Genomic DNA, 144,179 nt, shown 5'->3' with positions numbered 1-144,179 from the left:
ATGGTGAGATTCAGACCTAATTAAGTTTGAACGCATATACTATGCACGCATGCATGCATGAATCCCCGTTGTCGGCTTGAAGTGTGGTGTGACATACATATGCATCATGAACCTAACCCTCACTCAGTGTGGGGATTTCTAGTTCGAAAGCACGGTGCCACGTCAAAGTTGTTCCATTGTGTATTCAAAAACACACCTCTCCATACATATGTTTGGGCCACACGCATGCAGTGGTTGTCTTCGAGGACTAGCTACTTGCGTGATTATTGGCGAGCTAGCAGATCTCCGGGGTCGCATGGACGGCCATCACTTTGACCAACAACAAGAGAGAGGTTGTACGTCCAAGGTGGATTATTCTTGGTCCGTTTTACGATCCATCTTGGTGAGATGCCTCTCTGGCCCGCCGACTGAAAGTGGGTGTGTGTGGGGGGCTGCTACTTCGCACTTTGCTAGGTGAACCTCGGTTGGGGGGGGCGCATGCATTCATAGCTTAGGATCCCCGTCGTGCCGACACGAGGAGGGCAGGCAATACCATGCGCTTTGCGTGATAGGTGCCACATCGAAGTTGCATTTGGTATTTGGACATCAAACCACACTTTTCATACATAAATTTGGTCCACATGCAAGTGTGTTCGTGTTCTGACCCTCTCCCGCGTCATTTTTCGCCAAATTTATGAACATTAGACAAGTCGGATTACACAACAGACACGGTTCACTCAAACTAACCGTGTGCCACGCCGGTGCCCCTGTCACGCACATCCTCATAGTACATTGGGCTCCACGAGGCTTCCCCTCTCAAAAATATATACCCACCTGCAGCTTTTTTCTGTTTGATAACACATAGTTATTATGTTTTGACCGTGTGTGATGTTTCTTGGTCCCAATCCCGCATGCATCCCTCGAAAATATCTGCCCGCCTCGAGGGTTTTTTTATTTCATAACACACGGTTGTTATCTCCGGGCCGTGTGCGATGCACCATCATCAAAAAATTCAATAGCCCCGGCATTTCACTCCCGTGTAGTAAAATTTTCAGTACCCGCGTCATTTCCTCAAACACACCCCCCTTCCACACACACACACACACACACACACCAAAACCTCCTTGGGCGCGCGCGCACACACACACACCCTCCCTCACTCGAAACCCTAGCAAGGTGCCCGCCGCTGCAAGGCCTCCATTGTCAACATCTGCCGGTTTGCCCATGTAGCTTACCCACCGATCTCCATACCCAGACCGCCCTGAGTTTCTTAGATGACGCCTGCCAAACGCCCCCTTTCCCACAGATCCCCATCCCCATCCCCCACTCCAGAGCATCACAGCCTAAGCCCGGCTACGCTTCCCGTGGAGCTCAAGGAGTGACTGGCCCAAAAGAGGTGTATCGCGGTCTCTTCGCCCGACGTCGCCGAGGAAGCTGATGATACGTCCATTTTGCATCATGCTTTTATATCGATATTTATTGTATTATGGGCTGTTATTACATGTTATGTCATAATACTTATGCCTATTCTCTCTTATTTTACAAGGTTTTCATAAGGAGAGAGAATGCCGGCAGCTGGAATTCTGGGCTGGAAAAGGAACAAATATTAGAGACCTGTTCTGCACAACTCCAAAAGTCCTGAAACTCCACGGAAGCTATTTTTGGAAATAATAAAAAATACTGAGCGAAGAAAATACCATAGGGGACCCACACCCTGGGCACGAGGGTGGGGGGCGCGCCCTACCCCCTGGGAGCGCCCCCTGCCTCGTGGGCCCCCTGGTGGCCCTCCGGTGCCCATCTTCTTCTATATGAAGTCTTTCGTCCGAAGAAAAATCAGAAGCAAGCTTTCGGGACGAGACTCCGCCGCCACGAGGCGGAACCTTGGCGGAACCAATCTAGGGCTCTGGCGGAGCTGTTCTGCCGGGGACACTTCCCTCCGGGAGGGGGAAATCATCGCCATCATCATCACCAACGCTCCTCTCATCGGGAGAGGGCCAATCTCCATCAACATCTTCACCAGCACCATCTCCTCTCAAACCCTAGTTCATCTCTTGTATCCAATTCTTGTCTCTAAGTCTGAGATTGGTACCTGTAGGTTGCTAGTAGTGTTGATTACTCCTTGTAGTTGATGCTAGTTGGTTTATTTGGTGGAAGATCATATGTTCAGATCCTTTATGCATATTAATACTCATCTAATTATGAACATGAATATGCTTTGTGAGTAGTTACGTTTGTTCCTGAGGACATGGGAGAAGTCTTGCTATTAGTAGTCATGTGAATTTGGTATTCGTTCGATATTTTGATGAGATGTATGTTGTCTCTCCTCTAGTTGTGTTCTGTGAACGTCGACTACATGACACTTCACCATTATTTGGGCCTAGAGGAAGGCATTGGGAAGTAATAAGTAGATGATGGGTTGCTAGAGTGACAGAATCTTAAACCCTAGTTTATGCGTTGCTTCGTAAGGGGCTGGTTTGGATCCATATGTTTCATGCCATGGTTAGGTTCACCTTAATACTTCTTTTGTAGTTGCGGATGCTTGCAATAGGGGTTAATCATAAGTGGGAGGCCAAGTAAGGACAGCACCCAAGCACCGGTCCACCCACATATCAAATTATCAAAGTACCGAACGCGAATCATATGAACGTGATGAAAACTAGCTTGACGATAATTCCCATGTGTCCTCGGGAGCGCTTTTCTCTATATAAGAGTTTGTCCAGGATTGTCCTTTGCTACAAAAAGGATTGGGCCACCTTTCAACATTTTATTTACTTTTGTTACTTGTTGCTCGTTAGAAATTATCTTATCACAAAACTATCTATTACCTATAATTTCGGTGCTTGCAGAAAATACCTTGCTAAAAACTGCTTATCATTTCCTTCAGCTCCTCGTCGGGTTCGACACTCTTACTTATCGAAAGGGCTACGATAGATCCCCTATACTTGTGGGTCATCAAGACTCTTTTCTGGCACCGTTGCCGGGGAGCGAAGCGCCTTTGGTAGGTGGAATTTGGTAAGGAAAAATTTATATATTGTGCTGAAATTTACTGTCACTTGTTACTATGGAAAGTAATCCTCTGAGGGGCTTGTCCGGGGTATCTTCACCCCGACCAGTAGAGCAAAGAGTTGCTCCTCAATCTACTGAACCTACTGAAAATGAAAATGTTTACTTTGAAATTCCTTCGGGTATGATAGAAAAACTGCTAGCTAATCCTTTTGCAGGAGATGGGACATTACATCCTGATGAGCACCTAATCTATGTGGATGAAGTTTGTGGATTATTTAAGCTTGCAGGTATGCCCGATGATGTTATCAAGAAGAAGTTCTTCCCTTTATCTTTGAAAGGAGATGCATTGACATGGAATAGGCTATGTGATGATATGGGATCAAGGAACTACAAACGATTGAAATTGTAATTTCATCAGAAGTTTTATCCTATGCATCTTGTTCATCGTGATCGTAATTATATATATACTTTTTGTCCTCGCAAAGGAGAAAGCATCGCTCAAGCTTGGGGGAGTCTTAAATCAATGTTATATTCATGCCCCAATCATGAGCTCTCAAGAGAGATGATTATTCAAAAAAATTATGCTCGGCTTTCTGACAACAATCGCACCATGCTCGATACTTCTTGTACTGGTTCTTTTATGATGAAGACTATTGAATTCAAATGGGATTTATTGGAAAGAATTAAATGCAACTCTGAAGATTGGGACCTCGACGAAGGTAAGGAGTCAGGTATAACACCTAAGTTAGATTGTGTTAAATCTTTTATGGATACCGATGTTTTCCGTAAATTTAGCACTAAATATGGACTTGACTCTGAGATAGTAGCTTCTTTCTGTGAATCTTTTGCAGCTCACGTTGATCTCCCTAAGGAGAAGTGGCTTAAATATCATCCTCCCATAGAAGTAAAAGTAGTTGCACCTATTAAAGTTGAAGAAAAGACTATCACTTATAATGATCCTATTGTTCCTGCTGCTTATGTTGAGAACCCGCCTTTCCCTGTTAGGATAAAGGATCATGCTAAAGCTTCAAATGTGGTTCGTAAAAGCAATATTAGAACTTATACACCTCCTGAGCAAGTTAAAGTTGAACCTAATATTGCTATTGTTAAAGATCTCTTGGCTGATAATATTGATGGGCATGTTATTTATTTCTATGATGAAACTGCTAGAATTGCTAAACCTAGTGCTAAAGATAAACATAGACCTGTGGTAGGCATGCCTGTTATTTCTGTTAAAATAGTATATCATTGTTATCATGGCTTATGTGATATGGGTGCTAGTGCTAGTGCAATACAAATTGACTTATACAAAGAAATTATGCATGATATTGCACCTACTGGGTTAGAAGAAATTGATGTTACCATTAAGCTTGCCAATAGAGATACTATATCACCAATTGGAATTGTTAGAGATGTTGAAGTCTTGTGTGGGAAAACTAAATATCCTGCTGATTTTCTTGTTCTTGGTTCCCCACAAGATAGCTTTTGTCCCATTATATTTGGTAGACCCTTCTTAAACACTGTTAATGCTAAGATAGACTGCGAAAAGGATGTTGTTGCCATTGGTCTAGGTGATATGTCTCATGAGTTTAACTTTTCTAAATTTCGTAGACAACACCGCGAAGAGGAATTGCCTAGTAAAGATGAAATTATTGGTCTTGCTTCTATTGCCGTACCTCCTAGTGATCCTTTAGAACAATATTTGCTAGACCATGAAAATGATATGTTTATGAATGAAAGAAGGGAAATAGATGAAGTGTTCTTTAAACAGGGACCTATTCTGAAACACAACTTGCCTATTGAAATCCTAGGGGATCCTCCTCCACCCAAGGGTGATCCCGTGTTTGAGCTTAAACCATTGCCTGATACTCTTAAATATGCTTATCTCGATGAAAAGAAGATATATCCTATTATTATTAGTGCTAACATTTCAGAGAAGGAGGAAGAAAAATTATTGAAAACTCTAAAGAAGCATCGTGCTACTATTGGATATACTCTTGATGATCTTAAGGGCATCAGTCCCACTCTATGCCAACACAAAATAATTTTGGAGAAAGATACCAAACTAGTTATTGATCACCTACGACGGCTGAATCCTAAGATGAAAGAAGTGGAAAGAAAGGAAATACTAAAGCTCCTTGAGGCAGGTATAATCTATCCCGTTGCTGATAGTCAGTGGGTAAGTCCTGTCCATTGTGTCCCTAAGAAAGGAGGTATTACTGTCGTTCCTAATGATAAAGATGAATTGATTCCGCAAACAATTATTATAGGTTATAGGATGGTAATTGATTTCCGCAAATTAAATAAAGCTACTAAAAAAGATCATTACCCCTTACCTTTTATTGATCAAATGCTAGAAAGATTATCCAAACATACACATTTTTGCTTTCTAGATGGTTATTCTGGTTTCTCTCAAATACATGTGTCAGCTGATGATCAAGCTAAGACCACTTTTACTTTCCCTTTCGGTACTTTTGCTTATAGACATATGCCTTTCGGTTTATGTAATGCACCTGCTACCTTTCAAAGATGCATGATGGCTATATTCTCTGACTTTTGTGAAAAAATTTGTGAGGTTTTCATGGACGATTTCTCCGTTTATGGATCCTCTTTTGATGATTGCTTGAGCAACCTTGATCGAGTTTTGCAGAGATGTGAAGAAACTAATCTTGTCTTGAATTGGGAAAAGTGCCACTTTATGGTTAATGAAGGCATTGTCTTGGGGCATAAAATTTCTGAAAGAGGTATTGAAGTTGATAAGGCTAAAGTTGATGCTATTGAAAAGATGCCATGTCCCAAGGACATCAAAGGTATAAGAAGTTTTCTTGGTCATGCCGGTTTTTATAGGAGGTTCATTAAGGACTTCTCAAAAATTTCTCGGCCTCTGACTAACCTATTACAAAAAGATATACCATTTGTCTTTGATGATGATTGTGTAGAAGCATTTGAAATACTTAAGAAAGCATTGATCTCTGCACCTATTGTTCAGCCACCTGATTGGAATTTACCCTTTGAAATTATGTGTGATGTTAGTGATTATGATGTAGGTGTTGTTCTAGGGCAAAGAGTTGATAAGAAATTAAATGTTATTCAATATGCTAGTAAAACTCTAGACAATGCCCAGAGAAATTATGCTACTACTGAAAAGGAATTCTTAGCAGTTGTATTTGCTTGTGATAAGTTCAGACCTTATATTGTTGATTCTAAAGTAACTATTCACATGGATCATGCTGCTATTAAATATCTTATGGAAAAGAAAGATGCTAAACCTAGACTTATTAGATGGGTTCTCTTGCTACAAGAATTTGATTTGCATATTATTGATAGAAAGGGAGCTGAGAACCCCGTTGCAGACAACTTGTCTAGGTTAGAAAATGTTCTTGATGACCCACTACCTATTGATGATAGCTTTCCTGATGAACAATTAAATGTCATAAATGCTTCTCGTACTGCTCCATGGTATGCTGATTATGCTAATTACATTGTTGCTAAATTTATACCACCTAGTTTCACATACCAGCAAAAGAAAAGTTTTTCTATGATTTAAGACATTACTTTTGGGATGACCCACATCTTTATAAAGAAGGAGTAGATGGTGTTATTAGACGTTGTGTACCTGAGCATGAACAGGAACAGATCCTACGCAAGTGTCACTCCGAGGCTTATGGAGGACACCACGCTGGAGATAGAACTGCACATAAGGTATTGCAATCCGGTTTTTATTGGCCTACTCTCTTCAAGGATGCCCGTAAGTTTGTCTTATCTTGTGATGAATGTCAAAGAATTGGTAATATTAGTAGACGTCAAGAAATGCCTATGAATTATTCACTTGTTATTGAACCATTTGATGTTTGGGGCTTTGATTATATGGGACCGTTTCCTGCCTCTAATGGATATACACATATTTTAGTTGTTGTTGATTACGTTACTAAGTGGGTAGAAGCTATTCCAACTAGTAGTGCTGATCATAACACCTCTATTAAGATGCTTAAAGAAGTTATTTTTCCGAGGTTTGGAGTCCCTAGATATTTAATGACTGATGGTGGTTCACATTTTATTCATGGTGCTTTCGTAAAATGCTTGCTAAGTATGATGTTAATCATAGAATTGCATCTCCTTATCACCCAGAGTCTAGTGGTCAAGTAGAATTGAGTAATAGAGAACTCAAATTAATTTTGCAAAAGACTGTTAATAGATCTAGAAAGAATTGGTCTAAGAAACTTGATGATGCACTATGGGCCTATAGAACTGCATATAAAAATCCTATGGGTATGTCTCCGTATAAAATGGTTTATGGAAAAGCATGTCACTTACCTCTCGAACTAGAACACAAGGCATATTGGGCCATTAAAGAGCTCAATTATGATTTAAAACTTGCCGGTGAGAAGAGGTTATTTGACATTAGCTCACTTGATGAATGGAGAACCCAAGCCTATGAAAATGCCAAGTTGTTTAAAGAAAAAGTTAAAATATTGCATGACAAAAGAATACAAAAGCATGAGTTTAATGTAGGTGATTATGTATTATTATACAACTCTCGTTTAAGATTTTTTGCAGGGAAACTTCTCTCTAAATGGGAAGGCCCTTATGTTATCGAGGAGGTCTATCGTTCCAGTGCCATAAAAATCAACAACTTCAAAGGCACAAATCCGAAGGTGGTGAACGGTCAAAGAATCAAACATTATATCTCAGGTAATCCTATAAATGTTGAAACCAATGTTATTGAAACCGTAACCCCGGAGGAATACATAAGGGACACTTTCCAGAACGTTTCGGACTCCGAAGAGGTATAGGTATGTGGTACGGTAAGTAAACCGACTCCAAAACAGTTCCAATGGCAATTTTTCTCCATTTTGGAATATTTAGAAAAATACAAAAATAAGAAGCAGTCCGGGAAGGACACGAGGCCTCCACGAGGGTGGAGGGCACGCCCTACCCCCTGGGCGCGCCCCCTGCCTCGTGGGCTCCTTGTGCCTCCGGACTCCGTTTTCTTGCACGATACATATTTTGGTCGGTAAAAATTCATTATATATTCTCCCGAAGGTTTTGACTCCGGTATCACGCAATTGTCCTCTGTTCTTGTTTCGAGCTGTTTTTTGCCGCAAATTAGAGCAAGATGTCTTCTCAAGAGTCAGTCGGGGAGAGTCGGGTGTCTCATCCAACACCAAGTCCAGGGGCAAACAGCGATGCCTATCACTTTGGGCCCTCAACGGAGGAAGAGATGGAAGCTGACTTGAAAAGGATAGATGCCATGGAGGAGGATCAAGAAGTTACTTCTCGTTTCCGGGCAGGCTTCACAATGGGGGAACTACAGAGCTCAGCTATCCCAAACTCGGTCATCCCCTCCAATGTTAAATTTCTCTCTTATGAAAATATGAAAAAGAGTGTTACTTGTTCTCCCGCAGCTATGCAGCATCCATGGGTGCAAGGAGCTTTAACCATCACGGGTAAGCTTCGTAAGGAGATAATGGATCTCAAGCAGCAACTCAATAAGCTTGAGGAAGAGAATCGTATCCTGAGGAGTATCATCGCCAAGAGTATCACAACATCACCGAAAAAGGAGATATAATCACATGGGTATGGGCAATCCCCTTGGCAACTGCCAAGCTTGGTGGAGGTGCCCCGGTATCGTATCACCATCACATCTCTATCTTTACCGTTTTTCTTAGTTTGATCCTTTTAGTAATATCTTGATCTAGTAGAATAAAGTTTTTGGTATGATCTAGTTTTGAATTTTGCTTTATGATCCCTCTATGTAATTGAGTCCGTGAGCTATATAATAAAGATTAGTGTTGAGTCAAGGGCTTGACTATTTTGCCATGATCTTGAGGGAATAAAAGAAAAGAAAAAGAATAAAAAGAAACAAAGAGGTCATATTGATCTTATGGAGAGTAATGACTTCACATAGAAAGAGTATGATGATTACAAGTTGTTGAGATTTGACAAACATAGCTTTGGTCATCGTTGCAATTAATAGGAAGTAATAAAGAAAGAGAGGTTTCACATATAAATATACTATCTTGGACATCTTTTATGATTGTGAGCACTCATTAAAATATGACATGCTAAAGAGTTGATGTTGGACAAGGAAGACAACGTAATGGGTTATATTTTCTTATATCTGAGATAAAGTATATTGCCATGGATCATCCAACATGTTGAGTTTGCTTTTCCCCCTCATGCTAGCCAAATTCTTTGCACCAAGTAGAGATACTACTTGTGCTTCCAAAAAACCCTTAAACCCAGTTTTGCCATAAGAGTCCACCATATCTACCTATGGATTGAGTAAGATCCTTCAAGTAAGTTGTCATCGGTGCAAGCAATAAAATTGCTCTCTAAATATGTATGATTGATTAGTGTGGAGGAAATAAGCTTTATACGATCTTGTGATGTGGAAGAAATAAAAGCGACGGACTGCATAATAAAGGTTCACATCACAAGTGGCAATATAGAGTGACGTTCTTTTGCATTAAGATTTTGTGCATCCAACCCTGAAAGTGCATGAAAACCTCCGCTTCCCTCTGCGAAGGGCCTATCTTTTACTTTTATCTCCTACCTTATGCTAGAGTCATGGTGATCTTCACCTTTTCTTTTTACATTTTATCCTTTGGCAAGCTCAGTTTGTTGGAAAGATCCTGGTATATATATCCAATTGGATGTAAGTTATCATGAACTATTATTGTTGACATTACCCTTGAGGTAAAAGGTTGGGAGGCGAAACTATAAGCCCCTATCTTTCTCTGTGTTTGATTAAAACTCCATAACCACAAGTATTGCGTGAGTGTTAGCAATTGTGAAAGACTAAATGATAGTTGAGTATGTGGACTTGCTGGAAAGCTCTGACATAGACTATTTTTGATGTTATGATAAATCGCAATTGCTTCAATGACTGAGATTATAGTTTGTTGGTTCTCAATGAAGTTTCTGATTCATACTTGACATTGTGAATAGATTATTACTTGAGCATAAGAAATCATATGACAATATCCATATATGTTGCTATTATAAGAATGATCATGATGCCTTCATGTCCGTATTTTATTTTATCGACACCTCTACCTCTAAACATGTGGACATATTTATCGTTATCGGCTTCAGCTTGAGGACAAGCGAGGTCTAAGCTTGGGGGAGTTGATACGTCCATTGTGCATCATGCTTTTATATCGATTTTATTGTATTATGGGCTGTTATTACACGTTATGTCATAATACTTATGCCTATTCTCTCTTATTTTACAAGGTTTACATAAGGAGGGAGAATGCCGGCAGCTGGAATTCTGGGCTGGAAAAGGAACAAATATTAGAGACCTATTCTGCGCAACTCCAAAAGTCCTGAAACTCGACGGAAGTTATTTTTGGAAATAAATAAAAAATACTGAGCGAAGAAAATACCAGAGGGGACCCACACCCTGGGCACGAGGGTGGGGGCGCGCCCCCTGCCTCGTAAGCCCCCTGGTGGCCCTCCGGTGCCCATCTTCTGCTATATGAAGTCTTTCGTCCGAAGAAAAATCAGAATCAAGCTTTCGGGACGAGACTCCGCCGCCACGAGGCGTAACCTTGGCAGAACCAATCTAGGGCTCTGGCGGAGCTATTCTGCCGGGGACACTTCCCTCCGGGATTGGGAAATCATTGCCATCGTCATCACCAACGCTCCTCTCATCGGGAGAGGGCCAATCTCCATCAACATCTTCACCAGCACCATCTCCTCTCAAACCCTAGTTCATCTCTTGTATCCAATTCTTGTCTCTAAGTCTGAGATTGGTACCTGTAGGTTGCTAGTAGTGTTGATTACTCCTTGTAGTTGATGCTAGTTGGTTTATTTGGTGGAAGATCATATGTCCATATCCTTTATGCATATTAATACTCCTCTAATTATGAACATGAATATGCTTTGTGAGTAGTTACGTTTGTTCCTGAGGACATGGGAGAAGTCTTGCTATTAGTAGTCATGTGAATTCGGTATTCGTTTGATATTTTGATGAGATGTATGTTGTCTCTCCTCTAGTGGTGTTATGTGAACGTCGACTACATGACACTTCACCATTATTTGGGCCTAGAGGAAGGCATTGGGAAGTAATAAGTAGATGATGGGTTGCTAGAGTGACAGAAGCTTAAACCCTAGTTTATGTGTTGCTTCGTAAGGGGCTGATTTGGATCCATATGTTTCATGCTATGGTTAGGTTTACCTTAATACTTCTTTTGTAGTTGCTGATGCTTGCAATAGGGGTTAATCATAAGTGGGAGGCTTGTCCAAGTAAGGACAGCACCCAAGCACCGGTCCACCCACATATCAAATTATCAAAGTACCGAACGCGAATCATATGAACGTGATGAAAACTAGCTTGACAATAATTCCCATGTGTCCTCGGGAGCGCTTTTCTCTATATAAGAGTTTGTACAGGCTTGTCCTTTGCTACAAAAAGTATTGGGCCACCTTGCTGCACTTTATTTACTTTTGTTACTTGTTGCTCGTTAGAAATTATCTTATCACAAAACTATCTGTTACCTATAATTTCAGTGCTTGCAGAAAATACCTTGCTGAAAACTGCTTATCATTTCCTTCTGCTCCTCGTTGGGTTCGACACTCTTACTTATCGAAAGGGCTACGATAGATCCCCTATACTTGTGGGTCATCATCTGATGACCATTACTGGCCGCAGGCACTCAATCAGCGGGCTAGAGTATGCGGGTATGTCGCAGACGCCGACTACGACATTGAGGTTGTCCACAGCGACGGCCTGAGGCTGGCTATGTCACAGGTTAAGTGGCCCACCCCCAACCCCTCGGGTTCAACCGCCGTTGATCTCATCCATAGCCCCGCCGCTGATCTCCTATGGCTCGCTGTCAAGAATTTGCCATCCTACATCGCCATCGAGCCCCTTTTGTCATTTCTGAAGGACATGTTCTGCGACGTTGGCTTGGGATCCACAGCTTCCAAGTTAGACCTCATCGATGGTGACCACGAGGAGGGCACCCTCTTCGGCTCTTCCAAGGGGAAAGAGCCCGTCTGCGACATCAGGGAGGGCACCCTACAGTCGTGCTCTTCCAAGGGGAAGGAGCCCATCAGCAACAACATGGAGCACATCCAGGGTCCGTGCTCTTCCCACGGGAACGAGCCCATCTGTGATAAGTGAGGAAACCCATGATTTGTTTTGCCGTGCCTCTTCACCTGGGGAAACCCATGATTTGTTTTGTTGAGTCCCTTTTGTAGTGTAGTGAGAATATGTCCAGTTTTAATTGCTATATTTGGTTGTTTGCAGTATGCCTTATTTATTTCAGTTGTTCACAATGTGATACTCTATATGTGCAATTATTTACTGTGTAGTACATTTCATCAATCTAGTTTTAAACATACCGATAGGAATGCATATATTTGCTTGTTGTTAAGCCTGTTATAGCTAGCATATGCCTCTTTTAACATTTTTTTATTGTTCGGTTGTTTGTAGTTAGCATATGTCCAGTTTCAAATGCTATCTTTGGTTGTTTGTAGTATGCCTTGTTTATTCTAGTTATTCACAACGTGATGTTCTATATGTGCAAGTATGAACTGTGCAGTTCAATTTCATCAATACCAGTTTCAACAATACCACTATGAATGACTACATTTGGTTGCTGCATCTTGTAGTTAACACGCCTTTCCATTTTTATTTAACAATAACTAGTGTACTTAGACCGTCACAATACCAGTTTGAATGACTATGATTGCTTGTTGTTAAATGTTAGGCCTGTTGCAGTTAACACCCCTTTCCACTTGTTTTGCTTTACTAGCGTGCTTAAACCTTCACACTGAAGCTATCTTTTGGAGATTATTTTGTCTGTCATGGATAATTTTGGTTGATGCTTAGCCTGTTGTGCTTAACATGCCTCTCGATGTACCTACAAAGGACAATTTTGGGAACGACTGCTATTTTCCGTCGAGGTTAGTTTCATCCCATGGCTTATATATACTCACTGTTCAGGATATCGGTAGCTGGTACCATATAGGCCGGCGGCTGATAAGGGACTAATCGATGAATCAGACTTTTAACTAAATGTATTTGTAACCCATTTATCGTTAGGTTAACTAAGGCCATGTGTAATATATCTGAGGCTACATAGCAACATGCACTGTACTTAATGTCTAAATATGCAATCCTAGGCTACATAACAACAAGGAAGAGTATTACCTTAATGTTCTGATGATGTCTAGATATACGTAGAAGAGCAGCAGCAACAACAACAACAACAATAACACAGTGATAACCCACAAGTATAGGGGATCAATTGTAGCCTCTTTCGATAAGTAAAAGTGTCGAACCCAATGAGGAGCTAAAGGTAGAACAAATATTCCCTCAAGTTCTATCGACCACCGATACAACTCTACGCACGCTTAACGTTTGCTTTACCTAGAACAAGTATAAAACTAGAAGTACTTTGTAGGTGTTTTTGGATAGGTTTGCAAGATAATAAAGAGAGCGTAAATAAAAAGTAGGGGCTGTTTAGATAAAGACACAACTAAATTAGTTTTAGTAGAGAGCTTTTTGTTACGAGAAAGTTATTTGTCCCTAGGCAATCGATAACTAGACAGGTAATCGTTATTGCAATTTTATATGAGGGAGAGGCATAAGCTAACATACTTTCTCTTCTTGGATCATATGCACTTATGATTGGAACTCTAGCAAGCATCCGCAACTACTAAAGATCATTAAGGTAAAACCCAACCATAGCATTAAAGTATCAAGTCCTCTTTATTCCCATACGCAAACAACCTACTTACTCGGGTCCGTGCTCCTGTCACTCACGCCACCCACCATAAGCAAATCATGAACATATTGCAACACCCTACAGCGGGAATCCCTCACGCTTGCGCGACACGGAGAGCACCATAGGACAGCACCAATAATAAAACATGCAACTCAAACCAATCACGATCATCAATTAACCCATAGGACAAAACAGATCCACTCAAACATCATAGGATAGCCATACATCATTGGGAAATAATATATAGCATTGAGCACCATGTTTAAGTAGAGATTACAGTGGGTAAGAGAGAGGTTACACCGCTGCATAGAGGGGGGAAGATTTGGTGTTGATGGCGGGGAAGTTGTTGGTGAAGATTGCGGTGACGGTGATGGCGCCGGCGGCGTTCCGGCGCCACCGGGAGAGAGGGGGAGAGAGCCCCCTCCTTCTTCTTCTTCTTCATTGACCTTCTCCCTAGGTGGGAGAAGGGTTTCCCCTCTGGTCCATGGTCTCCATGGCGTGGGAGGGGCGAGAGCCCTCCAAGATTGGATCTGTCTCTCTGTTTCTGCGTTCTGGTCTGCTGCCCTTTCACCGTTTCGTATATATATGGAGATCCGTAACTCCGATTGGATTGAAACCTTCGTCGTGATATTTTACCAAAAATTAGCTTTCTTGCGGCCGAAGAAGGGCATCAACCACCTTACGGGTGGCCCACGAGGGTCAGGGGCGCGCCCGGGGGGGCAGGGGCGCCCCCTGCCTCGTGGCCACCTCGGGCACCGTCTCGCGTGAATTTTTCTTCCGGAATTTTCCAAATATTCCAAAAATAAGCTCCATCCGTTTTTATCCCGTTTGGATTCCGTTTGATATGGATATTCTGCGAAACATAAAACATGCAACAAACAGGAACTGGCACTGGGCATTGGATCAATATGTTAGTCCCAAAAATAGTATAAAGTTGCCAAAAAGTATATGAAAGTTGAATAATATTGGCATGGAACAATCAAAAATTATAGATATGACGGAGACGTATCAGCATCCCCAAGCTTAATTCCTGCTCGTCCTAGAATAGGAAAATGATAAAAAAGATAATTTTTGATGTGGAATGCTACCTAGCATAATCTTGATCATATGTCTAATCATGGCATGAATATTAAGACACGAGTGATTCAAAGCAATAGTCTATCATTTGACATAAAAACAATAATACTTCAAGCATACCAATCAAGCAATTATGTCTTATCGAAATAACATAGCCAAAGAAAGCTCATCCCTACAAAATCATATAGTCTAGCTATGCTCCATCTTCACCACACAAAGCATTCAAATCATGCACAACCCCGATGACAAGCCGAGCAAACGGTTCATACTTTTTAACGCGCTTCAGCCTTTTCAACTCTCACGCAATACATGAGCGTAAGCCATGGATATAGCACTATGGGTGGAATAGCATATAATGATGGAGGTTATGTAAGAAGACAAAAAGGGAGAAAGTCTCACATCGACGCGGCTAATCAATGGGCTATGGAGATGCCCATCAATTGATGTCAATGCGAGGAGTAGGGATTGCCATGCAACGGATGCACTAGAGCTATAAGTGTATGAAAGCTCAAACTGAAACTAAGTGGGTGTGCATCCAACTTGCTTGCTCCTGAAGACCTAGGGCATTTGAGGAAGCCCATCGTTGGAATATACAAGCCAAGTTCTATAATGAAAATTCCCACTAGTATATGAAAGTGATAACTCAAGAGACTCTCTATATGAAGAACATGGTGCTACTCTGAAGCACAAGTGTGGTAAAAGGATAGTAACATTGCCCTTCTCTCTTTTTCTCTCATTTTTTTGTTTTCTCTTTTTTCCTTTTTTTTGGGCATTCTCTTCTTTTTTGTCCGGAGTCTCATCCCGACTTGTGGGGGAATCATAGTCTCCATCATCCTTTCCTCACTGGGGCAATGCTCTAATAATGATGATCATCACACTTTTATTTACTTACAACTCAATATTACAACTCGATACTAGAACACAGATATGACTCTATATGAATGCCTCCGGCAGTGTACCGGGATGTGCAATGATCTAGCGTAGCAATGACATCATGAAAACATCATGCTAGCTATCTTATGATCATGCAAAGCAATATGACAATAAATGCTCAAGTCATGTATATGATGATGATGAAAGTTGCATGGCAATATATCTCGGAATGGCTATGGAAATGCCATGATAGGTAGGTATGGTGGCTGTTTTGAGGAAGATATAATGAGGCTTATGTGTGATAGAGCGTATCGTATCACGGGGTTTGGATGCACCGGCGAAGTTTGCACCAACTCTCGAGGTGAGAAAGGGCAATGCACGGTACCGTAGAGGCTAGAAATGATGTAATGGTGAGAGTGCGTATAATCCATGGACTCACATTAGTCATAAAGAACTCATATACTTATTGCAAAAGTTTATTAGCCCTCGAAGAAAAGTACTACTACGCATGCCCCTAGGGGGATAGATTGGTAGGAAAAGACCATCGCTCATCCCCGACCGCCACTCATAAGGAAAGCAATGAAAGAACACCTCATGCTCCGACTTCGTTACATAACGGTTCACCATACGTGCATGCTACGGGACTTGCAAACCTCAACACAAGTATTCCTCAATTTCAAAATTACTCAACTAGCACGACTCTAATATCACCACCTTTATATCGCAAAACCATTGCAAGGAATCAAACATATCATATTCAGTGATCTACAAGTTTTATGTAGGATTTTATGACTAACCATGTGAATGACCAATTCCTGTCATCTCTCTAGATAGATACAAGTGAAGCAAGAGAGTTTAATTCTTTCTGCAAAAGATATGCCCATGCTCTAACAAATATAAGTGAAGCAAAAGAGCATTCTACAAATGGCGGTTTTCTATGTAAAGAGAAACAGGCAATCCAAACTTCAAATGATATAAGTGAAGCACATGAAGCATTCTATAAAGCCATACTCAACGAATATAAGTGAAGTGCAATGAGCATTCTATAAATCAACCAAGAACTATCTCATACCAGCATGGTGCATAAAAGAAAAATGAAAACTAAATGCAAAAGACGCTCCAAGATTGCACATATCACATGAACGAAACGAATCCGAAAACATACCGATACTTGTTGAAAAAAGAGGGGATGCCTTCCGGGGCATCCCCAATCTTAGACGCTTGAGTCTCCTTGAATATTTACTTCGAGTGCCTCTGGCATCCCCAAGCTTGAGCTCTTGCCTCTCTTCCTTCTGCTCACATCGAGACCTTCTCGATCATTGAACACTTCATCCACACAAAACTTCAATAGAAAACTCGGTAAGATCCGTTAGTATGATAAAGCAAATCACTACTCTAAGTACTGTTGTAAACCAATTCATATTTTGTTTTTGCATTGTGTCTACTGTAGTATAACTTTTTCATGGCTTAATCCACTGATATAAATTGATAGTTTCATCAAAACAAGCAAACTATGCATCAAAACAGAATCTGTCTAAAACAGAACAGTCTGTAACAATCTGAACATTCACCATACTTATGATACATGAAAAATCCTGCCAAAATTAGGACAAATAAAAAATTTGTATAGAAAGACAGTGCAAAAAGAATCAGAACCATTTGACGTTACAGTAAAAAAATAAAAATCGCACACTACAGCCAAAGTTTCTGTCCTGCACCGCACAAACCAACGAGCATTGTAAACATCCTAAAGGCAAACCTTGGCACATTATTTTTATAATACAATGGAATTGTACAAGGGGATAATTATTTTTGTTGAAAAGTTTCTGTAATCAAGATTCAAAAAGTTTCCGCGAGCATGAACAAAGTTCAAGGCTAGCTCCCACTTCAACAATGCTTGTCTTTCTCACTTTCGCTTTTCTTTTTGAAAAAGTTTTGGGTTCCCCTCTTTATTTTTGTTGTTTTTAAACTATATGAAAGCACTCAACAGAAATAAATGACTCTCTAAAACTTCCGGGTTGTATCCCTGGCAGCGCTTTCTTTAAAGCCATTAAGCTAGGCATATAGTGCTCAAGTAGTGAATCCACCCGGATCCCAAGGTATATCAAAGCCAATTTTAATTAACAATGATTTGTAATTTAGTAGTGAGCACAAAGTAACATATATCAAGTAAAAACGAAGTCTAACTCTCTTCCTATGCATCGGCATGTCATAAAAGAACAATTCATGCACACAAAGTAAAGGCCAATGCATAGTATACACAGTTTCTTGCAATTTTTTCGTGTTGGAAACATAGAGAGGTGGAGATATAGTTCCTCTCTCATAATAATTGCAAGTAGGAGCAGCAAGCACATGTATATTATATTCATCAAAATCATCATGTGTAGTAGTAAAAGGCAACCCATCAATATAATCCTTAATAAGAGCAAACTTCTCCGATATAGTGTAATTTGGAGAATTCAAAAAGATAATAGGACTATCATGCATGGGTGCAATAGCAACAATTTCATGTTTAACATAAGGAACTATAGCAAGTTCATCTCCATAAGCATAATTCATGTTGGCATCTTGGCCACAAGCATAGCAAGCATCAAGTTCATCAAAAAGGGATATTTCAAATGAATTCAAGGGATCATAGCAATCATCATAGCATTCATCCTTCGGTAAGCACGAAGGTAAATTAAACAATGTATGAGTTGAAGAGTTACTCTCATTAGAAGGTGGGCACGGGTAGCTAATCCGCTCTTCCTCCTTTTGTTCTTCGCTCTCCTCCTCATCCTTTTCATCCAATGAGCTCACAGTTTCATCAATTTCTTCTTCCATAGACTCCTGCAAAATATTAGTCTCTTCTTGGACAGCGGAGACTTTCTCAATAAGCGCATTAATATAGGAATTATATTCATAATTATCATAGCAATATTTCAATATAGCAAAATTTTCAGGCCTATAAACATGATCATCAAAAGCTTCATACTTTTCAAACAAAGATTAAATTTCATAAGCACCCTTAAAAGCAACAAATTCTTCTACTTGTTCCACATCATAGTAATCATATATACCATTAGCATAGGAAGCTAAGGTTTCATTATCATTAAATTTGCATGGAAAGGGAAGGTGTGGAGCCTTCATCCTAGAGCAACAATTATAATCATATCTCAAGCATAGTTGCCGAGCATACCACTTCAACATATAAATTTGATCCCATAATAGTTTCCCTTTTTGTGTCAAGCGATAATCCCTAAAGTATTCATGTTGATCCAACGTGTCTCCCATTACTAGATTGAATGGGGTTTTCTCAGAATTATCAAAGTAGTACATAATATCTGTCACATAACGAGCATCGAGGGTTTTAGGAGGTTCCTCATCTCTGTGAGTAGCAAGTGAACCTAATTTTTTTGGTATTTCGTGTTCCATATCGATAACTAAAGATAGATAACAACTTAGAACATCAAATAAAAACTACTTAGTGATAAAGCAAACAAGCACACACGAGAATATTCACCCCACGTTATTGCTCCCCGGCAACGGCGCCAGAAAAAGGTCTTGATAACCCACAAGTATAGGGGATCAATTGTAGCCTCCTTCGATAAGTAAAAGTGTCGAACCCAACGAGGAGCTAAAGGTAGAACAAATATTCCCTCAAGTTCTATCGACCACCGATACAACTCTACGCACGCTTAACGTTTGCTTTACCTAGAACAAGTATAAAACTAGAAGTACTTTGTAGGTGTTTTTGGATAGGTTTGCAAGATAATAAAGAGAGCGTAAATAAAAAGTAGGGGATGTTTAGATAAAGACACAACTAAATTAGTTTTAGTAGAGAGCTTTTTGTTACGAGAAAGTTATTTGTCCCTATGCAATCGATAACTAGACAGGTAATCGTTATTGCAATTTTATATGAGGGAGAGGCATAAGCTAACATACTTTATCTTCTTGGATCATATGCACTTATGATTGGAACTCTAGCAAGCATCCGCAACTACTAAAGATCATTAAGGTAAAACCCAACCATAGAATTAAAGTATCAAGTCCTCTTTATTCCCATATGCAAACAACCTACTTACTCGGGTCTGTGCTTTTGTCAATCACGCCACCCACCATAAGCAAATCATGAACATATTGCAACACCCTACAGCGGGAATCCCTCACGCTTGCGCAACACGGAGAGCACCATAGGACAGCACCAATAATAAAACATGCAACTCAAACCATTCACGATCATCAATTAACCCATAGGACAAAACAGATCTACTCAAACATCATAGGATAGCCATACATCATTGGGAAATAATATATAGCGTTGAGCACCATGTTTAAGTAGAGATTACAGCGGGTAAGAGAGAGGTTACACCGCTGCATAGAGGGGGGAAGAGTTGGTGTTGATGGCGGTGAAGTTGTTGGTGAAGATTGCGGTGACGATGATGGCACCGGCGGCGTTCCGGCGCGACCAGGAGAGAGCGGGAGAGAGCCCCCCTCCTTCTTCTTCTTCCTTGACCTTCTCCCTAGGTGGGAGAAGGATTTCCCCTCTGGTCCATGGTCTCCATGGCATGGGAGGGGCAAGAGCCCCTCTGAGATTGGATCTGTCTCTCTGTCTCTCTCTGTTTCTGCATTCTGGTCTGCTGCCCTTTCACCGTTTCGTATATATATGCAGATCCATAACTCCGATTGGATTGAAACCTTCGCCGTGATTTTTTTACCAAAAATTAGCTTTCTTGCGGCCGAAGAAGGGCATCAACCGCCTTACGGGTGGCCCACGGGGGTCAGGGGCGCCCCCTGCCTTGTGGCCACCTCGGGCACCGTCTCGCATGGATTTTTCTTCCGGAATTTTCCAAATATTCCAAAAATAAGCTCCGTCCATTTTTATCCCATTTGGATTCCGTTTGATATGGATATTCTGCGAAACATAAAACATGCAACAAACAGGAACTGGCACTGGGCACTGGATCAATATGTTAGTCCCAAAAATAGTATAAAAAGTTGCCAAAAAGTATATGAAAGTTGAATAATATTGGCATGGAACAATCAAAAATTATAGATACGACGGAGACGTATCACACAGCCCTGTTTGGATACTCAACTTAGCTAGAGGTTAGAGTTAGTTTCTAGCTCATGACTAACCCTGAACTAACTCCATCCCAAGAGGTGTTTGGATGACAGGGTTAGATTGATAATAAATGCACTAGGAGAACTAGCTCCAATTAGCACCTCTTGGGTTCGATAGTTTTTTTGGGTGGGTTAGATGCAACTAGCTCAAACTATCCCTCATTTTTGGATATACTTTAGGGCTATTTGAGCCCGAACTAGCTCAAACTAACTCTAACCCATGGATACAGCAGCAGATAATCAGCCGATAATTTGTAAGAATGCAATAAACTCCTTCCGGCCCATAATATAAGATGTTATTTCATCTAATACGTGAGTATATTGGATGTTATAAGATATTATAAAAGAGTGTTGTACTACATCATTGTGCAATTGTTGTTTAGCTTCTAATATTAACTTGGTGCTTTTAGGTACATATGTCATTGGTAAAGATCCGCGCTTCAACCCTATCTATGTATGGGGAAATGAGATATCGATGAACCAACATCAAGTGAGGAAGCTGATAAAGATTGTTAGTAAAATGGGTCAAAAGATGGCAATTAAACTATTTGTTTACACTTTATCCAAGACAACGACGAACTGCGGGATGGTAAGTAAGAACTCTGCAGCCTTCTTTTTACTGCCCATAATGAGTTGTGTTAGATGACAATTTCTGAATCTTTTTCCTTTGCAGTGGTTCCCAAAGCAGTTTACTCAAGAGTACCTCTCAAACTACATGGGCATACAAAGGTTAAAGTATTTCTACTAGAACACAATGATTATCTAGATGTTTTCATGAAGACTGTGAAGGATGGGCAGTCGGCCATCACAAGGGGTTGGACTAGAGTCATGCGTGCCTTCTGCATGGAGGAGGGCACAATATGGGCATTCCGCTTCACCTTGTTCAGCAACCAGAATGTATTTCGCCTCTTTCTTTACCGTCTTTAATAGTACAAGTATACAACTGTGGTTCATCATTCTTTATTTGGTTCTTATGTAATTCTTGAACATGTGTACCTATGAATCGAATAATGCATTGGTTGTTTGAACCTGATGGATATGAATAAAGCTATAGAATACATTCAAATTCAAATCCGTTACAATTTGAAATAGCAGCAATTAAATTATGATGAAATTACGCTCTCCAGGTCGTTACAGCACACACGGTTGGTAAAACACAAATGTTTTGCGATATACACCATAATCCGACACGGTTCACAGAGAGGAAATGTGTGCAAGCATGCACACAGTTGCCGTTTGCAAAGTGTGTGTGATGTCAGACAATATCACAAACGGTGCGGGCAAACTAAACGTTTGTGATAGTTGCCTTATCGTACACGATTCGCAACCATGAACTGTCGGTGCACTAAAGTTTGGGCCCTTTAGTACCCCATACTTGTGCACGGGCAGTTGCAGCCATGCCGGAGACAAGGCTTGACGGGGACAGCTGGAGGCAAATATGAGATGACCAAGACAGCATCCGAGCCGGTAATCGAAGAACAGAAGACACGTTGAGCCCCCGACAAGATTCTTGCCGGGATGGCTTGCGAAGCCCCTGCAAGATTCTTGCCGGGGTGGTCTGCGTAGCCCCAGCAAGGCTACCACCCTTGGAGGTTGAGAGCTGCTACCTCTTGAGCATGCGTTGGTTTTCCCTTGAAGAGGAAAGGGTGATGCAGCAAAGTAGGGTAAGTATTTCCCTCAGTTTTTGAGAACCAAGGTATCAATCCAGTAGGAGACTACACGCAAATCCCTCATACCTACACAAACAATTAAGAACCTTGCAACCAACATGATAAAGGGGTTGTCAATCCCTTCATGCCACTCACAAAAGTGAGATCTGATAAATATAATAAGATAAATATTTTTGGTATTTTTGTTGTATAGATTGGAAAATAAAGATTGCAAAATATAAACAAATTAGATCGGAAACTTTTATGATGGAAATAGACCCAGGGGCCATAGGGTTTCACTAGTGGTTTCTCTCATGATAGCATATATTATGGTGGGTGAACGAATTACTGCCGAGCAATTGATAGAAAAGCGCATAATTATGAGAATAACTAGGCATGATCATGAATATAGGCATCACGTCCGTGTCAAGTAGACCGAAATGATTCTGCATCTACTACTATTACTCCACACATCGACCGCTATCCAGCATGCATCTAGAGTATTAAGTTCATAAGAACGGAGTAACGCATTAGGCAAGATGACATGATGTAGAGGGATAAACTCAAGCAATATGATATAAACCCCATCTTTTTATCCTCGACGGCAACAATACAATACGTGCCTTGCTGCCCCTGCTGTCACTTGGAAATGACACCGCAAGATTGGAACCCAAAGCTAAGCACTTCTCCCATTGCAAGAAAGATCAATCTAGTAGGCCAAACCAAACTGATAAATCGAAGAGACTTGCAAAGATATCAAATCATACATATAAGAATTCAGAGAATAATCAAATATTGTTCATAGATAATCTTGATCATAAACCCACAATTCATCGGATCTCGACAAACACACCGCAAAAAGTATTACATCAAATAAATCTCCAAGAGAATCGAGGAGAACTTTGTATTGAGATCCAAAGAGAGAGAAGAAGCCATCTAGCTAATAACTATGGACCCGAAGGTCTGCGGTAAACTACTCACACATCATCGGAGAGGCTATGGTGTTGATGTAGAAGCCCTCCGTGATCGATTCCCCCTCCGGCGGAGCGCCGAAAAAGGCCCCAAGATGGGATCTCACGGGTACAGAAGGTTGCGGCGGTGGAAAAAGTGTTTCGTGGTGCTCCTGGATGTTTTTAGGGTATAAGAGTATCTATAGGCGAAGAAGTACGTTGGTGGAGCAACGAGGGGCCCACGAGGGTGGGGGCGCGCCTTCCTGCCTCATGGCCACCTCGTTGCGTCTCTGACTTCCACTCCAAGTCTCCTGGTTGCATTTGTTCCAAGAAAGATCCTCGCCAAGGTTTCGTTCCGTTTGGATTCCGTTTGATATTCCTTTTCTACGAAACACTAAAATAGGCAAAAAAAAATTAGAAACTGGCACTGGGCCTCCGGTTAATAGGTTATTTCCAAAAATAATATAAAAGTGCATATTAAAGCCCATTAAACATGCAAAACAGATAATATAATAGCATGGAACAATAAAAAATTATAGATACGTTGGAGACGTATCAAGCATCCCGAAGCTTAATTCCTGCTCGTCCTTGAGTAGGTAAATGATAAAAATAGAATTTTTGATGTGGAATGCTATCTAACATAATTTTTCAATGTAATTTCTTTATTGTGGCATGAATGTTCAGATCCGAAAGATTCAAGACAAAAGTTTAATATTGACATAAAAATAATAATACTTCAAGCATACTAACCAAAGCAATCATGTCTTCTCAAAATAACATGGCCAAAGAAAGTTATCCCTACAAAATCATATAGTCTGGCTATGCTCTATCTTCATCACACAAATATTTAAATCATGCACAACCCCGATGACAAGCCAAGCAATTGTTTCATACTTTTGATGTTCTCAAACTTTTTCAATCTTCACGCAATACATGAGCGTGAGCCATGGACATAGCACTATATGTGGAATAGAATGGTGGTTGTGGAGAAGACAAAAAGGAGGAAGATAGTCTCACATCAACTAGGCGTATCAATGGGCTATGGAGATGCCCATCAATAGATATCAATGTGAGTGAGTAGGGATTGCCATGCAACGGATGCACTAGAGCTATAAGTGTATGAAAGCTCAACAAAAGAAACTAAGTGGGTGTGCATCCAACTCGCTTGCTCACGAAGACCTAGGGCATTTTGAGGAAGCCCATCATTGGAATATACAAGCCAAGTTCTATAATGTAAAATTCCCACTAGTATATGAAAGTGACAACATAGGAGACTCTCTATCATGAAGATCATGGTGCTACTTTGAAGCACAAGTGTGGTAAAAGGATAGTAACATTGTCCCTTCTCTCTTTTTCTCTCATTTTTCTTCCTCTTTTTTGGGCCTTCTCTCTTTTTTATGGCCTCTTTTCTTTCTTCTTTTTTTATTTTAGTCCGGAGTCTCATCCCGACTTGTGGGGGAATCATAGTCTCCATCATCCTTTCCTCACTTGGGACAATGCTCTAATAATGATGATCATCACACTTTTATTTACTTACAACTCAAAATTTACAACTCAATACTTAGAACAAAATATGACTCTATGTGAATGCCACCGGCGGTGTACCGGGATATGCAATGAATCAAGAGTTACATGTATGAAAGAATTATAAAGGTGGCTTTGCCACAAATACGATGTCAACTACATGATCATGCAAAGCAATATGACAATGATGAAACGTGTCATAACAAACGGAACGGTGGTAAGTTGCATGGCAATATATCTCGGAATGGCTATGGAAATGCCATAATAGGTAGGTATAGTGGCTGTTTTGAGGAAGGTATATGGTGGGTGTATGATACCGGCGAAAGGTGCGCGGTATTAGAGAAGCTAGCATTGGTGGAAGGGTGAGAGTGCGTATAATCCATGGACTCAACATTAGTCATAAAGAACTCACATACTTATTGCAAAAATCTATTAGTTATCGAAACAAAGTACTACGCGCATGCTCCTAGGGGGATAGATTGGTAGGAAAAGACCATCGCTCGTCCCCAACCGCCACTCATAAGGAAGACAATCAATAAATAAATCATGCTCCGACTTCATCACATAACAGTTCACCATACGTGCATGCTACGGGAATCACAAACTTTAGCACAAGTTTTTCTCAAATTCACAACTACTCAACCAGCATGACTCTAATATCACCATCTTCATATCTCAAAACAATCATAAAGAATCAAACTTCTCATAGTATTCAATGCACTTTATATGATAGTTTTTATTATACCCATCTTGGATGCTCATCATATCAGGACTAATTTTATAGTGTTCTAAAAGACTCTCAAAATAATATAAGTGAAGCATGAGAGATCAATATTTTCTATAAAGTAAAACCACCACCGTGCTCTAAAAAGATGTAAGCGAAGCACTAGAGCAAAATTATCTAGTTCAAAAGATATAAGTGAAGCACATAGAGTATTCTAATAAATTCCGATTCATGTGCGTCTCTTCAAAAGGTGTGTACAGCAAGGATGATTGTGGTAAACTAAAAAGCAAAGACTCAAATCATACAAGACGCTCCAAGCAAAACACATATCATGTGGTGAATAAAAATGTAGCCTCAAGTAAAGTTACCGATAAACGAAGACGAAAGAGGGGATGCCTTCCGGGGCATCCCCAAGCTTAGGCTTTTGGTTGTCCTTGAATTTTACCTTGGGGTGCCTTGGGCATCCCCAAGCTTAGGCTCTTGCCACTCCTTGTTCCAAAATCCATCAAATCTTTACCCAAAAACTTGAAAACTTCACAACACAAAACTCAATAGAAAATCTCATGAGCTCCGTTAGCGAAATAAAACAAACCACCACTTTAAGGTACTGTAATGAACTCATTCTTTATTTATATTGGTGTTAAACCTATTGTATTCCAAATTCTCTATGGTTCATACCCCCCCCCCCGATACTAGCCATAGATTCATTAAAATAAGCGAACAACACACGAAAAAACAGAATCTGTCAAAAACAGAACAGTCTGTAGCAATCTGATTTGTTCGAATACTTCTGGAACTCCAAAAATTCTGAAAAATTAGGACAACCTGGATAATTTGTATATTGATGTACTGCAAAAAGAATTGGTATTTTATCTCGTTCTGGTGAATTTTAACAATTATTTCGTGAGCGCAAAGTTTCTGTCTTTTTCAGCAAGATCATACAACTATCACCCAAGAAGATCCTATTGGTTCTACTTGGCACAAACACTAATTAAAACATAAAACCACATCTAACCAGAGGCTAGATGAATTATTTGTTACTAAACAGGAACAAAAGCAAGGAACAAAAAAATAAAATTGGGTTGCCTCCCAACAAGCACTATCATTTAACGCCCCTAGCTAGGCATAAAAACAAGGATAGATCTAGGTATTGTCATCTTTGGTATGCAATCCATAAGTGTCTCTCATAGTAGATTCATAAGGTAATTTAATTTTCTTCCTAGGAAAGTGTTCCATGCCTTTCCTTAACGGAAATTGGAATCTAATATTTCCTTCTTTCATATCAATAATTGCACCAATCATTCTAAGGAAAGGTCTACCAAGAATAATAGGACATGTAGGATTGCAATCTATATCAAGAACAATGAAATCTATGGGCACATAATTCCTATTTGCAACAATAAGAACATCATTAATCCTTCCCATAGGTTTCTTAATGGTGGAATCCGCAAGATGCAAATTTAAAGAACAATCATCAAATTCATGGAAACCTAGCACATCACACAAAGTTTTAGGAATCGTGGAAACACTAGCACCCAAATCACACAAAGCATAGCATTCATGATCTTTAATTCTTAATTTTAATAGTAGGTTCCCACTCATCATAAAGTTTTCTAGGGATAGAAACTTCTAATTCAAGTTTTTCTTCATCGGATTGCATTAAGGCATCGATGATATGTTTGGTAAAGGCTTTACTTTGATCATAAGCATGCGAAGAATATAACACGGATTGCAACAAGGAAATACAATCTATCAAATAGCAATTATCATAATTAAATTCCTTGAAATCCAAAATAGTGGGTTCATTGCTATGTAAAGTTTTGACCTCTTCAATCCCACTTTTACCAATTTTCGCATCAAGATCTAAAAACTCTGAATCATTGGGACGCCTTTTAACTAAAGTTGACTCATCTCCAGTCCCATCTTTATCAAGATTCATATTGCAAAACAAATATTTAATAGGAGACACATCAATCACTTTTAGATCTTCATCATTATTATCATGAAAACTAGAAGAACACGCTTTCATAAAGCAATCTTTTTTTGGCACGCATCCTAGCAGTTCTTTCTTTGCACTCATCAATGTAAATTCTCATGGCTTTGATAGACTCATTGATATCATGCTTAGGTGGAATAGATCTAATTTTCAAAGAATCAACATCAAGAGAAATTCTATCCATGTTCCTAGCCAACTCATCAAGCTTATGCAATTTTTCTTCAAGCAAAGCATTGAAATTCTTTTGTGAAATTATAAATTATTTAACACTAGTCTCAAAATCAGAGGGTATCTTATTAAAGTTTCCATAAGAGTTGTTGTAGGAATTACCATAATTATTAGAGGAATTACTAGGGACCGGCCTAGAATTAAAGTTTCCTCTATACGCGTTGTTACCAAAATTGTTCCTACCAACAAAATTTACATCCATAGATTCATTATTATTCTCAATCAAAGTGGACAAAGGCATATCATTAGGATCGGAAGAAACACTCTTATTAGAAAAAAATTTCATAAGTTCATCCATCTTTCCACTCAAAACATGAATCTCTTCAATTGCATGAACCTTTTTACTAGTAGATCTTTCGGTGTGCCATTAAGAATAATTACCCATAATATTATCTAGGAGTTTAGTAGCTTCTCCTAAAGTGATTTCCATAACAGTGCCTCCCGCGGCCGAATCTAAAAGATTTCTAGAAGCAAAATTCAATCCGGCATATTTTTTTGTATAATCATCCATAAATTCAAACCATGTGTAGGGCAATTACGTATCATTAATTTCATCCTCTCCCAAGCTTGTGCAACATGCTCATGATCAAGTTGCTTAAAATTCATAATATCGTTTCTAAGAGAGATGATCTTAGCGGGAGGAAAATACTTAGAGATAAAAGCATCTTTGCACTTATTCCATGAATCAATACTATTTTTAGGCAAAGAAGAGAACCAAGTTTTAGCACGATCTCTAAGCGAAAACGGAAATAGCTTCAATTTAACAATACCATTATCCACATTTTTCTTCTTTTTTGCATATTGCACAAATCAACAAAGTTGTTTAGATGGGTAGCGACATCTTCACTAGGAAGGCCACAAAATTGATCTTTCATGACAAGATTCAACAAAGCAGCATTAATTTCACAAGATTCAGCATCGGTAATAGGAGCAATCGAAGTGCTAATAAAATCATTGTTGTTGGTATTGGAAAAGTCACACAATTTAGTATTGTACTGAGCCATCGTGACAAACAATCCAACACACAAGCACACCAGAAGCAAGCGAAAAGAGACGAACGGAAAAAGGGCGAATAAAACAGCAAGGGTGAAGTGGGGGAGAGGAAAACGCTAGGCAAATGGCAAATAATGTAATGCTAGGGATAAGAGTTTGTGATGGGTACTTGGTATGTATTGACTTGTGCGTAGATCTCCCCGGCAATGGCGCCAAAAATAGCAAGTTGTCGGGAGATCAAATCTTCTCTTGACTTGGCGCGAATCTCCCCGACAACAGCGCCAGAAATCCTTCTTGCTACCTCTTGAGCATGCGTTGGTTTTCCCTTGAAGAGGAAAGGGTGATGCAGCAAAGTAGCGTAAGTATTTCCCTCAGTTTTTGAGAACCAAGGTATCAATCCAGTAGGAGACTACACGCAAATCCCTCGTACCTGCACAAACAATTAAGAACCTTGCAACCAACGCGATAAAGGGGTTGTCAATCCCTTCACGACCACTTGCAAAAGTGAGATCTGATAGAGATAATAAGGTAAATATTTTTGGTATTTTTATGGTATAGATTGAAAAGTAAAGATTGCAAAATAAAATAGATCGGAAACTTATATGATAGAAAATAGACCCGGGGGCCATAGGTTTCACTAGTGGCTTCTCTCAAGATAGCAAATTCTACAGTGGGTGAACGAATTACTTTCGAGCAATTGATAGAAAAGCGCATAGTTATGATAATATCTAGGCATGATCATGAACATAAGCATCACGTCCGCGACAAGTAGACCGAAACGATTTTGCATCTACTACTATTACTCCACACATCGACCGCTATCCAGCATGCATCTAGAGTATTAAGTTCATAAGAACAGAGTAAGGCATTAGGTAAGATGACATGATGTAGAGGGATAAACTCAAGAAATATGATATAAATCCCATCTTTTTATCCTTGATGGCAACAATACAATACATGCCTTGCTGCCCCTGCTGTCACTGGGAAAGGACACCGCAAGATTGAACCCAAAGCTAAGCACTTCTCCCATTGCAAGAAAGATCAATCTAGTAGGCCAAACCAAACTGATAATTCGAAGAGACTTGCAAAGATATCAAATCATACATATAAGAATTCAGAGAAGAATCAAATATTGTTCATAGATAATCTTGATCATAAACCCACAATTCATCGGATCTCGACAAACACACCGCAAAAAGTATTACATTGAATAGATCTCCAAGAGAATCGAGGAGAACTTTGTATTGAGATCCAAAGAGAGAGAAGAAGCCATCTAGCTAATAACTATGGACCCGAAGGTCTGCGGTAAACTACTCACACATTATTGGAGAGGCTATGGTGTTGATGTAGAAGCCCTCCGTGATCGATTCCCCCTCCGGCGGAGCGCCGGAATAGGCCCCAAGATGGGATCTCACGGGTACAGAAGGTTGCGGCGGTGGAAAAAGTTTTTCGTGGTGCTCCTAGATGTTTTCAGGGTATAAGAGAATATATAGGCGAAAGAGGTAGGTTGATGGAGCCACGAGGGGTCCACGAGGGTGGGGGGCGCGCCTACCCCCTGGGCGCGCCCTCGTACCTCGTGGCCGCCTCGTTGCTTCCTTGACGTCCACTCCAAGTCTCCTGGATTGCGTTTGTTCCAAAAATGATTCTCGCGAAGGTTTCATTCCGTTTGGATTCCGTTTGATATTCCTTTTCTGCGAAACACTGAAATAGGCAAAAAAAATAGCAATTTGCACTGGGCTTTCGGTTAATAGGTTAGTCCCAAAAATAATATAAAAAGGTATATTAAAGCCCATTAAACATCCAAAATAGATAATATAATAGCATGGAACAATAAAAAATTATAGATACGTTGGAGACATATCAAGAGCTCTGACACCATCGACAATGTCAAGACTAAGATCCAGGGCGTCTGTGTGGTGGCATGCAGATCTTTGTGAAGACCAGAAGGCAAAGTTCCCAGCAAGGTTCTTGCCTGGGACGTTTGCGAGTCTGCGGCAAGGCTCGCACACGGCAAGGTTCCGCCGCCCTGCCACCGCTCCAGCAGAATGACTAGCCTGTCAGCCTTGCAAGCACCTGCGTGGTGGCATGCAGATCTTCGTGAAGATCCCGCCACCGCTCCAGCGCAGCGGCTAGCCAGTCAGCTTGGCATTGCATGCCTCGTCATCCTGGGTGCATGTCAAGACGGGGTGAGGCAGCGACGGACAGGACGTGCTCTGTTTCCGCCCTTGATAAAGTTAGGGGCACGTAAACAGCGCATTTAATGTGTTTGTCCTAAGACGTCAGTGATAAGCATGTACATTGTAGCTACTTTACACCTCATGTATGCGTGTACACCTCCTGTATGCCTGTACGCCACTATGGTAGCCCCTTTGGTATAAAAGGAGGCCCAAGGCAATGCAAGAGGGGACTTTCGGACTTTCCGGCCCAGTTTGCATGCGTGGCAGCTAGCCGAAGCTCAAGAACACTCAATACACTAAAAGCAGGACTAGGGGTTTACGCTTCTCAGCGGCCCGAACCTGGGTAAAAATCCCTCATGTTGATCATTAGATCTGCTCTTTGCGCACTCCTCTTCCCTGCCAAACCGTAGAAGGGATCCACGTGATCCCATAGGTGTCACTTCCCCGACATCTTTGGCGCACCAAGTAGGGGGAGGGATTGTGCAAACCTGATCTAGCAGTTAGCGTGTTAGTTTCTTGATCACCATGTCTCCCAAGAAGAAGGGGATCACAGCGATCGGTTTGTCTGCGGCCGATCTGCCCGTGCCGACACGGACGGACAATGGGGTAGATGCCGGCGGAGGTGAAAATCTTGAGCATCCACGACATTCTGGCGACCGGAGCCAGGTGAGCGGTATCGTCCGCGGCCGCAACGGTGACCCACGCACCACTGGATCCAAGGACGGAGCCGTGCTACCTACAGGCGGCGCGGCGACATCCAAGGGTGGAAAGGCGACCTCCAAGACGCCCCCACCGGCGCATGCGTCGCGGTCTTCCCAGGTCATGCACGACGAGCAACGCCTCGACGTTGGTGACCCCGAGCGTCCCCATGGAAAGGGCCCTCAGCATAATTCTTGAGATGTGCAGGGCCTGCATGCACGCCAAGATGCTGGTGGAAACGACGGAAGGCCGCGGAACCACGATGGAGCTCCTTCTAACGCAGTTAGAAGTCAGAGCACCTCATGTTCTTCGCGCTTGTCGCTGCCACCCATGCCAGCAAAAGCGTTGGCGCGAGCGCAACTACTCCTGGATTTCCCTCCCGCTGCGGAGAAGCACGAAGAATGGAGAGCTGCTATCCAGAGCCTTATTGGTTTCGCCAATAAAGATGGGCACCAGGAGGCAAGGCCTTCGCGGTGGCGGTCCACCGAGCCGGCGCGTGCCGATGGCGGAAGGAACAGAGGCGCTGCGACTACAGTGCACTCTCCTCCACCACGACGATAGCGGTCGCCGGCTCAGCGGGCCGACGCCCACGATGATGGATCCACGAGCTCGCCGCAACCAACATCAAGTTCTTCGGGAACGGGTCAAAGAAGATGCTCGAACTACCATCGAGCGGCGGCGAGAAGCGCGCCATCAATCCGATAGGCGCGCAGGGCCCACTGTAGACAAGCCTGGGCTGGGGGATTCTAGTGACTTACCTTATGAGGTGGGTTGTCCAGCTTTTACCCGTGAGCTGCGGCGATTCCAGTGGCCCACTTCCCGCACGTTCAAACTAGAGGTCTCGGAGAAGTACGATGGCAAGACTCATCTGTCTGAGTTCCTGAGCATCTACACCATTGTGATGCAAGCTTCCGGGGCTCGAGACGGCAAGGTGCTCGCCAACTACTTCCCGTTGGTACTCAAGCCCAATGTCAGGTCGTGGTTGATGCACCTGCCACGAGTTTGTTGGCGCCTTTATCGGAGGCCACCAAGCTCCTGGCCAGGCAAGCTATTTACACCTCATCCCCCAGAAAGATGGTGAATCCTTGCGCTAATACATACAGAGATTCAGCCGTGTGTAGTACAACATCCCAGATGTTCATCTTGCCGCTGTTATCACCGCGTTTCGTCAGAATGTGCGCAATCGCAAGATGCATGAAGAGCTGGCAATGAACAAGGTTAGGGATGTTGCCGAGCTTTATGTTTTGGCCGACAGATGTGCTCGGGCTGAAGAAGGAAGGAAGTACCCAGGCGAAGATGCCGGCGCGGGAAGCGACTCTGGAGACGAAGACGTAGTTGCCCCGGCAAAGAAGGGCCGACGGCATAACAAGAAGCGCAATGACAAAACTGTGCTTGTCGTCGAGGAATCCGGCGACCCCGGCACCGCCAAGAAGGCCAAGGTTGACGACCCCGGCAAGGAGGTTGCTGGGTGCGCCGCCTGCTAGGCCTTTGCGGCTGCCGACAAGCCAGAGGGCTCTGACAAGCAATATTGCAAGATCCATCGCACCAAGGGCCATGACCTCCAGAACTGCCGGCAAGTTGAGCAGCTTGTGGAAAGGCAGAAAGCTGAGTATGAAAGGCGAGACAAGGAGAAGGGCCAGGATGGTGCTGAGGGGTCCGGCAAGAAGCATGGTGGCCGAGGGGGTCGTCGCGACAAGGAGAAGCAACAAGAGAGGCCTGCTTGAGGCTGCGACAAGAAAGAGGGGGACGATGACCACGAAGAGGACGATGAGTCCAGCGAGCATGAGTTTCAAAAAGCTACAGAAGCCATGTGCATTGATGGTGGTGCCTCGTTACATTCTTCTCACCGCCAACTTAAACAGTGGGCGCGCGAGATTAATGCGACAGAGCCATCGATCGATGCCCAGAAGCCGCTGAAATGGTCCAACACGCCTATCATTTTTTACGCTGAGGATCACCCTGATCGCACAACCACAGTCGGGTGCTTGCCATTGTTGGTTTCGCCAATGATTCACAACCTCAAGGTGACAAAAATGTTAGTTGACGGTGGGGCCGGTTTGAACTTGATCTCGCCCAAAGTGATCAAGGGGTTACAAATTCCTAACGAAGATCTCGAAGAGACGGGCACGTTTCAAGGGATCAATCAGGGAAGGAGCCAGCCGAAGGGTAAGATCACACTACCAGTTACGTTTGGTGGTGAGCTGAACTAGAGAACAGAGAAGATCGTTTTTGATGTCGCCAAGATCCCGTTGCCATATAACGGGATCCATGGTCGTCCAGCACTGGCCAAGTTTATGGCGGTGTCACATTACGCCTACAACACGTTGAAGATGCTCGGCCCGATGAGCATCATCACTGTCAACTCCGACAAGAAGGACGCGCTTATCTGCGCTGATCAACTCTACCGGGAAGCAGTTGTGGCACCTGCCGCCAAGGCGCTCACTCCTGCCACTGGAGCTCCCGGGGGGGAAGAAGACCGGCAAGACCTCTTGCACCCACTCCGGCAAGCGCGCCTCCTCGGAGTGTTGCGTTTCCATCGAGGAGGTGCTAGAGAGCTCCACCGACAAGAGCAAGAAATCCAAGGCAGCCCCACCAGAGACTAAGAAGGTGCCCGTCAAGGAGGACGACATGGGCGGAGCTTTCACTATAAGCTCCACCCTCGACACCAAATAGGAAAGCGCGCTCATTGCCTTCCTGCCGGCGAATGTCGATGCGTTTGCATGGCAAGCATCTGACATCCCCGGTGTTCCCAAGGAGGTGATTGAGCACCATCTTGCTGTTTGTCCTCATGCGCGGCCCGTCAAGAAGAAGGTCAGGAAGCAAGCTTTGGAGCGGCAAGAGTTCATCACTGAAGAGATTAGGAAGTTGGAAGCGGCAGGCTTGGTCAGAGGAGTGCTCCACCCAACGTGGTTGGCCAATCCAGTTGTTGTGCGTAAGGCGAATGAAAAATGGAGGTTGTGCATTTATTATACAGATATCAATAAAGCCTGTCCAAAGGATCCTTTCCCCTTGCCACGCATCGACCAGATCGTGGACTCCACTGCCGGGTGCGACTTGCTGTCATTTCTTGATGCCTACTCAGGGTACCATCAGATCTTCATGATGAAGGAAGATGAAGAGAAGACCACGTTTATCACCCCATGTGGTACGTATTGTTTTATACGAATGCCTTTCGGGTTGAAAAGCGCTGGTTCAACGTTTGCAAGAGCGGTTCAGATCGGTTTTGAGCCCCAGCTACATAGAAATATGGAAGCTTATATGGATGACGTAGTGGTTAAGACCAAGGACAAGGCAACGCTCATACAAGATTTAGAAGAAACATTTGCAAATTTGCGCAAGATCAATCTCAAGCTCAATCCTGAGAAGTGTGTGTTTGGCGTCCCGTCCGGCAAGCTTCTCGGATTCTTGTGTCTCAGCGTGGGATCGAGGCGAACCCCGACAAGATCAAGGCGATTGAGCAGATTGAAGCACCAAGACGAGTCAAAGATGTGCGTCGACTTGCTGGCTGTGTTGCTGCTCTGAGCAGGTTCATCTCCAAATCTGCTGAGCGTGCCCTGCCCTTTTTCAAGATCTTGAAAATGGCATGTCCAATGAGATGGACTCCGGAAGCGGAGGCAGCGCTGCAAGATCTGAAGAGGTACCTCTCCTCTACGCCAACACTAGTCGCGCCTAAATCGCAAGAGCCGTTGCTGCTATATCTAGCGGCAATGAATCAAGTCGTCAGTGCTGCGCTTGTGGCGCAGAGAGAAGTTGATGAAGAAGCAATGGCAGTGGCGGGACCGTCGGATGACGAGTCGGGGCTCTCCCCGGCAGGGTCTGGTGCCGGCAAGGAAAGACCCCCAACAGAGTCTGGTGCCGACAAGGCAAGACCCCCGGCAGAGTCTGGTGCCAGCAAGGCAGGATCTGCACAAGCAAATGAAGTGACACAAAAGAGGAAGATGGTGCAGCACCTAGTTTATTTTGTCAGCTCCCTCTTGCATGGGGCTAGGTCAAGGTACTCTCGTGTGCAGAAGTTGCTCTTCAGCCTCCTTATGGTCTTGAGGAAACTACGCCATTATTTCCAAGCACATGAGATCACCGTCATCACTCGCTTCCCGTTGCAACGGATTTTACACAACCCAGATGCGACTGGAAGGATTGTGGAGTGGGCATTGGAACTGTCAAGCTTTGGCCTCAGGTTTGAAAGCACTTCAACAATTCAGAGCAGAGCCTTGGCAGAGTTCATTGCAGAATGGACCTCATCTCCTGATGAGGAGATTCAAGAGACCGCTCTCCCAGGCAAGGAAACCAGCCGTGACTGGGTTATGTATTTTGATGGGGATTTCTTGCTACAAGGCGCCGGTGCTGGTGTGCTACTTGTCGCGCCCACCGGAGAGCACCTCAAATACATAGTCCAGATGCACTTTCCCCGGGAGAGATCAACAAACAATACTGCAGAGTATGAGGGTCTGCTTGTCAGTCTCAGGATTGCGACAGACCTTGGAATCAAGAAGCTCATGGTCAGAGGTGATTCACAGCTTGTCATCAAGCAAGTTAACAAAGATTATCAGAGCCCATTGATGGAACCTTACGTAGATGAAGTGAGGAAACGGTCTACAAGCAGAGCATATTCCCCGAGCAGAGAACAACATTGCTGACGACCAGTCGAAATGTGCTGCCCTCAAGTTACCTGTGGAACTAGGGACTTTTGTGCTCCAACTGACTCAACCATCCATTGAACCATCAACAGGGCAAAATAAGCGAAGGAAGGTAAGCTCCAGCAAGTACTTTCCCGCTGAGCTCTCATGAGCCGCCGGCAAGGAAGTTGCCGAGGACGATGCCAAGCTTGCCGGGGGGCGACATGCTCCAGTAGGGTCTCGAGCCCTTGCTGTAAAGACAAATGTTCCCGCTGTCGAGCCTCAGGCTCCAGCATGGGCACAGGGTATGGAGTATGGACACCAACAGGCGACGTTTGAAGTGTCATCTTGCGGGAAAGATTACAATTGGGAAAAGCTAAGTTGTGAAACCTTGAGTAAATTTCTTTTAAATATGAGGTTATTTTCCTTGAACGATTTTGGTTCTTGGAAAACCTGCACGTGAAGGACCTTGTCATGATTGGTTGCGCCCTTGCTCTGTTTCGAGTACGCTCAACAGTCCAAGTGGCTGCTCTAAGAACGGCAAGGTATCTTGCCGGCAGTGACACCCCCAGCAGGCTGCTAAGGATCCGTTCCTCAAAGCGCTCGCGGCAAAGGGTGCATGTACCGGCAAGTTTTTTCTCAATAAAGCATAGGGTATATGCCATACAGAGAGAGATCGGACGAGAAATATAGCATGCATTCATCCAAAACACATCAAGTTATATTACATCAATAGTCGCCGCGATTCTAACCATTGTCTTGGGCATGAGTTCATGGCAGCAAGGAGAAGCGAAGCGGCTAGTCCCTGCGCTGGCCTTCCACCCTCTTGACTTGGTCCACCATTTCGATGATAGGCGCGACGAGCTCTTCAAGCACCTTGCGGTCTGCGTCCTTCGGCAAGCTGTCGAGCACGTTGGTGAGGTCGAGGTCGGGGTTCCTGTACGCCACTTTGACGAGCACCTTGAGACGAACGGCCCGACAAAGTGTGCAGGACTCGTTGGCCAGTTGGGTTGCTCGGCTGGAGTGGAGCAGCTTCAGGGCGTCGAGGAGGGCCTCGAAGAACATGGTCAGCTTGGCGCTCGGAGTCACCCTCTCCTCGGAAGAGTACCTGAAATTCGACAGGCCCATGGTGGACAGTTGTGCCATGAGCCTCTTCGCGACGTCGATGGGGCGCTCAGTCCAATCCCCACGCCTTTTTCATAGTCAATGTAAGTGGTGGCGGCGCTCTCAAGCAGCTCCTTCTCATCATGGAGGTTCTTGGTCAGGGTCTTCTCGCGAGCCCTGTTGATCTCAAGGGACTCCTCCAGTGTGCTCAGCTTCAGCTTCAGATCGGCAATGGAGTCGTTGGCTGCGGAGAGCTGCTTGGTCTTGTTGGATATGGCGGTCTGCAACTCCGCCAAGGTATAGATAGTTTTCTCCCTGTCGCTTTTGAGCGTCGAGATCTCCTTGCCATGCTTCTCCACCTTCCCGGCTAGCTCGTTCTTGGCAGCCTCTGTAGCCTCGGCGGCATTGACAGCTTCCTTCAGCTTGCCGGCATTGTCCAGGACCAGAGCGTCAAGTGTCTTCTTGTGCTCCTGCTCCAGCTCTTGGGTCCGCCGCGTGACAAGTTTCTCAATTTCTTCATCCTTGCCGCAGAGCTTGGCGGCAAGTGCCTCCTCGCGAGCGACAAGGTCTTCTTCATGAGCATCGAGCAAGACATGGCGTTCCCTTAGTTGGGCGTCTTCCTTGGCGGCCTATTGAGCGGCCTCCTCCTGTGCCTTCTCAACGTCGGACTGCTTCAAAAGGAGCTCATCCTAATGTTGGCCCAGCTGCTCCCATCCAGTCCTTAATTCTTGCCAGGCCTCGGCAAACAAGACCTGCATCTGCTCGACACGCTTCTGGAGGTCTGCCTCTGCTGTGTCGACAACTGCTGCCCTGGAGTCTAGCTTCTCCTTTCGGGTGCGGTGAAGCGCCTGGAGCTTCTGGAAATTGTCACTCATGGCCTGGAGGAGCTGCTCTTCTTTGGATCCACTGCTGCTGGCGCATGGCTCATCGACAACCTTGAGCCCGGCAGTAGCAATGACTTCCTCGTCGAAAGCTTCCCCCTCGGTTGGCGCTCCGGTGCTTGTTGTCCCCGGGATGCTGACGAACAGGTTGTCGCCAACTTTTAGGTACCTGCTTGAAGGGGGGCATCGGATGTTGATGGCTGTTCCTCGACAACCATCTCCCCGGCAACTGAGGGCTCCGGGACCGATGTAGTGCCAGGCGCTCCTGTGGCAGGAATGCCATTAGTACGGTCGCTGGTCTCCTTGCTGGCCTCCCCAGCAGACCCTGTGGCGGTTTCTTCTTGCACATCCTTGGCGGCCTCGTCAGCAGCGACCCTGGCGGCTTCGGCGGCGGCATCCTTGGCGGTCTCCTCGATGACAGCATCGACGTCCATCTGGTCCGTCAAGGGGAGATCTGGGAGCCACGGAGGAGAAACAAGGTGAAACCAAGGCTGAAGCTCAAAGCAGAAAGAGAAGAGAGGAAAAACATACAGCAAGTGGCATACCTGTAACGAGCGCTTGGGAGGTGGCTCCCTCCCTGGCAACATTCGTTGCCGGTATGGAGCTGCCGGCGCCTGTGCTCGCCGGCTCTTCCTTCACGCGCGTGGGCTCACCAGTGGAATCCCTTGTCGGGGATCCATCCCTGGGCAGTCTGGTTGACGGAGGCAGCATGACAAGGTCGACCCTCAGTGGCTCTCCTTGTTGTTGTTCTTCTCCTGCAAACTCGGCAATATCAACAGTAAAGATACATGCCCCAATGCCCGCCAGCGGGAAATGAGTAATGGACTCACGTTGGGGGTTGGTTTGGGGGCTGTGTCGTGGGCTGGGCTCCGGGCTGACTGTGATCGTCTCCGGCGCACTTGAGGTGCTTGCTGGGGGTTCGTCGCCCGTCGAGGTCTTGGCCTTCTTCGCCATCCTCTGCGCCAACATTTCCGTGTCCCTGCGGGGACAGGCCAAAGTAAGATCAAATAAGATAAGATAGCCAAATCAGAAACTCAAGGGATAAAGGAAGCGGTGAGACACTTACTCCTCTCCTTCCGGGCTCTCGTCTCTCGTCGGGCTAAAAGCAGCGAGGTCAAAGTCGGCCTCCGCTATAGCATCCGTTCGGGGAGATGAGAGCGAGACCTGGGCCGCTTGGCTGTGGTGGAAGTGGCAAGCTGGTGTGCGCCAGCTCTAGTTGCCGGCACCGTCACGTGGGCCGCCTCCGCTGCCTTCTTTGCTGCCGCGGTTGTGTGCCTCGTCTGGCGCACATGTTGCTGCTGAGTTTCTTGCCGCTGCGTAGCTTTGCCAGCTGCCCCCTTGTCGAGGACCTCTTCATGCGAGGAAGCTCGCCGGACTGGCTCGACGGAGCCAACTCGCTGAAGGACCCATTTCTTCTTCTCTAGAGCCGGGGGCTCCTCATACGACTGCTCCTCCGCTGTATCTTCGGTAGAAGGGCCCCCGGCAGCTGTGCCACTGTGCTCTCCGGTAGGCTCCCCCCACTCGGCAAAGTTCTCCTCTTCGCTGGCTTCGTCTTCCTTGAAGCCAACGCTGTCGGCCTCCTCGGCAAGGGCCACCTCCTCCGCCCTGCTGGCAATGTATGCCACTTCTTCGTCGGTGGTGGGGCGTATGAAGTTCGTCTCTTCTTGAACGGCCTCCTCCGACAGGTTGTCGAAGAAATCTTTCACCTACTCCGTGGATGGCTTGGCCCAAGTTTGATCAAGGCCATGGGCGTTGAACGCCCGCATCATGGCAATGATCGAGGTCAGGTCGGTGTTGTTGCACAGGGGGATGACTCATGCTGGCAACTTGAACTTGCCGTCGACCCTGAACATCTTGTGGCAGAGGGCGGCATGCTGCATCACCATCAAGTTGTAGTTCAGACCAGGGCGCACCCTCATGATATCCACTGCTTTCCGGTATTTCCAAGCCGGTCTCCCTTTGTTCTGCAGAGGAGCGATGCGGCGGCGATGGAAAGCGGCGCCAATCATCTCGATTGTGAGCCCGACAGCTGATACGTCTCCAACATATCTATAATTTTTTATTGTTCCATGCTATTATATTATCTATTTTGGATGTTTAATAGGCTTTAATATGCTCTTTTATATTATTTTCGGGACTAACCTATTAACCGGAGGCCTAGTGCCAGTTTCTGTTTTTTTGCCTATTTCAGTGTTTCGCAGAAAAGGAATATCAAACGGAATGAAACCTTCGCGATGATCTTTCTTGGACCGAAAGCAATCCAGAAGACTTGTTGTTGAAGTCTGGAACGCCACGAGGCGGCCACCAGGCAGGAGGGCGCGCCCAGGGCGGTAGGTGCGCCCCCACCCTCGTGGGCCCCTCGTAGCTCCACTGACGTACTTCTTTCGCCTATATATACTCTTATACCCTAAAAACATCAGGGGGAGCCACGAAACCACTTTTCCACTACCGCAAGCTTCTGTACCCGTGAGATCCCATCTTGGGGCCTTTTCCGTGATCTGCCGAAGGGGGAATCAATCACGGAGGGCTTCTACATCAACACCATATCCTCTCCGATGAAGCGTGAGTAGTTTACCACAGACCTTCGGGTCCATAGTTATTAGCTAGATGGCTTCTTCTCTCTCTTTAATTCTCAATACAAAGTTCTCCTCGATGTTCTTGGAGATCTATTTGATGTAATACTCTTTTGCGGTGTGTTTGCCGAGATCCGATGAATTGTGGATTTATGAACTTGATTATCTAGGAATATTATTTGATTCTTCTCTGAATTCTTATATGCATGATTTGATATCTTTGCAAGTCTCTTCGAATTATCGGTTTAGTTTGGCCTACTAGATTGATCTTTCTTGCAATGGGAGAAGTGCTTAGCTCTGGGTTCAATCTTGCGGTGTCCTTTCCCAGTGACAGTAGGGGCAGCAAGGCACGTATTGCATTGTTGCCATCGAGGATAAAAAGATGGGGTTTATATCATATTGCTTGAGTTTATCCCTCTACATCATGTCATCTTGCCTAATGCGTTACTCTGTTCTTATGAACTTAATACTCTAGATGCATGCTGGATAGCGGTCGATGTGTGGAGTAATAGTAGTAGATGCAGAATCGTTTCGGTCTACTTGATACGGATGTGATGCCTATATTCATGATCATTGCCTTAGATATCTTCATAATTATGCACTTCTCTATCAATTGCTCGGCAGTAATTTGTTCACCCACTGTAATACACGCTATCTTGAGAGAAGCCACTAGTGAAGCCTATGGCCCCCAGGTCTCTTTCTTATTATATTGCATCTCTTTTATTTACATCGCATCTCGTTTACTATTTTGCAATGTTTACTTTCCAATCTATACAACAAAAATACCAAAAATATTTACCTTGCTATCTTTATTAGATCTCACTTTTGCGAGTGGCCGTGAAGGGATTGGCAACCCCTTTATCGCGTTGGTTGCAAGTTTCTTGTTTGTGCAGGTACTAGGTGACTTGCGTGTTGTCTCCTACTGGATTGATACCTTGGTTCTCAAAAACTGAGGGAAATACTTACGCTACTTTGCTGCATCACCCTTTCCTCTTCAAGGGAAAACCAACGCATGCTCAAGAGGTAGCAACAGCTCTGAGGCGCTTGATCCTGTCGATTGCGATCGCGAGCTCCCCATCTCGAGGGTTCGAGGGCGCTCCAACCGTTGCCACGGGTCAGCTTCATTTGACGGGGCATACAAAACTACTGCGAATCTTCCTCCGTGATTCAGCACCACCGGCCCCGCCACTCATCCCACTTTTCGCGCCAGAGCACGTCGTGGTACGTCTCCTTGTTCCATGCCCTTAGAATTCGGGTGACGCATCCGGAAAGGGCCTCTCCTGGCTGGATCCGAGGAATGAAGAAGTGGCGGAAGAGGGCTGTGTTGGGGACCACTCCAGTAAAGTTCTCGCAGAGGTGGGCGAAGGTGGACATACAAGCTACCGCATTCGGCATGAAATCCAAGAGGTGGAAGCCGAATGTGTACATGATGTCGACGAAGAAATCAGAAAATGAGGGGCAAAGCCCGCTGTAGAGGTAATTGACGAAGAAGGGGAATTTATCTGGGCCCGGCTTGGCGCGGGAAGCAGGGATGACGCGGGTAGCAAGATGCCCCTTTGTCTCTCTTCCCCACATGCTCACATACCGATCCTTTAGCACGCGCGCGTCAAGCTTCGGGGCGAAGACGACGTTCTTCTTCCGCATCTTCACCAACTCACTCTCCGGCACATCTTTTGCCCTTGCTCGCCTTGGGCACCTCCTTACCCTTGCTCGCTTTGGGCGCCATAGCAGCCCGGGGAGGGCAGGAGGCCGAGGACGGCGAGAGCGTGGAGGCGGCGGACGGGTGAGGGGGCTCTGTTTCGGGCTCGAGGAGGAAGACGACGGCGATTCCTAGATTGGAACGGGCGAGGGGTAAATGAGCAGCACCTCTGTGGATTCCTCTTTTTATTGGGAAGGCGCGAGGCTGCCTCTTTACTGTTTGATGTGAAGGCGTTTTCACAGGCGTGCTACTGCTGCAACCGTTTCGCGCACGCACCCCATGTCGTGCACTCAATGCGGATCGCGGGGAAGCACAGTAGACGAGATGATTATAGTAGTTAACCCCTGTCACGCATGCCCGTGCACTGTTTGGGCCTAGCCCAACAACGCCTCACACCCGTGTGTGGCCCAAACCCGGGGGCTCCTGTCGATGCACTAAAGTTTCGGCCCTTTAGTACCCCATACTTGTGCACGGGCAGTTGCAACCATGCCCGCGGCAAGGCTTGACGGGGACAACTGGAGGCAAATACGAGACGACCAAGACAACATCCGAGCCAGTAATCGGAGAACAGAAGACAAGCTGAGTCTCCGACAAGATTCTTGCCGAGATGGTTTGCGAAGCCCCGGCAAGATTCTTGTCGGGATGGTCTGCGAAGCCCCAGGAAGGCTACCACCCTTGGAGGTTGAGAGCTCTGACACCGTCGACAATGTCAAGACCAAGATCCAGGGGCGTCTGCATGGTGGCATGCAGATCTTTGTGAAGACCAGAAGGCAAAGTTCCCAGCAAGGTTCTTGCCAGGGACGTTTGAGAGGCCGCGGCAGTGCTCGCACACGACAAGGTTCCGCCGCCCTGCCACCGCTCCAGCACAACGACTAGCCTGCCAGCCTGGCAAGCACCTGCGTGGTGTCATGCAGATCTTCGTGAAGATCCTGCCACCGCTCCAGTGCAGCGGCTAGCCAGTCAGCTTGGCATTGCATGCCTCGTCATCCTGGGTGCATGTCAAGACGGGGTGAGGCAGCGACGGACGGGACGGGCTCTGTTTCTGCCCCCGATAAAGTTAGGGGCACGTAAACATCGCATTTAATGCGTTTGTCCTAAGACGTCAGTGATAAGCATGTACACTGTAGCTACTTTACACCTCATGTATGCCTGTACACCTCCTGTATGCCTGTACGCCACTATGGTAGCCCCTTTGGTATAAAAGGAGGCCCAAGGCAATGCAGGAGGGGACTTTTGGACTTTCCGACCCAATTTGCATGCGTAGCAGCTAGCCGAAGCTCAAGAACACTCAATACACTAAAAGCATGACTAGGGTTTTACGCTTCTCAGCGGCCCGAATCTGGGTAAAAATCCCTCGTGTTGATCATTAGATCTGCTCTTTGCGCACTCCTCTTCCATGCCAAACCGTAGAAGGGATCCACGTGATCTCATAGGTGTCGTTTCCCCGACATGAACTATTTCTAATGAAGTAGGCATCGTAAACGTTGCACCACAGAATAGCGTGTGCGTAGTTGTCGTGTACGACGATGTTACAACGTTCCGATGTTTCGTAATCCTGTCCGACAGTCATACGACGATTAGCTAATCTTCTTAATTAGTTATCGCATATGGTTTGGGAAAAGCGAATGTGTGTGATTGTCTGCTTATCATACACGTTCTATAATAGTGAATCGTTTGTGATGGACCGTGCATCATAAACGTAGCATCACAGAATACCGACTGCGATGAAAATGCGAGCACAAACGAGTAGGAGTACTGTGTATGCATCTTGGCTCCCTATCCCCGACGGTTTCTGGGTCATGTGGGAAGGACCCCCTATCGCCCACACTCACTTGGCGACGGTTCCAAATGCCGTCGCGGAAAGGGGTTAAAAAACGTTTGTATAGCACTGACGCGTACCAGTGGTGTCTCCTTCACCACCATCGTAGTTTCCAGTAGCCCCTCCAGCGATCAACCATATCTTTCCCACCCTCAACAAAGAGATCGCAACTGACGCCGTCATGCATCCAGGTCATGGAGCACCTCGGAGACGATGCGGGCGGCGGCAACACGGTACTGAAGGTCACCCCAATCTACTTCTTTGTTTGTATTCTTCCCATGGTATTGGAGTTTGGGTAAATCTCTGATGGTTTGCAGGTCAGGTGTTTGACATATTATTTTGTTGTGTGTGCTTATAATTTCACTGCTTCCCGGTCACAATTATACTTCCTAAAGTCTTGCGCTCGATGTTGCCTTGCATTCACTATGTAGAGGGCGGCAACACGGTTACCGGCATGTACATCTTTTCCATCGGCTTGTGCATGCCCACCTCACTCCTTGAGTGGATCTTCAGGAATGGAAGACCGTGCAGCTTCTGGCGAATGGTCCATACGGAGGCGAGGCGACGCCAGCAAGCCAATACGGGCCATGCGGTCACACCTCACATGGGCTTCCCCGTCGCGAGCGAGACCATACAGTCGACCTTATTCGAGCCATCTTGACAGGACGCCGATGCAGGTAGAGGCGAAGTGGCAGTGGACTTTCGGTGAAGCAGAAGAGAGAAACTAATCCGTTGGTATCGAAGTAGTCAAGTAGCAATCAACTGTCAGTTTCAGGTAGCATTCATCGCAGTTGAGGGGCGCACTCGCCGGTGACAATTAAATGGAGGTGCGCGTTCCTTTTTTCTGTGCGCGTCTGCTTCAGTATATGCGCCACTTCGTCTCATGTAGCTCTCCCCTACGCTTGGTAACTGCATTTTCTCCTTCCCAGTTACGATCCCTCTTTCACCCAACCATTACATTGTGTTATTATCTTCTCAATCCCAATTTTGTACATGCGGTTCTGATCCAGGTTATGGTCAATTTGGGCTAAATCATTGACACTCGTTCTGAAATTTAGATCAGAGAATTCTTTCACTCAATCTTCAATGTCTGATGGCCAGGTAAGTACTATACTTCACGTGGACAACCATACCTCACCTTTTCATGATTTTGCATTCTTGTGACGTATGATTGCTTAGGTTATGTTTATGTATAATTCATGGCTGGATGCCATGGTACGTTTGTTGATATATGCGAAAGGTTACATCTATAGTGCAATATCCGTTAAAGGGGCTCTTTTGGGATGCGTCAGCAGTGATGGCACAAGGACTAGAGGCAGCGGGTCCCTCTGCAATCTCTTGGCGTGCATGGAGCGCCTCTTCTCTACTGTGTTCATATCACAGTGCAAGCGTCTATTAGGTATTTTTTCTGCTGAATCAAGAGCTACTTAAATTAGATTGGACCAAGGATTTATTAGTTACTTGTATGAGCTGGTCCATTACAGGCGTAATCAATATAATTTATCAACTGTCAAGAGATTTCCTAGAGTATAATAAGCTTTTTTAATGCATGAATTATGTGATGCATGTGACCATACAGTCACTTAACTGAGGAAAATAGTCATTCATTGTTCCTTAATGGATAAAACGCAACACCGATCTCAGAAAATTGTTAGCCGCTTATCGGTGTTAATGCTAAATCGAAAGGTACAAATTTATTTTATCTATGGGTTCTCGGCTGCCATTATTTTGTGCCTTTTCTTCCTCTTTTTTATGCAAATAGTGTTGTAGATCAGCTACTATGTGACTTTCAATCCTGGTCTTCTAACTGCTAGCTTGGGCCATAGTTGAACTTAAGATCCTTAAAAAGGTAACACCTGAACCTCTTCTCAGCTAAACCATGCCCTTCTCCTATTTTAAAACTTCTAATTAGGATTACAGAAATTCAGCTAAGTGAATATGGTTATATGGTATTGTCACAAATAGATGAAAATGAAGCCTTTGGGGATATACTGCAAGTAGTATACGAGATTGGTGATCCTCACTTCTTGACGCGGATTATAAACCTCTGTTCTTACCATTCCCGTTGGTGTGAAATTAAGCTATGGTAATAAAGAGTTTTGGGTGACCCCTATATGCGAAACGAGGTTAATAAAATTTGAGTAAAAATGATATCGTGCATGGTATTGTTGAAGCAAGTTTCTTCAACTTCTACTTTAGAAGTACATAATCAAAATTAAAGTCTTGGATCCCAGTAATAGTTAAGATTGTTCCCTTCAACTTGAATGAGCCTTTATGTCTATCGTCGTTCAATATAGTTTTCAGTTAAATTTACAGGTTCCATGAACTTCTACCTTATAGAAGTATATTTATAAAATTCCTAAAAAGAAGTATATTTATAATTGAAGTCTTGGAATCAGTCATAGCTAAGTGTGTTTTCGCCGACTTCGAATCATTTCCGTTGTAGCATGCTTAGATATTAGTACAAGCTTAATGGATGTTCTATTGTGTACATCATGCATTTAGTTTTATAGTTATCCGAATGGCCATTATGCTGGAAGGGTCAGTAACCCATATTTGCTTGTTTCGTGTTTGGTTGTATGGTTTTCATAAGATCTTTGTTGTGTGATTATCAGTAGCCTAACATGTTTATCAATTTTGAAATAAGAAGCATTCCAAGTTTTGAGAAGGAATCTTTTTATTTTCCTAATCAGTTTTTATTATTGACCACTGTATGGATGAGTTATGCAGATTTAATTCCATTTTATTGCATATGTATATTTACAAACATCCTGTTATTCCATCAAATAAATGGATGGGGGTGATAGTACACTCATCATAGAAATCTTGGACAAATAATCCAAGTAAATAAACTACAAAAAACATTCTTATGTGAACTTATTTTTCAATTCTTATTCTATTTGGTGCATCTTTGTTTTAGAAACCAATACGACGTCAATAGAGATAGAAACATATCGCTTAAATTGCAAAATGATGTGAGAAAATGCATTATACTAAACAAATTGGAACATCTTTCTTTCTATCCTTATATAACAATTAAACTATTGAGACAAAATGGACGCAGCAACGCGCGCCAACAATGATCTAGTACCGTATTTGATTTGGACTCAACAAGCAATCATAAGGATGAACTAACGAACGAACCGGGGCAGGATGACGTAACGAGGACATGAGGATTGCTCAATTAAATCTCGGTCATTATTGTTAATATAAAATCAACGGATATAAAGAGATGATGGATGAAGAACTATGAAAGCATTCATCTTTTATTATTAGGTAAAAAGATGATATGAATGAGACAAATATTACCGTGCAATTTTTTTGCATGGTTGACAACCAAATACCACCTCTGGACTTCAGACCGTCGTGCCAGGCATGGGTTTCAGGACAAACCCTCTCCCTGTTTCCTTTGCTTGCAGGAAAAGGACAACGTGGACCATATTCTTGGGCAGTGTGTACGCGAGGGAGGTCTGGCATGGGTGTTGGGACAGGCTACAGATCAATGCTGACATCCCTGTTCCAAGATTGACGGTTTCGCCAAAGAACCAAATTCTCACGCAAGGCTCGGCGAGGTTTTGACTCCTTCGTGATTGGTACCCGCTTGGTTGACATGGAAACAACGGAACGCTAGGGTCTTCAATAGGCAACAACAACAACGGACGGCGAGGCAATTGGTAGACTTAGCCTTAGACGAGATCAAAGAATGGAGCGAAGCAGGACTTGGTGTTGGTGGTTTAAACCCTTTTGTGAGAGAATGACTTTTTTTATGTAAGGTGGCTTCGAGCTTTTGTGGATATTCACATCTACAATAGACCGCTTTTATAATTAACATTATTTTTTTATAAAAATATGGATTGGCGTACTCTAAAAAAACAAAGTCTAAGAGACTGCAGGATATGGAAATGGCGACTGTCGGGGCAGCCTGGTAAATTCCTGCGCCGGTGGCGGCCGATGACGGTCTTGGTCTTGGTGGTCTTGGGAGCCTCGTACTCCCGTTTCTTCTTCCTCTCGCACGCGGTCGCTGCATATTCTCCCACACCCCAATTTCTGCTTCTACTTCGTGTCCTCCGATCGCACCCAACTTCAGCAAGTTAAAGCCGTGGGTTGTCTCTACCCTACGGCCTCGTCACCGGAGGGAGGCGGTGAGATCTCCCGGCGGCATGTCGTTGGATTCGGACTCCTCTTCGCAGGGAGGCGACCGCCGGAGCTTCCGGCAGATCACACGAGACCGTAACCACTCCTTTTGCTCCCCTCCTCCCCCGCCTCTTCTGATTATGATTTGCTTGCCTAATGTTGTCACTGGAACTGGGCCGCTGGATCTAGCTGCTTGTGGAGTTGAGAAATTGGCATGGTCGCGTAAACTTGTTGTTTAGGGCTCATAGCGGAGTTGGTTATTGTACACGTTTGTTGCCTTTAACTTTAGGTCTTCAAAATGCTTCATTACCGTTGAACTGTGAGTTGTAGTCGTATCAGTCAGTTGGGTAGCCATTTGTTTCGTTATATTTGTTGCTCGAGTATGTGCTTCTTAATATACGGAGATCATGTCTAATGGATTATGGGGCAAGCTAACACACTGGACAATCGGGACATCACATCTCTTTTTCCCCCAAGGAAACACAAAAGCTTTGCGTCTAGATGCATTGATAGAAGAAAAAGTTGACAATCCCGAGATAGGGCAATACCCTGATTATTTATAAGGTGTCCTGCTTTAGACGCGACAAGGCGCCCTGTCAGTGCCTTAGAAATATGCTTGCTTTAGGTGCCTAAGTGCCCGCTTTAGGCACGTAGGTGTCAGAGCGGGTGGTGCTCGCCTTAGGTTGCTTTACCGCCTTATAAACGACGCTGATTACAATGCCACGCCCCTGCTCCTAAGTGCGAGGTGTCGATGGAAGAAGCGTCGCGAGCCACCACCCTTGCCAACACAACGAGACCCAGCTCGGGTAGCATTGGGCAGGCCGGTGATGTTGGGCTGCTCGCTATCAAAGATGGCCGCGTTTCTCTGCTTGTAGGTCCACCAAGCTGTGAGCCTGATGATCAACGAGGTAATCCCCCATTCCCCGAAACCTGAATGGCAAGGAGGTCTTTTTGAGTAGTAGGCAAACCATATTTCCAAATTAGACTATTTACTTCATATTTATATCTTCATGTGTAATGAGGATATTATTTATGAAGAAATAGTGAGAAAATGTTTGAGCTAATATAGGTATCGAAACCCACACATTATGGGGTATGGGGAAGGAATTTTTAGGCAGCCCTTCCTAGGCAGTGCCAATCCAGGTGCCGAAATCCACACATTATGGTGCACTTGGTACATATGATAGTATGGAGGAGGATCCTTCATCTGATGGTGATGAGAACAAAGCACAGATGCAGACATGGATGATAAAGACCCTAACAGGAAACGAGGTGCAGCGTCTGAGAAGCCTACCACCCCGGACGGTGTGCAGGGTGGGGCAGCATATGAAGTGGGTACTTTAGTGCATCAAGTTGAGTCCTTGGGGAATGCAGCTGCTGTTGTGCCGCCGAGCCCATCTGCAAAAAGAGATCCAAAGCATACCAACTCATCATCATCTGGAGAAACAAAGGATGACAACACATCAACCAACTCATCATCGGTGGGGCACCGCCGAGAGCGATGAGATTCTTCAGTTGGAACTGTCACGGCCCGGGCTTGCCCGCGACAGCCCCAACCGTGCTGTGTATTTTGTAAACTCAGGTGCACAAGACGCGGGTCGAAAGTTGATCTCGTGCTTTAGGTTTTGGTAATTGTTTTGTAGCTAGTAGTTCTTGTAGAAGTGGTGGATTAGGTGTGTTCTGGAACCATGATATTTAATTTAGTTTCAGTTTTTGAAGTATCACATTGACTCTTATGTTACTCTGCTGGGAATGAATACTTGGCACATGACTTGTGTGTAGGAGAGACTCAAACTCGGGAGAGATATAAAAAAGGGGATACTCTTCGTGACATTCAGGCGGAAAGTGACCTCCCTTCGTCATGTTGGGGAGACTTTAATGAAGTTCTCAGGCAAGATGAGCATGTTGAAGCAGGGCAAAGAACTCAGGCTCAAATAAGGGGTTTTAGGGAGGCTGTAGATGAGTGTAGCTCCTGTGATCTTGGGTATGTTGGCAGAAGCTGGACTTTTGAGAAAAAAGTTGCAGGAGGTGGCTATACGCGAGTCAGGCTGGACAGGTCCCTAGCTACTGTTGACTGCAGGAACATCTCTCGGCTGCTTCAGACCATGGTCCTATTCTGCTGTCTTTGGACCATCCCCAACACAATCAGGGACGAGCTGCTCGGTAGTTCAGATTTGAGTTTATGTGGGAATCAAATGAGAATTTTAAACAGCCGTAGATAGAGCGCGGAAGGACCACGCTACATGTTCTTCGGTTCGTGAGGGAAAAGCTTAATGGCATGGCTATGGCACTTCATTCGTGGGGCAGCACCACCTTTGGGAGTGTTAAGACAGAGATTTGGAATCTGAAAAAAACGCTTGGAAGAACTCAGAAATATTCCAAATCGTGTTGGCCCGTCAAGGGAGGAGACGAAGGCCCTGAACAGGTTGATGTAATTTTATCATCGCGAGGAGACTATGTGGCGACAAGGGTCTAGAATTCAATGGTCAGCTGAAGGTGTTGGGCACACTTTTTTCAGAAGCATTGGGATATGTGTGGGGGCGGAGGGGACGTCTGTGATTCTCCAAGTTGTTCATGGCCAGGAGAGTCGGAGAAATTAATAAAACGGTTTTAGTCCTGACCTCGAAGGTACATAACCAAAAACTTCTCTCTCAGTTCCGCCGCATTAGTCAGTGTAACAGGTTATACTCCCTTTGGATGGGAATATAATCTCGCACGTGAATTTAGGTCGTCAATATAACCAGCAAAACATATATAATATGCCACAAAAAAATGTTTAGAAACTTCATTCGATGACATCTAAAATTATATTTTATGACATACAATACATTTTTGCTAATCAAATTGAAGACCTAAAAACCCATGGCTGACTTATATCCCCATCCGGAGGGAGTAGCTAATCACCTTAGGTTAATTCCACCTGAGATTATTTCCGAGGAACAACGAGCATTTGTGCCTGGCCGGTTAATAACTGACAACATCATCACGACACGAGTGCTTACATTTTATGAAGCGTAACAAATCAGCAAAACATATGCATTGTGCTTTCAAATTGGACATGATGAAAGACTATGATAGAGTTGAACGGCAATATGTGGAAGCTATGATAATTAGATTGGGTTTCTCTCAACAATTGGTAGGTACTGTTATGAACATGGTTTCTTCCGTATCTTTTTCAATGCTCTTTGATGGCAATAAGCTTGATGAGTTTAAACCGATTCGTGGCATTTGTCAGGGGGATCCGATCTCTCCATACTTGTTTTTGTTAGCAGCAGAGGGCCTCACGTGCTCGTTATGAAGTCAGAATCAGTCATCACACCATGGTATTAAAGTGGCCCCTTCGGCACTTCCGGTGAATCACTTGCTCTTTGCGGATGACAGCCTAGTGTTTTTCAAAGCTAGTGGTGGAGCAGCTACTTTGGTTTCCTAAGCTCTACACAGGTATTCTCAAGCATCGGGACAAATAATAAACTTGGATAAATCCTTGATTTTGTTCAGTAAAGGGTGCCCTCAACCTATACAGGAAGAAATTAAACAAATCTGGGAAGCAAGTAATGAGTCCCTTCCTGACAAATATCTAGGAATGCCTACCAGTGTTGGTAATTCAAAGAATGGTGCCTTATCTGAAGGAAAGAGTGTGGAATAAGGTTCATGGTTGAATGGAAAAAAAATCCTTTCTTTTGGTGGCAAAGAGATTTTGATTAATTCCGTGGCACAAGCTGTCCCAATGTTTTCTATGCCATGTTGTAAGCTCCACCATGGTTTATGCCTACGCATCTGAGTCTCCTGTCATATGAGGACAAGGCCAAAACACTTGGGGGGTCTCGGATTTAGAGACATTGAACTTTTTCATTTGTCTTTTTTCCTCTTGCCAAGCTGGAGACTCGTTCAAGATCCAACTGCATTAAGTGCTCACATTCTAAAGCAGTCTACTACCCTGATCATGACATTATGCCTGCAGAGGTAATCATCCGTCTCAAATTTGGCGTGCTATTATTGAGGGAAGGGCTGCATACAAAGACCCAAAGTGGTCGGACCCTTCCCCGGACCCTGCGCAAGCAGGAGCTATGTGCACCGGGCTGCCCCTTTATTATTATTGAGGGAAAGAATGTCCTTGCACAAGGGCTTATTCGAAGAACGGGAATGGTGAAAGTACATTGGTATGGCTGCATAATTGACTTGGGATATAAGAAAGGAAATATAGCCTAACACAGACAGACTCCTAGACCAATACTAATACTCGTTAACAACGTCGATATATTTTACATTAATTGTATGTTTATTTCAGGGGTTTCCACTTCACCGTTTATTATATTTGTGTTGCTATGGAAAAAGGTGAATGCATTCATGATTTGTCAGAATGACAAATTATGATTCTTTCTGCTTTATCATGAATTTCCTCATGGGGGCGAGCATTCTGCATAGGAGCATTGGTAGTATGTGCAGGAAAGGATCAGCAGGGAAGGAAACACCCAATATTGGGGTGGGGGTGGGGATTACCATTCTTGCTCAGTTGCCATGGATACGGTGTTGCCCCCCTCCCACACACACACAACACACGCACACAAACACTTGTTTACTGCTGATTAGGATTAGGCGAGCCTTGGTAGAATATATCTGTCAGGTGATGGTGGCCACTTTGTGCCTAGGTGGGCTACATGGCCAGCCTATTATCTCTATCCTAACCCCTGATTGCATGTCCACCTCCACCTCTGTTTGTAAGCTGCTCACATCTGCTTCTTGCCGCTCGCCTCTTCTTGTCGCTTGATTCTGCTTCCTTTTCTATTCTCTTCTTGCTGTTCTCTGCTTCAGCCGAGCGTCTAACAGAGATTCAGTCGAGCGTCTAACAGAGATGATTATGGCTTCGAATGCCTAACCGGCTTCCTAGGTTGATGTTTAATACACAGATCTTGTCATTTTCCTGTGGGTGTCACGACAATAAAGGAATCATCCTCTCACGTTGTTAATAGTTGTGGGAGCCTGCAATTTTCCTGTGGATGATCACCGCTTAAATTTTTGCTATATCTTACTTTTTCTTAACTCTGATTGCTATTGCCCACAGCACACTGTATTATTTATTATTTTATCCTGATTTTGCAATTGCTGGTGCAATTTTAGAACCTGGTGCTGTGGTTCAGTTTATTTTTGTATTTATTCAAACGGTTCAAATTTCTTGATCATGCAGGATTATTATTTGAAATGCTCAGGTCGACTAGGAAGGATTCAAAATCAGCATGGAAGGTATCCTTTTCCATTGGACATGTTAACCGATCTCTGCTATGGTTTTCCTGCTATATCAAGAACTCATCCTTAGATATTTTTTCCTGATATTACAGTAGCTATACCTTATTATTTTTACTGATCATTGTAATTTGTGTACGGCTATTGTGTTAATTATGAGAAATGATTATCAGGTTTCTGATGTTATTAGCTTGTTATGTCAAACTTTGGCCATTACTTCTTTAAATGGACGACTTCGATATAAATAATCCATTGGCAAGTTATTCTCTTATTGTGATTTAAATAGGAAAACAATAGTTAGCGCTGTCAGTTTATTAATGTCTTTGTCTGCATCAACCTCACTAGGTCTAGCCAGCTTTGCTTTAAATCCAAGGAACAGACTCTGATGAGTACGGGAAACTACACGTACAAATTTTCTATGTTGCATATCTAATGTTATATACACCTAAATGTCAAATATTGCATCGTGCAGTATTCATATGCAGTGCATGTACTGCTTATCATTTGACATTGATAATTTGCAGGTAGACAGGTGCCACATCTATGATTCCATCATATAGTCTTAGGAAACTACACATCATGCAATTTTCATAAACAGGGCATGGGCGCCATTGGCACCAAAATCATATTCCGTTGCAATTATTGATTGGCTATATACTAATTATCTTATATATATTGGTGCATATATATGAACCTTTCTAATAAGATTAAAGACACTACAAATACACTTTTAACGCTTGGTTATGATCTTGAGAACATCTAATTGCTGTACCATATTTTTAATATTCACTCTAGCAAATAACCTTATAAAATTTGTATACTTTCTTTTACATAAATAATAAATATTTATGACCTCTTATAGGTTCTTATCATGGATAAGTTTACGGTCAAGATAATGTCCTACTCATGTAAGATGGCAGACATCACAGAAGAAGGGGTTTCATGTAAGTAGCCATATCTCTTTTTGGCCGTGAATTTATTTTGTGTGCAAAGACGAACATTTCTTGTACAAGTATTTCATTTTTGTGTGGGAAGGTCGTCATGGCTAGCTTTATTAAAACATCGTCTACGAGCTTACTGACGATACAGTTAGGAGGCTCATCCAACCAACTAAAAGTAGCCTTATTAGAATAACTGAAATTTGCTAGCAAATGAGCTGCTTGATTATAGGAACGGAAACAATGCTTTAAAATGACCTTTTGATGTAGGTTGGAATCCTAATTGATGATCTTTTCACTCTTGGAGGGGGAAAAGGAAGAAACAACAAGAACAAGAGGAATCACTCAAACAAAACCCAAGTCACACATCCACTAGAATAGCAGACATGAGATCCACAAGCATAACATGAACAATCAAGGGAAAATAGCACAAGGGTAAAGTTCTTTCCACTCCAAAGGAGATGAGGTCTTGATGATCTAGAGAGATCCTTCCCCCTTAGGAGGTCTTGATGATCCTATGATGGGGATCCTTCTCCCTTTGGAGGTCTTGATTCCCCAAGGAGGTACAAGGAGCAAAGCTCTCTCTAATGTCTCAATATACTTTGCTAGGAGGAGGGGAGGCCCTATTTATAGTCTTGGGCGAATAAGAGAGGAGAGGGGCCCATGGGCCTCACGACGCGCCGGATGTCCGGCCTGGATCTGCCCAACTTCTGTTGCTCTCGGGTGTCCTCAGATCGGATTTCTGTGTGGCGTCCGGATGTTCGGGCTGGTCGGACCGGATGTCGGGGGGGGGGGGGGGGGGCGGATGTCCGGCTCCTGGAGCTCTTCCAGCGCAACCTTGCTGCTGGACTTGGGCGTAGGATATCCAGGCCAGGGGCCGGATGTCTGGCCGCTGTAGCATTTCAGCGGTCTCCTTCGTCGTGCTTCTTCGACCGTGTACTTGGGGATTTGGTCTTCATTCTGAGTGTCTCCGAGGTGGCCTTCTTCATACCTAAGCACACATAGCATTTCTGATTGAGGTAGTAGTCATGTCTCACGTGGTTCGTACGGAAGCTCGTTAAGGAGAGAAGTCACCTTTGTTTCGATAGCTCTTGCACGTGCTCGTGTCATTGGTCCAGTTGGCACTTGGAGAGACGAAGGTAGGTCAATGTGGATGACCGTAGGATGCTCTGCATCATCTGCCCCCTTGGGAAAGATCCGTCCTCGGATCAAAAACTTCATCACCATGGAAGGAAGATAGATCCTTGACGTTGAATATGTCGAATATGTCGTTCATGTTGTACTTGTCTCGCGGGAGGTCGATCTTGTATGCATTGTTGTTGTAGCGTGCTAGCACCTTGAATGGTCCATCGGATCGAGGTAGGAGTTTGGACTTGCGCTCGTTGGGGAAGCGGTCTTTGCGTAGGTGTAGCCACACAAGATCTCCGGGGTTGAACACCATGGGGTACTTATTGATGTTGCGCTTGGTAGCGAGGCGGTGCACTTGGTACTCGATCATGCAACATGTATCTTCATGCATCTTCTTGAGGTAACTTGCTCATGCACTCGCGTCCATGTAGAGGCGCTCTTGTAGTGGTAGCGGTAGAATGTCCAATGGGGACAACGGGTTGAAGCCATAGACGACCTCGAAGGGAGACTTCCTAGAATGTCTTGCGTGATTGTAGGCGTAATCGGCGATGGGCAAGCATTCCTCCCACTCCTTGATGTTCTTCTTGATAAACACTCGGAGAAGTATAGAGAGGGTTTGGTTGGTGATCTCCGTTTGGCCGTCGGTTTGTGGATGGTACGATCAGAAGAGTAACTTGATGCCGAGCTTGGCGCGTAACGTCTTCCAAAAGTAGTTAAGGAACTTGACGTCGCGGTCCGACACAATCATCTTGGGCACTCCCTACAAAAGAGATTTGCAAGATGTGAAACATCGTCTATCTTGTTGCATAGAATAAAATGTGCCATCTTAGAGAAACGGTCCACAACGACAAATACCGTATCTTTTTCAGTTTGAGTTCTAGGCAAACCAAGAACAAAGTCCATACTAATATCTTCCCATGGTTGATACAAAATAGGAAGTGGCATATATAGGCCATGGGATTGAGCGGTAGACTTAGCTTTGCGGCATATGGAGCACTGGTTGGTGTAGCGTGAGATGTCGCGAAACATCTTTGGCCAAAAGTAGTTTTTGGAGAGCGTGGCGAAGGTCTTGTCGTGGTCGAAGTGTCCCATAAGTCCTTCACCATGAGCTTCTTGCAAAAGCAACAAACGAAGAGAAGACTCGGGTATCGGAAAGTTTGTTAGTCCGCATAAGATAGCCATTCTTGAGATAATATCGCTCCCAAAAATTGTTAGCTTGACATTTGTCATAAGGAATCGCAAACGAAGTATCATGCGCATACAAGCTTTTAATGTGCTCAAATCTAATAACATTCAATTCAAGTTGAGTAACTAACATGCACTTGCAGGAAAGAGCATCCGCTACTACATTTTCTTTACCCTTAATGTACTTGATGACATAAGGAAAAGACTTAATGAATTCACTCCATTTGGCATGACGTTTATTCAACTTGGTTTGACCTTTTAAGGTACTTATAAGCGTTTCATGATCCGTATGTAGGACAAATTCATGGGGTCGAAGATAATGTTCCCAACTATGCAAAACTCTCACCAAAGCATACAACTCTTTGTCATATATGGTATAATTAAGTTGTGCGCCGGAAAGTTTTTCACTAAAATAAGCAATGAGTCGCTTCTCTTGCATTAACACACCACCTATGCCATTACCACTAGCGTCGCAATGCACTTCAAAAGTTTTAGGTAAGGCAAATAATGAAGCATTCGTAAGCAAATTCTTAAGCTCATCAAATGCGGTAGCTTGGGAGGGTCCCCATATGAAGGATGCATTCTTCTTACTCAAAGCATGTAATGGTGATGCAATAGTGCTAAAATCTTTAACAAATCGATGATAGAAACCGGCTAGGCGAAGGAAACTACGCACTTGTTGCAAATTGGTTGGTTGTGGCCAAGTTTTAATAGCGTCAATCAACTCATGAACTTGAACACCCTTAGAAGAGACAACAAAGCCCAAGAAAACAAGCTTATCAACACCAAAAGTGCATTTTTCCATGTTAGCGTAAAGTCGCTTGTTTCTAAGAACTTGCAAGACATCTCTAAGATGTTTGACATGATCTTCAAGAGATTGACTAAACACAAGTATATCATCAAAGTATACCACAACGCAAATGCCAATATATTTGCGAAGAACATAGTGCATCATACACATAAAAGTGCTAGGTGCTTGAGATCCCATAGACATGACTAACCATTCATATAGACCAAATTTGGTTTTAAAAGCCGTTTCCATTCGTCACCCTCTTGCATGCGAATTTGACAGTAGCCACTTTTAAGGTTAATTTTTGAGAAAATGGTGGCGCCACTAAGTTCATCTAGCATGTCATCAAGGCGTGGAATGGGGTGTCTATACCGAACGGTGATAGTATTGATGGGACGACAATCGGAACACATGCGAAAACTGCCGTCTTTCTTAGGCACAAGAATAACCGGAACAACACATGGACTTAAGCTCTCGCGTACATACCCGTTTTCCATGAGATGTTGGACTTGCCTTTGGATCTCGTTTGTCTCGTCGGGGTTGACGTGGTATGGTGCCTTGTTAGTAGAGGTGTGCCGGAAACGAGGTCGATGCGGTGTTCGATTTCGCGAAGTGGGGGAAGTCCTGGAGGTAGCTCATCGGGGAACACGTCCGCGAACTCCTGCAACAAATGAGACAAACACCGAAGGTAGATGTTGTGAAGTATTAGTTCTCACCGCTTCATCTTTGCACACAAGTACAAAGTGAAGAACACTCGACGGGCTCTCACTTACATCCCTCATGTCTCTTTTCGTGGCTAAAAGCACTAAGTTTTTCTTGTTGCTCATTGTGGAGTCACTCAATTTATGCTTGTGGCGCTCACTCTCTTTTTGGTGGTTCACTCACTCACTATTCTCTCCACGATGGGTTGAAGCTTGCTTGTCGGTGATGACTTGACTTGGCGACATGGGTCGAAGCACGTATTCCTTGCCCTTCATCTTGAAGCTATAGTGATTGGTTCGTCCGTTGTGGATGACGCCGCAGTCGAATTGACAAGGTCTTCCAAGGAGGAGGTGGCATACGGACATGGGAACCACATCACACTCCAATGTGTCTTCATATACACCAATCTTGAAGGAGACTTGAATGGTGTGCTCCACTTGAATGGTGCCGGAGTCACTTAGCCATTGGACCTTGTAGGGGCGAGGGTGCTTCTTCTTGACCAACTGTAGCTTGGAGCATAACTCGTCGCTTGCCAAATTGTGGCAACTTCCGCCGTCGATGATGACCTTGACGGAACGTCCATTGATGCCCGCTTTGGTGTGGAAGATATGGCAACGTTGGCCTTCATCTTGTTGGTGTTGAAGTGTCAAGACCTTGGAGACAACGAGAGCGGGGCTTGAATCATTGTCACAAAAGACTTGAGCGCCTTCATCTTCATTCACTTGACGGTGATGGCCACATGCTCAAGTGCTTCCATTTCTTCTTTGCTCATGGAGTTGTAGGTGCCATCATCATTGGCGATCATGGTGCGCCGTGTGGGACATTGTTATGTCTTGTGGCCACGGTCTTGGCAAGTGAAACATTGAATGAAACTTGTCTTGGCAGTAGCATCCATTGGAGTAGTTGATGATGAAGCTCTTGGCTTGTAGTTGCTTGTGGTAGGACGACTCGAAGAAGTCATTGGTTGCTTGGAACTTGACTTGTCGCATTGCTTGGTGAAGCTCGAGTATTAGTTGTTGGAGGTGCCGGGGTTGTGGAAGCTTGAGTATATGAACCGTAGGTCTTGGAAGAGTACTTGAAGTAATCTTGCACTTGTTGCTCCGCCTTGGTCGCTTGGTGCACTAGCTCGAGGAGGTTGGAGTACGGTTGGAAATCTGCAATTTTCTTGATTGGATGGTTGGGTCCATTCAAGAAACGCGCCATAGTTTGCTCGTCATCTTCCTTGACATTGTCTCGAATAATGGCAATCTGACTTTGTGCCTTGCTTGAGGAGTTGTAGCTTCTTGAAGAGATCACAACTATAATGGGTAGGCACAAAACGGGCTCTCATGACATCCTTCATTTGTGTCCAAGTTGTGATGGGTTGCTCGCCTTTCTCTTGGCATCGCTCGATGACTTGCTCCCACCAAATGAGAATATAATCTTGGAATTCAAGTGATGCCATGGCTACCTTCTCTTCCTCGTCGTAGTTATATGAAGACGGAATATCTTGTCCATTTTTAATGCCCAAGAGAGGTAGTCTTCGGGATCGGTGCCTCCGGAGAAGTTAGGCCTGTTGAACTTGCGCTTGGCGTAGCATTGCTCGTCATCATGTCGATGGTGTCGTCGCTCGTGTCTTGGAGGTGGGTCTTCAACCTCTTGCTCTTCTTGATTAGCGTGACGCTGAGAGCAAGGGATTCGTGCTCGGTTCCTCCTTTCGTGGCGTTCCTCAACGCGAGCGGCTTCATCTTGTTGCTCTTGCTGGAGCGCTTCCTCTTGCTCACACACTTGACGGTTGTTCTCTTCTACGACGCGGTTGGCTTCTCGGAGAGCAGTTGTGCCTCAAGTGCTCGTTCCTCACGGCGTTGTTGCTCTTGCTGTAGTGCGTCGCTGTCTTGGTTTTCTTGGCGTTGGCGTTGTCGAGCTTCCTCTTGGTCCATGGCATCTTGTTCTTGGCGACGATGTCGTTCGTGCTCTCGAAGGCAGTCGTGCAAACCATTGCCATGAAAGGGATTTTGTGGAGCTTGATGATCTTGATGGTCATCGCGACGATGAGAACGAACTCATGGAAGACTTGCGTTGGAAGATGAGTTCGAAGAGTGTCGACTCGAGTGGCGCCTCTTGAAGACGAAGATGTTGAAGACGCGCGATTGACCATCATGTGTCGAAATTCTTTCATTTGGGTGGATAGCTTGGCGTCAAGATAGTCCCGATTCCTTGCTTCCGAGTGGCGTAAGTCGGTGGCGAGTTGCTCGATGCAGTCGCCTAAAGCTTCACTCTCTTGATGTAGAGCTCGTTGAACGCCGAAAAGTTGTCCTTTAGTGACGTAGTCGTGCGCTTCGTCTTGCTCCTTGAAGAGCGGGTTCGATGTGCTTGGCCTATCCATGATGATCGAGTGGAGGTAAGTAAGAAATGAGAGAACAATACCGAAGTTATCTTTCCTCAAGATTGTAGATGTGTTGAGTATCACTCAATATAATGCTATAACAGGAGAATTGGTACCGGGTTTGTTTCTCACACCTACAAAAGTAAAGCTTATGAAGTAGCTTGGTGAGGATAAGTGGCACAAAATTTATGCAATTGTTAGCAAGATTCAATAATTGTGAGGCGCCGGATGTCCGGGGACGGCAATCCGTGGATGAATTTTGAAGATGAACTTGGTTAAAGAAAATTTTTGTGGATGTAAATGGGGAGAAATATGTGCAGAAGCTAGATCCACCTGCAACACTTCGAATTCATGGATCAAAATCATCAAACCAACAAATCACAATTTTTTTTGGTATGATTATTTTTGTGGGGATTTTCGAAATTGGGCAAAAACATACAAAATTAGGCTAGAAAGGGGGGGGGGTAGGGACACCAAGATGTCAATCAACCTATGCTCTGATTCAAGATGATGTAGGGTGGAACCCTAACTAATGATCTTTTCACACTTGGGGGGGGGGGGGGGGGGGGGGGAAGAAACAACGAGAACAACAAGAGGAATCACTCAAACAAAACCCAGGTCACACATCCACTAGAATAGCACATATGAGATCCACAAGCATAACATGAACAATCAAGGGAAAATAGCACAAGGGTAAAGTTCTTCCCACTCCAAAGGAGGTGAGGTCTTGATGATCTAGAGAGATCCTTCTTCCTTAGCAGGTCTTGATGATCCTATGATGGGGATCCTTCTCCCTTAGGAGGCCTTGATTCCCCAAGGAGGTACAAGGAGCAAAGCTCTCTCTAATGTCTAAATATACATTGCTAACCCTAGCTAGGAGGGGAGGCCTATTTATAGTCTTGGGCGAATAAGAGAGGAGGAGAGGGGTACATGGGCCTCATGCCCGGCTGTTCACGCGTAGGTGCCGGATGTCCGGGCTGGGGCCCAGATGTCTGGCGGTTCACGACGTGCCGTATATCCGGCCTGGGTCTGCCCAACTTTTGTTCCTCTCGGGTGTCCTTGGGCCGGATTTCCGGGCGGGGTCCGGATGTCCGGTCTGGTATGGCTGGATGTCCGGGGCGGGACTGGATGTCCGTCTCCTGGAGCTCTTCCAGCGCAGCCTTGCTGCTGTTGGTACTGGACTTGGGCGCCGAATATCCGGCTAGGGGCCGGATGTCCGGCTGCTGTAGCATTTCAGTGGTCTTCTTCGTCGTGCTTCTTCGTCCGTGTACTTGGGGACCTGGTCTTCATTCCGAGCGTCCCCGAGGTGGTCTTCTTCATACCTAAGCACACACAGCATTTCCGATTGAGGTAGTAGCCATGTCTCACGTGTTTTGTACGGAAGCTCGTAAAGAGAGATGTCACCTCGGTCTCGATAGCTCTTGCTCGTGCTCGTGTCATCGGTCCACTTGGCACTTGGGGAGACGAAGGTAGGTCCATGGGGATAACCAACCGTAGGATCCTCCGCATCACCTTCCCAATCAAAGCACCTAAGTCCACACATTCTGCAAAAAATGCTGCTGCCGTGTCCCACCGTCACACTCACCCCTGCATCCACATTCAATTTTGTGAATCTAGGGTCCGGCCTACTCCATTTATTTTCAGATATAACAGGCGTTGGGAATGAAACTCCTGAAAATTGCTTGCAATCGATAAAACTGAAAGTGGCCACCTCCATGCTGGTGGAACAGGTCCATTATGAGTAATTTGCCACGAATCCACCACAAGAACCAGCTGCCAACTTAAAAAGTTGCTTGAAGTTCAAAGTCGGATGCAACCTTAGCTGATTATCTGGCATAGTTAAATATGTTCCAAGTATAACCGAACCTGACCTCGGTCCTGGTCAACCATCTATATCATGACGAGATGTGTCCAGAGGTCCCTCGCATGCATGCATTGGAACAATAAATGCCGTATGTCCTCTGCTCCTGGTGGCAAACTGGACAAGCTCCATTGGACCCGACATGCCTGTTAGTTAGGATTTCTAAATGACATATGGGTGTAGGACATGTAGGTACATTTTCTAACGTTCTGGGTCAAACTTAATCATGTGACCCAGACAACAATGGGTTTGATATATATTTGTCAAAAGTGGGATTAAAATATATGTTATCCTGAACCTTCCAAATGACGGAACATATATGACATTTGGATGATACATTTTATATAACTTTTACCATCCTGGAGGTTGTTTTTTCAAATTTTGTGACATTCCAGATGCCGCAACCGGCAGATAGCACTCTCATTGTAGATTATCCGCTTTACATGCGATATGCCTACTGTTTTCTTTCTAGAAGTTTTTCTTACCTCATACACGTCTTGCATTGAAAAGCCCTTTTGACGTTATTGTCATAATTTGCAAATCTATTTTGATGGAGCGTATCTTTGAGTGAAGATCCTATGATTTGATTCAAGGAATTTCATCATGTCATCACATAAAATTATGGGTGTTGGTTTTCGGTGGCAACTGTTGGATTATGATATCTCTTGCGAGGGCTATATAACTACCTTATATGCACTTGAGGGTGACGAATCTTCAATAGATCCAATGGTAGCTTGAAAAGTTCCTGCCTCTGTAGGTGTGCCCACAAAATTTATTAAAATGCCATCTATGTTATCTAAAAGAACTGCCTTTGGCCTATAATTGTGCGACAACCGTGCCTGTCTGGAAGTTGCGCCGATGCACCATAACAGGTTTCTATAGTAGTTTTGCCTTAACTGCCCTTATCTGTTGCTAACCTTCTATGGTACTTAGCATCTTGCTGCCGTGCCCATCGATCCTGAACTGTTACATGCCCGTTGTTATTAAATATTTTTATTGAATTACATGCACCTAACCAGTTCACCCAAAAGTTTAAGCTAATGGGGGAAGGATGGCTAATATATTTCAACAATTCTGAGCTTGCATCTTGAACCTTTTAATTCCATCAAAATGCGATTTCTTGTAACATTGTACATGATTCTTCCATTAAGTCTAAGCAATTATAGTCATTTTCCAGTGGTTGAAGATCTATACAAACGGAGACAGCCATTGCCTTCACTGGATGCTATATATTTCATCCAACCAACTAAAGAAAAGTAAGTTCTTGTTTGTATGACTATTTGTTTAGCTTGAAGTAATTTTTGTTGGATACAATCTCTATATATATTCAAACTCTGCACCATATTGCTGTTATATTCAGAAATGCTGACAAGTTAGTATTAGGGTCTAATAAGGTGAGTTTATCATCTACTTCAGTCCGAGCATGTACTCTTTTATGGGTCTATGTTGGACATCGGTTGGAATCTTTATTTTCAGAAAGTTGACTTGTAATAGGGTATTCACATATTTGTTTTTTTGCGGGTGACATATTTGTTGCATCACCTACAATATCAGTGTTAGAGTTGTACTCCCTAACTGTATAAGCTACGTATGTAGTCCATATTGAAATCTCTAAAAGGACTTATATTTAGGAACGGAGGGAGTATATATTAGCCGTGTAACATCCTAACTGTATAAGCTTTTTTTTTTTGCATACTTATCACTCCTGCGTACATCACATCTATCGGCCTATGGCCTCATAGAAATACAAGTCAGCATATTTTCTCACATGTTGTTAGAGCCTAGTTCCTCCCCTCCCCCATAATAATCGATTTGCCATGAATCCCCCCCCCCCCCCCCCCCCCCCACCCCTCTCGATCTGTCAACAATTGGTTCCCTACACAGTCGAGATCGATTTCCCCGTGCAACAACTCAACCCCGACCTGATCGATCCCACAGCAGCACCTCCACGTCTGCAGCCTCTATCGAGGTCAGCACTGCAGGCTGCCTTGCCGCCCGCCGCTTTCGCCAGGGGCTGCTCTTCCAATTCTGTGCAGGCTGCTGCCGGCCGTCCCTGTCTGGAGCCACAGCTCTCTAACGGCTCCTCTCCTGGCCGCTAGCGCCCCCGGCTCTCCCCCGTGGCTCGGTGCCTTGTCTGACCCTCGTCTGCAGCCGGTTCGTTGGCTGCTGCTGCCTCTGCTCCCACTTTGGTTCAGTACGGTTACTTCCTTCTCGCTTTACGATATCTTTGTTGGACTCTCTCATTGTCTTTTCTTCCCCAAGTCAGTTTGTTATAGCTTCAGGCCTTTTTCGGATGCTACTTGGGCTAGCGATCCTTCGGACCGCTGGTCCCTTTCTGCTTACTGTGATTTTCTTGGTGGTTCTCTCATTGCCTGGAAGATGAAGAAACATCCAACAATATCCTGCTTGAGTGCAGAGGCTGAGCTTAGAGCTATGGCTCTTTTGACAATAGAGGTGACTTGGCTACGATGAATGCTTGAGGATTTTTGGTATTTCTGTCTTCACACCCACTCCCTTCTTCTCTGACAATACATGTGCTATGAGTATTGTGCGAGACCCCGTGAAGCATGAGCTCACCAAGCATATTGGTGTCGATACTTTCTTTGTGCGCTCCCATGTGCAGGATCAGGTGACTGCTCTTCAGTATGTGCCTTCAGAGTTGCAGTTGGTGGATTTCTTCACGGAGGCCCATATTATAGCACATTCTGGCTTGTACCTCTCCAAACTCAGTGTTGTTAATCCACCATGAGTCTGAGGGGTTGGGGGTTGTTTTTGGTGGTTGTTAGAGTTGTATATATTAGCCGTGCAGTATCCCAATTCTACAAGGGGTTTTCAGCATATTTACCACACCAGTACATATATATATTTCGGCCTATGGCCTCATGGAAATACAAGTTGCATATTTCCTCAGTCACAACCATAAGATGAATGTCAAATAAAAGGCAAACTATCAGATTTACAATCCATTCAGAGGGTTCTATATTCTTGATTAAACGTACATGTGGTTTATTGAAGTCATCTTCATAGCTCCACAGGGCTTCTTGTTAGACCCGAGCTACTGAAATAACTATCACTCCTCACATTCAGACAATCATCAGAACAACGAGGAAATTGGGGGAATTTTACTTAGGGTTTTGACACCAACAGAGGTGCGAGATAGAGCCAGTCGGGTCATGGCGGCTAGGGTTTAACCCTTTACAAAACGAGATACCTCCACTACCTACAAATCCTTGGCTTTATAGCCATTACAGCAGCTGTAAAGTAAAACAGAAAGGAGGGGAGCAGGTGAAGTTGTCGGATGGTAAACAGCGACAAGAAGACAGCTGGTCACCATCCGATTGAATTTTAACGTCGAATCTGAGCTCACTCTGGTGCGAAGTGGTAAGTGAGGTCTTGGACCGTTGGATGCAGATTGGGCGGATGAATTTGAACTTTAGGCGAAGCGGTAAGTTATGTGTTAACTGAAGAATCGTTCTGGTATTGATTTCTCCAGTTAGGGCCTGACACTTCAGTCCTCCTATTGGCGCACCTGCTAGCATAAAAAGAAACAAAATAGTACCTCAATTACCTGCTATGACAGTGTGGCACCCCCGAAGAGGAGCTTGGCAGTGTGATTTGGTGCTCCTGCTCTCCTGCCCCAGCAGCCACAGTGGATAGAACTTGAGAAACTCCAAGCTATTCCTTCATCTCACCGGAAAAGCTCCCAAGGAAAAAAACTCTTTTCATCTCCATCCCATTCTCTATTTCATCCAGAAAATGTCAAACCCGTTTACTCTTACAAATTTTGAACTCCTTCATATATGTACAAAGGCTGTACCTTTTTATGCCACTGCAAAATGATTTTGAACCCTTGTATACCTCTTGTCCATTAGACAGACCATTAGAGCTGTAAAAAGACAATTTTGCTCTTGGCCACTTAGACATTGCAAGTATCTCTCTGTTAGTTCTTCGTCATTCCTTCTCTGATTCTCTGCCTAGGGTTCTTATAGTAGATTGCCCCAAACATAAAATCATCTCTCCTTATCCTTGACGCACCTTAGATTTTCTCCACTTCTCCTTTTAAGATACTTAGATCAATAACACAATGAACCAATATAATATAGAAGTAAAAGAGAAAAATCTTTGCCTGATAGACACCCTCATCACGTAGGCCCCAGAACCGCAACGCCTATGGCCACACTCCTTCCCGGAACCCTCGTTTGCTGCTCCCACCACCCCCACCCCACCCCCTCACCGGCTCTTCTGCATGAAGGCTGCTGTTGTGCACCCTGCTCGGGACCATGCAAAGGGCCAAACCTCCGCATGGTGGCATGTGGAGTCGAATGCTGGACCTGGTTGCTCTTCAATACACGCCTTCCGAGTCAAAGTTGGCTGATTTCTTCATGAAGGCCCAGACTACAACGTATCACAGCTTTTATACTGGCCCATGGCCTCATGGGAATACAAGTTGCATATTCCTAACAAGTTTCACTCTGATATTTTTTCATGCATCATTGTCGATTTTGTTCATTAACCATCATATGGTGGTGATTGCAGCGTTGTTATGTTCCTCTCTGACATGTCAGGAAGAAGCCCGTTATACAAGAAGTACGCCTGAATAAACATGAACTACCACCCACATCTTTTATGCACAGTTGCTTTTGTGGTTAATTTATTGACACACTGTTGCTCGTGTTGTAGGGCGTATGTGTTTTTCAGTTCTCCCATACAGAAAGACTTAGTTGCTCAAATAAAAAGGGATTCAAGTATATTACCTCGTATTGGTGCACTTAGTGAGGTTACCTTAGCTTTTTCGTTCCTTTCTATTTTATACTTGAGTATTGTTAAAATGAAAAAGTGTTCTGTTGGCTATTCACTATTTGTTCTCCATGTCATTTCCAGATGAATTTGGAGTACTTCCCTATTGATTCCCAGGTATCCTAGTTCTTTGAAAGATTATTTGTTCAGATACAGTATGTTGCTTGATACATGTTCCGTAATTGTTATTTTTGACACATGTTTCCCAATAAATATTATTTCACACATGATTTAACGGCAGATGCTAATTTGACTTGACGCCTCACGTTGGCTCAGTCATGAGATTCTCACAAATAAAAGGGGGAAGATATTGCTGTTTAGATTACAGTGAAATTCAATTAGCAGTATAGGATTCTTCGTGCCTTTTCCTTTTGATTTTTTGGTCCTGCTTTGTCATTTTATAGAGCATGTAACTGATGCTCCATTGTGAAAAGATCCATAAGCATATCTCTAGACGGGTTTATGTGTTTTCTGTATTTGTCCTAGCACTAGATGTTGCTACGGTAAGGTTATCACTCGTCAGTTTTGATATTTTGAATTAAATTGGAGATGCTCCGATAGAATCACTAGCATCAAACCACAGAATCTAGTGGTCCTACTTGATTCTACCAACGATAAACTTTCTATAGTTTTCCATGTACTTAGAAAATGATACTCCCTCCGTTCCTAAATATTTGTCTTTTTAGAGATTTCAAATGGAATACCACATACGGATGACATATTTTAGAGTGTAGATTCACTCATTTTGCTCCGTATGTAGTCATTTGTTGAAATCTCTAGAAAGACAAATATTTAGGAACGGAGGGAGTACAATTTAATGTGTACTCCAAAAGCCTTGATTTGAAAACTATAATCCAATGAAATCGTTGTTTATGCAAATTTATGAATAAGTTTAGACTTAACCTAAATAGATGGAAGGTGATTTTGAACATAAAAAGACATATGCATTAATTATTTATATTTTAAAAACTAAGATCATAGCAAATTACATAAGTAATCTTACAATTTTTTGCTAGAATTGTAAGTGTTGCCGCCAGGTATTGGAGGCAGCACTGTAACCGCAAGCCCAAACATGCAGCGCAGTCCGTAACCACAATACCAACAGTTGGGCCTTAGGTAGGCACATGGCTAATCCTTGGCGGCCAATAAGTCCAAGTTTAACCCTAGGGAAATATATCTCTATTAGGAAGTTATCTTTACTTTCCAAACTGTTAAGATTTGGTTTGCTTTCCAAGTTATGTGATCTCTCTAATCTATATAAAAAAAGTAAAAAAAAAGGTACGATGCTTTTGTCGGATACGCATCTCCCTTGTTGCCCGCTGACTCTTGACGGTGTTCCCTACATTGATCCCGTCTTGCACATGCGCCGTCTCTCGGTGCTTGGTGCTCGTCCGCCTGTGATGTCGTCACCTCCGACGTCTTCTGCATGCTGTGTTGTACCCTCTGTAGTGACTTTTCTCATGACTTCCACCGGTGGTGATGCTCGCTAACACCGACTTCTACAGATGGTCGCTCTTCTGCGACTTCTTGCATGGCCTCTCACATGGCCGTAGTGGTCGCTCTTCAGCCACTCCTCTCGTGATCTCCGCCCATGGTGATTCTACACTGACTCGTCTCGTGACTTTCACTGGCCATGCTGGTGCATCTGACTCCATTGACTGCGCTTTGCACACACATCTTCCCTTGGCGCTTGGTGCTTGTCTGCATGCGGCCTCGTCTCCCCCATTGGCCTCTGCAGACGATACTGGTCATGGTACACTGCCTCCCCTAGCGGCATCCACAGGCAGTGGTGGCCGCTCCTCTTTCGGTGTTACTACATTGACTACTTCAGCCGTGTCCTTCACCGAGCAGGAGATTGTGCGACTTCGTGACCTGCTTATTGCCTTCGATTCTTCCTTGCCAGGCGCACCTACGTCGACCTCTTCAATTGACTGAGTAGGAGATTAAGCACTTCGGGCTGCTAGCTGCATCCTCTAGTTCTCCACTGACAGATTCTGTTGCTTCTGCTACCGCCTCTTTTGGCATTTTGAGACCACCTTCTACACAAGCAGGTATATCTCCGTGGATTCTTGATGCTGGAGCATCTTATCATATTACTCATGATTCATCCACTCTGTCTTCTTTTTGACCTCTCAATTGTTCTGTTCATATTCTTACTGTTGATGGTAACTCCCCCCGGTTAATGTCCGAGGCATACTCAGCACTTCATCTTTTCATGGATGTTGCTCATGTTCCTCGACTTACCATGCAACTCATGTTCTGTTCCGAACCACCACATTGGTGCTCTCCTTGGTGCTAGCCGCCAGCGCCGTGACTCCGAGGGTCTCTCGGAGCTTGACTAGCTTCACGTTCCCACCGGTGCCAGTACCTCCAGTTTGTCCACCTCTGTTGCCTTGTCTACTAGCTCTTTTTAGTAGTGGTATCATCGCCTTGGTCACTTGTGTGGCCAGGGGCGGAGCCAGGATTTGACCATAGGGGGGCCAAGAGACGACACTCGCTATAATGCTACATGTTTATATTTTGTCTTGCACATATAAGCACACGAATATATATGTGCTTTGGCAATTATTGATTTAAATTTAGCTATCTACAAGAAGAGTAGGATTTAGCAATCTCATCAGAGTTGAATCCAAATTTTCAACGCCGTGGTTAAGGATTATATTGAAACAAGTGGTTTAGTAAGAAATTTATTCTATCCTTCTCTTCATTTTTTCAATAGGAAAGTATAGCTAATATAAAAATATATAAGATATGTTTTTCTCATCTGCTCACAGTTACTAAGGCATGAACACATCAAAAGAAGTAGATTACCAGAATAGAATATACCTTGAAAAATTGGTTGGTGGCAAGTTCACTGGATTATGAACGTGATTGCCCTAGTTGATCAACAATGTGAGTGCCCAAGTTGATCAGCAGCGTGAGTGCTTGATTAGCCACCAACCACAATCAGCAGCGGCTGTCCAAGCATCTCTGTGAGCCCTAGTTGAAACGAGTAGCAAAGGAACCACCAACTTCTTTGATCTAGATCTAGGAGAAATGAAGGCTGGAGGCAGGAGGACGGCCGTCTGAATCTTTTAGGGTAAGATGGAAGCGGCAAGTTTTTTTGCATCACTATAATCATGGAGATGACAATTAACGCCAAAAGCTGGGAGCGAGTGAGGCCTTGGCTGGGCTTTCTTTATTTTGGCAGAGTTTACGCATCACTCAGGGAGCCTAAAACAACACATGTCAGGGGGCCATCACGTAAGTGCCATTGCTAATACGGAGTACTTATTGTTGTCAACAAGATCGATTGGGAGGGGGGGTTGGGGGGGGGGGGGGCGACCCCTGCTCGCCCCCCTTGTCTACCCCATTGTGTGGCTCTCGTTTCTCATCCTTAGTTTGACGTGGTCTTCTTGAATCCGTCTCCGGTGGTGTGTTTTTATACTGTTAAGGTTGTCAGCTTGGTAAACAGGTCCGGTTGCCTTATCCTCAAAGCAGTGGAGGCCATCGCTACTATATTATCTTTATAGATGATTTCTCTCAACACACATGAATATATTTTATGTCTTCTCGTAGTGAGGTCTTATCTATCTATAAGCGTTTTGCTGCCATGGTTCACACTCAGTTCTCTACGCCTATTCATGTGTTCTGTGTTGACTCCGCCGGAGAGTATATCTCCAACATGTTGCATGGAGTCCTTGCTGAGCAGGGTAACCTTGCTCATTTCTCTTGTCCTGGTGCTCATGCTCAGAATGGCGTGGCTGAGCGCAAGCATCGTCACCTTGAGACGACTCGTGCATTGACGATCGCCACTTCTCTTCTGCCTCACTTTTGGGCTGAAGCTGTCTCCACTTCCACCATCTCATCAACCTTCAGCCATCCACTGCTTTGTAGGTTGGCGTTCCTTTTGATGTCTCTTTGATCTTCCTCCTGATTATTTGGCGATTCATTTGTTTGGTTGTGTTTGCTATGTCCTTTCAGCCCCCCCCCCGTGAATGCACCAAACCGACCGCCCAATCTGTTGAATGTGTCTTCTTAGGATAGAGTGACGAGCATAAGGGATATTGTTGTTGGGATCCTGTCGGTCATCGAATGCGTATTTCTTGGGATGTAACTTTTGACGAGTCTTGTTTATTCTACCCTTGTCCATCTTCCTTGACCTTTTTCCTGGAGGATATCTCTTTTCATTTTTCCCAACACTCCTATCACTGCTGTCGAGCCCTTGTCCATCCGTCCTACTGCTCCTGCTTTTTTGACTATTGCAGATCCGCCGCCGCCATCTCCTATGGTTTCCTTACCTCGTTTACCATAGAATTCCACACCTTCATCCCCGGTGGCTTTCCCGGCTCCATCACCCGAATCTATCCCGGTGATTCCTCGTATTCTCCCATCTTTTTCTCACTTTTATACTCGTCGTTCACGTGTTGTGGATGCGTCTACTGATGCGCCATCTACTTCTGATGTGTCATCTTCCTCGTCTCAGCCTAGTTATGGCTTACGTCCTCGTCCACTTCCGCTTGTTCATTGCCTTGGTTTTCCATGCGTTGGTGCTACTGTTTCTTGAGCTGACCTCTTATCGTGATGCTGTTGTTCATCCCGAGTGGCAGCTTGCGATGGAAGAGGAGATTGCTGCTCTTGAGCACATTGACACGTGGGATCTTATTTATCTTCCTCCCGTGTTCGTCCCAACACTTGTAAGTGGGTCTACAAGGTTAAGACTTGCTCCGATGGTTCTCTTGAGCACTACAAAGCTCGTCTTGTGCCTCGTGTCTTTCAGCAGGAGCATGGTCATGGTTACGATGGAACTTTTCTCACGTGGCCCTATGACCATTGTTCGCACACTTGTTGTGGACTCTGTCCGCCATTGTTTTGTATCTCAGCTTGATGGTAAGAACGCCTTTCTTAATGTGAGTTGCGTGAGGAGGTTTACATGCATCTACCACCTGGGTATTCTATTTCAGATGGCATGGTCTGTCATCTTCGTCGCTCTATCTATGGCCTTAAGAAAGCTCGTCGTGCTTGGTTTGAGTGTTTTGCCTATGTGGTGACTGCCATTGGTTTTCCGGCGAGCACTCATGATCTTGCATTGTTTGTTCACCTTTCACCTTGTGGTCAGACTCTTCTTCTCTATGTTGATGACATGATCATCATTGGCGACGACCCTGAGTACATTGCCTTCGGTAAGGCACGTCTTAGTGAGCAGTTTAGTTTCTAGCCGTGTACTCCTTTGTATTTTTGCATATTGTACCATACCAGCACGTGTATATATACTTGCCTATGACCACCTGGGAAACAAGTTGCATATTTCCTAATATATGGTAGCTTGGCGATGGCTGGCGTGGTGGCAGTGGTGGTTGTTGGCGGCGGCAATGGCATGTGGCGCAGCGTGCGCCTTTGATGGTGACGGTGCGGGTGTGCCAGAACCTGGGTGGAAACACAACTCACCTGGTTGCCACTGCTGATGCGGCGCCCGTGGGCCTCGTTCCCCTCATTGGAGGCGTCACTGTGGGTGCTCCAATCCATTTCCCGCAGTCAAAGGGTGTTTGTTGCTCTCCGCGATGCGCGAGCTCCCTGTCACTTGCTCCTTCGAGGCATCATCTCAGGAGGCCATGGCCTACCCATATGAGCTTCTGTCGTGTGGAGAGTTGCCATGTCAGCGCCGGTCGCGTGGGTGACGAGCCATCGACTTAGGTGGTGCGTGCCTTGGAGCAGGTGTGGAAGTCAGATCGATGGCTTCGGATATCGTCATCTTGTTTAGAGTGTCGGCTCTGGTCGCTTGGGTGGCAGAGCTATCGGCTGGCTTGGTTCGTGGCCTCGGGGCCGTTGTGGAAGTTGGAGTGGCGGCACTGAATATGGTTGTAGGGTGTCTACTCTAGCCACACCGCAAGTGACTCACTTGGGGCGCTACCTCGGGGCTAGTGTGGATGCAGGCGTGCGGCTCCGAGATCCACCATTACATTGTAGGGTGTCGTCTCCTCCGAAATCCATCGTTGCATTGTAGGGTGTCGTCTCTGGCCACTTGGGTGGTGGAGTCGCCCGCTTGGCTGGTACGCAACCTTGGGGTTGGTGTGCGCGCGTCACAACTATATCATTTCTAGCCAATTTTTCTCATTAATTGGTCAATTCTCTTGATGAAAAGGCAGAGCTCCGGTCAATTGCTTGATTTTTTGAGTATATACTAGTGTAAAGCTTGCGATTTGATGTGGGTAAACCCGTGCATGGGTGGCCCGGCCCGGCAGGCTTGGCCCAAAGCCCAGCATCCAGGCCGGGCTCGGGCCTCTCTCACCCATGGCCCGGCCTGAAGCCTGGGAAAACATGATTTTTGGGATATTACAGGAAAAACAGGTATAATCCCAGAAAACATGAATTTTTATATTGGGATGTTATAAACTGAATTTCGCATCGTGTTAGTCTAACAATTATTGTGCTTCTTGTCTAATGTCTTTCCACGAAGAGACATCATTTCACCAAGGGCATGTCTTTTCACGAAGCAATATCATTGACCAAGGGACCTATCTTTCCATGAAGAGACATCATTTCACGAAAGGATGTGTATTTTAACCAAAGGACATGACTGTTCGTAAGCCCCAAGTGCCAAGACCTAACGGACTTGATTTATCCTTCATGTAACACTTTTTTTATGGCGATGTGGTTTAACGTGGATGCTGCATTAGGAATCAGTTTAAAAATAAAGAGGACTTATATTCTTACTGGGAGAGCATGGATGTACCTAAGCTGGCAGCAATTTTATAGTAATTCCTTTTGTCTGGCATAGTGTACTCATGGTGATTGTGTGCAGGGTTTCATAACTGACCATGAAAGGGCATTGGAAGAGCTTTTCTGTGAGAGTGCAGAAGGCTTCAACAAATACAATGCTTGTTTGAATGCAATGGCTACTCGTATATCTACAGTATTTGCATCAATGAGGGTATGTATGTTCATTCCCCTTCAAGTCCTACCCGAATTAGGATTGTTGGTACAGCAGCAAAAAAGTGCCTTATCTCTGTTAGGAAGTATTAGTACTGGTCTAGGAGTCCTTATTGGTCTATGTTTACTTTCCTTGCATCTCCAGTATTGTGTAATATATATATGCCCCTTGGGCCTTCAATGAAGATAAGTTGCTTTCCTAACATGGTATTAGATCTTAGGTTATTTTTTTTCAGGCGCCGCAACTCGCCCTCCCGATCCAATCTCTCGCGTCGCTGATGCTTTTTTCCTGCTAAACATCGCTGCCGCCCTGGTCAACGTCGCCCCGCCCGATCCGCTTGTGCAGGTCTTCCGAGCCCACCTATGCTCCCGCTGGCTGCTTTCCAAGTGTGTACGCAGCCATGCAGGCGTGCTGCTCTCCTACTACTGCCCCCCCCCCCCCCCCCCCCCCCACGCGCATGTGCTGGCTCTCACTGCTGCTTCTGCTTAGCAGCGTGGCTTTGTCTGCTGCCCTCCATCCAGATCGAGCGCCTCTTCCTTCAATTCGCAACGTACACATCTGCCTACTGCGTGCGCCCGCCGCTGCCTCTGCTCCGCACATGCTACTTACTGCTTGCTGATGTGTGTTACCTTGGTTGCAGCTTGTGCTGCTCTGCTTCCGATTGCATGCTCTGCTCCCGCATGTCCATCTGCGTGCTACTCCAGCGTCTTTCGCAGGCTCTGTTGGTCGCCCTATTGTGGCTCCTCTTGTGACCTTCACACATGATGATTGCCGTTCTACACCGATTCCTGTCATTGTCCGGTGATTTTCGACGGTGGTCATTTCGTCGACTTGGTCTCGCACATGCACCTTCCTTCGGTGTTGCGTGCTCTTTCACCGTCATTGCATTTGGTCTAGTATGTGATTTTTAGTTTTCTATATTTTCCGCCGCGTCCACCAAATCCATTGATATTTTGTGTTTCTCATGCCATGCGAGTCCACCATACCTTTGTCCGTCAGCCTTTCTTTCGTCCTGATCCTTTCTATACAACTTTTCTGGCCTAATTACCCTTGTTGTTTCTATATGATTTTCGTGGACTGTTTGTGCATTGTCGATCTACGCCCATTGTGCCTTAACTGTCGAGCTTCTTTCGATGTCGGTTGTCGTGGGTTATGATTTTCTACACAACGTTTTATTCTCTTGATGTGCCATCTTCTTTTGACAACTCATCTTCTCCTGATACTTCTCTTGTATCTTCTATTGATGCGGTGTCTTCCTCTGATGTGCCATCTCTTCGTTATCCCCTTTGGCGACTTGACAGGTTTTGAAGACTCTTCATGCTACTACGACGACACTCTCAAGACATGGATTTGGATTATCATTTCTTCTTCTAGTATTACACTTCAAATGCAATGCTATCGCATATGCTTTTGCATTTGAGGGGGGGTGGGGGGGGGGGGGCGTGTTAGGAAGTATTAGTATTGGTCTAGGAGTCCTTATTAGTCTATGTTTACTTTCCTCGCACCTCAAGTCTTGTGTAATATATATATGCCCCTTGGTCCTTCCATGAAGATAAGTTGCTTCCTTAACAATCTCATCTAAGTTGGTGGCGTAAAATTAGGAATGCTATGTGTCAGGGAGCTCAATGAAGACCCTGCCTTGCCCACATGGCCCCCCTCTCACGTGTGGCACGATAGGGCCTAAATGTGGATAGAAAGAGGGCAAGAAATGCTTCTTATTTAAAGGGCGAAAGCCAACACTTGAACCCAATACCTCTTTGCTCTACCATATTAAATTTCATGCACCAACCAGTAGAACCAAAAGTCCGAACTTATGGAGAAGGTTGGCCAATCCACATACTTCAAGAGGAATAGGCAACTTTTGGTTCATGGAAAAATAATGTGGTGAAAATAAAAACAGACAATCTTGGTCGCAATTAATGTACTGAAACTAAGAGAAAGCGACAAGATGATGTGGATGTTCAAGTTCAACTGATGATTTGAACTTTGTTACTGCAATTTCTTTGTTATTAGTGCTAGGTTTAGATTATTTCATATAGTTGAGTCAGCCAGCGGAAGTTGCGGCAGTGTGTGCACATGTAGAGATGTGATCACTAGTGTACATGCAAGCTTATGGTTGGTTTAGCTAGAAATAAGTGCACGTAGTCAGCTTAGTTAGTTGAGTTAGACATGCATGAGTTAGTTAGCCTGCTTGGCCGGGTCGTGTGGCCATTCAAAAGGAGCTACAAGGGCAGTGTACGTGGGCGTGGATGTAGTGCATGTAGGTGATTAGTTAGTGCATGGAATTAGTTGAGTGAGTGGCCGTGCGTGGTGGCCGGTTTAGTAGGTGCGTCTAAGTCTTCTTTGTACAGGCTATTTAAGTCAGAATAGATGAATGAGAAAGTGGCCATGAGGGCTGTAGAAAGATGTAGCACTTGTGTCACTAAGGAGGATAGCCTCTCGGCAAAGCTAGCTGGCTTTCTTCCTTGGTACATGTGTGTGTGTGTGTGTGTGTGTGTTTCTCGGTTTCTTCCATGGTGTGTGTTCTGGAGATAAATTCCAAGAGAGTTGCGAGAGGAAGAAGCGGCGCCGCGAGGAGAGGCGGCGCCAACATTATCCTCATTTCTTTACATGTTCGTTTTCTTTCAACTTCAACAAGAGCTCTAATGCTTGACATGTTGCAACTTGGTACACAGCAACTGTTTGCTTTTTTTTTTCTTGAAAGAAATGTGGTAGGGAAGGCCCTTACATCGATTTTATTTTGAAAGAATAAGAACCCAAAATTCACACCTGTGAGGACTGGAACCTGGGTGGCTGGGTTGTGAATCCTCTCAACTAACCAAGTGAGCTAAGGTCACTTTTTACTATTAGCTTATTGTTGACATGTATTGTTCTATAAACTATAGGAATTTCCCCGTGTGCACTACCGCATTGCCAAGACCATTGATGCTTCTACAATGACAACACTAAGGGACATGGTGCCCACAAAGATTGCTGCTGGTGTATGGAATTACCTCTCCAAATATAAAACGTCAATTCCTGAATTCCCGCAGACAGAAACTTGTGAACTTCTCATAGTAGACCGTTCAGTAGATCAGGTACGTGGTGAACATACCTGTATATCTGGGTTCAACTTCTATACTGGTGCTATTTATTCTGCTGGTTCACTTTTCTAGTATACTTCAGATCGCACCAATAATTCATGAATGGACTTATGATGCCATGTGCCATGATCTGCTATGCATGGATGGTAACAAGTACGTACATGAGGTGAGCATGCCATTGGTCTTTTTTCTTAATGGTGGAATTATGGTCTGTTGTTTCCCTGGATGGTTACGGATCCTTTTATGTGATTGAATAAAAGGTTTCAAGTAAAAATGGTTCAGCCTCAGAAAAAAAGGAGGTCCTGTTAGAGGACCATGATCCAGTTTGGCTTGAACTTCGACATTCCCATATAGCAGATGTGAGAGCATTTCTCAGTCCATCTTTCTATGTGGTTCACACTTTCAGCAGCTATACAATTAACCATTATATATTTCAGGCAAGTGAAAGACTTCATGATAAGATGACACATTTTGTCTCGAAGAACAAAGCTGCCCAACTACAGCAAGCAAGGTTCGTTCACTGTTTCAAACCAAGTACATAGTTAGGTGTGGTGGCTCATTGTTACATTAAAGATGTTCATATTCGTGTTGTTCTTCGCATGTCTTTTTGTGACTATTTCATTTCTGTCTCGTGAACAAAATAGCAATTTAAATGAAATGCACCTGTATTGCATTCTGAGAAAGCGTGACTTCGACTAAATTCGGTTGAATAGCAGCAACTCATAACTACATGTACTGTTCTCATAACTGAAAAATAAGCAAGCACAATAGTTGCAATATGATGTGCCTAGCTACATAGTGGAGGACTCAGAGTTAGTTTTTTAGTTAATTTAACTACCTAAGTCCAAGTGAAAACTCAACTTCCAAAACAAACTTAAATCTGTCCTTGTCAACCTAATTCTAATTATCGATTCACTTCTATTTTCTTATGCTTAGTTGAATGAATCATTATTTGTTTGTTATGTTTTGGGCTTCTTTTACTAGTGCTCTTTGCCTCTTGTTTAATTTTTTAGAGCTGGAGGAGAGCTATCAACTAGAGACCTACAAAAAATGGTTCAAGCTCTTCCACAGTACACTGATCAAATTGACAAGCTTTCGCTGCATGTCGAGGTTGGTTGTTATGTTGTCTGTGATATGGTTCAAAGTTTTAAGATCGGTACTTGCCCTGTTGCATTTCTTTTCTATACACAGAACTATACATGTGGACGTATTAACTCTAGATATTCCAACGTAAGTGGTATTTTGTGGACCTACTTGAAAATGGTGTAAGGTGGAACTTGCTCCTAATTTTATAAATTCCATCTAAATATGGTATCTTTAAACCCAACATTCTCAACTCCCTTATTCACTAACTGGTTAGCACAAAAGAAGGATGCTACCTGGCGAGGCACATTATTCTGTGTGGGCCTGTGGGGGGTCATTGGAGCACTACTTTTCATAAATCCCTTGAATAAGATAAGTTAACAAGGCCACTTAAAAAACCCACGAAGGCTGAATTGAGCAGTAACAAAGAAAGAATGTTCCTCCCCAATCCTAAGATATGGAGGTCTTGATATTCCAAGAGGAATCATCTCCACTAGGAAGTTCTTGTAGTCCTCAAGAGTCTTCACCTCCCAAGGTGGCCTTCTCCACAAGGGACATCCCACAAGGGAAGAGGTGGTGAGAAAGCTCTATGGTTTTAGTTCTACTTTGCTAACCCTAGAGTGGAAGAGGGGGGGGGGGGGGGGGGGAGTATAGGTAAGTGGGGGAAGGAGGATACGTGGGCTCTGCCCAACTCTGCATCCAGGCAACACGTCTAGATAGTTCGTGAGTTGGGGCCAGGTGATGTTGACATAGCTCCCATGTATAGTCAGGTAGGCTGAATCTGACCCAATAGCCGCAGGGTGGGCCTGGCTGGTGACTAGGAGTCGTCCTGCAATTCGGGGCGCACCATCACCTTGGAATACAAGACATGTATAGTAGGTAGATCAAATTGTAAATCAATGGGATCTCTACCGTGTAAACCTACTTCGGCCCGTGTAACCATACTGCTCACCCAACTCTATGCTTACGCATACACACCATACGTGCAAACACACAAACCCTAGCTCTCATACAAGGCGGCCATCAATACAATTCACAAAGGTAGAAAGTAGGGTGTTGCCTCTCTCTGAGGGCCTAAAATGGGGAAAATCATGTCTCATGTGCACCCTCTAGATTCTCTATACATACACCGCCCTATGTATATTATTTTTGGATCTTCACACTGACGTTTGGCGCGCCATGTAGGGGATGTGCGCATAGATTTGTCAGATTGGATCCAGATGGGTTCCTTCATCGGTTCCGGCGTCTTCACTTTGGGCTAAGGCATCCGCCTCGGCTCCCTAGACTTCGCCGCCGATCCGGTGGGGCGTCTGACCCCCGCTACTGCCTTCACTGAAGGAAAGACTCTTCGCTTCAGCAGCCTGGACTTCATCGCCGAAAAGATCGATAAGCTTCACTTCCGTGTTTGGGCGCCCAACCGGTCGGCGGAAACTTTAGTCAGGCGATCCCTCGAGTCTATATCCACCATGGGTATTGACTACGACGAGTCGTCCTTTTACCCATCGTACTCGACTCACAGTTTGATCTCCTACGCTTGCTTTCATGTCCCCATACAAGCAGCCTGGAATCAATGAAGGAGTTCATTCAGCACCGAGCCGAGCGAGCATAGATTCACTATGTTGATTGTATCGAACGAAGGATTTGGCTTATCACCAAAACCACATTCGCCTTTGAGTCAGCACGTCGATAGCTTCAAAACAAGCCCAAGAACACCCAAATCGAGGTTCGGATGCGGAAGTTATGGCCAAATGGCAAAGGGTGTTGGTCAGTTTTATTGGTATGGCCGGACAGTCCGGGGGATTCGTCCGGACCCTCTAGGGAATAGTCTGAATAGTCTAGGAAATTGTCTGGGACTACTTGGGTTTGGTTCGGACAAATAAGGGGAAACAGCGGCAAAATACAGATGTGTTATGGAAACTCGGATTTTCCAGGAAGAAAAAAAATGATTTCTAGCTTGAAATTTGATGGGGAAAAAGAAAAATTGTGCCCAAGGGATGGAAAGGAAGGTAGATCAACTAGTTTTGCAAGAGATTCATGGATCAAAACCTACCAAATCCCATGAAATCGAACAATTCACTCGAAACTGACTTTGGGCTATTTGTTTTGGAATTTTTCGAGTTAGGCAAGAAAACCATAAAAAGAGGCTAGAAACGGAGGGGGTAGGGGACCCAATTTGTGACAATGCCATGGATGCATCGTCACGGGTGTCGACCCGCTGGCTTTGCCGTACTTGCCGAGGAGGGGAATGCACCATTGGCGCAGCACCCGCGGTTCGCTCACCAGGCCCTTGTACTGGCGCCGTTGGCTGCCACTGAGGGCCACGCAGGCCGTGCCGCATCGTTGTTGGCGTAGCCCATGAGGCTCTGGATGGCGGCACCCCACTCATCCATCTTCTCTGGAGCCGGAGGAAAGTTCAGCAACAACTCCACCTGCGCCAGCGCTTCCGCTGGTGACTTGGGCATGACTGGGCGCAAGGACTGAGATGTGGCTCGACTTCTGTGCGAGCCAGAAGGAGCTACATCTCTGTCCTGCTGCCGCGGTCGATGCTCGCCAGCAATTTGACGTGGCGGCAGGCCCTGCGCACCATGAGAACGGTGCACATGCTCCTTGCCTGGCGTCTCCTAGATTGGTTATGTGTCAGGAGCCTCCAAGATCATCTGGAGTTGAATCATGGAATTTGTAAGGGCAAGGAGATCGCCTACTTCGTGAAGATCTACCCGAGTGAGGCTAGTCCTTCGTGGACGAAAGCCATGGTGGAGTAGACAAGGTTGCTTCTTCATGGACCCTTCGTGGGTGGAGCCCTCCGTGGACTCGCGCAACCGTTACCCTCTGTGGGTTGAAGTCTCCATCAACGTGGACGTATGATAGCACCACCTATCGGAACCATGCCAAAAATCATCGTGTCTTCATTGCGTTTGAAATCTCCAAACCCTTCCTTTACTTACATGATGTTTTACTTTCCACTGCTACATTCTTAGATTTGCATATGTAGGGTGATACTTGACTTGCTAGAATTGCTAAAATCTGCCTACAACTAAAATTGGGAAAAGGTTAGGTTTTATTTGGTCTAGTCTAATCACCCCCCTCTAGACATACTTTCGATCCTACACCCGTGCATCGCTACTCAAGAGGCGGTGCTACGGCCCATGGGGTCGCGCGGCTACGTCCAAGGACGACACCACGGGATCCAAGACCAACGGAGCTGCGGGGCGCGTGCCGAGGCCATCGCAAGATGGGCACGAGACGCTTCCCCGCAACGACATCGACCCTGGCCAACGACCACTCTCCAAAAGGTAATAGATGTTGTGTTGGTGATGAACTCCTTTCTTTTGGGCTTCAAATGATAGTCTCCTCAACACTCAACCTCTCTCACACAGATTTGGCTTGGGTAGGAGAAGGATTGGAGTGGAAAGCAACTTGAAGAGGCTAGAAATCAAGGTTCAAATGGTAGGAATGGAATGTTCACCCAACTCGGTGGCACCGATATGAAAATCTCGGTAAGACCGAATAGTGCAAAAGACTTGACCGTTAGTGTTTTTGGTGAGACCGATTATACCACCTCGGTGAGACTGAAGTGCAATGGCTAGGGCAGAGCTGCGTTTTGGTAATTCCTATCGTTTCGTCTCGCTGATTCCGAAACGAAGCGATTTCATCACAAAAACTTGGCAAGGCCTTCTCGGTGGGACCGAGAACCAATTCGGTCAGACCAAAATGTTAAGGTTTTGGCTGTGGCAGTAGAATAATCATCTTGGTGGGTCCGGGGTAGACAGTATCGGTGGGACCGAAATGATGATTTAGGGTTTGGACAAATGTGATTGTGGGAAATTGATCGAGGATTTTTGGAGCAATATCACTGAGCACTTTGAGCAAACAACCTCATCAACAATACGTCATCCCCTTTTAATAGTATTGGCTTTCCTAAGGGACTCAATGTGATCTTGAATCACTAAACCAAAAATGTAGTCTTGGGGTAGCCAAATTTGTTCTTCACATTTTGAGGGGTCCACACTCCATTAGTCCATGCCATGCCAATCGTTGATCTTTTCTGAAATCTATCATCAATGTTCATTAGATCAATGACATATATGTTATTAATTACCAAAACCACCCGGGGATTAGTTGCACTTTCAGCGGGTCTTGGCTTCCGGCAGAGCGAGTACAACTCTTGTCGCTGGAAGGGTGTGGAGAGCACTCGTTGCCGGCCCCTCCCGCCGGAGTCGTCTGGGTCGGCAGCTTAGAGGCAGACGGTGCACCCACTGCCGCGCTCTTCTTGGGCACCATGGATGAAGAAGATAGCGAAACTTGCACGAGAACTGCTGGAGTAGATCCGCACAAGCGATCCCCTACCCGGCGCGCTAAAGATGTCGGGGTACGACAATCTATGGGGCCAGCATGGTCCCTTTGCAGTTCGGTTTGGGAGATCGATGAGCATGAAGAGCAAATCCAAGAGTTCACACGCGAGGTTTTCTCAGGTCGGGCCGCCGTGGAGGCGTAAAACCCTACTCCTGCTTGTTTGGTGGATTGACTTGGGGCTCAAGTTACAAGCTCAGCTTGCCGGAAAAACGTGAGCAAGGTGCAGCTACTGTGTAAGCGTGAGCAAAGTGTCGACCCGTGCCCAGGTAGCCATGGGCCTCCTTTTATAGACAAAAAGGGGTCACCACGGTGGCAACATGGTCATTACATCTTGTGAATAGTGGCCTCGATGCTATCCAACCTAATCTTGCCGGACTAGGACAAGGGCGTTTAATGCACCGTGAACTGATAGCAATCCTTTGGCAAAAGGCGTCTCCTTCTGTGCCTTCGGCCTGGATGAGCCTATCTTGTTGACACGTCCATAAGAGGGTGTCAATAAAGTTGATCTGCACGCGACGTGCTGACGCGCGTCCTGATGATCCTCCCCAAGTCGCTCGCCCGCTCGACACCTAATCTTGACAAGCCATCAGCTGGTCGATGTGGTGGAGGGATCGAGAAGCAGGAAGGGGGAAACTTCCCGAGAAGGAGCTTGCCGGGTCTTGGCTTGCCGCTATGGAGCTTGCCGGCAACTGGAATCTTGACCTTCGGTACTAACTTGGTACTTCTCGATGACCTGCTGGGAGGTCTTCTTCACGGTCTTGTATGTTGAATCTTGAGTCTTGGGTTGAGTTGTCCTCCGGCAAGCCCTTGTCGTCTGAAGGGCTGCAACTACCTGTGCACAAGTCTGGGGTACTAAGGGACCCCTAATTTAGTACACCGACAGGAGATGTCGGTGGTGTGGCGCCAATTGAACTCTCTGGGAGGTGATCTTTGTCGCACATGTCAGTGTTGTGTGCAGCGACAAGCTAAGCTGGAGGTTCATTGCCTCTACGACTTCCTCACTTGCCTCCAACTGGAGTTTGAGCATAGTCGTGCTTAGCTGTCGGCTCTCCATCCTCGACTCTCTACTCTGGAGGCCCATGCTGAGGTGCACTCTGAGGAGTTGCGTCTACGCATCACGGCCTTGTTGCCGTCCTCTTCAGCAGTTCGGGCTGCCCGCACTTCACCACCACTACAAGGTGTGCCTTCTCCTACACCGGTGGTAGTAGCCTCCACTAGAGCTTTCTACACCTACTTCTCGAAATAGGCATTCACCCCGCTTTATAAATAAAGCAATGATCCGTATAACCAGCATCCAAATCCGCGACGGAACAACGGCTGGGCAACAACACAATCATGCCCAAAAAACATAAGAGAAATAAAAAAAAGCTACCTAATGGCCACCGACAAGCGGCCCTACAATGACGATATTCGGCGTGCTGTAGCCAGGAGCGCATCCAACATGAGGCCAAGACAATCGCGGTCACGCTGCCTAGAAAGCGTTGCCTAGAAAGCAGGTGCCAGTGCTGCAGAAAAGCAAGGAGTTTGAAGGAGTCAGATGGTCGCGTCGGAAACACCCGCTCAATCACTATTTTATCACGAGTTGTCCAAAGAGTCCACGACATGGCCGCAAAATAAGCCAAAATAAGCGGCGATGCCGCCCAGGTTGGGTAGCCCTGGTTTGGAGGAACTCCGCGAGGTCTAGGGCCACCCAGTCGGGCCCTAGTGCCTCATGGATGAACGTCCTCAAGACCCGAGCCGCGGTACATGAGAATAGGATGCGAGTCCCATTCTTAGGCACCGTGCATAAGGTGCACAAGCCATCACCCGGGCCTTGCCGCTTAAGCACCTCGGTCCCCGAAGGGAGACGATCTCTAAGGAGTTGCCAAACAAAGATCTTGATCTTCAAGGGTAAAGGGGCCTCCACAAGGGAGAAAGCCAAGGAATGGTAGGGGACCAACATAATGCCTGGTATGCGGAGTTGACGGAGAACTCTCCTGACGGTGAGAGCCGCCAGGACACGGTGTCCGGATAATCCAACAATACTGGCGATAGGGCTGCCCACAACCTAGACCACTCGATATTCTCCGCCTGCCCAAACATCCGGCGAAACCGTATATCCCAGTGCCCAGAGCATGCAGCCGCGGAGATGAGGAGTAACGCCTCCGCGCAGATAGAAAACAGGACGAGGAATCCTACCCTGAGGGGCTCGGTACCCATCCATGGGTCCAGCCAAAATTGCGTCCCATCCCCATTACCTATAGAGAAGGAGATTCGTAGACGAATGCCCTCCTTGATCCTTTGGATGGATCGCCAAAACTGGGATCCTCCTGAGCGGGAACATGCCAACAGGGGTGTTAGGTATTTTGCTTGGACCAAAGCCCCCATCGCCTCGCATGATCCACCAAACCCATCACAACATGAGCGCGACATTCATGTGACGGGAGGCCATAATACCTAGGCCTCCCCAGTCCTTGGGCATGCAAATGTCCGCCCACTTGACCATGTGATACTTCTGGCGGCCATTGGCTGCCTGCCAGAAGAACTAGCGAGCTCCTTATCGATCGAGCAGTGTACGCCCTTCAGTAAGATATACATCCCCATCATATACATGGGGAGGCTCGCAAGGTTAGAGCTAATAAGGACAGATTTACTCCACTTAGAGGTAAACCGTCCGCTCCACGGCTCAGCCCGTCACGCCACACGCCCTACCATCGGGTCAAATGCACTCATCAAAATCTTCGTATCAGCTATTGGCATCCCCAAGTATGTGGTGGGGAACGTGGCCAGTCTACAGTTTAGGTTATCCGCAATGCGTTGTTGCTCTTCGCGGAGAATCCTAGGACTACGACCTCGCTCTTATCAAAATTGATCTTCAGTCCCGACATAGCCTCGAAATAAAGGAGGAGGAACTTGAGATTCACGATGTCAAGGTCCGTCCCTTCCACCATGATCATGGTGTCATCCGCATATTGGAGGTGGGTGACCCCTCCCCACGGGATCAGGTGGCCAACTACCTCCAATAGGTGGCCAGACACCCTAGCTTTATCTAGGTTGCCAGCAAAGCATCAACGGCGAGGTTGAAGTGAAGGGGGGAGATCGGGTCCCTTTGCTTCACTCCTGCAGAGGACGTAAAGAATGGTCCCACGTCGCCATTAATATTAATCGCCGTCCTTCCGGACCGAACGAACTGCATGATCCATGAACACCATCTGTCATCAAAGCCCCTTTGCTGAAGCGCCAACCGCAAGAATGACCAATCCAGGCGGTCGTATGCCTTTTGGAAGTCCAACTTGAGGAAGACGCCCTTATGGCCACACGTCTTTACCTCATGGACAATCTCGTGAAGGGCTAGGATCCCATCAGGCCCCGGAGCCGACCCTGCCTTCATAGAGGCGATAGCCCTACCCACCTCTTCCGGCAAGAATGGGCGAGTCAGTTCCGCATTCTCAAGGTCAGAGACTCTGTCCTCGGCTGGCCAGAAGTCCTCCGCCAAGGACACCCCGCCATGGGGTTCCGCCGTAAAGAGCTCCTTGAAGGAGTAAATGTGGGACCTTAATCTCTTCCGGGTGTTCCAGGAGGGTGTCCCCCTCCCAGAGGCACGTGATAGAGCATTTCAGCGGTGCCCATTAGCAATCGCCTGAAAGTATGCGGTATTGGCATCCCCTTCGAGGGGCCACTTCTGGCCCCCGCGGCGTTGCCAGAATAGTTCTTCACACTTGAATATCTCCATCAACGAGGATTCAAGGGCGTACTGTTGGAGCCAATCGTCGGCTGACAGACCGGCCGCATCAGCCTCCTCATCGAAGGCCTTAATCTGGTCCCCTTTACGGGCCCGGAGTTCCGCGCCAAGGTTAGCTCCCCACCCCCGCATGAATTGGCGGGCGACCTTAGTGTAGTGGTGCCATATGTCCGTGTCGCAAAAATACCGTGGTGGGGAGGCTGCGGCTTCGACCCAACGATCTCGCACCATCTCGAAGAACCTCGGCTGCAACAACCAGGATGGTTCGAAGTGGAAGCGTCTCGCTGGCGGTGGTGACCCTTCCCCTGAGGAGAACAGCAGGAGCCTCCTGAGCCCCTTCGCTGCACCTACTTACAAGCAGGATGGGCACATTATCATGAGAGTGCATCAAGAGGAAGAGACAGAGTCGCCATGGTGGCCATTCTCATAAGGACTTAGGAGGCTCCTTTGATTCTCGTGAGGGCTCCCTTGAGAAGGTTCACCAGGAGATGTTCACCTTGCTGCTTCTGCCCCATCCTTACCGAAAAAGGCTGTCGCCCCGCTTTATAAATAAAGCAAACCGCCAAGAGCACATACAAGGACTAGTTCAGAACACACACACCCAAGTCGCACAACAATAAATCCAGAGGTACTGCTGAGGGCACAGCTCAACAAGCCCAAAACACACACGAAATAAGAGACAGGCTCAGCCGGGGCCAAGGTCGGAGAGCAAACAGACGACTAATCAGGCTCAAGCGGAGGCGGCGGTGGTGGCGGCGACAGGCGGACAGCCATCGAGCGGAGGTCGGCGATGAAGGCGGAGATGGCGTCCCGGTCCCGAGGGCGGCTAAGCGGCCGCCAGAGCTGCAAGTAGATCGTCGAAGAGGGGAGCGCTGAATCACAAGCTTATTGCGAATAGTCCAGAGCGTCCACGCGAGGGCCCCAATCTCAAGCCACCTAATGTGGCGAGAGGACAGCGGGGAGGCCTGTAGCTCGGTGAAGAGGTCAGGGAAGTTGGAGTGGCACCAATCCCCACCAACCGCCTCTCTAAAGCAGCTCCACACGAACTGAGCAGACACGCAGGAGAAGAATATGTGGTTCGAGTCTTCGGGGGTATCACATAGGGGGCAGAGGCCAGAGCCCGGGCCATTGCGCTTGCGGACCTCAACTCCAGACGGCAGCCGGCCACGGATCCATTGCCACATGAAGATCCGGATTTTAAGGGGCAGGCGAATGGACCATACCGCCTGGAGGGGCGGCGGGGCGGAGGATGGGGCGGTAGCCGCGTAAAGGGACTTGGTGGAGAATTGACCCGAAGGCTCAAGGCGCCACCGAACCTCATCCGGGCCAGCATCGACAGCCGGCTCAGGGAGAGCAATACAATCAAGAAGCTCATGCCAGGCGGCCACTTCCGGGGGCCCAAATGGCCTCCGGAACGCGAGACGCCCTAAGTCAATAAGGGCCTGTTGAACTGAGATTGTAGGGACTACAGCGATGGAGAAGAGGTCGGGGAAGCGGGCCGCGAATGGAGGGTCACCCGCCCATCGGTCAAACCAGAACAAGGTCGCTGCTCCCGATCCGACCGAGATGGAAGTCCCAATGCGGAGGACGGGGAGCAGTTGGATGACCGACTGCCAGAACTGGGATCCACCCGAACGTTGGCAGAAGGCCAGAGGTTGGCCACACAAGTATTTATTCCGGATGTTGTCTAACCACAGACCGCCATGCCCTTGTGAGATGCGCCAGAGCCAGCGGGAGAGGAGGGCAATGTTCATGCGCTTCGAGCACATGATGCCAAGGCCTCCCTGCTCCCGGGGCTTGCAGATGTCGGGCCAACTAACCATATGATACTTTTGCTTGTTATTGTCCCCAGCCCCAATAGAAGCGCGATTGGATTTTAGCGATCTCGTGATGGAGGGTCTCGTGGAGGCTGTAGAAGCTCATAAGGAATAAGAGGAGACTAGAGAGCGAGGAGTTGATGAGAATCGTCCGGGCCGCCTTTGAGAGCCACCGACCCTGCCAAGGCTCAATGCGCGTTTGCAACTTGGTGACCGTAGGACGAAGGTCCGCCACAGTGAGCCGAGAGTCACTAATGGGCGTTCCCAGTAGGTCGTTGGGAAGGAACCCAGGCGGCAATTGAGGCGGTTGGCAATGTCAAGGGCCTCAGCCGGAGTAGCCCATCACCATCACATCGCTCTTGTCGAAGTTGATCTTAAGACCAGACATTTGTTGGAAGCAGAGGAGGAGGAATTTAAGGCTCTTGTATCCGAGCCTGCGACCATGATGATGGTGTCGTCAGCGTACTGGAGCAGGGAGATGCCAACGCCCCCAGTTAAGTGGGGGGTGATCCCACTAATATGGCCCGCGGTCTTAGCCTTGTCCAGAATGGCCGCAAGAGCATCGACCACCATATTAAACAGGAACGGGGAGAATGGATCACCCTGCCTCACCCCGCAGAAAGTGGGGAAGTAGGGGCCGATCTCCCCATTGATGTTGACGGCAGTGCGACCACACAAGACCATCTGCATAACCCGCGTCACCCAACGGTCATCGAAGCCTTTCCGCAGGAGAACTTCCCGAAGGAAGGGCCAGCTAACAGTGTCATAGGCCTTAAGGAAATCGATCTTCAAGAAGACCGCCTTGAGGTGTTTGGAGCGGACCTCATGGAGGACTTCGTGAAGGACCAGCACCCCATCCAGAATATAACGGCCTTGGATGAAAGCCGATTGGTTGGGGTGAGTAATCTGGTCCGCGAGCAGGGTCACCCTATTGGCGTACCCTTTCGCCAGAATCCGGAAGATCACGTTAATCACCGTGATTGGGCGGAACTGACGGATGTCAGAAGCACCAGGAACCTTGGGGATGAGCGAGATCGTCCCGTAGTTAAGGCGCCCGAGATCGATGGACCCAACGTAGAACTCGTCGAAGATGGCCATGACCTCCGGCTTGATCACATTCCAGAAGCTTTGGAAGAACTAGACTGGAAGGCCATCCGGGCCAGGGGCCGAGGCAGGGTTCATGCCCTTGATGGCGGCCCAGACCTCGCCCTCTGAGAAGGGGGCCATAAGAGCCGCGTTCTCAGGCTCGGAAACAAGCTGGCGACCGGACCAGCAGTCAGGGGCCAAAGATAAGCCGCTCCGAGGAGCGGCTGTGAACAGGGCCCTATACAAGCCGTCGACGTGGGACCTAATGTCCCGCGGGGACTGCAGGAGGGTCGAGCCATCCCAAAGGAGAGGAATGGTGTTGCGCCTACGTCGGCCATTAGCAATGGCTTGGAAATATGCCGTATTCGCGTCGCCCTTCAAGACCCATTTCTGAGCACCACGCAAACGCCAGTAGGCCTCTTCATCAGTGTAGATGATAGAGAGCTGATCTTCCAAGTCGTAGCGGGAGAGCCACTCCTCGGGAGAGAGGCCGGTAGCATCGGCGCGCAGGTCCGGGGCTTGGATCGCAGACAGCAGAGCCTTCTTACGCTCGCAGAGGTCACGCCCCAGGTTGGCGCCCCATCCCTTCATGAACTGTCGGCCTCGCTTGGCGCAGACGTGCCAAGAGTCAACAGTGGAGGAAGGGTGAGAAAGAGACTGCGAGAGGGCGCGAGTCTCCAACCAACGGGCACCGACCGCGTCGGCGAAGCCAGCTTGGGACAACCAAAATGTCTCAAACCGGAATCGGGGGGGAAGCGGGGGGCGTTCATCAGCGGAAGACAGAAGGAGGGGGACGTGGTCGGAGCCAATCCGAGTGATGGCCCGAAGGGAGGCAAGGGAGCAATGGAGGTCCCATTCCGGAGAAACTAGGACCCGGTCCAGGACGGACTGGGTCGGGGCAGCCTGACGGTTGGTCCAGGTGAACCTGGCACCAACCCGGTCAATCTCACGGAGGCCAAGATCAGCAATGCAATCGTTGAACATTTGCATAAGAGCAAAGTTGACGTTGGCATTGCTCTTGTCCTCCGCGAACATAAGGAGATTAAAGTCACCCCCCACAACAACCGGCAGTGACGCAGCCGACACCTTCCGGTGGAGCTCCTCGAGGAAGGAGGCGGATCGGGTGTGGTCAGCGGGGCCGTAGACAATAATGACCTCCCACTTGAAGTTAAGGGAGCGTTCAAAAATCTCCATGCTGACAAAGAACTGACCCCGGTCCATAGTGCCCACCTCAAAGGTGGCATCCTTCACACCTAACAGGATGCCACTGGAATGGCCCGCGGTCCCACTAGAAGGGAGCCAATGCCAGGCGAAAAGGTGGGAGCTCAGGCAGTCAAGCTCCGGGAGGGAGAAATGAAGCAGCACAAAGTTTGTGGAGGAGCAACTCCACCTTGCTGCTACAATGTGTACAGCACAAGTGTTGAAGGAACAGCTTCAACGTGCTGCGCTAGATATCGCTCTAGAGGCGAATGTAGGTTGATAGGGCAGCAAGAGTTCAATCCAGAACTCCTAGGGCACAAGATCTACTCCAATATCTTAGATAAGAACAACAAGTTCTATTATAGGTAGGGGTACATAGTCTGCCTCCAAAGTAGAGGCGAGGACCTCTATTTATAGGGCTTTGGGAAGCCTTCACATACTTCTACTTATAGCTGGAATACTCTAGAAAACATTATGTAAGTTTCACCATTCTACTCATAGCTACTCACAACTAGAAGACTCTAGAAAACAGTAGTAGGATAGAAAAGAAAAGGAAAGAAATACTACACTAGAGTGGAAGCATCTAGAAGCAACCAAACAGATCTGGCATGTGTTTTCTTTCTTCTCATCTAGTGTTCCTCATCATTCTCCCCTGGTTGTTTGGAACTCGCCCTCGAGTTATCTTCATAGAGCGCTTCTTCTGGATGGTAGAGAGTCAAGTCCGCAACATTGGAAGTGTTGGAGATACCCATGTCACTTGGAAGATCTATCACATAAGCATTATCATTTATCTTCCTCATGATAGAGAAGGGCCCATACCTTCGCTGCCTAAGTTTCCCTTTAACACCTAAAGGCAGCCTCTCTTTTCGGAGGTAGACCATCACCTTATCACCGACTTGGAATGATTTTGGCCTCTTTTTGCAATCAGCAAGTTGTTTATATTTCTGATTTTGTGCTTTCAAAGCGCCGCGAATCTCTTCAAATAACTCGGTGTAATTATCAGCAAAGGACAATGCTGATTTTGAGTTTCCCCTTGATGGCAGCTTCACCAGGTCCACCACATGTGTTGGAACTTTAGTGTAGACAATGGAAAAAGGGCTCCTTCCTGTGGATCTATGCTTGAAGTTATTATAGGAGAGCTCTGCAAGAGATAAAGCCAAATCCCATTGCCCCTTTCTTTCTCCACAAATGCAACGGATCAGATTACCCAAAAACTTGTTCACCACTTCCGTTTGTCCATCTGTTTGTGGATGAGCAGTGCTAGAAAATTTCAATTCAGTGTTGAATTGCTTCCACAAAGTGAGCCAAAATGCAGCAAGAAACTTGCTATCACGGTCTAAGACAATGGACCTTGGAACTCCATGAAGTCTGAGCACTTCCCGAAAGAATAGGTTTGCCACATGATGAGCATCCGTTGTCTTGCGGCATGGGATGAAATGAGCCATCTTAGAGAATCTATCCACGACCACAAATACAACATCACTTCCTCGTCTTGTTCTTGGCAAGCCCAAGACGAAGTCCATAGAAATGTCCTCCCATGGAGCAACAGGAACAGGCAAAGGCATGTATAACCCTGTGTTCTGGACTTGGCCTTTGCAGGTCTGACATACGGGGCACCGTTGAACGAACTTTCCAGCATCTCTCTTTAGTTGTGGCCAAAAGTAGCGAGCTTCCAGGTTAGCGATAGTCTTGTCCCGTCCAACATGGCCACTAAGATCACTTGAATGGAGCTCTCTAACCAGCTTGTCACGTAGAGAACTTCTTGGAATGCACAAACGATCATTTTTGAAGAGATATCCATCTTGCATTAAATAGTCATCACCTAATGGTTGGCCCCTTGCATGCTTTACCCAAACATGGCCAAAGTCTTCGTCACCCTCATACAACTCCTTTATTTGACCCATGCCCGGAAGTTCAGCTTCAAAAGAAGTCAAGAGGCATGCACGACGACTCAAAGCATCGGCCACTCTGTTAGTTATTCTAGAGTTATTCTGGATGAGATAGTTAAACCTCTCAAGATATGCTGCCCATCTTGCTAGCATGCGGTCAACATGCTTTTGATTTCTAAAATGCTTAAAGGATTGATGGTCGCTATAAACAATGAACTCTTTAGGCAGCAAATAGACTTCCCAAGTTTTCAACGCTCTGAAAACGGCGTATAATTCTTGCTGATAGGTACTCCATTTCTGTCTAGCTTCACTTAACTTCTCACTAAAGAAAGCAATGGGCTTCCTTTCTTGAGATAGGACAGCTCCAATGCCTACTCCACTTGCATCACACTCCAACTCAAAAGTCTTGTTGAAATCAGGTAGTACCAAGACAGGAGCTTGTGATAGCTTTTGTTTAATCTCTTTGAAGCTAGCTTCAGCTGCTTCTGCCCATTGGAACTTTCCTTTCTTCAAACACTCGGTAATTGGTGCTATGATAGTGCTGAAATTTTTAACAAATCGCCTATAGGAAGTTGCAAGGCCATGAAAGCTTCTTACCTCAGAAATGGTCTTTGGAGTTGGCCATTCTCGGATTGCTTCAACCTTAGAATCATCAACACGAATGCCGTCACATGTTATGACGAATCCTAGGAAAAGAAGTTGTGTTTGCAGGAAAACACATTTCTTCAAGTTGACGTAGAGCTCATTTTCCCTTAGTACTTCTAGCACCTTCCGAATGTGATCAAAGTGTTCATCCTCATCCTTGCTATAGATCAAGATGTCATCGAAATAGACCACAACAAAGTGGGATAAGAAGGGTCGAAGGACTTGATTCATTAAGTGCATAAAGGTACTTGGTGCATTTGAGAGTCCAAATGGCATGACTAGCATTCAAACAACCCTTCCTTTGTATTGAAGGCGGTCTTCCATTCATCTCCGGGTCTTATACGGATTTGATGATATCCACTTCTTAAATCTAGCTTTGTGAACACTCTTGCTCCACTAAGCTGATCCAACATATCATCCAGACGGGGAATAGGGAATCTATACCTTACGGTGATCTTGTTAACGGCTCTACTGTCCGTACACATGCGCCAAGATCCATCTTTCTTAGGCACGAGCAGGGCTGGTACAGCACATGGGCTAATACTTTCTCGCATATGCCCCTTTTGCAGCAATTCCTCCACTTTCTCCTTCAATATATCATGCTCCTTTGGGCTCATTCAATAGTGTGGAAGATTAGGAAGACTTGCTCCCGGAATTAAGTCAATTCTATGTTGAATTCCTCTCATCGGTGGCAAGCCATGTGGCTCCACAAGTATGTTCTGAAATTCTGCCAATAAACCACGTACCTTTGCTGGAATTTCAACAGTCAGGTGCTCTTCTCCCTTTACAACAAGTGCAGCACACAAATCTGCCTCCTTCAAGTCTTCCATAAACTCATGAGAGGTATGGGAGATAGTTAACATAGTTTTCCCCTCCTCCTTAGAGGTATTACCTTCGGTTTTGTTTGGTAAGATAATGATCTTTCTCTTGTTCCAAATGAAAGAGTAAGAATTTTCCTTGCCCTTGTGTGTAGTATCCACATCAAATTGCCAAGGCCTCCCAAGAAGAACATGGCTGGCATCCATGTCAACCACATCACACAACACATTTGAGCGGTAATGCTTACCCAAAGAAAGCGGCAGGTTGCATTGTTTGGTGATCCTCATATTCACTCCTTTCTTGGTCCATCCAATAGTGTAGGGATTTGGATGATCATGGGTTTCAAGCTTTAAATGGTCCACCAACTTCTGGGAGATAAGATTCTCGCAGCTGCAACTATCAATCACTAGTTTGCATACCTTGCCATTCACCGTGCATTTGCTCTCAAATATTTTCTTCCGTTGTGTGTCATCGGGTTGTGGTGTGGAACATAGGAGACGCTGGATCACACATACCACCACTTCACCTTCTTCTTGACAAACCACTTGTCCGTCTACATCTTCAAATTCGTATTCTTCCTCATCGCCTTCACCATCATGGATAGTCGTGTTAACAAATTTCCTTAGTGGGCAACCGCTGGATATGTGTCCCTCTTTACCACATTTATAGCACTTTGGGCCTTCATTTGCCTTACCCTTGCCTCTAGTTTGCTTCGGGATGGGCTGTTTTGTCTTGGGTGGAGTGGTCTTTTCTTCCACTCTATTAGGTTGGCTCCTAGATGAGCCTTCGGTATGAGGATATGGAGGATATGGAGCCTTAGTTGTCTTTCTGATCCTCACAAACCTCTCGGCCTTTAAAGCTAGAGCTTGTGCTTGATCAACGGACCAGATTTGTTGCATCATCAATCGATCTTGAATAGCATCATTGAGACCATTGATGTACCTTGCAACTTGTTGCTCTTCAGTTTCAGCAAGGTTGCACCTCACTTGTAACCTTAGAAACTCCTCCGTGTAATCTGAAACAGTCCTATTTCCTTGAGCACAATTTTGAAATTTGATAAATAGGATCTGGTCATAATCAGCGGGCAAAAATCTCCCTTTCAAGAGGCCTTTCATTTGTCGCCAAGTTCTAACACGAGGTTCTCCTCTCAGCCTGCGCTCCTCTTGAACGCGATGCTACCATGCACCGGCTCCTCCTTTCAACTTGTATGCGACCAAAGGAACTCTACGATCTTCCGGAACCTCCATGACCTCAAAGAAAGTCTCCACTTCATATAACCAATCCAGGCACCCTTCAATGTCAACATTTTTCCATTAAAACTTGGGATCTCAGCTTTCACCTTGTATGTATCTCTTGCATATGTAGGGTTGGGTGCTCTCCGATATGCGTAGAGATTTGGTTCTTCAAGGGCATCATCATATTCTTCACCTTCAGAAGCTTCAACATAAATTGGCCTTCTTGAAGCACGTTGAACAACATGTTGTCGTGGCGGTCTTGCTCCAAGATTACCTCTCCTTCTTCCTTGATGAACATCTTCCTCTTCTTTAGATGAATCTCCTTCATTGGTAGCAGGGGGACACCCTTTCTTATCATCTCAACCAGCTGGTCAAATCTCCTATTAAGATCTTCACGCAGCTCTTTGATTTGTTGTTCAGCAGCATCCATCCTCTTCTCCAATTGCTCCATTGCTTGCTGCAACTTGCTCTCAAAGAGGACAGCAAGAACGATTATGGGTCAACGAGGCCCTGATACCACCTGAAGCAGCACAAAGGTTGTGGAGGAGCAACTCCACCTTGCTGCTACAATGTGTTCAGTGAAGGAACAGCTTCAACGTGCTGTGCTAGATATCGCTCTAGAGGCGAACGTAGGCTGATAGGGCAGCAAGAGTTCAATCTAGAACTCCTAGGGCACAAGATCTACTCCAAGATCTTAGATAAGAACAACAAGTTCTATTATAGGTAGTGGGTACATAGACTTCGTACAAAGTAGAGGTGAGGACCTCTATTTATAGGGCTTTAGGAAGCCTTCACATACTTCTACTTATAGCTGGAATACTCTAGAAAACATTATGTAAGTTTCACCATTCTACTAATAGCTACTCACAACTAGAAGACTCTAGAAAACAGTAGGTAGGATAGAAAAGAAAAGGAAAAAAATACTACACTAGAGTGGAAGCATCTAGAAGTAGCCAAACAGATCTGGCATGTGTTTTCTTTCTTCTCATCTAGTGTTCCTCATCAGAAACCCTAGCTAAACTTTCCTCTGAAATCAAGCTTTGCTAGTGATATTCTCTGAATTCTGAGTGCGTTTTCTGAATTTAGTCCGTCAGACAACTCGGGTCTGACAGTTGTTAAACTTAATGCACTAGCCAACGCAACCAAAAGTCCAAACTGATGGAAAGGGCTAGGCAATCTACATCACTTCAACACCCCATCTCACGTGTGACGCGGGAAGTCAACACGTGAATACTCAGAGGTATGGCTCAAGAGGCCTATACATGGACACGGAGGGGGGCGCAGCAATTTTTTCATAAATAGTGAAAGCCAGAACTTGAACTCGAGAGCTTAGGCCTTGATACCATGTTAAGCTTCTTGAGCCATAACTCTGAGTCTATTCACGTGTACAGTTCCTGATCGGCTGCTACTACCTAGTACTATATTTTGTAATATCAATCCATGAAAAAAAGCTTCATGTTCCCTCTGCTGCCACCGCCGCTAGTCTAGTCTAGTGTGTGCTTCCTAGCTTCTAGTTCTATGTTTTCCACTGTGTCCACCAAGTCCATTGCTCTTTTTTTCGTGTTTCTCATGCCATGCGAGTCTACCATACCTTTGTCTGTCATCCTTTCTCTGGTCCTGATCCTTTATATACAACTTTTGTTGCCTACTTGTCCTTGTTGTTTTCTATACGATTTTCGTGGACTCCTTTTGCATTGTCGATCTATGCCCATTGTCTTAGCCGTTGAGCTTTTTTCCCCGTCGGTTGTCGTGGCCTATGATTTTCTGCGCAATGTTTAATTCTCTTGATGTGCCATCTTCCTTTGACAATCCATCTTCTCTTAATACTTATCTTGTATCTTCTATTGATGTGGTGTGTTTCTCTGATGTACCATCTCGTTACCCCCTTTGGCTTGACTCTGAAGACTATCATAACGGCCAGGAGCACACGCGAATGGAGCAGCGACATACGTCCTGGCCAGGGAGGTGGAGGTAGCATCGGCCCTGAGCTAAACGAGGCAACCTCGATTTGGTCTGCCTGGTGGGGTAGACGACGGTGGGAAGCGCAAGACCCGCAGGCAGACAAGAGGCAGCAGTCCAGCGGAATCCAGCAGCCGTGGACCTGCAGGGCCGGCAGGCGAGCTGGGTAGGGGCGAACGTGCGAAGCATCGCGCCCAGGAGCAGCAGCCAGCAGAAGTCAACGGGGTGGCCTGATCTAGATTTTAGTGAAGCGTCCCGATCTCGGACTTGGAGTTGTGCGACTTTTATCTTAATGGTCGCAGATATACATGGTCTAACGAATGTCGCCAGCCAACCTTGGAGAAGCTGGATCGATGCCTCGCCTCTGGGAGTGGGAGCCATTATACCCATCATCTTTCCCCACGGCGTTGAGCACTAGTGTCTCTGACCATTGCCCTTTGCTCCTCAGCTTGGACCCAGATCACAGAAGGCGGACACGGTTTCATATTGAGAGTTTCTGGACGAGAATTGATGGCTTCCATGAGGTGGTCCAGCAAGCATGGAACCCAGTCACTCCGGAGCAAAACCCTTTCAAGAGGCTGGCGGCTAAGCTCAAGGCTACAGTTGCAAGCTGGCAAGCTGGAGTGATCATTTTGTCGGCAACATTAAGCTACAAATCCTCATTGCCAACGAGGTTATCCAGAGATTGGACGTGGCTATGGAATCCAGAGAGCTATCGGTAGAGGAACAAGCGCTTAGGCGGCTGCTCAAGAAGAAACTACTCGGGTTGGCCTCACTTGAGAGGACGATGGTGAGGCAAAGATCAAGGATCACGTGGCTCAAGGAAGGTGACGCATGCACACAATTTTTCCATGCCCAAGCGAGTCATAGGAGGAGGAGGTCCATCACATCGTTAAATGTGGAGGGCACTCTGGTCTCGGATCATGAGGATAAGGCAGATGCGATGGACGAGTTCTTCAACTTGTTGGGTTCCAGCCCGGATAGGCGTGGAGAGGCCGTGGAGATCAGAGACTACCGGCCGATAAGTCTCATACATAGTTTCCCGGAGCTAGTGGCCAAGGTGCTTGCCACTAGGATGGCTCCAAGATGACCACACTTGTTGGATCACATCAAAGTGCATTCATCGTGGCAGATGCTTACATGATAATTACAAGATGGTGCAAGGGATGGCCCCAAAACTGCACAGCTCCAAGAAAGCAGTAGTGATGCTAAAGCTGGACATTACGATGGCTTTCGATACTCTGGATTGGGCCTTCTTACTTGAGGTTCTGCACAAGCTTGGTTTTGGCCATCGTTGGCGAGCTTGGATCCTGGGCTGCTATCCACCTCATCTACTCGCGCGCTGGTGAATGGCATACCCGGCGAGGTGATCTACAACCGGAAGGGGTTGCGGCAGGGGGATCTCCTATCCCCGCCGCTATTTGTCCTACTGATGGACGGGTTACACTTCATGCTGCGGGCTGCTGCTGAGCAGGGTATTCTGCCTCCCCTAGCCACTGTGGGACTTCACCACCGTATGTCCATATATGCGGACGACGTCATGACATTGTGGTGCCAGACACAGAGGGGCTGAGAGCCTGTGTCAGAATGATAGACGACTTTGGGAAGGCATCCGGCTTTTGCACAAACCTAGCGAAGTGCTCTGCACATCTCATCAGATGCAGTCCGAAGCAGATGGATATAGTTCCGGAGGAGCTCAAATGCCAAACCCTCCCATTCCCATGCACATACCTTGGCCTGCCACTTGGGCTACCCAAACCGTCCCCAGCTCAACTGCAGCATTTGGTGGATAGGGTGGCCGACAAGTTACCAAGTTGGCGAGCCTCTCTACTACACCGGAGTGGCAGATTGGTGTTGGCAAAAACCACCTTGACAGCAATGCCGGTGCACGCAATGCCGGCACTTGACCTGCCTGCCAAAACAAAGTCCCAACAAAGTCCCTACTATAAAATACCGCGGAATGGCATGTGGTGGGGCTTGAAGAAACACAAAGTCCCAACAAAGTACATTACCCTCATCAAGGACATGTACGATAATGTTGTGACAAGTGTTCGAACAAATGATGGCGAAACTGACGACTTCCCGATTAAAATAGGACTGCACCAAGGATCCGCTTTGAGCCCTTAACCTTTTGCTTTGGTGAGGGATGAGGTCACAAGGGATATACAAGGAGATATCCCGTGGTGTATGCTCTTTGCGGATGATGTGGTGCTAGTCGATGATAGTTGGGCGGGGGTTAATAGAAAGTTAAGAGCTATGGAGACAAACCATGGAATCAAAAGGTTTTAGACTTGATAAAACTAAAACGGAGTACATGAGGTGCGGTTTCAGTACTACTAAGCATGAGGAGGTTAGCCTTGATGGGCAGGTGATACCTCAGCAGGACACCTTTCGACATTTGAGGTCAATGTTGCAGAAGGATGGTGATATCGATGAGGATGTGAGCCATTGTATCAAAACCAGATGGATGAAGTGGCGTCAAGCTTCTGGCGTTCTCCGTGACAAGAGAGTGCCACAAAAGCTAAAAGGTAGGTTCTACCGGACGACGATTTGACCCGCAATATTGTATGGCTGAGCGTTGGCCGATGAAAAGGCGACATATTCACCGGTTAGGTGTAGCGGAGATGCGCATGTTGAGATGGATGTGCGGCCACAAAAGAAAGAATCGGGTCCGAAATGATGATATATGTGATAGAGTTGGGGTAGCACCGATTGAAGAGAAACTTGTCCAACATCGTCTGAGATGGTTCGGCCATATTCAGCGCAGGCCTCCAGAAGCTCCAGTGCATAGCGGACTGCTAATGCATGCTGATAATGTCAAGAGAGGGCAAGGTAGACCAAACTTACATGGGAGGAGTCCATAAAGAAAGATCTGAAGGTCTGGAATATCACTAAAGAACTAGCCATGGACAGGGGTGCATGGAAGTTAGCTATCCACATGCCAGAACCATGAGTCAGTTTCGAGATCTTACGAGTTTCAGCTCTAGCCTACCCCAACTTGTTTGCGACTAAAGTTGTTGTTGCTGTTCTGCAGTTGTCAGAGATAGCTTAGCAGATTGGGGTGAAACCAGCTGTCACGTGTGGGCTTAGCTGGTGCAACCGGTAGCAGATCACATTAGGAAACAAATCTGCATCTTGAAGTTTGGTAGGGTCTTATCTCTAGAAATTGTTTCCTAGTTTGTATAGTCCTTTCCACGTTTGCTAGGATCCTAGCCTTAGGCCTCAAGTCTTCTGTATGCACTTTATAGTGCCCACCTCCTAGTCAGATCAGGCTAGCAACAAAGAATCAAATTATCTCCCATCTGATAATTCTTCCCTTGCCTATGCTGTGCGACAACCCCTCCCTGGCTGGAGCCGCACCGCAGGGGTCCAAGGCTTCGGCGTAATACCCACACTACATGAAACCAGCACTAGAGGTAAGGAAGTGCATAAACAAGAACTTCTACATGAAGGGAAAAATACATAAAAGACCATGCAAAGAATCATAATGGACATGGTTGGGCAGATACATAGATGTAATTTCAAGTAGATACCTCCAGAACCGGATAAAATCGGGACAGTGCCCATGCTGATTGTTCCGTCGTTCGCTCTTTTCTATGTGCATGTTTTTTCTGTTTTCAATACGAACAAATGAGCAAACTCTGACATTCAAATTTTGTATACATACAAGCTAAGCTGGAACCTATAACTTTTACCTTCTGAACATCAAATTTCAGTGTAAAACCTCCTCCTGAGGACTTTTTTGTGTCAGTGCATAAGCAGCGCATATTATTCACAGCGATCATGTCATCAGCAGATAATCCTGCCAACTGTCAACAAACATAAATCTTAAAGTTTCGCGCCAAATGATCACAGATAGAATCAGCATGGGATCACTTGAGGACTACAGGCTTGTACAGAAGAATAAATGCAAGTTATAGACCTCTCATGCAGCAAGTTGATACTTGATACCACTTCATTGTCACTTATAGGTGCTACCAGCAATGTGGTTCTGAAATAGTTTTGCTTGACAGTAAGATTTAAAGGGGGACCCAAGGAATACAACAATGATAACAAAACCTTTTTCAATTATGTGCAATCAAATAACATTGGAACATGCTCATTCACAGTTCCTTACTATTTATCCGTAATCCACAAATACATGGTACCAGGATAGTCATGCGTTCCAGTATGAAAACTGTATGTGTCTGCATGCTAGTGTCATATATTCAAGTGTTATCAATTTAGTGGTATTATGGGAGGCAGATTGCTAGCAATATTTCATTTCTTATAAAACCTTCCCTGGTCAAGAATTCTGTCAAATGTCACCACTGGCAGGTATTAAAGTACAATATGCATTGCAATATCCCTATATGCGGACGACGTGGTGCTCTTCTGCCACTGTACGTCGAGCGACATCATGGCTGTGCGGGAGATCTTGGAGCTCTTCGGCCACGCCTCTGGCCTACGTGTGAACTACACTAAGAGCTCTGCCTCGCTGCTGCACTGTGACATGGATGAGGCAACGGACGTGCTCGCACACCTCGGCTGCCCCATTGTTGAGCTACCGATCACCTATCTTGGGATCCCCCTCACGATACGACGGCCTACTGCTGCCCAGCTGCAGCCGCTAGTTGATGGGATCGCTGGACGGCTCCCTGCCTGGAAGGCTGGTCTGATGTCCAAACCTGGGCGCCTCGCACTAGTGAAATCTGTCCTGGGAGCCATTCCAGTGCACCAGCTCCTCGCCTTTGCACCGCCAAAAAAGACTCTGCGCCAAATTGAGAAGATCCAGCGTGGCTTCCTATGGGCCGGCCGCGCTACGGCAAACAGCGGTCACTGTCATGTCAACTGGCAACGCATCTGCCGGCCCATCTCGCTTGGTGGTCTTAGAGTCCAGGACCTCGAGCGCACTGGCCTCGCCCTGAGACTACGATGGCTTTGGTACTCTCGCACTGATCATGAGCGCGCATGGCATGGCCTGGACCTGCAGTTCTCTGCCGAGGAGAGGGCACTCTTGTTTGCCTCCACCACTATGACCATTGGAGATGGCCAGACTGCACTTTTCTGGGAGGACCGCTGGATAAATGGACAGTCCATCAGTGAAATAGCCCCAGCCCTGTACAACTGCATCCCCAAGCGCCGCCGCAAGACTCGAACCGTCGCTCAAGGTATACAGGGCAACAGCTGGGCGAGCGACATTAAAAGAAGTTGTGTTTGCAGGAAAACACATTTCTTCAAGTTGACGTAGAGCTCATTTTCCCTTAGTACTTCTAGCACCTTCCGAATGTGATCAAAGTGTTCATCCTCATCCTTGCTATAGATCAAGATGTCATCGAAATAGACCACAACAAAGTGGGATAAGAAGGGTCTAAGGACTTGATTCATTAAGTGCATAAAGGTACTTGGTGCATTTGAGAGTCCCAATGGCATGACTAGCTATTCAAACAACCCTTCCTTTGTCTTGAAGGCGGTCTTCCATTCATCCCCGGGTCTTATACGGATTTGATGATATCCACTTCTTAAATCTAGCTTTGTGAACACTCTTGCTCCACTAAGCTGATCCAACATATCATCCAGACGGGGAATAGGGAATCTATACCTTACGGTGATCTTGTTAACGGCTCTACTGTCCGTACACATGCGCCAAGATCCATCTTTCTTAGGCACGAGCAGGGCTGGTACAGCACATGGGCTAATACTTTCTCGCATATGCCCCTTTTGCAGCAATTCCTCCACTTTCTCCTTCAATATACCATGCTCCTTTGGGCTCATTCAATAGTGTGGAAGATTAGGAAGACTTGCTCCCGGAATTAAGTCAATTCTATGTTGAATTCCTCTCATCGGTGGCAAGCCATGTGGCTCCCCAAGTATGTTCTGAAATTCTGCCAATAAACCACGTACCTTTGCTGGAATTTCAACAGTCAGGTGCTCTTCCCCCTTTATAACAAGTGCAGCACACAAATCTGCCTCCTTCAAGTCTTCCATAAACTCATGAGAGGTATGGGAGATAGTTAACATAGTTTTCCCCTCCTCCTTAGAGGTATTACCTTCGGGTTTGTTTGGTAAGATAATGATCCTTCTCTTGTTCCAAATGAAAGAGTAAGCATTTTCCTTGCCCTTGTGTGTAGTATCCACATCAAATTGCCAAGGCCTCCCAAGAAGAACATGGCTGGCATCCATGTCAACCACATCACACAACACATTTGAGTGATAATGCTTACCCAAAGAAAGTGGCAGGTTGCATTGTTTGGTGATCCTCATATTCACTCCTTTCTTGATCCATCCAATAGTGTAGGGATTTGGATGATCATGGGTTTCAAGCTTTAAATGATCCACCAACTTCTGGGAGATAAGATTCTCGCAGCTGCAACTATCAATCACTAGTTTGCATACCTTGCCATTCACCGTGCAGTTGCTCTCAAATATTTTCTTCCGTTGTGTGTCATCGAGTTGTGGTGTGGAACATAGGACACGCTGGATCACACATACCACCTCTTCACCTTCTTCTTGACAAACCTCTTGTCCGTCTACATCTTCAGATTCGTATTCTCATCGCTTTCACCATCATGGATAGTCGTGTTAACAAATTTCCTTGGTGGGCAGCCGCTGGATATGTGTCCCTCTTTACCACATTTATAGCACTTTGGGCCTTCATTTGCCTTACCCTTGCCTCTAGTTTGCTTCGGGATGGGCTGTTTTGTCTTTGGTGGAGTGGTCTTTTCTTCCACTCTATTAGGTTGGCTCCTAGATTAGCCTTCGGTATGAGGATATGGAGGATATGGAGCCTTAGTTGTCTTTCTGATCCTCACAAACCTCTCGGCCTTTAAGGCTAGAGCTTGTGCTTGATCAACGGACCAGATTTGTTGCATCATCAATCGATCTTGAATAGCATCATTGAGACCATTGATGTACCTTGCAACTTGTTGCTCTTCAGTTTCAGCAAGGTTGCACCTCACTTGTAGCCTTAGAAACTCCTCCGTGTAATCTGAAACAGTCCTATTTCCTTGAGCACAATTTTGAAATTGGATAAATAGGATCTGGTCATAATCAGCGGGCAAAAATCTCCCTTTCAAGAGGCCTTTCATTTGTCGCCAAGTTCTAACACGAGGTTCTCCTCTGAGCCTGCGCTCCTCTTGAACGCGATGCCACCATGCACCGGCTCCTCCTTTCAGTTTGTATGCGACCAAAGGAACTCTACGATCTTCCGGAACCTCCATGACCTCAAAGAAAGTCTCCACTTCATATAACCAATCCAGGCACCCTTCAATGTCAACATTTCCATTAAAACTTGGGATCTCAGCTTTCACCTTGTATGTATCTCTTGCATATGTAGGGTTGGGTGCTCTCCGATATACGTAGAGATTTGGCTCTTCAAGGGCATCATCATATTCTTCACCTTCAGAAGCCTCAACATAAATTGGCCTTCTTGAAGCACGTTGAACAACATGTTGTCGTGGCAGTCTTGCTCCAAGATTACCTCTCCTTCTTCCTTGATGAACATCTTCCTCTTCTTTAGATGAATCTCCTTCATTGGTAGCAGGGGGGACACCCTTTCTTATCATCTCAACCATCTGGTCAAATCTCCTATTAAGATCTTCACGCAACTCTTTGATTTGTTGTTCAGCAGCATCCATCCTCTTCTCCAATTGCTCCATTGCTTGCTACAACTTACTCTCGAAGAGGACAACAAGAACTAGTATGGGTCAACGAGGCTCTGATACCACCTGAAGCAGCACAAAGTTTGTGGAGGAGCAACTCCACCTTGCTGCTACAATGTGTACATCACAAGTGTTGAAGGAACAGCTTCAACGTGCTGCGCTAGATATCGCTCTAGAGGCGAATGTAGGTTGATAGGGCAGCAAGAGTTCAATCCAGAACTCCTAGGGCACAAGATCTACTCCAAGATCTTAGATAAGAACAACAAGTTCTATTATAGGTAGGGGTACATAGTCTGCCTCCAAAGTAGAGGCGAGGACCTCTATTTATAGGGCTTTGGGAAGCCTTCACATACTTCTACTTATAGCTGGAATACTCTAGAAAACATTATGTAAGTTTCACCATTCTACTCATAGCTACTCACAACTAGAAGACTCTAGAAAACAGTAGGTAGGATAGAAAAGAAAAGGAAAGAAATACTACACTAGAGTGGAAGCATCTAGAAGCAGCCAAACAGATCTGGCATGTGTTTTCTTTCTTCTCATCCGAGTGATGGCCCGAAGGGAGGCAAGGGAGCAACGGAGGTCCCATTCCGGAGAAACTAGGACCCGGTCCAGGACGGACTGGGTCGGGGCAGCCTGACGGTTGGTCCAGGTGAACCTGGCATCAACCCGGTCAATCTCATGGAGGCCAAGATCAGCAATGCAATCGTTGAACATTTGCATAAGAGCAAAGTTGACGTTGGCATTGCTCTTGTCCTCCGCGAACCTAAGGAGATTACAGTCACCCCCCACAACAACCGGCAGTGACGCAGCCGACACCTTCCGGTGGAGCTCCTCGAGGAAGGAGGCGGATCGGGTGTGGTCAGCGGGGCCGTAGACAATAATGACCTCCCACTTGAAGTTAAGGGAGCGTTCAAAAATCTCCATGCTGACAAAGAACTGACCCCGGTCCATAGTGCCCACCTCGAAGGTGGCATCCTTCACACCTAACAGGATGCCACCGGAATGGCCCGCGGTCCCACTAGAAGGGAGCCAATGCTAGGCGAAAAGGTGGGAGCTCAGGCAGTCAAGCTCCGGGAGGGAGAAATCCGTACGCATGGTCTCCTGGATGGCCACAATATCAATGTGTTCGTCACGCATGTATTCGATGAGTTGGCGGCGGCCATCATGGCCGAAACCACGGACGTTCCAGAAGAGGGCACGCATCACGCAACCATTGAGGGGCTGCTTGACCCCAGGACACGAGATGCGCTTTGGGTGCGGAGGGCGGCAGTCCGAGAACGGGTACGACCCCGAAGCTCGGTGGCGGTCAGAGGGGGAATTCCACCAATCCTCCGAGGAGGGGGTGGCATAAGTTCCGCCGACTCGGACGACGAGCCGGGGGGCAAGAGCAGGGTTGCTCTAGCCGCAGCCAGCCTCCCGTCGAGGATCTCGCGGGCCCTAATGGCCGCGATCTGGGCTAAGGGGGGGCCGACCTCCCCCCTAAAGATGATCGCGGAATCGGTCGCGATCTTCACAAGGTTTCCAAGCGGCACCGACTCGAGAGCAGAGAAGGAACAAGTAGCTGCCGAGGGGGGGGGGGGGACTGAAGGGGTACCTGGCTCCAGGTTCCGTGCAGCGGCACGAAGCTCCGCCTGCTCGCGGATGGGCAGCGCCGGGCTACCCTCCGGGCGCGCCGCATCCAACCGAGCACTCCGGCGCGAAGCAGTCGCCGGAGAGGAGGCTGAACGGGCGCGCCGAGAGAAGGCCACGACGTGTGGAGGCGGAGGCGGGGCAACCAGGGGGTGGTCTCCCCGTCCAGGCCAGAGACCGCAGCGGGGAGGAGTTGAAGAGCCGGGGTCGGAGTGGAAGACGGCGATGGCATCGGTGTTGGGGATGATGGTAGTGGAGCAGAGTCGGTGACGAGAGCTGTCCGGGCCACAGGCGGGGCCGGGGACAGCAGGGGGGCCGCGGCCGGGGACGGCAGGATGGCCGACGGGGCGACGACGGGAGCGGCGCCGGGGGAGGGGGCAGGGATGGCCCCCACGCCCCCGGCAAGCGGCGAGGGCGGGTCCTGGATCACCGACCCTGTAGGGAGGAGAACCAGGTCCAGAACCGGCCCGTCTGGAGCGGTGGAGACAGGGGAGCGTGGAGAGGAGGCGGGGCAGACGACCAAGCCCACGCTGGAGGCAGGGGACACGGCCACCGGACCGAGGAGGGCCTCAAGGGGGGGGGCCGGCGCGGCCTGGCGCCCATGCTCGCCATCGGCCGGAGGCGAAGGCGAGCGGGACGGCGAGCGGGACGGCGAGTCATCCGAACCCTCCCCGTCCTTCCGACCGGCGGGAGCGGGGGTGGTGGCGACCGTGGTAGCCCCCACCGGTCCCCGGGTTGCCGCCGGGAGGCCCTTCGTCGGTGAAGCGGGGGCGGCCGACGTGGTTGGGGGGCTCGGGGGCGATGCGGAGGTCGTAGCCCTGGTCGTTGAAGAAAACACGGACGGTGACGTGAAGCTTGGAGGAGTCTAAGCACTTGACCTTGACCCGGACCTCCTCCTCCTTGCGGAGGGAGAGCTCGTTCACCACCACCACCTTGCCCAGGATCCTGGACATCTGGCGGATGACGAGCTCGGACCGGGCGATGTCGGGGAGACCACCTACAAGGAGCCAGGCGGTATCCAGCACAGCCACCGCAGGGTCATCCTCACTCTGCGTCCGCGTTTCCCTCCCCCTGCGCCGCCCAACGCCGGCCCTCGCCGGCGGCGGGTCGCAGGGGCGAGGGCCGGCGTGGGGCGGCGCAGGGGGAGGGAAGTGGCCTATATGCAACCACCTCCTAGATGTACCGTCTCTGATGGCACTGTTTGTCGCCTCTGCCCCTCACTTTATGGGCTGAAACAAGCTCCTCGTGCCTGGTTTGAGCGTTTCTCCGCCGTCATCACAGATTTCTCTTCTAGTACTCATGATCCTACTCTGTTTATTCACACTCATGGTCGCACCCTTTTGCTCCTTTATGTTAATGACATGGTTATCACAGGGGATGACCACCAATTCATTGATTTTGTCAAGAAACGTCTTCATGAGCAATTCTTGATGAGTAATTTGGGTTCTCTTTGCTACTTTCTTGGACTTAAGTCATTTCTTCCCTTGAGGGCACTTATCTCTCTCAAGAGAAGTACATCCAAGGTGTTCTCACTCGTGCTTGCCTCACTGATCAGCGCACGGTTGACACTCCTATGGATTTTGTTCTTCATCTTTGTCCTGGTGAGGGTGAGCCACTTGCGGATCCCACTTGCTACTATCATCTTGTTGGGAGCCTTGTCTATCTAGGCATCACTCGTTTTGACATTTCTTATGTTGTGCAGATTCTGAGCCAGTCTGTCTCTGCTCCCACTCAACCTCACTAGTCATGTTCTCCGTGTTCTTCGTTATCTTTGTGGGACTGTGACCCACCTATTCTTCTCTAGCTCTGGCTCTCCAGCTTCAGGCCTACTGTGATGTGATTTGGGCAAGCGATCACACTGATCGCCACAATCTTTCCGCCTATTATGTTTTATTGGCTCCTCTCTAATTGCCTGGAAGACCAAGAAGTAGACTGTTGTATCTCGCTCCAGTGCTGAGGCTGAGCTGCGCACTATAGCCTCTGTGATTGCAAAGATTACTTGGACGGTGGCTTTTTCAGGATTTTTGTGTTTCCACTGCTGCACTGACCCCTTTGCTCTCCGACAGCACGTGGCACTCAACATTGCCCATGATCCTGTGAAGATGAGCTTACCAAGAACATCGGTATGTGCCCTCGCAGCCTCAACTTGCTTATTTTCTGACCCCTACATGCGTTCTCAGGTGCAAGAGAGGACTGTGGCCCTTCAGTATGTGCCCTTGGAGCTTCAGCTTGCTTATTTTCTGACGAAAGCTTAGACACGGCCACAACACAGCCTTCTCCTGTCCAAACTCAGTCCAAGATCCCCCATGAGTTTGAAGGGGTGGGGGTGGGGGGCTGGGGGGGGGGGGGGGGGGTGTTAGAACATGGTTGAGCTGTGTGTGTAGTTACCACATTGTGTAGGGTCTTCTTTGCTTATTTCCCCTGTATATGTAATGGCTGTTGGCTCGTTCAATACAACTGGGTTCATTTTGTAACAATTACATCACATCCATTAATAATTAATTACTGCTTCATGCAGATTGCAGGAAAACTCAATGTCATAATAAGGGAGCAATGTCTTAGAGATGTTGGACAACTAGAGCAAGATCTTGTATTTGGTGATGCTGGGACAAAAGAATTAATCAATTTTTTCCGAACACAATTGGTAATTTTTTAATTTTAACTACATAGAATGACACATTGGATTTCTTTGGACATTATATTTGATATTTACTGACTCTGTAGGGTGTAAGTCGTGAAAATAAGTTGCGTCTGCTCATGATTTACGCAGCAATCAATCCAGAGAAGTTTGAAAGCGATAAGGGTACAAAAATGATGCAGGTAATCTTTCCTTTTGTATTTATTTGTCAACTAAACGATATCTTGTGCTTAATTTGTGTAAGTTCTCAATTAAATTCTTTGTTATATTTTCGGCTGCTGCCATATTTGTTTTGGTTCCAATGTAAATGTTATTTTGCCTGTACATATATGCAACACATGTTAACATCTTGAAACATTATTTCAAGACATGCTTTGTAGTGATAGCTGCAACTTGCAAGGCCTTAGTGTCATCGAGGGTGTTCTTGATTTGTCTTTTCCATGAAGGATATAGCCCACTTTGTTTTATGCACTAGACACATAGTGTTAAACGATATATGGGTTAGTGTGTTGAACATATTGAAGCATTAATGTTTCACCAAGGGAACGACCATGCATTTGTTTAAGTTTTATATATATATATATATATATATATATATATATATATATATATATTTGAATATTTTCCACTCCTATGCGTGTGTATATATTGGCCTTTGTCCTTATAGAAATACAGGTTACATATTTCCTCGCATGGTATTAGAGCCAAGTTTAGTTTTTTTTTCTTGTGATACTGCAACTATTCTCCGTCCCAATTGATATATTTTTGGTCTCGGTCCCTTCCAATCTTCATTGTCTTGATTGCCTTCCGTACACCATCGCTGCAATGCTTTGTACCCTTTTGCGGCCAGCATCACTAGTCTTTCCGTCCTCGTGAACTCATCTACCAACTCTTTTCAGTAGTGACATCATCATCTTCACCATTTGTCGGTGTAAAATCCGATGTAAAATTCGGCAGATCCCTCGATGGGGTACCGCAACTAGTGCGATGACCCAGAGAGAAATAATCATGGGGTGGCACGCATAGAGGATCAGATTGGGTGTACACGAGATGAATGATTTACCCAAGTTCAAGTTTAGGCCCGTGAGGTGAGGTAATACCCTACTCTTGCATGTCTAGAGAGAGAGAGAGAGAGGGGAGGGAGGGAGGGAAAGAGAGCTTATATAGGTGGACGAGGGGTAGGGTTAAGAGTCCAAGTCGGTTTACAAGGGTTGCAGCACAAGTAAAGTACATGTCTTGCTTTAGAAGTTGATGATGCTCCCTATGGGCTGTGGGGCCAACTCCCGACCTCTTGGTCCGACTTCATGCGGCTCACGGTACCCCTGGTAAGGGACACCATCAGTGGCCCTTGATCCTTCGGCCTGCTCACGAAGTCTGGTGGAGGGTCTTCATTGACTTCTGAGAGATAGAGCAAACCACACGCCGAGTCGACTGCAGGGTGGGAAACAATGTGATATGCCGGGTTTGGATGCCTAAAGGGGAAGCCAGAGCAGGCTACGCGAGGCGCATGCGGCATCCGACCTCCTGGTCTTGGATTGTTGCTGAAGATGACCGGCTTCCAAAGAGCTAGCTTCGGCGACGCCTGCGAAGCTTCGTGATTTCTTCGTCTTCTGTAGAGACTAGGGGCACGATTAGTGCACCCGGTGGGTGTGTAGCCTTCGAGGGACTAGGACTGTTGGAGGGTCTTGTGATGGCAGTGGTTGAAGAAGAATACCATAACTGACATCATCGACGTCGAGGCCATCACAACTTTCAAGAACGGCTAGAACGAAGAGTGGCTCACCCTCGAGATGGGCCGGACTCCCATCTGGACCATGACTGAGAGTCCCCAGCGAGTTCGCTTCCGGCGACGAGGCTTGGCAAGCCAAGCAGACAACACTGAAGTCCTGAAACTCTCGGGGCGACCCTGGCACGCACAGAGTGAAAGACGGGTGGAGCCGACCTTGCCACAACAACAACCGAAACTGCAAGCGCAAGGAGCCCAAGCTCGAATACCATGTGAACACTGAGTTTGGGGCCCAACGCAACAACGGCAGCAAGGGCGCGAAGAAGCGCCAATGGTAGCAAAAGGAAAAGGGCAGAGGCCCGACTCACGACAAAATTATGAACATGCCCTGCCACTACCACTCCTTGAAGGATGGCCCATCGACCACGCACACCAGTAGGCAGAAAGCAGGCCAATGGATAGCCAACGGTGGAGAGGACGACAACCACGACGAAAGGCCGGATCTGCTCAACGACGGCAGGCGCGGGGGCGCCGCAGGTGGCGCCGCCCTAGCAGCCCAGAGCAACACCCTTGCCGGCCGACATACATACCAGATGATCTTCTCTAGCGCATAGTCAAAGAGGACCCAGAAGGTGTCAACCCGGGAAGTTTACGCAGAGATGCACACGATAACACAGTTCCCGGGCTGGTTTGAGTCGCAGATCTCTTCTGATCAGTCCGACCATTCGGAACATATTCCTCACCCTGGGAAGGCCGCCCTAGTGCTCGACTCCATAATTGAGGGCTGCTACCTCAACATGGTTCTGATGGACGACGACAATAGTATCAACCTGCCGTACTTGGACACGATGAAGAAGATGGCAATCCCGCCCTCCCGCCTCTAGCTAATCAAAACCAGGTTGCACGGGCATCATTCCCGGCAAGGAGGCTAGCGGGCTTGGCCAGATCACCCTCGATGTGGTCTTTGGCATGCTGGAGAACTACCGCCTCGAGACACTGTTGTTCGACGTGTCCCCTTCAAGAGCGGTTACCACGCCCTCCGAGGCCGGTTGGCTTTTGCCAATTCATGGCAATGCCGAATTACGTTTATCTCAAGCTAAACATGTCGTGGCCTAACAGAGTTATCACGGTGTCGGGTGACCATTCAGATCCATCCAGTGACACGTCGAAGGCGGCGCAGATCGGGGCCAACATGGACCCCAAATAGGAAAGCGCACTCTGCGAGTTCCTCCGTGAGAACTGGGACATTTTTGTGTGGCAGCCTTTTGATACGCGCGGTTGACATCGAGGACGGGACCCGGCGAGATCCGGCAACAGCGGGAAGCCGGAGTGGGCAGTAGCCGAAACAGCAGCGGTGGGGAAGAGGCAGGATGGGAGGTGTGGGAGAGCAGTGACGACAGGAGGTCGGGAAGGCGAGTTGCGACGCCCAAAAAATCCCTAAACCTGGGCACATGATACCATGTTATGGATGTAACCTATCTCTATTGCATAGCCCATGGGGCGTATATATATTACATCAGACTTGAGGTACAAGGAAATGAAACATAGTCTAATAGGACTCCGAGACCAATACTAACACACCTTAACATCTTTATCCTCGGCTTCCCAAGTTCATTTCAGTCTTGCGATAAACCTAACCTACTAGAATTAAGATACTGAGCTCATGCCTTAACTTGCGAAACTTAGCTTCATCTAGTCGCTTGGTAAAGATATAGCTAATTGTTGATCCGTTCCAACATGAGATAAGACTATATCACCTTGATAACATGATTCATAAGAGGAAGATGGTTGATGTCCTATTACGGTGGTTACTTGATTTGCCACAGGGCTTTCTGCATATTTCCCAGACCTGTATGTTTATATATATTGACCATTGGCCTCATGGAAATACAAGTTGCATATTTCCTTACAGCATAGATAGTTGAACATTCTTTGTTTTTGTAATGAGATGAAGACTTTGGAGAAATAGGCACATCCACCTGGTAGATTTAACGTCCGATGGCAGGTAAATAGTGAGATGGTGTGGCAGTCTCTCGAGGCCTCCTTAGTAGGCACTTCATACGAGTTAACGATAACTTGTCATGCACTTGCTGTAACAGGTAGCAATTGCATTTTGCAGCAATGCATATTTTCGGGAAAACGCAAAGGACTTGCGTTTCATTGCATTGGAAAGATAGAAGGTTATTTACAATCCTCCTGAGAGGCGAAGTTCATGCCGGATCAGTAAAAATTTAGTGTACATCCCAGGTGGTGGGTAAGATGACCCGCAAGCCACGAGCACCAGCTCGTGCCCATTGCTCGGCTTCGTCCTTGATCCTAGAGACCAGGAATGGGACAAGAGGTTGGGCGCTGTCGAATATGCATTCGTTGCGCTGCTTCCAAATCATCCACGGCGTCAGGAGGGCAATGGAGGCGAGACCCTTGCGCATCGGTGTAGGCGTGTTTTGCTTGGCATGGAGCCACCAGTCCATGAGAGTATCCTCCTGGTTTGGCCCTGCGATTGTCATCCTTAGCCAAGCTAGGATCCCATGCCAGGTTTGCTTGGCGAAAGCGCACTCCAGGAGCAGGTGTCGCATCGTCTCTGGCGCCTGGTCGCATAGCGGGCACCGGGGCTGGTGCTGGAGGCCACGACGAGCAAGGCGGTTAGCAGTCCAGCACCTATCAAGGTTGGCTAGCCAGTGGAAAAATTTGACACGTGGCGGCGCCCAGCTTTTCCAGATGAGCTTCTAGGAGAAACAAGTTGTGGATCCTTGGAAAGTGGCAAGGTAGCAGGAGCGTGCTGTATAGGTGCCAGAGGTATTCCACTTCCAGACAAGCTGGTCGGGGGCATCCGAGAGTAAGAAGTGCTCGATCGCCTGCCAGACTTGCACTTATTGGCCAATCTCATTGATCCCTACAGTCCCATGTATGTCGCTCGCCCAGCTGTTGCCCTGTATACCTTGAGCGACGGTTCGAGTCTTGCGGCGGCGCTTGGGGATGCAGTTGTACAGGGCTGGGGCTATTTCACTGATGGACTGTCCATTTATCCAGCGGTCCTCCCAGAAAAGTGCAGTCTGGCCATCTCCAATGGTCATAGTGGTGGAGGCAAACAAGAGTGCCCTCTCCTCGGCAGAGAACTGCAGGTCCAGGCCATGCCATGCGCGCTCATGATCAGTGCGAGAGTACCAAAGCCATCGTAGTCTCAGGGCGAGGCCAGTGCGCTCGAGGTCCTGGACTCCGAGACCACCAAGCGAGATGGGCCGGCAGATGCGTTGCCAGTTGACATGACAGTGACCGCCGTTAGCCGTAGCGCGGCCGGCCCATAGGAAGCCACGCTGGATCTTCTCAATTTGGCGCAGAGTCTTTTTTGGCGGTGCAAAGGCGAGGAGCTGGTGCACTGGAATGGCTCCCAGGACAGATTTCACTAGTGCGAGGCGCCCAGGTTTGGACATCAGACCAGCCTTCCAGGCAGGGAGCCGTCCAGCGATCCCATCAACTAGCGGCTGCAGCTGGGCAGCAGTAGGCCGTCGTATCGTGAGGGGGATCCCAAGATAGGTGATCGGTAGCTCAACAATGGGGCAGCCGAGGTGTGCGAGCACGTCCGTTGCCTCATCCATGTCACAGTGCAGCAGCGAGGCAGAGCTCTTAGTGTAGTTCACACGTAGGCCAGAGGCGTGGCTTAAAGAGCTCCAAGATCTCCCGCACAGCCATGATGTCGCTCGACGTACAGTGGCAGAAGAGCACCACGTCGTCCGCATATAGGGATATTGCAATGCATATTGTACTTTAATACCTGCCAGTGGTGACATTTGACAGAATTCTTGACCAGGGAAGGTTTTATAAGAAATGAAATATTGCTAGCAATCTGCCTCCCATAATACCACTAAATTGATAACACTTGAATATATGACACTAGCATGCAGACACATACAGTTTTCATACTGGAACGCATGACTATCCTGGTACCATGTATTTGTGGATTACGGATAAATAGTAAGGAACTGTGAATGAGCATGTTCCAATGTTATTTGATTGCACATAATTGAAAAAGGTTTTGTTATCATTGTTGTATTCCTTGGGTCCCCCTTTAAATCTTACTGTCAAGCAAAACTATTTCAGAACCACATTGCTGGTAGCACCTATAAGTGACAATGAAGTGGTATCAAGTATCAACTTGCTGCATGAGAGGTCTATAACTTGCATTTATTCTTCTGTACAAGCCTGTAGTCCTCAAGTGATCCCATGCTGATTCTATCTGTGATCATTTGGCGCAAAACTTTAAGATTTGTGTTTGTTGACAGTTGGCAGGATTATCTGCTGATGACATGATCGCTGTGACTAATATGCGCTGCTTATGCACTGACACAAAAAAGTCCTCAGGAGGAGGTTTTACACTGAAATTTGATGTTCAGAAGGTAAAAGTTATAGGTTCCAGCTTAGCTTGTATGTATACAAAATTTGAATGTCAGAGTTTGCTCATTTGTTCGTATTGAAAACAGAAAAAACATGCACATAGAAAAGAGCGAACGACGGAACAATCAGCATGGGCACTGTCCCGATTTTATCCGGTTCTGGAGGTATCTACTTGAAATTACATCTATGTATCTGCCCAACCATGTCCATTATGATTCTTTGCATGGTCTTTTATGTATTTTTCCCTTCATGTAGAAGTTCTTGTTTATGCACTTCCTTACCTCTAGTGCTGGTTTCATGTAGTGTGGGTATTACGCCGAAGCCTTGGACCCCTGCGGTGCGGCTCCAGCCAGGGAGGGGTTGTCGCACAGCATAGGCAAGGGAAGAATTATCAGATGGGAGATAATTTGATTCTTTGTTGCTAGCCTGATCTGACTAGGAGGTGGGCACTATAAAGTGCATACAGAAGACTTGAGGCCTAAGGCTAGGATCCTAGCAAACGTGGAAAGGACTATACAAACTAGGAAACAATTTCTAGAGATAAGACCCTACCAAACTTCAAGATGCAGATTTGTTTCCTAATGTGATCTGCTACCGGTTGCACCAGCTAAGCCCACACGTGACAGCTGGTTTCACCCCAATCTGCTAAGCTATCTCTGACAACTGCAGCAACAGCAACAACAACTTTAGTCGCAAACAAGTTGGGGTAGGCTAGAGCTGAAACTCGTAAGATCTCGAAACTGACTCATGGTTCTGGCATGGTGGATAGCTAACTTCCATGCACCCCTGTCCATGGCTAGTTCTTTAGTGATATTCCAGACCTTCAGATCTTTCTTTATGGACTCCTCCCATGTAAGTTTGGTCTACCTTGCCCTCTCTTGACATTATCAGCATGCATTAGCAGTCCGCTATGCACTGGAGCTTCTGGAGGCCTGCGCTGAATATGGCCGAACCATCTCAGACGATGTTGGACAAGTTTCTCTTCAATCGGTGCTACCCCAACTCTATCACATATATCATCATTTCGGACCCGATTCTTTCTTTTGTGGCCGCACATCCATCTCAACATGCGCATCTCCGCTACACCTAACCGGTGAATATGTCGCCTTTTCATCGGCCAACGCTCAGCCATACAATATTGCGGGTCAAATCGTCGTCCGGTAGAACCTACCTTTTAGCTTTTGTGGCACTCTCTTGTCACGGAGAACGCCAGAAGCTTGACGCCACTTCATCCATCTGGTTTTGATACAATGGCTCACATCCTCATCGATATCACCATCCTTCTGCAACATTGACCTCAAATGTCGAAAGGTGTCCTGCTGAGGTATCACCTGCCCATCAAGGCTAACCTCCTCATGCTTAGTAGTACTGAAACCGCACCTCATGTACTCCGTTTTAGTTTTATCAAGTCTAAAACCTTTTGATTCCATGGTTTGTCTCCATAGCTCTTAACTTTCTATTAACGCCCGCCCAACTATCATCGACTAGCACCACATCATCCGCAAAGAGCATACACCACGGGATATCTCCTTGTATATCCCTTGTGACCTCATCCCTCACCAAAGCAAAAGGTTAAGGGCTCAAAGCGGATTCTTGGTGCAGTCCTATTTTAATCGGGAAGTCGTCAGTTTCGCCATCATTTGTTCGAACACTTGTCACAACATTATCGTACATGTCCTTGATGAGGGTAATGTACTTTGTTGGGACTTTGTGTTTCTTCAAGCCCCACCACATGCCATTCCGCGGTATTTTATAGTAGGGACTTTGTTGGGACTTTGTTTTGGCAGGCAGGTCAAGTGCCGGCATTGCGTGCACCGGCATTGCTGTCAAGGTGGTTTTTGCCAACACCAATCTGCCACTCCGGTGTAGTAGAGAGGCTCGCCAACTTGGTAACTTGTCGGCCACCCTATCCACCAAATGCTGCAGTTGAGCTGGGGACGGTTTGGGTAGCCCAAGTGGCAGGCCAAGGTATGTGCATGGGAATGGGAGGGTTTGGCATTTGAGCTCCTCCGGAACTATATCCATCTGCTTCGGACTGCATCTGATGAGATGTGCAGAGCACTTCGCTAGGTTTGTGCAAAAGCCGGATGCCTTCCCAAAGTCGTCTATCATTCTGACACAGGCTCTCAGCCCCTCTGTGTCTGGCACCACAATGTCATGACGTCGTCCGCATATATGGACATACGGTGGTGAAGTCCCACAGTGGCTAGGGGAGGCAGAATACCCTGCTCAGCAGCAGCCCGCAGCATGAAGTGTAACCCGTCCATCAGTAGGACAAATAGCGGCGGGGATAGGAGATCCCCCTGCCGCAACCCCTTCCGGTTGTAGATCACCTCGCCGGGTATGCCATTCACCAGCGCGCGAGTAGATGAGGTGGATAGCAGCCCAGGATCCAAGCTCGCCAACGATGGCCAAAACCAAGCTTGTGCAGAACCTCAAGTAAGAAGGCCCAATCCAGAGTATCGAAAGCCATCGTAATGTCCAGCTTTAGCATCACTGCTGCTTTCTTGGAGCTCTGCAGTTTTGGGGCCATCCCTTGCACCATCATGTAATTATCATGTAAGCATCTGCCACGATGAATGCACTTTGATGTGATCCAACAAGTGTGGTCATCTTGGAGCCATCCTAGTGGCAAGCACCTTGGCCACTAGCTCCGGGAAACTATCGGCCGGTAGTCTCTGATCTCCACGGCCTCTCCACGCCTATCCGGGCTGGAACCCAACAAGTTGAAGAACTCGTCCATCGCATCTGCCTTATCCTCATGATCCGAGACCAGAGTGCCCTCCACATTTAACGATGTGATGGACCTCCTCCTCCTATGACTCGCTTGGGCATGGAAAAATTGTGTGCATGCGTCACCTTCCTTGAGCCACGTGATCCTTGATCTTTGCCTCACCATCGTCCTCTCAAGTGAGGCCAACCCGAGTAGTTTCTTCTTGAGCAGCCGCCTAAGCGCTTGTTCCTCTACCGATAGCTCTCTGGATTCCATAGCCACGTCCAATCTCTGGATAACCTCGTTGGCAATGAGGATTTGTAGCTTAATGTTGCCGACAAAATGATCACTCCAGCTTGCCAGCTTGCAACTGTAGCCTTGAGCTTAGCCGCCAGCCTCTTGAAAGGGTTTTGCTCCGGAGTGACTGGGTTCCATGCTTGCTGGACCACCTCATGGAAGCCATCAATTCTCGTCCAGAAACTCTCAATATGAAACCGTGTCCGCCTTCTGTGATCTGGGTCCAAGCTGAGGAGCAAAGGGCAATGGTCAGAGACACTAGTGCTCAACGCCGTGGGGAAAGATGATGGGTATAATGGCTCCCACTCCCAGAGGCGAGGCATCGATCCAGCTTCTCCAAGGTTGGCTGGCGACATTCGTTAGACCATGTATATCTGCGACCATTAAGATAAAAGTCGCACAACTCCAAGTCCGAGATCGGGACGCTTCACTAAAATCTAGATCAGGCCACCCCGTTGACTTCTGCTGGCTGCTGCTCCTGGGCGCGATGCTTCGCACGTTCGCCCCTACCCAGCTCGCCTGCCGGCCCTGCAGGTCCACGGCTGCTGGATTCCGCTGGACTGCTGCCTCTTGTCTGCCTGCGGGTCTTGCGCTTCCCACCGTCGTCTACCCCACCAGGCAGACCAAATCGAGGTTGCCTCGTTTAGCTCAGGGCCGATGCTACCTCCACCTCCCTGGCCAGGACGTATGTCGCTGCTCCATTCGCGTGTGCTCCTGGCCGTTATGATAGTCTTCAGAGTCAAGCCAAAGGGGGTAACGAGATGGTACATCAGAGAAACACACCACATCAATAGAAGATACAAGATAAGTATTAAGAGAAGATGGATTGTCAAAGGAAGATGGCACATCAAGAGAATTAAACATTGCGCAGAAAATCATAGGCCACGACAACCGACGGGGAAAAAAGCTCAACGGCTAAGACAATGGGCATAGATCGACAATGCAAAAGGAGTCCACGAAAATCGTATAGAAAACAACAAGGACAAGTAGGCAACAAAAGTTGTATATAAAGGATCAGGACCAGAGAAAGGATGACAGACAAAGGTATGGTAGACTCGCATGGCATGAGAAACACGAAAAAAAGAGCAATGGACTTGGTGGACACAGTGGAAAACATAGAACTAGAAGCTAGGAAGCACACACTAGACTAGACTAGCGGCGGTGGCAGCAGAGGGAACATGAAGCTTTTTTTCATGGATTGATATTACAAAATATAGTACTAGGTAGTAGCAGCCGATCAGGAACTGTACACGTGAATAGACTCAGAGTTATGGCTCAAGAAGCTTAACATGGTATCAAGGCCTAAGCTCTCGAGTTCAAGTTCTGGCTTTCACTATTTATGAAAAAATTGCTGCGCCCCCCTCCGTGTCCATGTATAGGCCTCTTGAGCCATACCTCTGAGTATTCACGTGTTGACTTCCCGCGTCACACGTGAGATGGGGTGTTGAAGTGATGTAGATTGCCTAGCCCTTTCCATCAGTTTGGACTTTTGGTTGCGTTGGCTAGTGCATTAAGTTTAACAACTGTCAGACCCGAGTTGTCTGACGGACTAAATTCAGAAAACGCACTCAGAATTCAGAGAATATCACTAGCAAAGCTTGATTTCAGAGGAAAGTTTAGCTAGGGTTTCTGATGAGGAACACTAGATGAGAAGAAAGAAAACACATGCCAGATCTGTTTGGCTACTTCTAGATGCTTCCACTCTAGTGTAGTATTTTTTTCCTTTTCTTTTCTATCCTACCTACTGTTTTCTAGAGTCTTCTAGTTGTGAGTAGCTATTAGTAGAATGGTGAAACTTACATAATGTTTTCTAGAGTATTCCAGCTATAAGTAGAAGTATGTGAAGGCTTCCTAAAGCCCTATAAATAGAGGTCCTCACCTCTACTTTGTACGAAGACTATGTACCCACTACCTATAATAGAACTTGTTGTTCTTATCTAAGATCTTGGAGTAGATCTTGTGCCCTAGGAGTTCTAGATTGAACTCTTGCTGCCCTATCAGCCTACATTCGCCTCTAGAGCGATATCTAGCGCAGCACGTTGAAGCTGTTCCTTCAACTTGTGTACACATTGTAGCAGCAAGGTGGAGTTGCTCCTCCACAACCTTTGTGCTGCTTCAGGTGGTATCAGAGCCTCGTTGACCCATAATCGTTCTTGCTGTCCTCTTCGAGAGCAAGTTGCAGCAAGCAATGGAGCAATTGGAGAAGAGGATGGATGCTGCTGAACAACAAATCAAAGAGCTGCGTGAAGATCTTAATAGGAGATTTGACCAGCTGGTTGAGATGATAAGAAAGGGTGTCCCCCCTGCTACCAATGAAGGAGATTCATCTAAAGAAGAGGAAGATGTTCATCAAGGAAGAAGGAGAGGTAATCTTGGAGCAAGACCGCCACGACAACATGTTGTTCAACGTGCTTCAAGAAGGCCAATTTATGTTGAAGCTTCTGAAGGTGAAGAATATGATGATGCCCTTGAAGAACCAAATCTCTACGCATATCGGAGAGCACCCAACCCTACATATGCAAGAGATACATACAAGGTGAAAGCTGAGATCCCAAGTTTTAATGGAAAAATGTTGACATTGAAGGGTGCCTGGATTGGTTATATGAAGTGGAGACTTTCTTTGAGGTCATGGAGGTTCCGGAAGATCGTAGAGTTCCTTTGGTCGCATACAAGCTGAAAGGAGGAGCCGGTGCATGGTAGCATCGCGTTCAAGAGGAGCGCAGGCTGAGAGGAGAACCTCGTGTTAGAACTTGGCGACAAATGAAAGGCCTCTTGAAAGGGAGATTTTTGCCCGCTGATTATGACCAGATCCTATTTATCAAATTTCAAAATTGTGCTCAAGGAAATAGGACTGTTTCAGATTACACGGAGGAGTTTCTAAGGCTACAAGTGAGGTGCAACCTTGCTGAAACTGAAGAGCAACAAGTTGCAAGGTACATCAATGGTCTCAATGATGCTATTCAAGATCGATTGATGATGCAACAAATCTGGTCCGTTGATCAAGCACAAGCTCTAGCCTTAAAGGCCGAGAGGTTTGTGAGGATCAGAAAGACAACTAAGGCTCCATATCCTCCATATCCTCATACCGAAGGCTCATCTAGGAGCCAACCTAATAGAGTGGAAGAAAAGACCACTCCACCCAAGACAAAACAGCCCATCCCGAAGCAAACTAGAGGCAAGGGTAAGGCAAATGAAGGCCCAAAGTGCTATAAATGTGGTAAAGAGGGACACATATCCAGCGGTTGCCCACTAAGGAAATTTGTTAACACGACTATCCATGATGGTGAAGGCGATGAGGAAGAATACGAATTTGAAGATGTAGACGGACAAGTGGTTTGTCAAGAAGAAGGTGAAGAGGTGGTATGTGTGATCCAGCGTCTCCTATGTTCCACACCACAACCCGATGACACACAACGGAAGAAAATATTTGAGAGCAAATGCACGGTGAATGGCAAGGTATGCAAACTAGTGATTGATAGTTGCAGCTGCGAGAATCTTATCTCCCAGAAGTTGGTGGACCATTTAAAGCTTGAAACCCATGATCATCCAAATCCCTACACTATTGGATGGATCAAGAAAGGAGTGAATATGAGGATCACCAAACAATGCAACCTGCCGCTTTCTTTGGGTAAGCATTACCGCTCAAATGTGTTGTGTGATGTGGTTGACATGGATGCCAGCCATGTTCTTCTTGGGAGGCCTTGGCAATTTGATGTGGATACTACACACAAGGGCAAGGAAAATTCTTACTCTTTCATTTGGAACAAGAGAAAGATCATTATCTTACCAAACAAAACCGAAGGTAATACCTCTAAGGAGGAGGGGAAAACTATGTTAACTATCTCCCATACCTCTCATGAGTTTATGGAAGACTTGAAGGAGGCAGATTTGTGTGCTGCACTTGTTGTAAAGGGAGAAGAGCACCTGACTGTTGAAATTCCAGCAAAGGTACGTGGTTTATTGGCAGAATTTCAGAACATACTTGGGGAGCCACATGGCTTGCCACCGATGAGAGGAATTCAACATAGAATTGACTTAATTCCGGGAGCAAGTCTTCCTAATCTTCCACACTATCGAATGAGCCCAAAGGAGCATGATATATTGAAGGAGAAAGTGGAGGAATTGCTGCAAAAGGGGCATATGCGAGAAAGTATTAGCCCATGTGCTGTACCAGCCCTGCTCGTGCCTAAGAAAGATGGATCTTGGCGCATGTGTACGGACAGTAGAGCCGTTAACAAGATCACCGTAAGGTATAGATTCCCTATTCCCCGTCTGGATGATATGTTGGATCAGCTTAGTGGAGCAAGAGTGTTCACAAAGCTAGATTTAAGAAGTGGATATCATCAAATCCGTATAAGACCCGGGGATGAATGGAAGACCGCCTTCAAGACAAAGGAAGGGTTGTTTGAATGGCTAGTCATGCCATTTGGACTCTCAAATGCACCAAGTACCTTTATGCACTTAATGAATCAAGTCCTTCGACCCTTCTTATCCCACTTTGTTGTGGTCTATTTCGATGACATCTTGATCTATAGCAAGGATGAGGATGAACACTTTGATCACATTCGGAAGGTGCTAGAAGTACTAAGGGAAAATGAGCTCTACGTCAACTTGAAGAAATGTGTTTTCCTGCAAACACAACTTCTTTTCCTAGGATTCGTCATAACATGTGACGGCATTCGTGTTGATGATTCTAAGGTTGAAGCAATCCGAGAATGGCCAACTCCAAAGACCATTTCTGAGGTAAGAAGCTTTCATGGCCTTGCAACTTTCTATAGGCGATTTGTGAAGAATTTCAGCACTGTCATGGCACCAATTACCGCGTGTTTGAAGGAAGGAAAGTTCCAATGGACAGAAGCAGCTGAAGCTAGTTTCAATGATATTAAACAAAAGCTATCACAAGCTCCTGTCTTGGTGCTACCTGATTTCAACAAGACTTTTGAGTTGGAGTGTGATGCAAGTGGAGTAGGCATTGGAGCTGTCCTATCTCAAGAAAGGAAGCCCATTGCTTTCTTTAGTGAGAAGTTAAGTGAAGCTAGACAGAAATGGAGTACCTATCAGCAAGAATTATATGTTGTTTTCAGAGCGTTGAAAACTTGGGAAGTCTATTTGCTGCCTAAAGAGTTCATTGTTCATAGCGACCATCAATCCTTGAAGCATTTTAGAAATCAAAAGCATGTTTGACCGCATGCTAGCAAGATGGGCAGCATATCTGGAGAGGTTTAACTATCTCATCGTGCATAAATCTGGAATAACTAACAGAGTGACCGATGCTTTGAGTCGTCATGCATGCCTCTTGACTTCTTTTGAAGCTGAACTTCCGGGCATGGATCAAATAAAGGAGTTGTATGAGGGTGACGAAGACTTTGGCCATGTTTGGGTAAATCACGCAAGGGGCCAACCATTAGGTGATGACTATTTGATGCAAGATGGATATCTCTTCAAAAATGGTCGTTTGTGCATTCCAAGAAGTTCTCTACGTGACAAGCTGGTTAGAGAGCTCCATTCAAGTGATCTTAGTGGCCATGTTGGACGGGACAAGACTATCGCTAACCTGGAAGCTCGCTACTTTTGGCCACAACTAAAGAGAGATGCTGGAAAGTTCGTTCAACGGTGCCCCATATGTCAGACCTGCAAAGGCCAAGTCCAGAACACAGGGTTATACATGGCTTTGCCTGTTCCTGTTGCTCCATGGGAGGACATTTCTATGGACTTCGTCTTGGGCTTGCCAAGAACAAGACGAGGAAGTGATGCTGTATTTGTGGTCGTGGATAGATTCTCTAAGATGGCTCATTTCATTCCATGCCGCAAGACAACGGATGCTCATCATGTGGCAAACCTATTCCTTCGAGAAGTGGTCAGACTTCATGGAGTTCCAAGGTCCATCGTCTCAGATCGTGATAGCAAGTTTCTTGCTGCATTTTGGCTCACTTTGTGGAAGCAATTCAACACTGAATTGAAATTTTCTAGCACTGCTCATCCACAAACAGATGGACAAACGGAAGTGGTGAGCAAGTTTTTGGGTAATCTGATCCGTTGCATTTGTGGAGAAAGAAAGGGGCAATGGGATTTGGCTTTATCTCTTGCAGAGTTCTCCTACAATAACTCCCAAGCATAGATCCATGGGAAGGAGCCCTTTTTCCATTGTCTACACTAAAGTTCCAACACATGTGGTGGACCTGGTGAAACTACCATCAAGGGGAAACTCAAAATCAGCATTGTCCTTTGCTGATAATTACACCGAGTTATTTGAAGAGATTCGCGGTTCTTTGGAAGCACAAAATCAGAAATATAAACAACTTGATGATTGCAAAAGGAGGCCAAAATCATTCCAAGCCGGTGATAAGGTGATGGTCTACCTCCGAAAAGAGAGGCTGCCTTTAGGTGTTAAAGGGAAACTTAGGCAGCGAAGAAGAAGCGCTCTATGAAGATAACTCGAGGGCGAGTTCCAAACAAACAGGGGAGAATGATGAGGAACACTAGATGAGAAGAAAGAAAACACATGCCAAATCTGTTTGGCTACTTCTAGATGCTTCCACTCTAGTGTAGTATTTCTTTCCTTTTCTTTTCTATCCTACCTACTGTTTTCTAGAGTCTTCTAGCTGTGAGTAGCTATTAGTAGAATGGTGAAACTTACATAATGTTTTCTAGAGTATTCCAGCTATAAGTAGAAGTATGTGAAGGCTTCCCAAAGCCCTATAAATAGAGGTCCTCACCTGTACTTTGTACGAAGACTATGTACCCACTACCTATAATAGAACTTGTTGTTCTTATCTAAGATCTTGGAGTAGATCTTGTGCCCTAGGAGTTCTGGATTGAACTCTTGCTGCCCTATCAGCCTACATTCGCCTCTAGAGCGATATCTAGCACAGCACGTTGAAGCTGTTCCTTCAACACTTGTGCTGAACACATTGTAGCAGCAAGGTGGAGTTGCTCCTCCACAACCTTTGTGCTGCTTCAGTTTCGGTTACAAGGAGTCCAACCGGGAACACCGGCGGCTAGGGTTTACCCCAAGGAAGAATGAGCATGAGCGCGCAGGCTCTCAAAACCTGGCTATATAGCCTTACAAGACTCTAGAAGGTGCGAGAAGCGCACATGGAGGAGAGGGGAGTGGTTGAGCTTTACAGAGAGATCAACAACGACGCCTTGACCACCCAGAGCCGTCCGATGGAAGATCAACGCACCATGTCTTCTGTAGCTTGCCGAAGCGGTACGAAGCCACCAGGAGCGTTGGATGGAAGATGGATGGTTCCCACAGCTTCACGCCCATGGTTAGCAGTCTGAATTCAACTGAATCAACGAAAACAGAGAGAACACCCCAACTGGGTCCTGACAACAACTATAAGGCCTCAAATCCTTTTGGAAGAGAGCATCTCTACATAATCGTGTTGAAACCCTAACTGTCATGCTCCAGCTGGCCCAAATACGAGTATCTGATGGCTGTGCAAACCGAAGCTTTTCTCCCTCAAACTCTGCTACTTTTGTCATTTCTGAAGAAATAGTACTCTTCTTAATTTCAGTTAGTCAGGGGCTAAAAATTGGTATCTAGAGCTAGCAATTCTTCAAGGCGTTGGAGATCTGGAGAGGTCAAGGTTGGCTTCCTATAAATCCCCTTCCCTCCTGATCTACGGTGGTGGTGCGGCTCATCGGTGACGCATAGCGGCGGTAGTTAGTTCGGCTTCAGGAAGTGGGTTGGATTGTGGTTTCTGAAGAATACTTCTTTGATCTCCCACCCACCCTCCCTTCTGGTGCATTTGGCGGCGGGGCGCAGGCGGTGGTGTGGCGGTGGAAGGACCTGCTCTCTCAAGCCCAGTTTGCAAGTTCATCGCTAGTTCATCTTGCTGTGACAAAATTTCTCGCTAGTTCATCTTGTTAGATAGGTTGCTAGTTCTACCTGCATTGGTTCCACTGCTACTGCTGATCTTGAAATGGAGACCCTGCTGTTAGAGGAGCAACTTTGTTGTATTGCATAGGCCATGGGGCATTTATATATTACAAGGGACTTGGGGGTATAGGTAAGAACGTCTAGACTAATTTGGACAAATACTAATACTCCTTAACCCCCGGCCCTCCCTCCCCTGAAATGCAAAGCATATGCAATAGCATTGCATTTGAAGAAGTATAACACTGAAAGAAAGGGATAATCCAAAATCCACGTCTTGGGAGTGTTGTCTTGGCATGGAGTCTTTAAAACTTGTTGAGTCAACCCAAAAGGGTAAAACGGGAAGATGGCACATCAGAGGAAGACAACTTTAGGAGAAGATACAAGATTAGTGTCAAGAGAAGATGGCGCATCAAGAGAATGAAGCATAGCGCAAAAATCGTAGCCCATTGAAACCGGCGGCGAAAGAACCTTGGCTGCAAGAGAATGGGCTTCGATCAATGATACTGCAAAAGAAGGCGACAAAAATCCTATAGAAACCAACAAGGACCAAAAGTTGTATAGAAAGGACCAGGACCAGAAAAGAAGGCTGGCAGATAAATGGTTTGGTGGACTCGCATGGCATGATAAACACAAAAGAGCAACTGACTTGCTGGACGCAACAGAACATAGAAAGATAGAAGCTTGGAAGCAGAAACCAGACAATGATGCAGGATCCATCATGTCTGCAATGAATGTTGTGGAGGAGGTCGAGCATGTGAGATGCCGACGAGGAGCAGCGGTGAATCCCCCGGCAGAGAATAGTAATTGGCGGATGAGACAGAGCTGAAGTGGTTGACGTAGCACCACAAGGAGAAAAGCAGGCACGACCATCAAGATTCAGGAATACTGCCAGAAGAGGTGACGCCACAGGCTGATGATCGCCAACACCAATGAAAAGCTGCGTATACGAGATAGAGTCCGAGGCCACACCAGCAAAAAGCACGAGACAACCAGGGAGGGAAACCATGCCCGATGACATTGTACCTGCTCTTTTTTTCTTCCAAACCGGTTGTTCACGTGAAAGAGAAAACGCCCCAAAACAGAGGGTTCCCAGAGTGCACATGGAGCCGTGGACACATGGAAGTTTGCAAAATGTCATATGAAAGGCAAGTTCAAGGTATGCAGTTACAGATCCCTGCCAATGCTGAGCAAAATGTCATATGAAAGGCAAGTTCAAGGTATGCAGGCACAGATCCCTGCCAATGCTGAAATAATATATTTCATTGAGAATGACAATGACAGTGATGATCAAGAAAGGACCACCGAGCAGTAGCTCCAAATATCCATGCATCATCTCATGAGCCTCAGCAACAAAATGTTGGAGTTGTGTCGAATATAGTGTACAAGGTAGGTTACAGTTGGACTCTGAGTTGTATTGTGTTTATATAGGATATGGAGTCGTGTCCAAGTAGGACACTTGTATCCTAGGCCTCTCATATATAGCGGGGGTAGACACACGATGTAACCTATGCCAACATAATAGCACCGGAACGCGGGGGAAGCCGGCGGTTTGTGCCGGTGTCCAGGGCGACCAGGTGCGGTATTGTAGCGGTGTCATGGGTAGGAGCGCCCATAGTCAGGCTCCGGGGATGTAGCCATATCGGTGAACCTCGTTAACAAATCTCGGTGTCGTGCTCGTGTGATTGCTTGGTTCTCGGATGATCAACGGTGGCCTTGGATTTATTCTAACAAGTGGTATCATGAGCAAGGTTTGATGAGGCAGTGCATCTGTTGATCTAGAGGAAGTGCTTTGCGAAAAGATCGTTGAGTTAAATTGCGGTGCAAGACGGCAGCGATGGAGCGGATCGGTTGTCACACGGTGTTTCCGTGTTTCGATCAGGGCAGTCGCAGTGTTAGCAGCGAATCAAAGAAACTCTTGATGTGATAGAAATTTTTGTAAGGAGATGCAATCGATGGCGAGAACGGAAGTTACAGCAGGCGTCCGATCAGCAGAAGGCGCGTGTCCCATGGCAGCGGCAGGCTGGACGTGCGGCGATCGGATCAATCGGATCGATCGGGCGAGCGTTCGACGGCAGGCGTACGTGCTTGTATTGCTGGCGCCTGGCGGCCCATGATAGGCAAGGCCCATGGTGCGCTGGTGGAGCTGGAAAGCGGAGGCCCGTGCGCGTGGTCGGCTGAGCGTCAATGAGCTGCAGGCTGGAGATTTGTTTGAAAAAAAGCTACGTGACGGACTGATGTTTTCCATCTGGATGAAGAGTAAGGCAAAGCTGATGGACCTCTACACAGCTTACATATGCACGTGGAGTTTGGAAATTTTCCTTTGATCTCTATGTTGGAGTGCACGGGAAGGCTTATGAGGTAGGTTGGCTTCGTTTCTTCAAACACGTTGAGTACTTGGATGGTAGCCTGATGGTCTGTGGTGTGCGTGGCAAGGATAACAACATGTGTATAAGGCTCGTGGAGTTTGGAGCATGTTGTGCAGTCGGACAAGGGCGGCTGGGTCAGACTTCCAGTCTGACGGATCGACGCAAGTCGGTTGGTACAGAAGACGGTGCGGGATCGGCAACGGCGACATAGGAGCGTGATGCTGATGGTGACCGACTTTTGGGCATGGAAACACGTGGCGCGGGCCTCGAGGGCTTGTGTGGCTTCGACAAGACTATGGCGCGAGATTGATTCAAGATGGTGTATACACGGAGCTTGAAGTCGATGAGGCGCGGGGGTGGACTGATCATCTACCATGGAGTCATGTTGAAGGTGGAGCTGGATTGAGGGGCTACGGCATAAGTGCACAGAGAGTCGAAGCCTATTCAGCAGGTGAAAAAAGCGAGTGACACGCAGTTCGGACTGGAGCCCAGTGGTCTGATGGAAGCGTAAAACTCGTCATCGGTCGGTGATGATCGGTGGAACTCTGCAGTGGGGGTTGAGTGGTGTGGGTCCGTAGCCCTTGAGACTCGACCGGGACAGCGAAGACTCGATGCGGTAATAGCGGCGAGGTGTGCGGCGCGCACGGGACATGGAGATGGGCCAGGGCTTTGGTGACACCCAATATGTGAGTTGTTCACTTTCACGCAGGTCAGTGATCAGTGTGTGATGGCGTTGGACGGATACTCTGGAAGTTGGGAGCACAAACTAGAGTAAGAAGTAACTTAATTTTGCTCGAGTGTTGACTGTGGTCAAGAAAAGAAGGGACTACAGGTTGCAGGGGGAGTCACGTGGAGTCTTTGGAGTAGCAGCGGTACTCATGGGATAAGCTCAAGTCCAATGTACATGGAAGTTTGACGCATGGACAGATCCAGGGTGGTGGAGAATATTCGCCAAGGTGGAGTTTGTTGCAGTTGTGTCGAATATAGTGTACAAGGTAGGTTACAGTTGGACTCTGAGTTGTATTGTGTTTATATAGGATATGGAGTCGTGTCCAAGTAGGACACTTGTATCCTAGGCCTCTCATATATAGCGGGGGTAGACACACGATGTAACCTATGCCAACATAATAGCACCGGAACGCGGGGGAAGCCGGCGGTTTGTGCCGGTGTCCAGGGCGACCAGGTGCGGTATTGTAGCGGTGTCATGGGTAGGAGCGCCCATAGTCAGGCTCCGGGGATGTAGCCATATCGGTGAACCTCGTTAACAAATCTCGGTTTCGTGCTCGTGTGATTGCTTGGTTCTCGGATGATCAACGGTGGCCTCGGATTTATTCTAACACAAAAAGCACAAATTCACTGCCACAGTTTCTTTTAATATCTCTGCTACTGAACTAATTGATAGTGTTTAGCACATCAAGCTCAGTATGTACTTACACCAACAAATAGTACTAAAGTTCTAGTAGCAAAAAATGGGAGGCAACATTGGGCTGAGTTCATCTCTAAGAATTGCAAGTACACCATCCAAAATCAAGTCCTCCGTTCTCATTTCAGGGTGCTCAAACTACAAGGATATAACATAACACCCCAGCCACTCCCGCACTGGACCTCTATGCTCTAGACTGGCCCACAAACAAACACTAGTCTTTCCAACACACTTTGTACTTGTGTGCAGCCAGGGAAACCTCCCGATCAACCACCCATCCCTGAATTGCTCCAAGCCAAGCACGCTTAACCGAGAGTATAGGCGATGAGCTTCCAGCAAAGAAGATGCATCTTATTGATATGAGTAGCACTATCAACCCTTTTAAGCTAGGATGCCACATATAACATTATCCTTGGGGCTGACAGTCTCTGTTTCAATGCAATCCGGTCCAAATGGCCTACGGACTTATGGGAATTCATGATGAAACACTTCCGTCTTCAGAAACTATACATCAGGATACCAATTTGCAGAAACTTCTACACATGAGCACTTCTTACCACTCCCAGACAGACGGCCAAACAGATGACACCTTTCAAGGCAGTCTATGCTAGAGCACCAACTAAGATTGCTGAATCTGCTCACCTGAAGAGATGGCTATTCAGATAAAGCATAACCTTTAGAAGGTCCAGCAAAGTATGAAAACTTATGGTGACAAAAACTGATCAGAGAGGACCTTCCAAGTTGGATACATGGTCTATTTAAAGCTCCAACCCTACAGCCCCCCCCCCCCCCCCCCCCCCCCCCCCCCCCATATGGTGACAAAAACTGATCAGAGAGGACCTTCCAAGTTGGCTACATGGTCTATTTAAAGCTCCAACCCTACAGCCCCCCACCCCCCTTCTCAGTATTTCATCACAGCCTGAAGTTACACTCGAAATTCTATGGGATGCAAGATTCACTCCGCTTTCCATGTCAGTCAACTGAAAAAGCACCTTGGTCCTAAAGCAGTACCTAATGCTACTCTTCCACTGCTAAACCCTGACGGCACAATGCTCACTGAACCTGAAGAATTGCTGGACAGAAAATTAATTCCCAGAATACATGGGAACATCAGCATTCATGTGGTGCTGTCTCTAATCAAGTGGAAGAATATGTCAGCAGACATGGCTGCCTGGGAGGACTCTACCTTCACACAGAAAATTTTCCCTGCATTTCATCCTTTGGACAAGTCTGATCTCGCCACTAGGGCCTTATCGGGCCCTAACCTGAAGAATGAGACACTCGTTCACATTCAGTTAACTGTTGCGTTGTACTGCTTCGCTGGAGATTCAGAGACAGCTGTGCATCGCCAATCCAACGGACCTCGGTACTTACCGCTTTGTGCCAAGAAGAGCTCGTAACCGACTTGTTCTGCGATTGGACGGTCCTTATTCACTCAAGGGTTGTGGTTCACTTTCCGGCAAAGCCCACCTGCTTCCCTTGAAGTTTTCTGCTTTCCTCTCTTAAGTTGTAATGGCTATAAAGCCTCGGATCCTTATGGAAGAGGGCATCTGCGATCGGACGGTCCTTATTCACTCAAAGGTCGCTGTTCACTTTCTGGCAGTGCTCACCTGCTCCCTTTCTACTTTTCTGCTTTTCTCTCCTTATGGAAGAGGGCATCTCTATGTAAATTGGTTGAAACCTAGCCTCCGTTTTCTGGCTGGGCCTAATACGAGTGTCTGTTGGCGGTGCAAACCCTAGCTTCTCTCCCTCAAACTCTGCTACTTTTCATTTCATTTATGAGAAATAGCGCTGTTCTTAGTTTCAATTAGTTGGTTGTGCTGTACCTCCGGCCGCCCACATCTGCAGGCCTGCTCACCTGTTGCCCCATGCTTGGCTCTCTGTACCGCTGCAAGTGCCTTGCTTGCTTGGCTTCCTGTTGCCCCACGTGTTGCTCTCCGCCTTCTAGCTTGCATTGCTTGCTTTGCTGCCTGCTGCCCTGCATCTTGCTTTCCTCAACAGCTGCTCACATTGCTAGGTACTCTGTGCGGGTGCTTGTCCCAGGGGAGATCTTTTTACTCAATTAAAATAAATATGTTGCCGTCATCGGGCATAGTATCTCTCTTGCTGTCCGGTGGCGTTCTCCATGTGTGGCCTTCCATCGCTCGCTCTCGTCGCCGGTGGCACTCTCCGCGTGTGGCCATCCATTGCACACTCCTCGCCTGTTGCGCTGTCTGCACATGCTCTCCTTCGAGAGCCAGTTGCTCGCCAGTCGCTGCCTTCGTCCGATCATTCCCGCCTCCGCAGCCGGCTTCCCGTCGCCCGCTGCCGGTCTTCATATGCCAGACCAGTCTGATGGCTTTTTGAGCGGTGGTCGTTTCACCGGCACCGTCTCGCACATACACCTTCCGTCGGTGTTGGGTGCTCATCTGCTAGTTGCAGTTCTCCGCTGCTCTCCCTCCTCCACAGCCTCTCCTGCAGACATGATGGCTCCTGTATCATTGTCTCGTGTCTGCTTCATAGCTTCTAGCTTTCTATTTTCCACTGTGTCCAGCAAGCTCTTCGGTGTTTCTCATGTCATGCGAGTCCACCAAACCCTTATCTGCCGGCCTCTTTTCTGGCCCTTTCTGTACAACTTTTGTGGCCTTTCTGGTCGTTGTTGTTTTCTATAGGATTTTCGTGGCCTCCTGATATAGGGCCAAGCCCTTGCTAGTGATCTTTCATGAATTGGAGGGCGAAACTTCGAAGAACACGAAGAACGTTGGAGAAATCACAAGAGGAACACTCAAGAACAAGTCCAATCACACGTCCACTAGACTCACATCCACATAAGATCCACAAGGTACATGAACAACGAAGGGAAACAAGGATACATGGTAAGGTTCATCCCAAATCCCATGGGGAGATGAGATCTTGAATCCAAGATGGATCTTCCCTAGATAGGGGTCTTGATACCTACTAGGGGTCTTCTCACATGGAGGCCTTGATCTCCATGGGAGAGGTGGTAGATATAAGCAAAGCTCTCTAGATCTGAGTACTTTGCTAACCCTAACAAGAGGAAGGCGAAGGTCTATTTATAGTCTAGGCGAAGTGGGGGGTGAGAGAGGGAGGTTACATGGCCCTTTGGCCGCGGCTGCGCAGGCGTCGGATGTCCGGGAACATGCCGGATGTCCGGCCCGACTTGGGGCGCGGGATGTCCGAGGCTGGGCCGGATGTTTGGCCGGGTGGTGGCTCACATCTTCGCAGCTTCTGGACTCCTCTGGCCGGATTTCAGGGGCGGTGCTGGATGCTCGGCGGTTCGGTGGACGCCGGATGTCCGGGGTGTCGGCCGGGTCCGGCCACTGTAGAGTCGGCTGGCGCCCGTTTGTTCTGGTCTTCCACTGTTCGGTGGCGCCGGATATCCGGGCTTCGGCCGTATGTCCGGCCGCTGTAGCTTCGTGGCGACTCCACTTGAGGCACTTCTTGTTACATATCCGTGGTGGCTTGTCCTATGCTCCGAGCTCCTCCATGGTTGTGTCCTTGGTTCCTATGCACACATAGTGTCTTTGTCTTAGGTAGCAACCATGTTTCGCTTGAATGGAAAGGGGAAGCACTTAGGAGCGAGTTCACCTTATCTCCAATGGCACATGCTCGAGCTCTCGTTGTAGGTCCACTTGGGGCTTGGGGAGTAGTTGAAGTGTACATGGGATGACCGTAGGATGCTCCGCATCACCTCCTTTTGCATTGCTTGTGCAATGATCTTTGCAACATTCTTCTTCTATCCCTCTTTTGCTTGACTCAACAGGTTTTTCAAGACTCCATGCTACCATGACACTCTCAAGACGTGGATTTTGGATTTCCATTTTCTGTAGTGTTACACTTCTTCAAATGCAATGCTATTGGACACGGTTTGCATTTGAGTGGGGGTGTTAAGGGGTATTAATATTGGTCTAGGTGTCCGTTATGTAGTTGCATTAGTTTAGATTTCCTTCCTTGTACTCCAAGTTCATTGTAATATATATTTGCCCCTTGGGCTATGCAATACATCCAAGTTGCTCCTCTAACACTCTGCAACAGCATTGACATGTGATAGCCATTTTAGCACAGTGTGAAGGATCAACTCAATAAGCCAAACAATCTGAAGCCCGATTTACTGAGAAATCACTGCAAATTAAGATTCTTTTCAGTTGTGTTTGATGGAATTCCAAAAAAGTGTTTGCTCCATTGAGTTCAGAATATTTAATATAAAGCCTCACCCCCAGTTTGTTCTTACGGGACTTATTTTACAAATCTCAGCTATTTTATGAATTTTGTGGGGTTCATCTCGATAGCCCTTCGCGCACACATTGTATGTCTACTTTATGCAGTTTTGTTTCCATTTTTTGGCATGTAAAATAACATTCCTTTTGTTCAGGAATTGATTGAGCAGCTCAGCAAGGGTGAATTACCAAAAGATGAATATAACTGCATGAACGACCCTAGTCCCAGTTTCCATGTAGTACCTACCACTACCAGTACCTCAGCCCGCACAAGCCCAGCTCACTCGATGAGATCTAGGAGGACTGGTGGATCATGGGCTAGGCCTCGTGGTTCTGATGATGGTTATTCAAGGTCAGTGGTGGATACTGTCCAGTACAGTATTTCCAGAATTATCTAAAACAATGATACCTGTGGTTTTCTCCATGTATGGGCCACTGTTTATGTTGCCATGAATAGCCAGGAGTTCTCTTTATCTATCTTCACCGGCTGTAGAGTTTAAAGATGCCTCTTGGACATTGATATCGCTAAATAATGTCTGCCATTGTGAAAAATTCACATGCAACTAGTAAGGTGTCTAAAATAGTCAAAACTGCACATCCGATCCCTGTACCTCCATAAAAGGGAGAACTGGGCAGCAGTCAGTTGGTTAGAGCACGTGCCCTTGTTCTGGGGGTAGCCTCCGCAGGGTGCCTCATTTCTACCTAAATAACATACAGTTACGGGACGAAACTTCCCCTGTAACCATATTTTTTTACCTCCATAAAGGGAGTATCGAGGTGACTAGGTCCCTTTACTTCCAAAAGTCGGACTTAAATCCTTGTGCCAGTAAATATATGGCCCTTAGGTTCTTCTAGCCAGTGAACATATACATTATGATTTTATATGCTTTTCAGTTTTCGACAATTAAAATCCTGTTTGAAAGTAGCAGGTAATGTTGTATGTAATTATCAGCATGCATTGCGGACTTGACATTTCTTTGCAGTGATTCTGTATTGAAGCATGCATCGAGTGATTTCCAAAAGCATGGCCAGCGTATATTTGTTTTTGTCATTGGTGGTGCTACTCGATCAGAGGTTTGTTCTGTATGTTGAACACCCACAGTTCACTAAGGCCATACTAATATGCATGCTGTAACCAATAATATGCGTTTTCCAGTTACGTGCTGCACACAAGCTTTCATCGAAGCTGAAGCGTGAGGTCATCCTTGGTTCGTCCAGCCTTGATGATCCACTCCAGTTCATCACAGTAAGTAGTTTCTATTTTTGTTTATCTCGTGTTGAATATGCAATGGCCTAGCAGGTTTGATCAAGTATATTGTTTGCAGAAACTGAAGATGATGTCCGCCGAAGAGCTAACACTGGACGATCTTCACATATAAAAAGCATTATGCACATGTACTTCAGGGCTCCATCGGGAATTCTCCTTTATTTTGGTATTTTCTTTGTGATCGTTTGGTTTGTTACACACTAGTTGCATCAAAACCACAGGCTATCAATACGTTAAGCTGCATAATATTCATTCTGTAAGGAGCGACTTCCCAAAACCCGCTTCTCATAATTGAATGAATGTACATAACAGTCGCCAGAAACTGTAACTATGTGAGTTTTATTTATTTGGCTGACGGTTCATTTTTCTCTCTAGTGGATGAGAAAATATTCTCTGTTTGAGTATCAAGTAATGTGCAATGCGTACCTGATCTATCTATTTCTTTGGGTAAATTTGGGTTTATTCGATAAATGCCACAGCAGTTTTTGCCAAATCGAGAAATGCCACTGGAACTTTCACATGCTTCTTTGTTGTTGATATAGCCATTTGAGCCCATGTTTTGTCAAATAGATCGCCCATATACATCCTTTATTTTTATGCGGACAGGGGGTGCTCCTGCCCCATTTGGTATCAGCCATGGTCAGCTCAGCCCGATCGCCTTCTTCCTCGCGTCATCTTGACAGGGTGCCGCAGCAGCGTGGCGCTGCTCCCGTTGCTTGATACTTGTTAGACTAAGATCATAACCAGCCAAGCTGTTCTTGCGCCAGCCGTGCTGGTCTCCCACGCGAGTCGCGTGGCACCGCCCTTGCATGGCGGCTGGCCTCCCGCGCGAGTCGCGTGGCACCGCCCTTGCATGAGCCATGCAGAGTCAAGCCGTCTCTATCTACTCCTTGGATATAGGATCAGCTGTTGTTTAGCGTGTGTGTGCGTGCGTTGTATCCTCTCTCTCTCTCTCAAAGTGTACTCTCTTATACATGCTACCCCTGAGAGGATGAATACAACTCGCATATTGAGCTCATCCTTATAGTTTAACATGGTATCAGTTTCGTGATCCTCCTTTCTCGCTTCCACCATGGCTGAGGAAACCTCGGACGCCGCGGCTGCCGCCGCCCTGGGCACTCCTCAGGCTTCCTGCTCCCCTCCCCTCCCCCACCGGCCACCTCCCCTCTGCAGGTCGCCCCCTCCCCACTTCTGCTCCTTGCCGCTCCTTCTCTCCCTCACTTCAAGACGGCGGCGCAGCTCCATGCCGAGCGCGTCGAAGGCGCCAACATCTTCCACCGCGTCTGCGTCGTCCTCGACATGCAGGGGAAGAACTACTCCATCTGGCGTGGGCTGATGGAAGAAGCCTTCGATCAGTAGACGTGAACGCCCAGGTCTCGCCCAACTTCTTCGATCATCAGGACGACCCGACGTGGAGCATCATCAACAAAGCGGTAAAAACCTGGTTCTAAAACACCATATGTACTGAACTTCTCGGGTTTGTTCAGAACTGGAAAGCCGCGGCCTTTGAGCTTTGGTCCAAGCTGGAAGCGCTCTTCCTCAACAACCAGCGCTCCCTGTAGTTCCATCTCAAGATGGAGCTCTACGCCGTGAAGCAGGGCGACTCCACCATCCCGGTCTTCTGTGCCCGGCTCAAGTCCGTCGCGGACACCCTCCGCAACATCAACAAGCCGGTCGACGACGACGAGCTGGTGATCCAGCTTCTACGGGGTGTCAACCGGGATCGCCACGGGACGACGGCTGCCATCATCGAGAAGTCGACGAACCCCGTGCCCTTCGAGCAGGCCGTCGACATGTTTCTCCACGACGAGATGACCTCCGGCGGCGCCTTCCCGGCCGGTTCCCACACCGCTCTTGCGGCTCACGGCCGTCCCCCTGCTCAAACTCCGGGGGGCGCCTCCGGCAGCGTCACCAAGCAGCAAGGCGGCGGCAGCAAGCCCGACACCCCCTCGCCAAACCAAGGCGCCAACAAGCGGCGGCGCTACACCAACAACGGGGGGTACCAGGGTGCGTCCTCCGGCCCCAATCCCTGGACTGGGCATGTGTACGCCTACCCGATGCCGCTCCCGCCGCCGCCCCGGGCACTCCTGGGCCTCCTCGGCTCGCGTCCTCAGGCGCACGCCGCGTTCGGCGGCCCTCAGCAGCCGCTCCTGCCGGCGTACGGGTACACCTACGGCGACCCTCATCTGCAGCCTGCACCCATGCCGGTGTTCCCTCCGCAGCAGCAGTACCTCCATCACCACCAGCAGCAGCAGGCGTACCTTCCGGCCTCGCCATAGCAGCAGTTCCTGCCTCCGTCGCCCGCCGCGGCCTCTGATTCACACGGTGTCGACCACAGCGCCTTGATGGGCGCTCTTCACAACCTGTCCCTACAGTCTCTGAGCGACGGCTGGGTCGCGGACTCCGGCGCCTCCGCTCACATCACCTCGGACCCCGGTAAGCTTTCCTCCGTCGTCCCTGTATCCGGTTATTCCCCAGTTTATGTCGGTAATGATAGTTCCTTGCACATTAGTCACGTTGGTTCTACCACTCTTCCAAACCCCCATCGGCCTCTCTATGTCAATAACATCCTTGTTGCACCTGATCTCATCAAAGATTTATTGTCTGTTCGTCGTTTAACTACTGATAACAACTGTTCCGTTGAATTTGATCCCCATGGCCTCTCTGTGAAGGATTATGCAACCAAGGCGGAGGTCCTCCGGTGCAACAGTAGCGGCGAACTGTACAACATCTTTCCACCGGCTGCACCCACTGCCTACGTCGCCACCGTCTCACGCCTTACAAATCTTTGGCACCGACGTTTGGGTCACCCCGGCAATGCCACTTTTCGCAACAATAAAAATTTAGACCATTGTAATAAAAGTGTTTCTGATGGGTGCTTGTGCCATGCTTGCCAGACTGGAAAACATGTTCGTTTACCTTTCACTTCCTCTCTTAGTTCAACCACTGGTTCATTTGAATTACTTCATTGTGATCTTTGGACTGCCCCTTTATCTAGTGTCTCTGGCAACAAATATTATCTCTTAATCATTGATGATTTATTGTGCTACCGATGGACCTTTCCTCTCAAACAGAAATCCGATGTCCCTGTCGTGTTTCGCTACTTTCATGCATATGTCCGCACGCATTTCGGTCATACCATCCGTACTTTCCAATGCGACAACGGACGTGAGTTTGACAGTACCCAAAACCGCGACTTTCTACTTCCCTTTGGCACGGTGATGCGCTTCTCCTGTCCTTACACGTCCCCCTAGAACAGGAAAGCCGAGCGTGCTATTTGTTCGACCAACGATGTGGTCCTCACGCTCTTACTTCAAGCATCCATGCCTCCTCGCTACTAGGCCGATGCTCTCACCACCGCCACCCTCCTTCTCAACCTTCGTCCCACCAAAAGGTTGTCCCTCACCATGCCTCACGAAACCCTTCATCACACACCACCCTCTTATTCCCACCTGCGTGTTTTCGCGTGCTTATGCTACCCCAACACCGAGGCCACCGCACCACACAAACTGGCCGCACGCTCCGTCACTTGTGTCTTCATCAGCTACCCCCTCGACCACAAGGGATACTGCTGCCTCGACCGCTCCACCAACAAAGTGTACACATCACGGCACGTTGTCTTTGATGAGTTTGTTTTCCCCTTTTCTAGCACCCCGGCGGCCTCCCCACCGATGGACTTTTCCCACTCGGTCTCCTACGACGGCCCAGCCCTCTCCCCAGCTCCTGTGATCACACCGCTAGTCGTTAGGACTCCTACCACCACCGCCGCTTCGCCCGGCGACAACACTGCCATGGCGGCCGTTTCGCCCGGCGAAAACGCTGCCATGGCGGCTGTTTCGCCCGGTGAAAACGCTGCCACGGTGGTCGTTTCGCCCGGCGCATCCGTTGCTACGACACCGGCTTCCACCGCCACCCGGACCTCTTCCTCGATCGATAGTAGCCCCTCATCTTCCTCCTCTGGTAGCACTACCAACCCCAGACCCCTCCCTCCGCGGGCCGTTGCTGTTGCACCGCCTGCTAGCCCCCATAACATGCACACTCGTGCCAAATCCGGCTTTCACTTACCCTCACGCCGCCTCAACTTCCTTGCTGATTTTCGTGGTGTCTCGCCACTCCCCCGCACCTACCGGGCTGCTCTTGCTGATCCACACTGGGCCAGCGCCATGAGTGATGAGTACCAAGCTCTTCTTCAGAATGAGACTTGGGCTCTTGTCCCTCGCCCCTCCGGTGCTCCCGTCGGGAAGTGGGTTTTTAGGCACAAGTATAACTCTGACGGCACGCTCACTCGCTATAAAGCCCGTTGGGTTGTCCGTGGGTTTTCTCAGACCGAGGGGATTGATTACGACGAGACCTCCTCTCCCGTCGTCAAACCTAGCACTATCTACGTCGTTCTCTCCCTCGCTACCTCTCATTCCTGGCCCATCCACCAGTTAGATGTCAAGAACACTTTCCTTCATGGTCATCTTGCTGAGACCGTCTACTACCAGCAGCCCCTCGGGTTCGAAGACCCCGTTGCACCTTCTCACGCCTGCCTCCTCAAGAAATCTCTTTACGGCCTTAAGCAGGCTCCACGCGCCTGGTTTACTCGTTTTGCCGCGTTCGTCGTGTCCATCGGGTTCGTTGCCTCTAAATGCGACACCTCTCTCTTCATTTACAATTCCACGAACCACACCGCCTATCTTCTTCTTTATGTCGGCGACATCATTCTTACGGCCTCATCGACCCCTTTTCTTCACTACATCATCTCTCTCCTTCGTGGCGAATTCTCTATGGCTGACCTCGGTACACTCTCTCATTTCCTTGGCATTACCGTGACTCACTCACCCACAGGGCTCCATCTTTCTCAGCGGCAATATGCCTTGGATATCATAGAGCGTGCTGGCATGGTCGATTGTCATCCCATCCGCACTTCCACCGACTCTGGCGCCAAACTCTCCATCACCGACGGTGATCCCCTCGATAACCCTACTATCTATCACAGTCTAACTGGCGCTCTCCAGTACATGACTATCACTCGTCCTGACCTGTCCTATGCCGTTCAGCAGGCATGTCTCTTCATGCATGCCCTACGTTCCTCCCACTATAATCTTGTCAAACGCATCATTCGTTATCTCAAAGGCACCCTGGACTATGGTCTCCACATTAACCCATCCTCACCGTCCACTCTCTTAGCATATTCCGACGTGGATTGGGCGGGCTGCCCCGACACACGACGCTCCACCTCTGGTTTCTGCATTTTTCTTGGGGTAACTTGATATCTTGGTCGTCGAAGCGACAGCTTACTGTTTCCAGGTCGAGCGCTGAGGCGGAGTACCGGGTTGTGGCCCACGTCGTTGCCGAGACCGCTTGGCTCCGTCAGTTGTTGAAGGAGGTCCACCAGCCTATCGCCAAGTCTACAGTTGTGTATTGTGATAATGTCTCTGCTGTGTACATGTCAGCTCACCCAGTGCAGCATCGACGCACCAAACACATTGAGATGGACATTCAGTTCGTCCATGACAAGGTTTCACTCAGCGAGGTCCTAGTGCTTCATGTCCCTACAACCTCTCAGTACGCGGACATCTTCACGAAGGTCCTGCCTACTGCTACATTCACCCAGTTCCGGTCCAGCCTCAACGTTTGGCAAGCCCACGCTAAGACTGCGGGGGGCTGTTAGACTGAGATCATAAGTAGCCAAGCTGGTCTTGCGCCAGCGAGTCGCGTGGCACCGCCCTTGCATGAGCCATGCAGGGTCAAGCCGTCTCTATCTACTCCTTGGATATAGGATCGATTGTTGCTTAGCGTGTGTGTGCGTGCGTTGTATCCTCTCTCTCCCTCTCTCTCTCAAAGTGTACTCTCTTATATATGCTGCCCCTGAGAGGATGAATACAACTCGCATATTGAGCTCATCCTTATAGCTTAACAGTACTTACTGGACAAGGAAGGGCAATGATGATCAGTATGGGAGAGTGATTTAAGAAGGTGAATTTTATTTGATTCCGACAAGTATTTCTGGAGGGAGGGAGTATAACCAAGGCAATTATTTAGTGAAAACACTGAGGCTAATGCGCGCTCGCTTTCTGACAGGAAGGAGTTGGGGGGGGGGGCGATTAGGTGTAATATTGGATGGCTGTATTCCAGAATCCAGATGATTGGGGACGGAAGAAGCGCTTCTACCGTTGGAAGAGTCTTTTCTAGAAAATAGATTCATTTATTAACCCTAAAAAAATTAATGTCATTTCTTTGAAGAAAAACTTAGAATAGCGAGACGTTTTAATAAAGGGTTCATAAACGATAAAGGCATTGCATAGCTTTTGCCGGTGCCACGTCCTCCTAGCCACGGCAATGTGCACGCAAGCTCTTCGACGCAAGAAGACCACTAGCCCCTGTCAAGCCAACCGGCGAGAGACGGCAAGGGTCCCAGACCCTGGCCACCCTGCCGGAGCCCGACACAGGGCTACGCCAACCCACCGCCCCGCAGCCCGAAGTCCGGATGGACGGTCCGAGCCTCTCGGGGGGTGGGAGTGAGGGGGATTAGGTGTATATTACCCCATGCATGGATGGATGGGCTGTATTCTAGATGATTGGGGACAGAAGGAGCACTTCTACCGTTGGAACGAGCGATTGCCGGCAAGGGTCCCAGACCCTGGCCACCGTGTCAAAGCCCGACACAGGGCTACGCCATCGCCCTGCAGCCTGAAGTCCGGACGGACGGTTCGAGGCTCTCTTGGGTCTTGGGGGCGGGGGGTGGGGGGTGGGGGGCAACCGCCACCGCCCTATAGCCCGAAGTCCGGACGGACGGCTCGAGCATCTCTTGGGGGGGAGGGAGGGGGATTAGGTGTATATTACCCCATGCACGGATGGATGGGTTGTATTCCAGATGATTGGGGATGGAAGGAGCGCTTCTACCGTTGGAACGAGCGATCGTGAAAGTGTCTTTTCTAGAAAATAGATTCATTTATTAACCCAATAAATTTAATGTCATTTCTTGGGAAAAAAAACTTAGAATAGAGAGACGTTTTAATAAAGGGTCCATAGGCCAGCAACGATCAAGGCCTTGCACAGCTTTTGTCGGTGCCACGTCGTAGAGGAAGAGTGCAAGCTCTTCGTCGCAAGAAGACCACCAGCCCCTGTCAAGTCAACCGGCGAAAGCTGGCAATGGTTTCAGATGTTAGCAGAATACGTACTAGTGTGTGTATGTATGCGTAGTCACCGCATGATCTCTCTCTCTCTCTCTCTCTCTGAGACGTGCTTAGCATCGTGGGTTAGTGGAGCTAGTGGCTCTCACATGTTCTCTCTGAACTGCCCCTGTAAACTGTATATATGCAGCGTCAGATGAATGGAAGTGGTGTGAGTTGAGTCCTATTCCTCGTCAACATGGTATCAGAGCAGGACCTACACAATCCCTTTGGGCAGAACTCCGCCAACCTTTCCGCTGCTGCCATGGACACCAATCCAGTTCAGACCCACCCTCCTCCCTCGCTGATGGCGACGGCGACGCCGGCGCTCCTCTGCAGCCGCCGCCCCGGCCACCTCCTCCGCGTCCTCAACCGCCAGTACCACAACGCCATCCCGCACATCACCGCGCGTGTGCCGCTGCCCACCTTCCTCCAGACGTGTTCGTTCCTTCTCCTGGAGGAGCACCGCGCCGAGCAGTCAGCACGCCAGCAGGCTGCTCACGCTCTCTACACTGGACGCTCGCCCGGCCCTGCGCCCTCTCCGCCTGCACCTGACTCTGCTCCGTCGGGCGGCCATGGTCGTGGCCGTCCACGCAAGCGTGGCCGCGACAATGGGGGGCCTCCCGCCTTCACCACGGGCGCCGTCCCTCCCTGCCCCGGCGCCGGGCGCGAACTCCTGGACCGGCCTCGTCCAAGCGTGGCCTATGCCGTGGCGCGCTCCCGGCTCCGGCGTGCTCGGGCCGCGTCCCGGAACTCCACACCAGCAGGCCATGATGGACATGGCGCCGCCCTACCCCAACCCGTACGGCTACTGCGGCGGCTCCTACCCCGGCTTCGCGGCGCCCCCACAGTACGGTGCTGCTCCTGGCGCGGTGGCCGCGCCCAACCAGGCTCTGGACATGGCGTCCCTACAGGCGGCGCTGCACAGCGCCACCGCCGGGCCTTCCTCGTCCGGAAGCAACTCCGACTGGTATCTTGACACGGGTGCCACAACACACATGTCCACGAACCCCGGTAACCTCTCCTCCCTGCGTCCATCTTCCACTTCTGCTTCTATCATCATTGGCAACGGTGACCATCTGCCGATCACGCACGTTGGAACTGGGTCTATCATCACTGGCACATCACCTATTCTTCTTCGTAATGTTGTCGTCTCTCCCTCCCTTATAAAAAATCTTCTTTCCGTTCGACAACTTTGCCGTGACAATCGAATCACCGTTGAATTTGATGAGTTTGGCTTTTCTGTTAAGGACCGCCACACCCGGATGGTGATTCTGCGCTCTGACTCCACCGACGACATGTACCCCGTTGCTGGTGGCTCTCCGACGCATCAGGTTCGGCACTTTGCTAGCACTGCCTCCGTCGGTCTTTGGCATCAACGCCTCGGGCATTCGCATGATGGATTGCTCCGGCACCTTGTGTTCCACTGCTCCAAGTCTGCGCCACACTCTTGCCGTGCGTGTCGCCTTGGCA

General features: G+C 46.9%; 1 protein-coding gene across 6 annotated transcripts; it reads left to right on the top strand.

Moving 5' to 3' along the window:
• Positions 1 to 48,337: 48,337 nt before the first annotated feature.
• On the top strand, positions 48,338 to 135,923 carry LOC123144490 (probable protein transport Sec1a). Of its 6 annotated transcripts, XM_044563656.1 has the most exons (24): positions 48,382 to 48,642; positions 50,329 to 51,174; positions 51,782 to 52,509; positions 53,732 to 53,787; positions 54,650 to 54,731; positions 63,934 to 64,012; positions 67,293 to 67,343; positions 67,437 to 67,533; positions 67,638 to 67,670; positions 74,335 to 74,463; positions 77,349 to 77,540; positions 77,629 to 77,712; positions 77,807 to 77,905; positions 77,984 to 78,057; positions 78,560 to 78,656; positions 108,692 to 108,748; positions 109,144 to 109,269; positions 109,350 to 109,445; positions 115,270 to 115,383; positions 115,468 to 115,545; positions 134,438 to 134,634; positions 135,266 to 135,356; positions 135,439 to 135,528; positions 135,608 to 135,923. In XM_044563656.1, exons 4-24 carry the CDS (start codon positions 53,746 to 53,748, stop codon positions 135,659 to 135,661), a joined length of 1,962 nt encoding a protein of 653 aa, XP_044419591.1. In that variant the 5' UTR covers positions 48,382 to 48,642; positions 50,329 to 51,174; positions 51,782 to 52,509; positions 53,732 to 53,745; the 3' UTR covers positions 135,662 to 135,923. The 6 variants fall into 6 exon arrangements, with proteins under 6 accessions (XP_044419594.1, XP_044419589.1, XP_044419593.1 ...); XM_044563654.1 differs by lacking the exons at positions 50,329 to 51,174; positions 51,782 to 52,509 and having other exon boundaries at positions 48,339 to 48,642; XM_044563657.1 differs by lacking the exons at positions 48,382 to 48,642; positions 50,329 to 51,174 and having other exon boundaries at positions 51,701 to 52,509.
• The last annotated feature ends 8,256 nt before the right edge of the window (positions 135,924 to 144,179 follow it).

Source organism: Triticum aestivum, chromosome 6D, assembly GCF_018294505.1.
Source record: "Triticum aestivum cultivar Chinese Spring chromosome 6D, IWGSC CS RefSeq v2.1, whole genome shotgun sequence".
Taxonomy (NCBI): Eukaryota; Viridiplantae; Streptophyta; class Magnoliopsida; order Poales; family Poaceae; genus Triticum; species Triticum aestivum.
Note: the sequence above shows the minus strand (reverse complement) of the source record. Positions and strands in the feature narration are given on the sequence as shown.

What these genes read in the sequence shown, in the direction of transcription:
- LOC123144490 (XM_044563654.1), top strand. Translation starts at nt 48,573, where the DNA reads ATGTCGTTGGATTCGGACTCCTCTTCGCAGGGAGGCGACCGCCGGAGC. An exon ending in ATCCAACCAACTAAAGAAAA is followed by an intron (nt 64,013 to 67,292) that starts GTAAGTTCTTGT and finishes TGGTGATTGCAG; the next exon opens with CGTTGTTATGTTCCTCTCTG. An exon ending in GTAACAAGTACGTACATGAG is followed by an intron (nt 77,713 to 77,806) that starts GTGAGCATGCCA and finishes ATTGAATAAAAG; the next exon opens with GTTTCAAGTAAAAATGGTTC.